Consider the following 143,700-nt stretch of genomic DNA (forward strand, 5'->3'; position numbering starts at 1 on the left):
CACCCTGACCCCTCCCAGAGTGTGTTGACCAGAACTTGCCTCAGTGAAGAATTTTGACTTGCTTAACAATCCAACCACACAGTCTGGTAAAGTCCTTGTGGAGAGCCAGTGATTAGCTTGACAAAGTTCAAGGCAGAACAAAGGCGGTCTGTTTTGAAGAGTGGTTTGTTTCAATCTCAGGATTAAATCTCAGAACCTCTGTTTTTGGTTCATGTGCTAGACATGTACTAAATGGATATTCAGCATAGCAACCCACCTACTCCCTTTTGCAGTTTAGAAGTGGGGCTCTACTTTGCTTTTTAGTTTTGCTTCAAAAGGGCCTTTTTATTTTATTTTATTTTATTTTAATCCCATTTATATCCCGCCCTTCTCCGAAGACTCAGGGTGGCTTACAATTTAAGCACAAACCAATGTGCTTAGCAATAGCCTTCATTCTATGTATATGCCTGCTTATTAGGGCTTTCGCCCCCCCCCCAAGCGGCATTATTACAAAGTCAGCTTAATTGCCCCCAACAATCTGGGTCCTCATTTTACCTACCTGAAGGCTGAGTCAACCTTGAGCCTGGTGGGATGCGAACCTGTACTAATTGCAGGCAGCTGGTGTTACTTAAGGAGGCATTAGCCCACTGCTCCACCAAGGCTCAAGCCTTACAAAAAACCAAAGCATATATTTCAAAGATCTGTACTGCCTTGCTGGACAGCACACATTTGTCCCAGGTGACTGAAAGCAGAAACAAGATTTCAAACAACAGAAGTACGCCAGCAGTAGTAACTGAATTTTGCTAAGTTTGACTGGTGAGGAAAGGATCTAAAATCTGAACCTGTAAAGCAGTGTTTTTCAAACTTGGCAGCTTTAAGGCATTTGGACTTCAACTCCACAATTCCCCAGCCAGTACACTGGCTAAGGAATTCTTTAACTCCACCCATCTGCTATGAAGCTTGTAATTGTGATCTATTAGCTCAGTCATGGCAATTGCCTACTAGGCATTCACAAAATTGATTTAATATTTTGCCTACCTGTTTGTCCACATTCCTTCCTGGCTGGTTGCCTGTTTTTGAACTCAAAGATCTGTTGTTGCCTTAGTTATCCAGTCTTGACACTGTGAGTGGAGAAAGTCTCATTTGGAGAGAGGAAAAACGATCTTTTTGAAGTATTTAATAGACTACTGTGGAATGCAAAGAAATGGATCGACTTTTTCGTCGATCTGTCCCAAATTTTTCCCATTGACTTCTATATCCATTGAACTCAGAACTCTACATACATTGTACTCAGAAATTGTCCTCCCAGTTTGACCGATGGGTTTGTGGCCTGGGACTTTTGAAAGCTATTGTCTGCCATATCTGGAGACTATAGAATTTACCTAATGCAGCCTAAAGTGGTGCATGTCCAGTGTATCTTGAATCACACTGCAACAGGTAGCTGATATTGTCCAATCTGTACTGTTTTGTAAACATTCTTGACTTCTGCCCTCGTGAAACAGATCTGAGTACAATATTGGCACATGGTTGGTTCTAAATTAGCATAGGATTGTTTCCTTGCCAAACTATCTAAAGATTCATTATTGGTGCAGCCAGTGCTTTTTTTGTAAAAGAAAAAGATGCCGGAACTCACACATGTCATACAACCCGCCTTGCCTATCCTACAAGGTTCCATCCAAAAAAGGTGCCGGAACTCAGTTCTGAGTGTTCTATGAGAAAAAAAGCCCTGGGTGCAGCTATCATTAATTTGGTTCTAGGCTAGCAGGAGTATAGATTTTGTACCAATAGGGATACATCCCCAGTTACAGCATCAAGCTGTTTGGACATAACTCAGCAGAACAAAGAGCAACCTTTGCCAAGTGATGATTTGGAACGCAGCTTCCATGTCAGATGGTTTCCCCCACCCACTTCATCTTTCTTATTTAAATTAGTTCAGAAAGTACCTGCCAAGATTAAAGTCAGATGTATGAACAGCAAATGTCTCTCGAGCTTTGCTCAAGCTTTGCTTTAGGCCTCTCTCTTCCTCCTCTTGTTTTAAAGAATTGGTTGTCATTTCAAAGCAACACATATCAAATGGCACTTTTTTTAGAACTCTACAGGTCGGGGCAGTTTCATCCTGTTTTAAAACTTTCAGCATACAACCTTGTTTAAAAGGCAATGAGAAATTAAGAATCAGTGCCCTCATTCAATTAGTAGATCACGGGGGAATTAAAGGGAAAAAAGTTGAAATTTGATGACAACTCATCTCAAAAGCTCAGGAATTACATCAGAAGGAAATGGCATCATGAGAAAAGTGTTAATTGTGGCCTTTGGGGATCAATTTGATTATTCTGAAAGATGGACATATTGCTGCGCAGTGACAAAGATCTAGAAATCAACTTTGTCAAACTTTCAGCAGCAAAGAAAACTATTTCTAGCAGATACGATTAGGTCTAATATTTGAATCTGATATAGTTTCCTCAGTTTGGATATAAGAAATAGAACTATTGATTCATCTGTAAGCAAAACATTTAAAAATTGAATGGTTTTTATTGTCTGCAGGAAGATAGACTCAATCCACTATCAAGCATCATGCCTGATTTTCCAATCTATTTGACTCTGAAAAGTCTAATAGCAATAGTAGAAAGAAGCAGAGAGAGAAAGCAGCCTGCCTAGACAAGTACGTATCTGCAAAGTGGCTAAATCAGCCTTACTGATCATAGCAGAAATTTGCTAGATATGAAACCTAATAATTATGTTTACCGGCTCCTGCTATGCGCTGCACCACAAAACAGAAAATCATCTGCATTTATATCTTACCCCCTCCCATATGTCTATTGTTGCTGTAACCTCACAGCTGTCTTACATTACCTCCCCAGGGCTTCATTCCTATCCCCCAAATGTCACTCTTGATTGTGTATTAATTACTCATCACCCAAAGTGTGGAGGCACTGTAGTTAATACCCAGCTTGAATTTATACATTTTCCAGTTTGTCATTTAACTGCCTCTAGCAATGGCTGCCTTTATAAATGCCTCATTAAGTTTAATTTAGTCAAATGCCTTTGCCTTGTTAAAACAAAGTGGAAGAGAGTTAATAGAAAGAAGCGTACAAGTACTTCAACTGGCCAATGCCTATTTTTTATTATATCTACAAGTTGGAAGAGCATATTTTAATATTGTAAGCCGCCAAGAGTTGCCTTACAGTGAGATGGGCAGCAAACAAATTAAATAAATAAATAAAAAGTATTGAATTATATTGTTCATTGTCTACATTGTCTGGCTGAGGTGGCAGTTCATTGGCTACTATCTTGAAATGTAGAACAGTATTTTTGGAATAAAACACACTTAATGACTACAAAGTAGGACATTACAAACCCAGAGAATATATCCAACCACAGAAACATGTATTTAGCATTCATGTTTATTTTATAATGGATTTTTATGTTAGGGAAACTGATATTTCTCATGCTGCTGGGCTCTGCCTTACTGGAATAGTAGTGATTTTAACAGATTTAAAAGCAGTGATTTCACCTTTGTTCTCTTGCCTGTAATGAGAGGGAGGGGGAAGAACAAGGATGAGTTAAAGCAGTAGAGGAAGCAACTTAGTGTAAATTAATTGTGTAAGGGGGATCCTAAATGATTATTTAGATTTTCATTTTCATTTTTTCTAGATTGGGAGCCAAAAAAAAGGAATCAAGAATTAAGACAGCACCAGAAATATTTTTTAAAATATAAATTGCACGTTTCTGGGATTTTTATTTATTTTGTTCTCTGTTGAGTGGGGGAAGTCAAAAGAAGCTGGGTACAAGATACTCTAACAGAACTGGACTCTAAGTTGATGTTGAATTTAGTTACGGCAGCAAGACTTTTGATAGGTCAATATTGGAAGAAAGAGGAACTGCCGACTATACAAGAGTGGATTTTAAAGGTTTCCGACTTGGCAGAGATGGCGAAGATTTCGGCCTATTTGAAAGATTACTCGCAAGAACATTATATTATGGAATGGAGAAAATGGATTGAGTTTATCCAGAATAAGTATAGGGTCAAGAAGTTTTATCTAGCATTTGAATAAGTCTTCTTTCGTTTTCTTTTTTCTTTTTTTATTTTGTCTTCTATATATATTTAATAATGCTAAGTTTTGTTTGATCCTATATAAGTTAGAGAGTGATGGATTTTAGAATTTATAGTTGTTAGTATATGGTTGTTTATGATTGCTTTTTTATATATATATACCTTGTATTTAGCTCTGGGAAGTCCGTGGGGGAGGGGGGTTGGGGGGAGGTGGGGGGGGGGAGGGAGGGGGGGAAGGGGGGAGGTAGGGAGGGGAGGAGGGAGGGGGAAGGGGGTTTTTTAAAGGAAAACTGTATTTTTAAAACTTTTCAATAAAAAAAAAGATACTCTAACAGAACTTTCATAATAAAAGTCAGTGTACCTTGGAGGCAAGAAGATGAATTTTAATTTAATTTTGATTTTTTTAATGGAGAAGAGGAACCATCCACTTCCACTGGTACAGTTTTACTTGTTATTGTTTTGTTGTTGTTTGTTGTCTGTGTCACTCAATCCATTCTCTAGGAAATTTTAACTGACCAGAATAAAAGATTAGGACATCTGAGGGCACAACATCACTTGGCTAAATCTCTTATTAAAGACAGGCTATCCTGGATAGAGGTTTCAAATGAGATCAGCAAGGATCAAAATGCAGAGAAAAACAAAGGAGATATTAGAACCCAAAGGTAAAACTACACAAAGAAAAGCCAAAGCCAAGAAGAAAGATATTGCAGTCTGGAAGGATCTTAGCAAAGAATATTAGAGAACTGAACTGATAGACAAAGGACAATAAATAATAACAGTTTAAAAAAAGATCAAATAAAGACGAAAGGGATATATCGAAATTCTGAACGGCAGAGATGTCAACCTCCATGATACCTTAGAAAATATTTTTTACTTATAAAATCAGGGGTCTTCAAACTTGGCCCTTTTATAATGTGGACTTCAACTCCCAGAATTTCTCAGCCAGGCACGCTGGCTGAGGAATTCTGGGAGTTGAAGTCCACAAGTCATAAAAGGGCCAAGTTTGAAGACCCCTGTATAAGATGTTTCAGGACTTGGACCTGAAGTTGGATCAGCATTCCAGTCATTACCAAGTTAAAAGGCTACAGAAATTAATGGAATATCTATAGAAATATGGCAAGGAACAGAAGAAGAACCTGTAAAGGTGCTAATCGAGCTATGCCAGTAAATCTGGGGAAACAACACAATGGACAACAGACTGGAAGAAGTCAATCTACATATCAGTGTCAGAAAAGAGACTTAACAGAATGTGCAAACTTATTTTCACATGCTACCAAAATAATGTTCAGAATCATACCACACGCTTTAGGGAAAGTTGAGGAATAAGAGACATTATTGCTAATGCACACTGGATAATTGAGAAAACCAAAGAATGTCCTTAGAAGGATGGACATCCCAGAACACTTTCCAGTCCTCATGAGAAACCTATACATAAGACAGGAAACCATATTCAGACAAAACATGGCAAAACAGGTAAAGGAGTGAGACAAGGCTGTATACGCTTTCCTTATTCATTCAAACAATATGCTAAATAGTTACTGAGGGAAGTTGGATTAAAAGAAGGTGGACATGGTTTAAAATTGGAGGAATATCATTAACCTGCTGATGACATTATTCTGATAGCTGGAAATGCAAATATCCTGCCGGCTCTAGTAATGAAAGCCAGGTAATACAGTAGAAAAAAATGGATTAAAATTAAATATAAAGAAAATCAAATTAATGTCAGCAGGTACAACAGCTAGCTTTAGCGTTGACAATGATGGTTCTGAAGTGGTAGATAGCTGCTGCCTTTTAGGAACAACTATCAACATTAAAGAACCAGCAGTCAAGAAATATGCCACAGTAGCTCTTAACAGAAAAACAATGACAGCATCGGAACAGTTATTCAATTATTGTGATATATCTATATTAACAAAGATTAAAAACATTAGGCATTGGATTTCCCTTTGAAGAAGCAGAATAAGCTTGAAGAAGCAGAATAAAAAGAATATTGGCACTTTTGAACTTTGGTGTTGGAGAAGACTCCTGACAGTAAATAATAGATAATAATTTAAAACAAACTAACAAATGGATAGCAATAGCACTTAGATTTGTACAGTTTTACAGCATTCTCTGGGCGGTTTACAGAGTCAGCATATTGCCCCCAACAAACTGGGCCCTGATTTTACCAACCTCGGAAGGATGGAAGGCTGAGTCAACCTGAAGCTGGTCAGGATCGAACTCCTGGCAATTGGAAGAGTTAGCCTACAATACTGCATTCTAACTACTGTACCACCACGGATCATGCATCAATAAAATTGAAAGTTCTTATTGAAGGTCCAAATGACCAGATTTAAATTATCATATGTTGTATATATATTACACGAAGACACAGCTTTCTTGAGAAGTTTATAAAATGCTGGGAAAGATGGAAGAAAATTGAAAAGGATGACAAGCAGCAAGGTAGATGGTCTTGATTATACTGGTGATGGGTGCAAAGGGCTTGGTCGGGGACAAAAGGGCTAAAGAAGGTCCATCTATATCAAGAGATTGAGAATCAAAACACATAATCAGTCAATGAATTAGTATGTTTTCAACACTGGTGACTCTTAAAAAGTATTTCATTTAACAAACAGAGGCATAGTTTTTTTGAAAAATCTGATAGCCACTATATTATATCTCAGTTAATTAGAGAACTAACTAATCATTATGTGAACTGAATATTAAATCTGAATATTGATTTTGTCTTTGGTTTCTTTTCCCTTTTTTATTAACCGATACAAGATAATTCAATGCAACTGCAATTCTTGAGGAGAATAAATTAAATATAGCTGCAAAACGCATTTTTAAATTAAGGTTTACAACATTGATTTAAAAATTGTTGGTGGACTAGTTAACACATAGATTGAGGCCTGCCCACCCCTTTCTTTGGCTTCTATTCTTCCCATGCTTTTAGGCTAGCTATGAGCCTCCTTGTATTATAGATCTCATCAATTCTTCCCCTCTCTATAGTGAAATGTTTTGCCAAAGTGCACAGATTCCTCTACTTGATCTAACTTTTCAGGAATTATCTATATTTTGCAATTGGTCCTTCTATTTTCTTGACAAACCCAATTATGTTGGTATTTGATACACTAATTTTCGGATCCATACTTCTCACTGTATCATACATTTGTGTAAAATTAACTGCAAACCATTTAGGATTTCAGTCAGGAACATAAAATTATTTGCATACAATATAGTCCTTGACTTACAACCACAACTGAGCCCGTAATTTCTATTGCTAAGCAAGTGCAGTTTGCCCCATTTTATGACTGGTTTTGCCACAATTGTTAAGTGAATCACTTCAGTTGTTAAGTTAGTTAGTAACATGGTTGTTAAGTGAATCTGACTTCCCCATTGACTTTGCTTGTCAGAAGGTCTCTAAAAGTGATCACATGATTCCGGGACATTGCAACCATCATAAATACATGCCAATTGGCAAGCATCCGAATTTTGATCATGTGACATAGGGATGCTACAATGGTAATGCGATAAATGGTCATAAGTCACTTTTTTCAGGGCCTTGTAGCTTCAAACGGTCATTAAACATACTATATGTGTATATTTACATTCCCAACACACATACATCTGCTATCACCACACACATTTCTCATGCATTTGTCCATAAATAAATGGTACTACATCCACATAGAGAGAAGTAAGCAGTGAGGTAACACAAAGTTCCATTTTAGGCCCAGTACTCTTCAGTATCTTCATTAATGACTTGGATGAGGAAATAGAAGGAGAAGCCATCAAATTTGCAGATGACACCAAACTGGCAGGAAAGGCCAACACCCCAGAAGACAAGCTCAGGTTCCAAAAAGGGACGAGATGGCTCAGTGGGTTAGGACGCTGAGCTTGTCGATCAGAAGATTAGCAGTTTGGCGGGTTGAATCCCGAGTGCCGCGTAACAGAGTGAGCGCCTGTTACTCGTACCAGCTTCTGCCAACCTAGCAGTTCAAAAGCACGTAAAAATGCAAGTAGAAAAATAGGGACCACTACGGTGGGAAGGTAACAGTGTTCCGGGCACCTTTGGTGTCTAGTCATGCCGGCCACATGACCACGGAGATGTCCTCGGACAAGCGCTGGCTCTTCGGCTTTGAAACGGAGATGAGCACCACCCCTAGAGTTGTAAACGACTAGCACCTTTACCTTTACTACAAAAAAGATGTTGAGACCTTGGAAAAAGTTCAGAGAAGAGCAACTAAAATGATCAAAGGCCTGGAGACTAAAACATATGAAGAACGGCTTCAGGACTTGGGTTTGGCTAGTCTAAAGAAAAAAAGAAACAGGGGCAACATGATAGCAGTATTCCAGTATCTGAGGGGCTGCCACAAAGAAGAGCAACAGAGGGCAAGACAAGAAACAATGGTTGGAAACTGACCAAAGAGAGAAGCAACCTGGAATTAAGGAGAAACTTCCTAACAGTGAGGACAATTAACCAGTGGAACAGCTTGCCTTCAGGAATCATGGGCACTCCATCACTGGAGACTTTTAAGAAGAGACTAGACAGTCACTTGTCTGAAATGGTATAGTTTTCCTGCTCGAGCAGGGGGTTGGACTAGAAGACCTCCAAGGTCCCTTCCAGCTCTATTCTATTCTTACTCTATTCTTATCTTAAAAATCCAAGAGAACATCACACATCCTTGCCTCACCCCTGCCCAACGGTGAGCCATTTGCTAAATATTGCACTTTTCTCCACCGACTTGAATTCCATTATCAATTATCACTTTCAATCATCAATCTGCACATTTCATACAAATTGAAATGGAGAATGGGAATATCCAGTTTTGGAAAATCAGAGAATCTAAGTTTTAAAAAATGTAAAAACAATGTAAATAAAAAATGAGACAGATGGGAAAATATATAATAATTAAAAGTGTAAATGTGGTGTGGAATTATGCTCCTAAAAATGGTTGTTGACATTTTATTGTGAGCTTCAGCTTATCCAGTCTGGGGTTTGACAAAGAAAATAATTCTATGGAAGGAAATTTATTCTGCTATTAATGAATAGATTCAAAATACCTAGTCTTTATCAATGTTTGCAATGACTTTATGTTTTAAAGTAAGATGAAACAATTTGCTTCTACATTTAATGACAAACTTAAGGATTGAAGTAATCTTTCACTGAAATGAGTTTTTTCTCCCTAGTTTCTTTTATATTTTCCTTTATGCTGTTTACTTTAATCACTGTAATGTGTGTAGTTTTTTACTGTACAATGACTGACAAATTATTTTTTGTTATCTTATTTATTCTTCACTTATTCTTCCATAGTTTCCAAAACATTTTATAATTTCAACCTCATTCCCTTGCTATAAATCCATAAGCAGACAATGCATTTCTTTCTTGTACTCATACAGTGTTCAATTATCAGTGTTCAATAGCAAATTTCTGATCCACATATTCTGTGCTCATCATTAAGATTCACTTTCCCAGATGTTGGTTGCTGCCTCTGAGACCTTTTCGGTTAGAATTATGCCAAACACCTCCCCAGCTCCATTGTTTTGTATTTGTATTTGTATTTGTATTTATTAAATTTGTATACCGCCCTTCTCCCGAGGGACTCAGGGCGGTGAACAGGGCACATATAAATAGAGGATACAAAAATTTTAAAAAAAATTAAATAATCGCCCAGATAAAACAGTAACAATATAAAAACCCAATTAAAAACCCTAACTTCCCCCATCAGGCCAGGCCAGCTTGTTCTAATAAATGGGTCTTCAGACTGTGTCGGAAAGAGCGAAGGTCCGGTGCCGTCTGGAGCTCAACCGGCAGCTGGTTCCATAAAGCCGGAGCGCCCACAGAGAAGGCCCTCCCCCTGGGGGCCACCAGCCGACATTCTCTGACCGGGGGCACCCTGAGGAGGCCCTCTCTGTGGGAACGCACAGGGCGGAGGGAAGTTGATGCCGGCAGCAGGTGGTCCCCGAGGTACTCCGGACCCATGCCATGTAGGGACTTAAAGACCATTACCAGAACCTTTTGACCTTTCCTTTTGTATAAGGGCATTTCGCAGGCATGCACATAATTTTCACACATGTTAAAAAGTCGCATAAGAGAAACACATTCATTTATCAACTTTCTTCAGTTGATATGCCATTGTCAACATTGTCACAGAATGTACTGTACGTCTTTGTTTTTGTTGTGTAGTGGGTTCTGGAGAGCAGGAAGGACGCCAGGCCGATGAGTACAACATAACAGCTCTTTATTTGGTGGAAGTGACTGTACTCAGGAATAGGGGCTACCTGCACTCGTTATATACCTGGCCAGTACCTGGCCAGGTACACAACCAACCAATCGGATTGAACCTCTGTTTCCCACCGAAACTGCTTCCCGCCAAAACAGTTACAGTTCAACACCTCCTGGTGGTGACTTATGCAAGTGCTTTAGTTGTTCCTAAAAGACTAATACATAACAGTTTTCATCCAATTTATAATCAGTTGGATGTTCACATATATAGCTTTTGTTTCATTTTTATTTCTTCAACATACTATTTTCATTCTCCTATGTAACTTTAGTATTCTTTTGCTTCAGCTTTATCCCAAAACATTTCATTCTTAATTCCATTCACTCTGCTTTATTTATTTTTTCACGCAGTTTCAAAATATTTTATTCAATCAAATCATTTTGTATTTTGTCAGTATAGTTTATTCTGAACTACCCCTTATTCTTTTTTGACTATTGTGAGACAAGGCTACCATACCAAAGATGAAGCAGGCACATAAGCAGGATGGACAAAAGCCAGGAATCTTATCTGAATCTTATCTAGAAGATCCCTTCAGGGAGGTAATTTAAGAAAGAGCCAAGTTCTTAAGGAGATAAAATGGGGAAAAATGTTACATGAATCAGACAAAAGAAGTTGGGCCTGAGAACATGGAAGCTCTCAAAGATCCATCAAGACTTGAAAATCAACAAGGCAGTCTTGACAATCAACAAAGCAAGGACTTTTGGGAGGATAAAAGGGGTCCTGAAACCCACCCACTATAAATTGTGCTTAGATCCAGACTTGACAACTGGTGTCCCTCTGGCTAGTGTTTGCCAGCCTAGTTGAGAAAAACGTGGTCTGTGTGTATGGGGTTTTGTGTGTGTGTGTGTGTGTGTGTGTGTGTGTGTGTGTGTGTGCATGTATCTTGTAACAAGTAAACTTTTGCTATTACTTTAGATTCACTGGGTCTCCTTGTACTCCAAAGAACCAGGTGTGCCTCCATGTTCAGTTGAAAATGATTTGAGTGTGGCTGTTGACCAGGGTTATGAGTGTGGGAGTGAGTGATCATAAGCTGAACTTGGGAGCAGGTGTAACGCTAAATGCTTTGCAACTATTTTTTCCTTTTTCCTTTGTATGCACATTACACAGTAGCTTTTTCTCATCCTGATTTTATAGCTGTTATTGTCTTGCCTGCATAGTTTCTTACCTGCTCCTTCCTTTACTACATCATTCCACAAAGCATTCCCCATCATGTTTCCCATTAACATTAAGTTCACATCCTTCCATTACATTTTGCAACATAATTATTTCCACCGTGTTCTAAGCAGCTTTTTCATCTTTTTCTCATATATTCACTTTCCATTCATTCAGCTGGGAAATTACTCTATTGCATAATACATTTACAGGACTCACACTGTTTTTTTCTTAACATTGTTCTACTTTTCTTTTTTTTCTTTTCTTCTTACAATTATTTGTATTCTTAAATTCCTATTTACATCTCTACGAGATGTAGCTTAAACTGTATATTTGAAACAGAAAGGAACTTTCTAGGCAAATATTCACTAGTCACTATTTTTATATATTCTTGGTCTCTGAATGGTTGAGTCACTTTTTCTATACTTTCTCATCTTATTTCTATCCATCCATGTCACCAAATGAATAACTTTCCCCTCCAAGTCACATTCAAGCGGAGTATTTGTTTTTTCCCCCAAAAATTCACTAGAGCATAATATGTAATCAACATCCTATCTCTAAATTTTTATTTTTCATATGCATCCATCCACAGCAATATAGATGATATCAGTTTATACTTACTGACACAGATTTTAGTCCTTTCGCTTATAATTACATTTTCACTTTCACTCTCCTATATGCATTCATCAACTTAATTTTATGTGATATGATCACTTTTATTGAGATCTATTGTATATTTCCCCTTTCTTTTAGCTTTACTGACACACGCTTTTTTCTATTGTTTCATTGGTTATTTCATGCTGTTTGTCATTATTTTTCTTATGTTTCAAGTTCAAGACCATGAACTCAGAGATAGTGAGCTCCAATATGGCTTTGAGTCCTTCACATAATGCTTTTTTACTAAAGCAGAAAATATGTGGACTATCTTATTAACTTTGGTCATACCTATTCTACATGCAGCATTCTTACTTAACATTACCATGGCAGTTCTGGCCAATATTTGAAAGTATAATACAAGTGTAACCAAAGACTAGTTTTACCCCAACTACGTTCATCCTGTTTCATGCCCTATGACTAGCATCTAAAGCCAGCCTAATTTAGAGACTGCCATAAGAAAACTATGCATATTATAGCAACTAGAAGATCCAGTAAGTGTACTGACACATTCAGGACACAGGTAAAATACTGTATATATTCCTCTTTTTATTATGTTTTAACACTGTCAAAATAGCATTTAGATCCTATGAATATAAGGAGACAGATTTTTTTCCTCCTGTGCCTTTAATGGTTGCATGATCAGTAGAAACTTTATGACTTTATACATATCGCTAGACTCAGGGCTTTTTTTCTCATAGAACACTTAGAACGGAGTTCCGACACCTTTTTTGGATGGAACCTTGTAGGGTAGGCAAGGTGGCTTGTATGGCATGTGTGAGTTCCGGCACCTTTTTCTTTTACAAAAAAAGCACTGTCGCTAGTGCAAATTCAACTTGAGGAAAGCTATTCCTGATAATTTCTTTTTCCAATCATCCTAGTACTGTAACTACACTCCCAAATTTTATTGGTGGTCTGAATCCTACCATATTCATTCAGTTATGACATTCCCATCTGCTTTTTTAACTTTCCAGTTTCCCATCCAAGTATGAATCCAATCTAATTCTGCTTAGTTTTCAAAATAAGCTCCAGTTAGCTAAGTATTGCTACCTCTACAGATAAGACACCTACTAAAGCTGCAGAAACACCTATTAAAGTTTCAAGAGCTCTATTTAGTCTTCAGTCTTCCCTGTATAAAAGGGACATAATGGCAATTCCCTCGAATGCAGTCATCATCCTTTTCCCTCCCTCACCAATGGATTCTTTGGTAGACAGGCTAAGCAGGAGCAGCTAGATACTTTTTGTACAAGCATCTGACCCAGAACCCTTTTATGCTGATTTATTGGGCTACTATTCCCACAATCCCCAGCCAGCATTGATATGTTAGCTAGAAATGGTGGCAATTCTGATCTACCATATGGAGAGTCTACCATTTGAAAGAAGGCCAAAGGACAGTCATCTATAAGGTTGAAGAGTGAAAGGGTCGTTTTGATATGGAGCAAGTTATATCTGAAGAGAATAACATGTCCAGACAATTGAAACAGCAAGCAAAGGCTCTTAATTGACATAGGGGGAATTGCTCTGTTTTGTGCATTTCCAATTGTCTGAACACATTATCCACTTTACCTTTTAAAAATGTCCCCTTACTTTCTGGTGCTGTCTTCCATTTCCAACAGGAAATTATACGTAAAGACATACAACACCTTTAGTGTTTACTCCATGTCTCTTAATCAGCTATTTAAAATGGGTAGGTGTTTTGTCCATAAATCGTTTTATGAGTTGGTGTTCCAAGCATGCATTTCATGGCAGATTTGCCCCACAGCTTCCCACAGGAAATCTATCAATCTACCATTTAATTCTTAGAAGTTACGGGTTACCTTATGAAAGTTTCCAGATCTGCTTTTCTTAATGCTTTATTTATTTATAACAAAATTCCTATCCGTCCATACTCTGAACAACTCAATGAGGCTTACACACACAAAAAAACCCCCACCATCCAAAAACAGAAATATAGTACGGTAACAACCGAGTATGGAATTTTTTATTTTGAATGGAGATAGGTCCTACATTTTACAGGAGAACAACAAGCTCAAATAAAAGAAAAATAACCACAACAGCAAAAAGTGATCCATTTTCAAACAGCAAGCTGGAACTGAGCAATGGTTAGCAAAAACAGACTTCTGAGAGTTCTCAATCCCATTAAAAATGGCTACTAAGAACAGTTTCTTCAGACACTGAAAAGGACAGGAAAGGAATGACAGAAGAACTCAGAAAAGAGAGTGAAGCTGAACTTGAGTTGTTAAATTTTCCTGCAATGGGAGTTTCCCATGTATTTTACCAGGAAACATAGATAGGGCAGGCTAGAAAAGTAAGTGCCCTCCTAACCATACCCAAGCACTCTGAGTTTGTTGGCGAAGTCCATTTTGCTGTATGTCATGGTGACCTAACCCTAACCCTAAGTTGAATTTTCCCCCAATGGGATTTTCCCATGCATTTTACTAGGAAACATAGATAGGGCCGCGTAGAAAAGTCAGTGCCTTCCTAACCATACCCAAGCACTGCGAATTTGTTGGCAATGTCCATTTTGCTCTATGAGTTCATGGTGACCTAACTCTAACCCTAAGTGGAATTTTCCCCCAATAGGATTTTCTCATGTATTTTACCACAAAAGATACATAGGGCAGGCTAGAAAAGTCAGTGCCTTTCTATCCATACCCAAGCAATCTGAATTTGTTGGCAATGTCCATTTTGCTGTCCAAGTTCATGGTGACGTAACCCTAACCTTAAGTCCATGGTGGCGAACCTATGGGACATGTACCACAGGTGGCATGCAGAGCCCTCTCTGTGAGCATGTGCCCTGTCGCCCCAGTCTTAGGTGTTCAGCTGGCTTTTAATAAACCTTTTTGGTTTAGGCCTCTGCCTCCATGTGCAAAAAAAAAGGTTCAATCAATGAATCAATGTCAACTTCTTGTGGGAATTTTTTTTTTTGCAAAGTTGGAATTAATTGAACTTTTTTCTGCGACCCAGTTTGCTGTTACCACCGCAGCCACACCCACCCAATGGGCCATGCTCACCTAATTGGCCACACCCAGCCAATGGGCCACACCCACCTGGCACCTAATGATACATAAGTGGGTTTTGGGTCGTAGTTTCGGCACTCGGTCTCTAAAAGGTTCGCCATCATTGGTCTATGACAATTTACTACAGCCAATTTGCGAGGGTCAACTCACTACAGCCAACTCACCACAGCTGACTTTCCACGGCCAACTCACTGCAGGACAAGAGTTACACCAATATCAAAGAAATTGTGGGAAAGAATAATTAAAGAAAGGATGCAAAAGGAGAGGGAGAATGAAATGTGAATGACAAAAGTTAAAATATTTTTTTATTTATTTTAAATGATTAAACTGAATTATTAAATTGTTCCAAGGCAAGTTGTCTCGTGGCGAGTTGGCTGCGGTGAGTTGGCCCTGGCTATTTGGACATGGCAAGTTCGCCACAGCTACTTGGCTGCTCCTTTTTTTGGTATTGGAATGTAGATTGACCTCCTCCAATTGGCTCTCCACTGTATCATTCTCTAAATTTCATTTAGATTTTTGACTTGATAATGACTGAAGTGCTGATCTAATTTCATTTTCTAATACTAGAAGTGTTTGTAGATAAGGAATATCTTCTAAGGCAGGGGTCCCCAACCTTCAGGTCACAGCCTACTACTTGGCCTGTTCAGAACTGAGCTGTGGAAGCAGCAGGCGAGCATGTGGATGCACACAGCTCCACTTGTGTGCACAGTGGGCAAGTGAGTACATGCACGCAGCTCCATTTTTGCTCACCCACCACTCGTGCAAAACAATTCCCTCTTTTCCCCCCAGCCAATCTACAAGGCCAGAAAGGTTGAAGACCGCCATTCTAAGGTATCTTAGATATTGACATCTGTACTATACAGTATTTCAGTCTATGCTTTCCATTTTCCTTTGATCTCATTTGAATCAGTTACCATTTAGTATTCCAATTTGAGGTTGAAACCTTCTTCTGAGTTCAGAGTTCTTTTCAAAGACTTCCCTCATTTTTCCATGTTTGTTTCATCTTTTTTTAATCTTTATAGATGTTGTAATACTGTTCCTTGTCTCTTCTAATAGCACACTGAACCAGTTTATTAAGTTCCTTCCTTTATGTCTTTCTTGGCTTCCACGAGTTTGTTCTAACATCAAGTTTGCTTTATTCTCTTTTTTCAGTTTTGGCAGGGTTTCCCCCCCCCCCACATTCATCCTTAACAACTTTAAGTTCATTCCATGATTCCTCTGGTTCTCTATCAATGAAGTTAAGAACTTGTTGATATTCTTCTTGAAAATGGTGAGTATACATTTAAGATCATATTATGGGAACTCACTGGCTTTCTTGGAGTCACGTTGGTGTGGAATGGTGAACTGATGTTCTGCAAACCACAGGAGACATTATGATTGAAAGGCAGCTGGGTTATTTATTTATTTATATTTATATTCCACATTTATTATTTTTATAAATAACCAAAAGCAGTGAAACCACACAATATTCCTTCCTCTTCCATTTTCCCAACCACAAACATGTGAGTTGAGTTGGACTGACTGGCCCAAAGTCACCAAGCTGGCTTTCATGCCTAAGGTGGGAGTAGAACTCACAGTCTCTTGGTTTCTGTTCAGATGAAGGAGAGATCTTGAGATCACCCATATAAACTCTGGATCGCTGTTTTTGGTGAGCAAGCAGCAGAAATTTATATTTTTGTGGTTGCTTGCAATCAGATGTGAGTTACAGGATTACATCATGCTATGAGCCATTTGACCAATCTTATCTATTTAATCACTTTGGAATTTACATTTTTTTCCTTACTGTTTGTAAAACATTGCAAAATATTCAGAATTGCAAGTTTGGCACTTGCTGGATGAGTTTTTGTTCAATCCATCCATACACACACACACACACACACACACACACACACACACACAGAGTGCATACAGTTTTAAGACATTTTTTTGTACAATATAGAGTGAAAGGATGATACAGTGTAGATTTTAGAAAGTTTTTTCAATAGATTAAGGGTTAAGATTAATGTGAATTAAAAAAATACTATGAAATTAATTAAAAGGATCCTTCCTTATGAGAAAAATTTCTTGACTTGCATTACAAACTGATAACAAAACTTTGAACTTTGGAGATTAAAGGGTACCAAATGTCTATTGTAAGGGAAAAATTTGATGCTTGCATACAAGAGGTTCTCGAAGTAACTCTATAATGCAGGCATGTCAAACTCGCAACATCACGTGACGTCGTGTGACGTATCGCAACTTTTCCCCCATTGCCGACAATGGGGAGGGCACGGTTTTGTCCTGATGCATCCGTCTCGCGGGCTGGCAGTTTGACATGCCTGCTATAATGGAATCAAAAGCTCTTATTGCAGAGGAACAAGCCCCATTGAATAAAGAAAATTGATTTTACGGTAGATCTAAAACTTAGAATTTACAAGAAAGAGGGAAATACTGGATTTAGAACTAGAATTGGATCATGACTCCAAAATAATAATAAAAAGGTATACAAATAATAAACCAAATGAGTAATATGGAGATGATAGATAGATAGATAGATAGATAGATAGATAGATAGATAGATAGATAGATAGATAGATATTGGATGATAAGGAATTTACTGGAGCTACTTCACTGGAACTACAAAAAGGATATTGATAAAGATGACAATAATTTTGAGAGACTATGAGAAAGCAGATGTTAGAACTCTGTGGGAATTAAAGATTGGTTTATTTGATTATGATTAAAACAATAGTTTGCTAACTCTGGTGAAGTCTACAGTTAGTCCTTGATTTATAGCCAAAGTTACAATGTCTTGGAAGGGATGTTTTACGGTCCATAAAGCATTTTCAGCCATCATAGCAGGTCATTCTGCCCCCTCCTGCAGTCACATGATTCCATTCCAGCAACCGGCTTGCATTTATAAATAGTTGGAGCACACATATTTGCCATATTTCCAGCAAAAAAGAGAGAGAATGTATTGGCCTAATGACTGTGTGATTTTCTTAATGAAGAATGGATTTCCTTAATGACCATCTGATTTGTTTAAGGAACTCTGTAAAATGGTAAAAAGAATCACGTTCAGTCACTTGGTTATCTCAACTCAAAATTCTGATTCCAACTGTGGTTGAAGTTGAGGACTACTTCGAATGTTTTTTAAAAAAATTGGAATTGGATGATGACAGCTATTTGTGGTAATGTTTAATTAGGTTGTTGAAGGAAAAATCTTCACCAGGTTCCAGTCCAAGCCAGGAATAAATAAAATGTAGACTGCTTTAGAAAGAAGGTTGCAGTTTACTGAGGAGAGCCAGACAGAAAAATGGCTCTGGGAAAACTGACCACATGTAGCTGGGAGTGGTGGGTACCTTCTTGAGCTTTTGTTTGGAGTTCTTCTTGTGTGAGGCTTTTTATTTCCTGTGTCATGTACTTTAATTTAATTTTAATTTAATTTAATAACATTTATATACCGCCCTTCTCCCTGAGGACTCAGGGCGGTTCACAGGGCAGAATAAAATAACCAATACAAACATTAAAAACAGATTAAACAATTGCCCTAGTTAAAAACAATATAATACAACGCTAAAAACCCCCAGAACAATTAAAAAACAAAAAATAAAACAACCCCAACACTCCCCCTCAGGCTAGGCCGGCTTGTACAAACAAAAATGTCTTGAGATCGCGGCGAAAGGAGCGAAGATCGGGCGCCATCCGGAGCTCTACCGGTAGCTGATTCCACAGCTCCGGAGCGCCCACAGAGAAGGATCTCCCCCTGGGGGCCACCAATCGACACTCTCTGATCGGTGGCACCCTGAGGAGGCCCTCTCTGTGGGAACGCACAGGGCGCAGGGAGCTTGATGCCGGCAGCAGATGTTCCCTAAGGTACTCCGGCCCCATGCCATGGAGTGCTTTGAATACCGTTACCAGTACCTTGAATCTCACCCGGAAGACAACTGGCAACCAATGCAGCTCACGGAGCAGAGGTGTAACGTGGGAGTATCGGGAGACTCCCAACACCACTCTCGCGGCTGCATTCTGTACCAGTTGGAGCTTCCGAGTGGTCCTCAAGGGCAGCCCCATGTAGAGAGCGTTGCAGTAGTCCAGACGAGAGGACACGAGCGCATGAGTGACCGTGCACAGATCATCCCGGCTAAGATAGGGCCGCAACTGACGCACCAGGCGAACCTGTGCAAAGGCCCCCCTAGTCACGGCTCCTATATGATCTTCCAAGGTGAGCCGTGAATCTAGGAGGACCCCCAAGTTGCGAGCCCTATCTACGGGGGGTAATAATTCACCCCCCATAGTTAGAGATGGAATATCCGAATAAACCCGGGATGAAGATATGCAAAGCCACTCAGTCTTGTCGGGGTTGAGCTGGAGTCTGTTCCTCCCCATCCAGACCCGAACCGCCTCCAGGCAACGGGACATCACGTCGAGGGCATCACTGGGGTGGTTTGGGGTCGAAAAGAAAAGTTGGGTATCATCAGCGTACTGATGATACCCAACTCCAAAGCCACGAATGATCTCACCCAGCGGCTTCATATAGATGTTGAACAGGAGAGGCGAGAGGACCGACCCCTGAGGAACTCCACAAATGAGAGACCTCGCGGTCGACCTCTGTCCCCCTGCCAACACCGACTGCGAACGTCCCAAGAGATAGGAGGAGAACCACCGTAAAACCGTGCCTCCCACTCCCAATCCCCTGAGACGCCGCAGCAAGATACCATGGTCGATGGTATCGAAAGCCGCCGAGAGGTCTAATAGGACTAGGACAGAGGAATGCCCCCTGTCCCGAGCCCTCCAGAGATCATTCACCAGCGCGACCAATGCCGTCTCCGTGCTGTGCCCGGGCCTGAAACCCGATTGGTACGGGTCTAGATAATCCGCTTCATCCAGGACCAGAGGGAGCTGATGCGCCACCACACTCTCAACAACCTTCGCAAGAAAGCGAAGGTTGGAGACAGGACGAAAGTTATTCAATACAGCAGGGTCCAGGGCAGGCTTCTTGAGGAGAGGCCTCACCACCGCCTCCTTCAAGACGGCGGGGAAGATACCCTCACTCAAAGAAGCCGATATAACTGCCTGGAACCAGCTGCGTGTCCTCTCCCGGGCTGCATAAACCAGCCAGGAAGGGCACGGGTCCAATAAACATGTGGTGGTGCTCAGCCTCCCCATGATCCTGTCCACTTCCTCCGGAGTCACAGAATCAAACTCCTCCCAGATGATATCGACAAGACCACCCGTGTCCTGATCGTCAGACTCTGCCCAGTCAGAGTCCAAACCGGTCCGAATCCGAGCGATTTTGTCCGACAGATGTTGGTTAAACTCCTCGGCACGGCCCTGCAAGGGATCCTCCCTCACCTCCTGATTTAGGAGGGAGCGAGTCACCCTAAACAGGGCGGCCGGGCGATTATCTGCGGACGCGATAAGGGTGGCGAAGTGGTTAGACCTCGCCTCCCTTATCGCAGCGAGATAAGACCTAATGTAGGCTCTTAGTCGCAATCGGTCGGATTCGGATCGGCTGGACCTCCAACCGCTCTCTAGGCCCCGTCTCCGACGCTTCATCTCCCGAAGCTCCGCAGAGAACCATGGAGCTCGACGGGATCTGCACCGGGTCAGGGGCCGCAGGGGTACAACTCGATCAAGAGCCTCAGTGGCCGTCCTTTCCCAGGCTTCCACTAAGGCATCTGCCGAGCTGTGAGCAAGGGAGGCAGGTGGGGACCCCAGAGCTGTCTGGAACCTCTGGGGATCCATTAAGCGTCTGGGGCGGTACCATTTAATTGGTTCCAAACACCCACGGCGGGGGGTGGCAAAACGGAAGACCAGCCGCAGGAGATGATGATCGGTCCATGACAGGGGCATAATAATTGGAGAGCCCCCACCAAGATCATCTAACCACTGTCCAGATAAAAAAACTAGGTCAAGGGTGTGGCCTCCCTCATGAGTCGGTCCCGAAATTACCTGCGTCAGGTCCATGGCCGTCATGGAAGCCATGAACTCCCGGGCCAACTCAGATGATCCTCCCAGCGATGGTAGGTTGAAATCCCCCAAAACTATAAGTTTCGGGAACTCAACCACCAGCGCAGAGAGGACATCGAGCAGCTCAGGCAGGGCTGCTGCTGCATGACTAGGCGAAAGGTACACCAGCAGCAAGCCCAACTGCGCACCAGGGCCGCATCTCAAAAAGAGAGACTCACACCCGACTATCTGAGGAACAGTGGCCTCCCGCGGACACAAGGTCTCCCTCATAACAACAGCCACACCCCCACCCCTACCCTGAGCCCGAGGCCGGTGCAGCACCCGGAAACCTGGTGGGCAAAGATCAACCAGAGGAATCCCGCCCTCTGGGCCCAACCAGGTCTCCGTGATGCAAGCCAGGTCCGCCTGCTCACCCTCGACCAGATCACGAACGAGAGGAGCCTTATTAGCGACGGACCTGGCGTTCAAATACACCAGCCGGAGCTCAGGGGGCTGCACACCCTCACTCCCGGGACCTTGGGGTAGAGCCAGAGGGTCGGAGTGCCTCACCGCTTGTAAGTAGCGGAGAGGCCTTCCCTGAAATCGATACGGCCCTCTGCTCCTCCATCTGCTGCCATTCCCTGATGTCGTGGGAATAGGTAGCCCCACGACCAGCCCTGGAGCCCCGGAGGTGACCGACCCCCGCTCCTCCCCCCAGCGATCTCCATCGGCCCTAGCCAAAACAGCGGTAGTTGGATAGCCCCCCTTATCCAAACAACCAAAAGAACCCTCCCGCTTCCCTAACCCCCTAAAAAATTTTGAAAGAAAAATGATCAGGGGCCTCTTATTAGGTCTACGACGAAGGCCCCTACCCGTGCCCAGCCAACTCTCAGGGTCCCAATAAATGGGCCCTTCCTCGAGGTTATAATCGGCTGGCAAGGCGGGTCGCACCCAGGAGGGGGGAGCACCCCTGAGGGCGCATAAGTCCGTGGACGAATATTTAAAGGAAGGCATAAATAGCAGTCCGAATCGTAGGCAGTCCATAGATGATAGTCCATGAGGAGGATCTATTCGGAGAGGGAGTCCCAGGCCTCCGTCCAGCCGCTGCCACTCAGCTGGATAAGCCCCCCGGGCAGGCCCACCACCGTCCTCTCACTACGGTTACAGAGCCAATTCTCGGGGGGGGGGATGGAAGTCTGGAGCAACCCCACTGGGCATGGCCTGCCCCATAGAGCTCTCACCTCTAGGGGCAGGAGATGTAAATTCGGCCATCCTCTCACAATGGCTAATACCCAGAGTTCTCTATCCTTTGGGGTATAAAGGGCAGTACGCAGTCGATTGTAAGAGCAGAAGTAACAAGCCATCATAGTCAATTCTGCTAACGGCCAAGTCCCCCATTGTCCCGTTATTTCCAGAGGTTGTAACTGACCACCACTCCATGGGCCCTCAGTTCCATAATTATTAGGGCCTTCCAGGCTGTGGTCAACAAAGATTGACTCCCCCAGGTCCATTAAATTCCCCGGAGCCCCCTCAAAATCCCGAGACACCAGCCAGATCACAACAAGTGTGTTGGGGGGCGCCGGTCTTCCAGAGTCCTTCGAAATGACCCAGGTCCACAAGGCTTCACTGGGCTCCACCGGGATCCACCAGCTAGCCCAGGAACCTTCAGGGCTATCAGGAACAATGGGGGTGCCAACCCATCTGGAACATGCAGAACCAACCGGGGGACCGGCGAACCGGCCATAACGCCATCGCTGAGTCCTCGAAACCGCTGCCGCTGGGCCGCTGTGGACACCGCCACCGCCACCGCCATCACCGTAGCCACCGGAACGCCACCAAAGCCGCAGACAATCCGGGGAGAGCCACCGCCACCGCCGATGAAAAACGGGCCAAAAAGGCCCAGGCCCAGGCGGCAGCAGGACAAACGGTCCGATAGAAGCAGGCCAGACCACAACAATCGATGTTAAAGTAGCCCGAAAACAACAAAAGTTGTTGAAAGCTTTTAATCTTCAAAAGTGAGATAAACTAGTGTGGATATCAAAGTTTTGGTCTCTTATAAGAAAAGAAGTGAATAGGGCAGTAACTAAGTAACTAATTCATTGAATTATCATCCTGACTCATTTATAGGATTTTATAAAAGTTCAAAAGTTGTGGGAATCTTTTCTCTGTTTTGATCTTTTGTCCGTACATGCAAAATTCTTTGCAGAAGAAGATGTGGAATAACTGTATAGGTTTTTCGATTGATTGCATTCACTTGGGGCCGATCCTACCTAAAACTATGTGGTCATGTGGTTCTGCCTTGATAGACATACAGGAAAATGGCAGTTTGGCTCTGTGTGTGTGGGTGTGTGTACAGCAGATGCAAAATGAGTGGTGCTGCAAAAGGGGCAGGAGAAAATAAAGGCTCCCATGAAAAGGAACCCATCTAGGCCAGCATAATAAGAATGTTTCCTTTCAGGGAAATGAGCGCTCATGTGATGCTTGTCTTAGAGGGGAGAAAAGAGGAAGTGAATGCAGCACTGAAAGCCTTCGGAGAAGAGAGGAGATCAGGAAATAAAAGCCAACCTAGAAAGATTCAGAGAGAGATGGCAAAGAAGTAAGATCCGTACAGAAGCAGAAACAAGGATTCTGAGATCGGGCCTCCACCATGGCCTCACGGCGACCTGAAGGGGAGACCAATCCCCTGTTGGAGCAGAAAGAAGCCCAGCTCAGTGGGCAAGGCCCATCTCCCTTTGAGGGCAGAAAGGCTGCCTGCCTGACTGTGCTGCTGGTGGAGATCCTGGAGCGCGCCGCTTTCTTTGGTATCGTCTCCAACCTGGTCTTGTATCTCAACAGCAGCACCTTTAATTGGGGTGGCTCCCAGGCGTCTCAGGCAGTTTTGATCTTCATAGGTGCCTCCTACCTGCTCTCGCCCATCGGGGGCTGGCTCGCCGATGCTTACCTAGGCTGCTACTGGACTATTGTCTTCAGCTTCCTGCTCTACCTTGTCTCAGCATGCCTGTTGCCCACCGTGGCCTCACAGGAGGGGCGCCTCTGGTTGTGTGGAGAGATGCCATCCTACCCAATACAGCCTTCGTGCCAAGGTGACACCTCAGAGTGTAAACAAGAGCTGCCAAATCCATATTGTGCCCCTGTCCTGTACACTGGTCTACTGATCCTGGCCCTTGGCATCAGCTCCGTCAGGGCCAATCTCATTCCATTTGGTGCTGATCAGGTAAGAGATCATCTTTTGGATCTATCCTTTCTTTATTTCAAGGCAAGCAATTTGGAATTATTACTAAATTTTTCATTGGGTTGCTGGGATGGTTCTGCCCCAATAAGTCTCAGGGTTTTTGCCTTAAAAACATATTTTGATGTAATGTAATGTCTTTTATTGTTTCGTGTTTACTGATTTCAGATAGTTCTACCGTTTTTTTTGATACACATTTTCTAAATTACTGCCAAGTTCATCAGTTCAAAGCAGTAAGACTATAGCAAGACACACTAGTATTTTGATTTAATTAGACAAAGATAAAAAAAGGCCTCTGAAAATGAAAGGAAATTTAGCCAAGGCTGAAAAGGCAAGCTTTGATGTCTGGCAAAATTCTGGAGATGGGGGGGCGGGGGGGGGGGAAAGTACCAGAACTCAAGAACATTAGCAATCATGATGTCACGATAGTCTCCTTCCCATCAAAATGATCTTTAGGCTAGGTAACCAAAGTAGCAGCACCCTTAATGCAAAAGTGAGAGTGATTAACAGCCTTGGAGGAATCCTGGGAATCATATAACAATTAAAAAAAAGTATTTAGAGGGGGGGGGAAGAAGAGCACACAGTAAACCTCCCTTAAAACAATGGGGAAACAATGGACATAATCAGTGGTTAATCTACTGTGTGGAAGCAGTGACAGCAGTTAAACAGGATGATAGGTTTTGGGGTTTTTTTTTAAATCAGGAGAAGTCCTGTAGCACTTCTGTAATTTTTTGCATGGTTCAAAAATCCTGAAGTTATCCATTTATCTCTCTTTTTCAAATCATCAGGGTCTTTCCCCACTAGTTAATTAAATTGGTGGACTTACTGTATGTTGTCAGGCAATTTACTGTCCCTTGTGTCAATATCCTGCCTCTGAGTCACATCCAAATGTTGATTTCCCAATTGACCCAAACCAATATTACACCAAAATGACAATACATGTATAACATCGTGAAATGATCTCCATAGTTGCATTCTGAGGTCTGATGGAAGTATATAGGCCATAGGATTTGTGTCAGGACACACATTTTGTTACTTGTCCCTCTTGCCATTTCTATGTGCCTGTTGGGTCAATCATTGTTGACAATCATGCTTTGTTCCTGTTCCTTTCAGATCTGGGTAAAATATTCATTGATCAGAATACAGCAGCAGGAACAGGGGAGACCTGGGGTGGCTAAGCAGACTAGAACAAATATACTTCCTTTTATCTAAATAAAATGAAGGTGGTCTGCTCTTTTGTCTGGTGTCAAATCAGAATGGAAGATGGGGAGATAACTGCTGTAAAGGGAACTCAGGAAACAAAGTGTTAACGGAGAGGACTAACTCTGGGAGAGGAAGTTGCCCATTAGCCACAGACGGTGTCCCTTTGCTTCTTAGCATGCCTCCAATAAGTTCCACAACAGCTGACTGTGCCTCCAAGCTAAGGCTGGCAAGGCATGCAAGTTTTTACACCCCTTGGGATAATGTTGGGAGGGGAGAATACTGAGGCCAGTATATCTAATAAAGATTTAAAGTTGTTTCATTTCACAACCTGTAGACAATATGAAGGCAATATATGGAACGGCTGCTGGAATTGGGTATGTCTAGTTTAATGAAGAGAAGGACAGGGGGGACATGATAGCAGTGTTCCAATATCTCTTGCCACAAAGAAGAGGGAGTCAAGCTATTCTCCAAAGCGCCTGAAGGCAGGACAAGAAGCAACGGATGGAAACTAACCAAGGAGAGAAGCAACCTAGAACTAAGGAGAAACTTCCTGACAGTTAGAACAATTGACCAGTGGAACAACCTGTTTCCAGAAGCTGTGAATGCTCCAACACCGGAAGTTTTTAAGAAGAGACTGGACAGCCATTTGTCTGAAATGGTATAGGGTTTCCTGCCTGAACAGGGGGTTGGACTAGATGACCTCCAAAGTCCCTTCCAACTTTACTATTATGATTATGATTATCATGCAAACAAACTTGTGACTCTATTATGTAATGTACAAGCAAGGTTAAGGGCCTATTTTCAGTGGCATTTATATCCTCCCCAGCTGTAAGGGCAGTGCCACTTGCAAAAAGGTTTTAATATCCTCCCACCATTCCTTCTCTTGCTCACCAGTCAACAACTATCTTTTCCTTTATCAAACTTGGGCCTCCATACTTTCCCCTATGCAAGGAACTGCTGCTTTTTGTGCAGTGTAATAGAGACTCATCTCCTTTCCCAGGGGATAAAACATGACAGAGGTTTACTCCTATTCTCATTTTTTTAGCAGTGACACTCTTTATATCCATTCTGCACTTGCCAATAATTTGACAAAAATTGCTAAATTATATAACTGTTTACTAGTCTGGGCCCGCTTTATATCTGGATGTAGGAAGGGAAGGGAAGGGAGAGGAGAGGAGAGGAGAGGAGAGGAGAGATACAGAGAAAAACAACTAACTGAACAATTCTTGCAGGGCTCAGCATATTAAGGACTAATTCAGAAGAATCCAGCCTCATTCTGTTCTCTCTCTCTCTCTCTCTCTCTCTCTCTCTCTCTCTCTCTCTCTCTCTCTCTCTCTCTCTCTCTCTCTCTCTCTCTCTCTCTCTCTCACACACACACACACACACACACACACACACACACACTTTTTTTCCCTTTTCATTGCAGGTGACAGACCGTGGCCAGGAAGCTACCCGACGTTTCTTCAACTGGTTCTACTGGAGCATTAACATTGGGGCTGTGCTTTCGCTGCTGGTGATTGCCTTCATCCAACAGAATGTGGACTTCCTGATTGGCTATGCCATTCCTGCTGTCTGCCTGGCCCTGGCCCTTGTAATCTTCCTTCTGGCTACCCCCATCTTTGTCACAAAGCCAGCTGCTGGCAGTCAAGTTCTCACCATGTTGCATTTGGCTCTCCAGAACAGCTGTTGTGGCAAAGCATTGCAGAAAGTGACCGTAAAAACCAGGTAAGGCAGACAGAGCCTCTTTGCACAAGGTGGTTTTATGGCTGCCATATATTTTTGGTGGCCTGTGCAGGATTAGTATCTTCATGCATTGGAACTGAATGAAACTCAGCAGTGCATTTCCATCCTCTTGGACAAGGCCTTTGAAGTAAACATGGCTTTGTTGAACTTAGGGACTGAGCCATAACACCTCTTTAAACCTGTGAATCTCCCTGAAAGGGGTCAACAGGCAAATAATTGCAATATGGTCGGTGCATGTTCAGGAGAAAGAAATTGTAAAACTCCTGAGTAAGTACAGACTTTATTATTTTTATGGTGCAGAAGGAATATCCAAGGAACTCCTTGTGGATTGTCACCCAAAAACGACAGGATATAATCTAGTCTAAATAGTAATGAACTTTGCTTTCTGCTTGCAAAGCATTTTTTAAAAAAACAAAAAACCAAACATACATGAGGAAGCATTATAAAATGGCAACCCCTAACTGCAGCTTGAAAAGATGTAGCCCATTTTACCAGCTTAAGGTATATCTCACCTCATCCTGCAGTTGGGCCATAATGTCCTAACTCTTAATTTCTCTCATCTTCCAATTTGCTTATATGGATGATTGAACCTCCACGGTTAAACCATGGGCTGAGAGAGAGATCTGTTCTACTATTATTAGGATTTTATTATTGGAAATGGTATAAGAAGAGGGATCAAACAAGGGGGAGGAAATCTGCAGATTACATTAGGACAGTGTTTCCTAATCTTGACAACTTTAAAAAACGTGGAATTCTGGGAGTTGAAGTCCACATATTTGGAGGTTGCTAAGGTCGGGAAAACATTGCATTAGGAGAAGTAGTGCAGACTCCTCTCTCGCCAGACACATAAGAAGCTGCATTCCATTGTTAGGCCTTGTATACTGCCAAAGGCAATAAAATGTTGGGGCGAGGCAGTCAGAGTTGTTTTGGCAGGTCACAATGGGTAAATTCAGACAATGCATTTACGGATTAACATTCTGTGCGATCCAGATAAATTGTGTTTTATTCAATGAACTGGTTAAACATATTTAATTTTAATTTAATTTTTAATTTTAATTCCATTTATATCCCGCCCTTCTCTGAAGACTCAGGGCGGCTTACAAGCTTAGCAGTAGCCTTCATTCTATGTATATGCCTGCTTATTAGGGCTTTCACACACACACCCCAAGCAGCATTATTACAAAGTCAGCTTAATTGCCCCCAACAATCTGGGTCCTCATTTTACCTACCTCGGAAGGATGGAAGGCTGAGTCAGCCTTGAGCCTGGTGGGATGCGAACCTGCACTAATTGCAGGCAGCTGGTGTTACTTAAGGAGGCATTAGCCCATTGCTCCACCAAGGCTCCACCAAGGAGTAAACATATACCATAACTCAATGTTTGAGGGCTGAGTCAGAGCAGTGGCCCATCCAGCTCAGGAAAAACATTATCTATTATAACTGGTGGCTCCTTTCTAGAATTTTAGATTTTCCCAGCAGTGACCAGAATTGCTAGATGAAACTTTTGCATTCAAATAATGAACCAAATTACTGAGCAATGTCCCTCCCTCATGAGGTTTCTCTGACAGCATGACCAGTGGGAAGAGAATTGCTCACTTCACTAACAAGGTTTAAGCACTTATTTATAAGATGTAATTGCCTTTCCTTTTGGAGTCCCTAGCCGTATACCAAGTTCTTCCTTCTCCCATTTCCCCCCAAAATAGTGACCCTTTGGGGTAGATTGGACTAAGGAAAAGTGACTGACCCAAAGTCACTCAGTGTACTTCCATGACTAGGAATTGAATCAGGGTCTCCCCAGTGCCAGTTCAATTCATTATCACTGTGTTGGCCCCACTAGGTAAATCAGACAGGAAATCATCTCCACACGCAGGCTGATTGCAATGTTTCTTGTCTTCCTCCTTTTTATAATTCATTGAACTAGGGAGGTGTCTGCCTGAGCCACTTCTCAATATTTTCCTATTATTCAGGATGAAATGAGATTTCAGTCCCCTTTGCCTAGGGGCAATCATTTCTACTGGTAATCCTCAATTTATGATATAATAGAGCCCACAATTTTCGTTGTAAGTCATGATGGTCATAAAGTGGGCACTGTATGATCAGACCTGATGTTACAAACTTTTTTGTAGGGGTCATTAAGCAAATACGGCAAACGTGAAACAAACTCATTGTTCGTTTGGAATGGTTTTGGCCAAAAATTGGAAATGCATGCTGGTTTCTGGCCAAAATGTTGTAAATTGCAGTCACTTGTCTGCAGGGTGCTGCAAACAGCTATAAAAGCATGACCAGGTGGTGGCCCCGGACATTGGAACTTCAAATCTGGGTTGTAAGTAGGGGAATTTGAGTGTGTGTGTTTGTGTGTGTGTGTGTGTGTGCCCATTACAACTTGAAATAATTCCCAGTCTGGTGCCCTCTGGTGGTTGGACAATAGCTTCCAGCTGGCTGTGGATTATGTTCTAGTATCTAATCCATCTAGTGGCTGGCTCTCCATTTGGGGGAAAGCTGTTTTAGACCCAACATTTTTCTTCTTTTTTTTTCTTTACAGGGCAAGGAATCCCCTGCTTGAAGCAGAAAGACCCAATCTCCTTTCAGGGGAAAGGAACCAGCCTATGGGGTCATCCTGTGAACATGCCTCTAACCTCCAAGTGGTGGCAAAGATCCTGCCAGTTCTGCTGACTCTCGTCCCATATTGGATGGTTTATTTCCAGGTAGCGTCCCTTGCAAGGCACTCCTTCTTTCATATGGGAAGATGCCCTGAGAGGTGGGCAATAATACCAGCAGCAGAGGAAAGCGTGGGGGCTTGTTGTGTGCTGGGATGGAGCATTTAGCTGGGACCTGAAGAGGATGCCAGTTTTAATTTGCATTTTAATAGTAAGCACTTGCTCTGTATTTATTTAGGGATTTATATTCCATCTTTCCCCACTATGTGTCTACACGCAATTGTACAATAAGATTAAACAGTAATACCATAAAAATGAACTTATTAAAACTGAAGACGTGCAACGATGGCAGCAAAAATCCAGCTGAAATCAGATGAAGCCTTTTATTATAATGGGTTAAGGGAGTTGCCTAGCAACAAAATTACCCCAAAATGGCCAACAAGCAGCTTCTTTGGGCAAGCCTTCCCTGATTGCAGGGCCATTTAGAAATGTTCTCTCCTCACCATTTGCAAGTTTCACCCTGGGGGAGCGCCAGAGAAGGCTCTTGATGTTGATTTCAGTGAAAAGGGGAATTCAAACAGATGCATTTTTCTACTTTGCAGTTTAATATAATTACGGCAGAAGGTTCTGTGTCTCACAGGTGCCTCAGAAAAGATGTAGCACCTTCAGAAATGTTCAAATCATTTTTTAGGGGGGGCAGTTTAGATACATTTCTCTCTCTACCAAAAAGTCCTTTTAACATTACAGATGTGTCCCTAAAAATACCGATTAGCTGGGTCATAACTATGGGACACTTCACATCTGCTGCAACCGGTTAGTGGGGCAACCTGCCAGCTGGCTACAATTATTCTTCCAAGGAAATTTTATACTAAACGTAATTTTCTCCTGGCTCAAGAACTGATGGATATTGTTTCAGCATGTGTGTATGGCTGTGCCCAAAGTAAACAAGGAGTAAACAAGGAGTAAACAAGGAGTAAACATGGAGTAAACAAGGCTCTGTCTGAGGGCTGAAATTGGTTTGCCCTTATTAAGTGTGGAATTTTGTGCAGGCTGGTTGTGCCCATTCCTACACTCACTGAGTTAGAGCCTCAAAGGCAGCTTCAGGAATAGTTTTGAGGGTGTGGGAAAGGATAATGCTAGGTGCTGTCCAATGGTTCAGAAAACCTGTTTTCATATTTCCAGGAGATGCCAAAGACTGAACCCAGCATCTATTATATGAGAAAGGTGTGCTTCATCACCAGACTACAGTCCTCCTTTCCCCTTTTTCCATGTATTTCTCTGTGCTGTCCATTTCAGTTGTGCTCTGGTGAAGGACAATTAACACTGCAAAACACATCATAATTTTGGGATGTCACTGTCACATATAAAATGTGCATCCTGGTGTGGTTGCTGCTTTCTGTAGATTCCACATTTGTGGCAATTCAAGTGTGATCTTTGAAATGTTGGAGAGAGAGAGAGAGAGAGAGAGAGAGAGAGAGAGAGAGAGAGAGAGAGAGAGAGAGAGAGAGAGAGAGAGAGAGAGAGAGAGAGAGAGAGAGAGAGAGAGAGAGAGAGGAGACAATATTTTAGACATGCAGAAAAAGGATTTCAGCTCATGGCAGGAAAAGAAATTCCTCTTTGTGTTTTTCCCCTCCTATCATTATTCATTCAATTTCACAAAAGAACATTCCCTTTAGAAATTCTTTCAAAGAAATAAAAAGCATGCCATGCTTCTATTCTGTTGCCAGTAAGATGATTCCCATACTAAGAAGTAAAAACACATTTTTTTTATTCTTAAAGAAAAAATGGACAAATCATCCGCCTAATATTTGTGGCCTTAAATTGGATGGAGAATCCTGAAAGGCTAATTTGGGGTAGATTTTTTTTTTCTGTGTAGAAAAACAACCTTCATATCCACAAGTTTATTTATTTATTTGATATAGCCATCATTTTACTTAATCTTTAGAGAGAATCCCCCAGACTATCTAGCCTGATCATGCAGAACATGAAAAATAGCTTGGTCTTCTCCCCCCAGATAAATTCAGCCCAGTTGTTAACAGGAAGGCAGATTCCATTAGGCTTCAGTTCATGCGCAATTCAAATTAAACCCACTGAATAAATAGTCCACAGATTCACCTCAAAACTATCAACCTGCCAGGTTTTAGGCATTCTAAATTGTTGTAAAAGATTGGCTAGAGAAAAAGAGAAGCCTGCCACTTTCATTTCTCCCCTGATGCCTCTTTGCTATTATAGCACAGCAATAAAATTGATAAATGATTGTAATAAACTGAATGAAATGTGCACTTCAAAAAAACCAAAAACGTCTGTATTTTTCTATAGTTTTTTTAAAAAAAGAATTGTAAATCCTTGTTATGCAATGAATTTCATTTGCAAAGAAAATTTAGAAGCAATTATTCTAAAGAGATACATGAATGAGGAAAAGAAGAAGACAGCAAAACCACCTTGGATTATCCTTAAGCACTTTCTCCCCATATTTGACGACAGGGTTTGTCAGAAAGGGGAAAAGGAGAGCTGTATGTTTTGAGGGACGGTGTGCTCAGCCATGTGGGTTGAAAAATTCACCTCTTGAGTAGTTGTTGATTGCAAATGATGTGTCCTGAAAAATTGTTAGCTGCTCATTGTGAACAACTGAATGCTTCCTGCTGAATAAGCAGAGACTGCTGGAGAAACTGTAGAGCAGACATGTCAAACACAAGGCCCGGTGGCCGGATCTGGCCCGCGAAGTGGTTTCATGTGGCCCGCGAAGCCATCTTGGAAACAGTGAGGGAATGGCCCCCACTGCCTTGGCCCTGGCCCAGAGACCCTCCTTCTGCCAGAGACCCTCAGATCTGTCCCACTCCTGCCCAGGCCCCCATAGGCACCCTTGATGCAAACGATGTAGAGCTGGCCACGCCCACCCAGCAGGCCATACGCACTCTAGCCACACCCACCCAATAGGCCACGCCCACCGAGGCCATACCCACCCGGCCCCTAGAGGGCAACCGCAATGCTGATGCAGCCCTCAGTGAAATTGAGTTTGACACCCCTGCTGTAGAGAGAATATAAGGTGGCTGGAATAGAAGGAATGAACAGAACTAAAAAAGAATTTTCAATTTCAATCAGAATAGAGCTGGAAGGGACCTTGGAAGTCTTCTAGTCCAACCCTCTGCTCAAGCAGGAGACCATATACCATTTCAGATAGGTGGCTGTCCAGTCTTTTCTTAAAAATCTCCAGTGATGAAGCCCCTACAACTTCTGAAGGCAAGCTGGTCCACCGGCTAATTGTCCTCACTGTTAGGAAGTTTGTTGAAATGCAACTCTGCATAAGAAAAGGATCAGAAAAAGAAGAAACCTAAGGAAAGAGTGATAAACCCAAATAAGAAATGACTGCATACTTTAGAGTTCAACAGATTTTAGTAAACATAAGTATGTTTCCTTGGTAGAAGAAATTCATCAGAAGAAACAACTAGGATGAATAAGAGTTGCTAGAAATAGAAATACTAAAAGTATAATCACAACAATTCCAAAAGGAAGAAAAGGGGGGGGGAGAGTGCCAGCAGAACAACCAACACGATTGTACAAAACACTTAGTGAAAATCAAACAGAATATGTAGTAATGTGGATAAGATATATATGTAATTTAATTTCTGGTTTGTCTTGTAAAACATCAATTAGACAGCGGATGATATAGGGAGTAGATGGGATGACTGATATTCTAAAAGACAAAATTCAAATTTTCTTGATATATTAGAAAAATGGGCCAATAGCCATTCGGGTCTCGTGGTTAAGGTGTTGACCTACAAACTGGGAGAACTGTAGGATCTACTCCTATCTTCAGCATAAAATACTGGTTGGGTGACTTTGGGTCAATCACTCACTCTCAACTCGCAGTGTTGTTGTTGTGGGGAAAATAGGAAGAGGCAGGAGTATTAGATATGTTTGCCACCTTGAGTTATTTATAAATTATAAAGTTGGGATGAAAAATAAATACAAAATTCTTCATTTAGGAAAACAAATTAAACAGGCATGCATAGGAACAGAGGCAACCTGTGTGTCAATAATATATATGTAATCATAACATTCATATCTATGAATGTTGGGAAAAGTTGCTTAAATGAAACAGCAATTCAACAATGAACTAAATATCAAGACAAGAGAGTTCACTTTCACTAGATGTGTACATGCAGAAAATTATTTATTTATTTATTTATTTATTTATTTGTTTTTATAGACCGCCCTTCTCCCGAGAGACTCGGGGCGGTGTACAGAGGAAGGAAGGTATACAGATTGAACAATAAAAAACAATAAAAACAATAGTAAAAACAAACTGGGACCCCAATTAAAGCTATCATGCCAGGCCGGACTGCTGGAACAGGAAGGTTTTTAGGTCGCGTCGGAAGGTACGGAGGTCGGGGGCCATCCGGATTTCGGTTGGTAAGCTGTTCCAGAGGGCTGGCGCACCCACTGAGAATGCCCTCCCCCTGGGGGCCACCAGCCGACATTCCTTGAGCGGTGGCACCCTGAGGAGGCCCTCTCTGTGGGAGCGCACAGGACGGTGGGGTGCTGACATTGGCAGAAGGTGCTCCCGTAGGTAGTCCGGACCCATGCCATGTAGGGCTTTGTATGTCATTGTTAGCACCTTGAACTTCACACGGAAGGCAACCGGAAGCCAGTGCAGCGCACGGAGGAGAGGTGTGATATGGGAGTATCGGGAGGCTCCCAAGAGTGTCCGTGCCGCTGCACTTTGCACCAGTTGAAGCTTCTGAGTGGATCTCAAGGGCAGCCCCATGTAGAGAGCGTTACAATAGTCTAGGCGAGAGGTCACAAGGGCATGGGTGACTGTACGTAAGGAATCCAGGTCCAGATAAGGCCGTAGTTGGCGAACTAGTCGAACCCGGGAGAAGGCCCCCTTGGTCACAGCTCCTATGTGGTCTTCCAGGGAGAGCTGCGAGTCTAGGAGGACACCCAGGTTGCGGGCCCTATCAACAGGGGGTAGTAACTTGTCCCCGATGTTAAGCAATGGGACGTTCTGAATATCCTGGCTTGCCGGTACGTACAGCCATTCAGTCTTGTCCGGGTTCAGTTGAAGCCTGTTCCTCCCCATCCATTCCCGGACCGCTTTCAGGCAGCGGGACATCACGTCTAGGGCATCACTGATATTGTTTGGAGTTGAGATAAAAAGCTGGGTGTCATCAGCATACTGATGGTACCCTACTCCAAAACTGCGAATGATCTCACCCAGCGGTTTCATGTAGATGTTGAACAGGAGAGGCGAGAGGACCGACCCCTGAGGGACTCCGCAACCGAGAGGCCTCGGGGTCGACCTCTGTCCCCCTGTCAGCACCGACTGCGAGCGACCCTGGAGAAAGGAGGAGAACCAACGCAGAACCGTGCCTCCCACTCCCAGTCCCCTGAGGCGTCGCAGCAAGATACCATGGTCGATGGTATCGAAAGCCGCCGAGAGGTCTAATAAGACTAGGACAGAGGAATGGCCCCTGTCCCGGGCTCTCCAGAGATCATTCATCAGAGCGACCAATGCCGTCTCCGTGCTGTAGCCCGGCCTGAAACCCGATTGGTACGGGTCTAGATAAACCGCTTCATCCAGGATCTGAGGAAGTTGGTGCGCCACCACGCTCTCAACAACCTTCGCAAGGAAGCGAAGATTGGAGACAGGACGAAAGTTATTCAAAGAGGATGGGTCCAAGGTGGGCTTCTTGAGGAGAGGTCTCACCACCGCCTCCTTCAAGGCGGTGGGGAAGTGACCCTCACTCAGAGAAGCAGAGATGACCGCTAGGAACCAGCCTCGTGTCCCCTCTCGAGCTGCATAGGCCAGCCAGGAAGGGCACGGGTCCAGTAAGCATGTGGAGGAGCTCAACCTTCTCATAATCCTGTCCACTTCCTTAGGAGTTACAGGATCAAATTCTTCCCAGATGACGTCGACAAGACTGTCCATGTCTTGTTCTTCCATCTCAGCCCAGTTGGAGTCCAGGCCAGTTCGAATCCGAGCAATTTTATCCAGCAGATATTGACCGAATTCCTCGGCTCGACCCTGCAAGGGTTCCTCCCTCACCTCTTGGTTTAATAGGGAGCGACTCACCCTGAACAAGGCAGCCGGGCGATTATCTGCGGACGCGATGAGGGTGGAAAAGTAGTTGGATTTTGCCACCCTTATCGCAGCGAGATAAGACCTGGTGAGGATTCTTAGTCGCAATCGGTCGGATTCGGATCGACTGGATCTCCAACGGCTCTCTAGGCCCCGTCTCCGACGCTTCATCTCCCGGAGCCCCTCGGTGAACAACCATTAACAACCATTTTTCAGGGATATTTTCATACGTTTCCTATACTGACTCGGGGGGGGGGGGAAGGAGTTGATAGTCTAAACTGTACTTTCCAGCTCATCCTATATAATAATTGCCATATCTAATTACCCATATTATGCTATTACTAAGACTCTGTGACAGGACACTTTTGTCTGGCATTACCATGTGAAGAATAAGTCTTGAAGATGGATAGAGTCCTATGTTAAAGATACAGGATAAGAACGTTAATTTTCCCCAAATGATTCAGGATAAGAACATTAATTTTCCCCAAATAGGTGCCTTTCTAATGCTTTAAGCTTCAGTTCCAATCATCTCCAGCCACCATAACCAATGGACACATTAGCTGAGAGAATATGGGAACTGATCCAACATGCCTCAGGGTTGCCAGGTTTAGTCTACATTTTTTTACCACAGTATAGGGAAGCTCCTATAGGTTTTTTGTTTATTTGTTTAATAATACCACCTTCTATTTTATTTTAGATGCAGTCAACCTACTACTTGCAGGGTCTCCATCTCTCCATTCCCAACTTCTTTCAGAACAGTCATATGAATAACAGTGCATTCTCAGCAACCATAGATACTGTCTATACGGTAAGCCATGGGGCAGGTGAGCCAGTCGGTTTGGGTTGTTATGTTCTAAGAAGTTTGGCTTTCGTTCGGTCATTCAGAAGTATGTTGCCCCTCTCAAATCATAATAAAGCTCCTTCTGATGGAGAAGCTCTAAGTGTCCAACAGCTCACGTAAAGGGCCACCGCCAAATGTAGATGTGCTAATAAATAAATAATGCTGTTGAGTATATGGAAAGTGATTGTTTGTGGAATGAAGCTTTGTGAAACAGATACCGTACTTTCAATTGCCCTGGTCTCCAAGAAACCACGTTCAATCCCTAGTTTTATAAGCAGGAAACCTCCTGACCAACTGCATATGTCAGGGGTAGGCAACCTTGGCTCTTTTATGATTTGTGGACTTCAACTCCCAGAATTCCTGAGGCAGCATAGCTGGCTCAGGAATTCTGGGAGTTGAAGTCCACGAGTCATAAAAGAGCCAAGGTTGCCTACCCCTATGTCATAGTTAAGATCATAGGCCTTGCTTACCACAGATGGAAGAGAAACTGTTCTATTTTCTTTCAAACCACAAACTGTGTTGTGGTAGAGGAATTGCCGAAATAGGAGAAGAGAGAATATATAAGTAGGAGACCAAGAATTCTAGAAAACTAGATGATTTCAACTTTTTCCCACAGAGTTCTGTTATTTTAGGATGAGAATAAATTGGTTCTTTTAATTTTTATTCCCAACTCACAATGCATTTAGATCTAGCTGGTAAATATATTTGTTTGTGGTTAAGAGGCTTCTACTGCAATTTAACTGAACGCTGAGGCAATGGTTGCTTGTTATTGCCAGGAATCTGGCAATCTTGTTATTGCCAGGAATCTGGCGTGTCCTCTTAAACCATGACCACAACTGAAATCATACTACCACCATCCCTCTAAAAACTAAAGGGAGAGAGGGAAGAGTTCCACGTGTACATCATGCAGCATTGCTAATTTGAATCATTGGATTATTCACATTTCTTTCCCTGCCCTAGCTAACAGATGTGACTGCCCTGGTTTACAGAATGGTTTTGTGGAAACTTGATTCACATGACTGAGAAATAGGATGTTCTTCTGAAATCTGTTGGAAATGTCTAGATGAAAGTCCAAGAGTAATCAAGATAAGCATTTTGCTTATCACTTTCAGTGGGAACTGTGTGCTGAAAGCTTCTTGCCTGTACAGAACATAATCAATCCAGGATAGTTAGGAGTAGAATATGATTTCAGGCGTTCTCAATTTGCCTTGAGAAGGAGAAACAATTCACAAGCCTGGACAAGAACACTGAGAATGTATGCTAGTGGATCTGTGCAGATATTGACATTAAAAGAATCAGCATTATGGCACATCAGTGGATATTCAATTTACAGCTCCATCTGGATCTCCTAGCACTTTTGTGTCATTCTAGGAGCCATTCCTGATGCTGTGAATAGAAGGGGACTTTCACAGTATAAGCAGTTGCACAAGTATTGGAAGCTGCATGATCTATAAATATTACAATTTAGTTTTGTTCATTGATTCTTTAGAGATCCAAAAAATTAACACAAATAGGAATTGTGGTTAAGTTGCTGAGCTAGGAGCAGGGAGACCCAGATTCTAGTCCATAGAAACTCCTTGACTTTCATTCATTACCAAACCTTTATAAGAGTTTGGGAGATGCAGAATAATATTTACATTCTTTCTCTCTCTCTCTCTTCAGTTTCCAGATGCCTGGCTCCTTCTAGCCAATGTAATGGTTCTGTTGATCCTCATTCCACTGAAGGACCGGGTGATAGACCCATTCCTAGCAAAGAAGAAGCTGTTGCCATCAGCACTGAGGAGAATGGCCCTAGGCATGATCTTTGGCCTTGGCTCAGTCCTATTAGCAGGTAAGCACTTCGTTCATAAGCTTGTACTAACCCCACATTCCATACCCCTAAAGCAGGGGAGGCTAAAATATTCAAACAAGAAACACCAGCCATGATTTAGTCGTGACCTGGTTTGCCTGGCCTGAGGAACCGTAATAATCATATTGGCCTTTGTCATTTATTTATTTATTTATTTAGTTACATTTATATACCGCCCTTTCCCTGAGGACTCAGGGCGGTTTAGAGGGAATTAAAAAATCCACCATACAAAAGTTAAAAAAACAAATTAAAAAATATTAAATTGACCCTGTATACTTAAAACCCCAATTAAAAATTTCTCCTCAGCCTGGGCCCGAGAGCTCAAAGAGCCAGGTCTTCAGGCCCCGGCGGAATGATCGGAGGTCGGGGGCAGTTCTCAGCTCCACCGGCAGCTGGTTCCAGAGGGCAGGCGCTCCCACCGAGAAGGCCCTATCCCTGGGTGTCACCCGCCGGCAATCTCTCACCGGCGGCACCCTGAGCAGACCCTCCCTGTGGGAGCGCACTGGGCGAAGGGCGTTTGATGCCGGCAGCATCAATGAATGGGCCTCTCAGGAAAACTTAGCAAATCCTGCTTAGAATGAATGGTCTAAACCAAAAGTGATTCATATACCATAATAATTTAGTAAATTATGAAGTTATTCAATTAATTGGAACAGCTATTATGTATTTCTGATAGACTTTAATCTCTCTATGGATATTTGTAAAAATCAGTTTATTATTTGTTGTCTGAAAGTTTGCAACAATTTGCAATGTCTAAAGCTGCAGAATGACTGTTCATTCAATTAAATCTTCTAATTGTATAATTTGATCCAACTCCAATAGCTGCATACAGTATATAAAACCTGAGTGACTGTTAGTACTAAAATTGTTTTGAATGATTTTGAATGTACAGTATGTACAGTATATAAAATGCATAATATTTAAAAGGTTTGCTAAGATGAGTATTGATTATTTGTGAGAAGTTTGGAATAAAATTAAATAAACAGTGTTGTTTCCTATAATTGTAAGATAAGTTTAGTTAAACAAAACATTTTTTTTCATATTTATTGCACCCATCAGAAAATATTTTTTTTAAAAAAACAGTCGGCCAACTTCATGATTCTCCAAATATAAAATTATGGAGGAGATACTTAGATATATGGTATGGGTTTGTCCCATGATTGTCTAATTTTAGTTGATATACATATATTTGTTAATAATCATGCATTTGTTAATATGTTTTTGGGAAGATGAATAAAGTTTAAATCTGCTAATATAATGTTGAATTATGCACTAAAAATGTGAAAAGCACTATGGAAGGTAGGATTTCAATCAGTAGTAAATGTATGAAGAACTGAATTTATCAGGTATAAGATGCTGTTAAGAAATTATGTTATGATGAAAGAGCACCAGCAAGAGGTGTCCACAGGATCAATTTTTTTTCCTCCAAAATGAACTATAAAAAGAGTTTCCAGAGAAAAAAAATAGCAGATTGAAGATGGCTCCACAAAAACCTGGGCTGATGGCTGCAGCAAACAACAAAGAGTCAGTGAGGAGACCAGCTCTTCAGAACCTCCCTGGAGAAGGGGAGGGTGGAATATCATCCACAACTCTGAATAGTCGCTCCGCACAAGACCGCAAGAAGCAGTCCCCAATAGATTTTGAAAACTGGAAGACAACAAGAACAGCCATCTTGCTCGCAAATTTGATATTTGCCCTTTAAAAGGATACTAGGTTCATGGATTTTCTTTTCTAATCACTTTTTAAAATTAATTTAATTGTAATTGTAAGGGGTCCTTCCCAAAGGAAATAGATGTGTTTGGACTTTTAGCAAGACATAACAAAGATAAGCAATTTTAAACATTAGACACTAGAGGGAACTAAAGATGTTTATTAAAGAAGAAAAATGCATGAGCCAGCTAATTAACTGGGGCTTATAAAATGATGCAAAACGTTACAACGTTGAAAATACTGAAGGACACTTTTGAAAAATGGAATCAGAAGTTAGTGCCAACAATGTCAATAGGAATGTTTGCTTCTGTGGATAGACTGTGCCCAAAAGATGTTATGGAGGTAATGGCAGATATGGAACAAGTTGTATTTTAAAGGCAGAGATGGCATCAAAAGTGGGTCTACCAATGGCAGGGTATGAGACTGATCTGGAAAACAATGCCTCACTGGACATACAAAAGAAACCAGTTAATGATACATATTCATCTATTTTTGAATTAGCTCTCTATTGATAGAAAGGAGAGATGGGCTAATATTATTCTATGTGGTCAAAGTTTAATGCAATGCTAAAAACAACAACTCAAATTTCCTCTTGTTTCTTCCTTTCCGTGTGTGTGTGTGCACGTGCGTGCATGCATGTGCGCATTTTTATTTCCATCTTCTTGCTTTTTCCTTTGTATATTAGAGCAAGCAAGCTTTAAAATGGAATGTTGGCCACCTTCACTTCTGCACCTTAAAAGAAGGCAATGCAAACCATTTCTGTATTGTGTGAAAATGCTACTTGTGTAGTTGTTCACACTATTGCCCCAGTTTGGTTTACTGTAATCAGCTCTATACCTCTTTGAAAAATACAGCAGCAAATCAAAATTATTGTAATCAGCTAACATCTGTTTTATGGTTACTGCACTAGTTTCCAGTAACTTTCCTGGTGCAATTCAAAGTGCTATTTTTGACCTATAAAGCCTTGTAAAGCTTGGCACCAAAGTACCTACAGTATTCCTTTTCTCTATAGAAGTGGCCAGCTCACCCAGCACTACCAACATCTTTTAATGCATCCAAAGTGCACGAATTGAAGGCTCATGGATAGTTGCAACTCCCATATTATGGAATAATCTTCCTCTGAAAATTGTTAGTCTTCCAGAACAAAGTAGTCCTAAAAGGATTTGTGCAGGGAATAGTCATCATAATGGACTTACATTGTTGTAGATCTTGTTTTATCTTGATTTTTAACCTTTTTTTTTTGAGGTTTGTATGCTTATACAAGGAGTTATTTTTTAAGTCTGGCAGTATAAAAATGTAGCCAATAAATCAACTAGTTAATAGGCACCTGACTCAAGGGAAACAATGCCTTTATTCTGTACAGTACTGTCTGTATCGCAGTAATTAAGAATCTTGATAATTAACATTTAAGCCAACATACTTATATACTCTCAAGAGACTAAAAGTGCCTGGCATGCCAACCTGTTCCTGATGAAAGCCCAGACCTGTTCTGAGGAAGTTCCAGTGATCTCTTATCAAATCTACATTCCCTCATCCTTGCCAAGCATACTCTTTTCTTCTAGTTCTTCATGTGTTTCAAGTGGGGGATGTGAGTAAAGCAGTATCCTGGTTTCCAGTTAAAATTTTGAATGGTCTGTCTGTGTTCTGAAATTTGGACACTTGAGAAAGTAAAAGGAAATGGATACTTTCAAATTGTAGCTATGGAGATGGTTATTAATTGTACCATAGATTGAAACAAGAACAAATTCTGGACCAAATTAAAGCTGTGCACTTGAGGTGATGATCAGGCCGTAGAATATCCTGAAGTGTGAAGTGCTTCATCTGGTTCCTTTTTGAACAGGATATACTACTGTTGGTTAGAGATACTAAAACTCTTGTTATGACTTTTAACTGTGAGAATCATAGGGCAATAATTTTTGAACCAAGGTACCTCAAATGGGCTAATGTACAGAATCTAAATCCAGGGCTCATGATTCCAGAGGGAATGAAATTTGGGGAGGTTGTGGCTACCTCAGTGCTACTGGCTGCTGCTGCATTGCTAGGCTATACTACTGCGGTCATATGATTTTCATTTTCAAAGTTCCATAACAGTTTCCCAGCCAGTCTCACAATCCCTTCCTCCCTCTCCCATCCACCAGCAGTCATTTACCTGCCTGCTGGGAAGGAAAGGGAAAGGAAGGGAAGGGAGATTTCCAATGCTTCCTGCCAGATTCCCACATGGAAATTCAAAGGGGAAGTTGACAGGATGTCACAATATGCTCCTGCTTCCACTGCTTTTTTACCACCTTTGTTCATTGTGTTTCTGATTAGGGTAAGGAAATATCTCTGAAACAATAACCCTATTGGACATGGGTATCTAGTAAGTATTTTATACCTATAGTAAATACTTTATACCTAATATAACAAAGAAATGACCACTTATTTTCTAATTTTTAAAAATCTGCCCCAACTATGAGTATATTCTTCACAATCTTATTCTGGATCCAAATGCTCTTCTCCTATTTAGGTTTCCTGGAGACTAAGCGGCTGCAATATGTGAAGAACAACCACACAATCTCACAACAAATTGGGAAAGATAAATACTTTGCAGCCCCACTCTCCATCTTCTGGCAAATCCCTCAATATTTACTCATTGGAATCAGTGAAATCTTTGCCAGCATTTCGGGTAAGCAAGGGAACAAGGCTTTATTCCATGCTGTTCCTATATTGGCATTAAGCCAGAATTTCCTGGTTTGAATGTAGTGCAGCTAGTTGCACCAAAAGATGAAAAAGCACAGTTTTCTCATCATGACTTCTGAAGCCTTGAACTATCCTTCAGACCTACTTTAAATGTGCTCCACTAGCTTGCTAATCCTTCAAATTCTTTCTACTTTTCCAGGGCTGGAGTTTGCCTACTCTGAAGCTCCCAGATCCATGCAAGGAGCAATTATGGGTTTTTTCTTCTTCATTTCTGGAGTTGGATCTCTTTTAGGATCTGGTCTCCTGAGTTTGCTCTCCCTGCCAACCAATGGTTGGATGCACTGCCCAGAAGATTTTGGTGAGCATCTGCCTTATTCTTTAGCCCCAGGGAACTTCCTCCACTAAGGAGAATGGAGAAGCCATTCAAAGAGTTTTCACTGTTCTCCAGCGATATTGAACATCTTTTGGTAATGGCATGTAGACTGGAGAAGACCTACAGCAAATTATTTAAAAATGTGTTGTACACCAAGGATTCATGGACCTGTGAAGGCTGCAGAATGCAAGAAGACATCTTTCTGCTGCTGTATACTAAAGGCTCTTTTGCTCTCTCTTTCTTCCCTAGGAAACATCAACAAATGTCAGATGGATTATTATTTCTTCCTCCTAGGTGGGATTCAGGCGGTAACATGCATCCTCTTTATGTTCATATCCGTCCGCTATGAGCGTCAACAGCGACCCACCAGCTGAGAGAATAACTGATAGCATTTTTCAGGGCTGCAAGAAGACACCCATGCTCTCCACCTCTCATCAGAGTGTTCAGTGCTATGGCTGTTGCAGAAAGTTAACTGATTCAAAGGTTATGACAGCTATATTAATGAAAATTTGAGAAAGCAATCCAGAAGACTAGCAACAATGGCAGATAATCAGGGTACTAAAAACTACAGTTTCTTATTCAAAGTGTTAAGAAGAAACTGAATATGAACGGTGGAGTTATGGGGAGCTTGAAGCTAGGCTGTAGTTAAATAGATCATTTCTTAATCCATCAAAATGGTTTTTGCCCCTCTTAGTACTTACAATCTCCTTTGAGCTGAACCATTTTTGGGGGAGGCAAAATCAAATCCTTAAAAAAAGGAGAATGTCATACATGTTGTGTATACTTGTACATAGAAATTCACGTAATCTGGAGCTTCTGATACTTTACAGCCAAATATCAAGTGTTGCAAATGGAGATTTCATGGGGATCACAATTATGGAATAAAACCTTGTATTTATAGCTAACTTTTGTTAATGTAATAGGAATGTCCTGGAAGTTCCTTTTTCAGCAACCTACCCCAGTCTTAAAGATGCATATTACCAGTAGCAGCATTTATTTCTTTAAATAAATAATGCATCGTCCTTCATCTGTGGATATGGAAATCTTTGCTTCAAAGTATTGTTGGATGTGAGATCTGAATAATGCAGAAATATCATATTATGCATATGGACATGTATAACAGGAGCTACAGTTATGTGACTGAATGGCACATAGTGACTAGTTAAAACATCCAGAGCTTTAATTTTGGACAAATGCATTTTTGCATTCATGTATAAAATCTGCCAACCTAGCAGTTCGAAAGCACATAAAAATGCAAGTAGAAAAATAGGGACCACTACGGTGGGAAGGTAACAGCGTTCTGTGCGCCTTTGGCGTCTAGTGAGCCGGCCACATGACCACGGAGACATCCTCGGACAAGCACTGGCTCTTTGGCTTTGAAACGGAGATGAGCACCGGCCCCTAGAGTTGGAAATGACTAGCATGCATGTGCGGGGGAAACTTTACCTTTTATAAAACCTTAAAAACTTCAAAAAGCCCCTTTTAGGAAATTGTTTGAAATTGATATGAAATCCATTATTCCTTTCAGGATGGCAAGAATGGAAATTACAAGTATTGTTGCAAAATTTCAGAGACAAAATTGAACAAGAGATTTGACCCAAGTAATTGGTATGAAAAACGTCCACCAAGGAGATGCAGTAGTTAAAATCAATATAAAAGTAAGGGAGATGGACGGTTTAAAAATGTGAAAAATGAATTTATTTATTTATTTATTTTAATTCCATTTATATCCCGCCCTTCTCCGAAGACTCAGGGCGGATTACAAGCTTAGCAGTAGCCTTCATTCTATGTATATGCCTGCTTATTAGGGCTTTCACACGCCCCCCAAGCGGCATTATGACAAAGTCAGCTTATTGCCCCCAACAATCTGGGTCCTCATTTTACCTACCTCGGAAGGATGGAAGGCTGAGTCAACCTTGAGCCTGGTGGGACTCGAACCTGCACTAATTGCAGGCAGCTGGTGTTACTAATGTGCTTTTACTAATGTGCTTTTAAGGATTTTGATCTGGAGTGGAACATTAAATTTACTGTATTGGGGTTGCTTATTTCCGATCCGGCTTTCCAATCATTCAATTTGCTCTTGAATTTTTAAAACTCAAATGTTAACTCTATAAAATTTCATGCTTCACAGTTCACCAGTTGTTAGCCCAATAAAGTAGACCAGATTAAAAACAGATACCAAATGATACTAACCCTAAATCTACTTTTATTAGAATAGCTACAGTAACAGAATCTTGTGCCTCCCTTCCTTCCTCTTCTATCTTTATGTGAACAGAGAGGGAGAATTGTCTGAAGTGCTTTTGTAAATCCCCTTTTTGGCCTGGATTCAAGCCACACTTGTCTGATTGTTGCCTTGGTAACAGATCTTCCTTCTGTCTTTCAAGACCATCCTGTACACTCTTTACACTTGTATAATACTAGACATAACCAGGAATATAGGACTGATGAGAAATAAAGCTATTTTAGCAGTGACATGAAAATTAATCTGAAAAAAATTGCAATTGACGATCTGTAGTTTACTACTTTATTTGAGGAGACCTAGAAAGGAGAAAGTTGGTTAAGACAGCTGGGGGAAGCTCTGCACAGAGCTGACAATTTTTAGGATGCGGGATGTCTAGAAATTGCTGCATAGAAGACAAACATTTTAGCAGATAGGGCATGGGGGGATGTGAAGAGCAACATTTCCAAAAGCTCTCTTGCTGATACACACTGGAAAAGTACAAGGACCGAATAGTGAAACTGGAAGTTGTCACCGCAGCAGGAGGAGAAGTGAACCTGGTGCAACTGCTAGTAAGCTTAGGAAAGCAGCAACAGTCATGCAATTTAAACACCAGCTATATCACCCAATATGTTATTGCCCTCAATTTTATTGAGCACTATTGTTAAGTTAGATGCTACACCCTGCATGAAGTTGATTTAGCAGTTCTCATTCCTCACCACCTAGCAGGGCCTGTTAGTACATGTCATAAATCCATCTCTGTGTTTTCCTTTTCTACAAGCTGCCTCCTAGTTGCAAGGTTTGGTAAATAACTAATAGATACAGCAGTGTTTCTCAACCTCCACCATTTTAAGATGCATGGACTTCAATTTCCAGAATTCCATGGCCATCACTGCCTTGGGATGCATCTTAAAATAGATGAAGTTGAGAAACACTGATATAGAGAGTTCTTTGCTAGGAACTAATTTTATACTACAGATCGTCCTCAAATTTGTACCAGAATTTCTCTTTGCTAAGCAAAGTGGTTGTTCAATGTGTCACACTCAATTAGCAAATCTGGCTTTCTCCATTGGCTTTGCTTGTGGGAAGCTGGCTGGGAAATTCGCAAGTGATCACATGACCTCAGCCGTAGTGCAACCATCATAGGAACATGCCGGTTGCCAAGTGCTCAGATTTTGATCAAGTGAGCCTGGGGATGCTACAAGAGTTGCAAATGTGTGAGAACCAGTCATAAATCACTTTTTTCAATGCTATTGTAAGTTGAAGAGTAGCTAAAAGAATGGTTGTAAGTTAAGAATTACCTGTATTTATAGTTTCAAATAGCTTCTTGTAAAGAAAGTTTAAGTGAAGTCAAGCTATTCAGAAGATCTCCTGAATTGCAACAGGGATGACACACAGGCCCTAGGCTAGGATCAAGTCCGCAAACATTCAAAATTAAAGGAATTGTCAGGTGTTTGGACTTAATCTCTACAGCAGAGACAACTACTTCTCTATTACCAAGGAAACACAAATAAATCAGACTGCACAAAAATGACACACATTTCATTTTTAGTTATTATTTATTTTACTTTTTTTTAACAATGTAAGAATTAAAAATCTTCCATAAATAAAGGACTTGCCTGGCAGCCTCCCAATAGTACGGTATAAAATATGAGCAATTGTACAAAAACTCTTAAGGACATCAGGCACACAACCAGGGTGGAAAAGGTCCAGCCAGTGCTCCCTGGAGCTCTGTCCTTGCCCAACTTTGGGGGGGGGTGTCAGGGGATTGGGGGTAAGGGGTAGGGGCAGAGCCCCAGGCTCAGACCACAGGAAGGACAGAAAGACACTCGTTGTTCATATCATAACAATGGACACACACTGGCAATGAAGGTCAACGTAATATGTGAGGTCTTAGATCAGCCCCCTAGATCACCTCCACAGTACATTGCAGCCAGCCTACCTCTCAGCTACTTTCCAGTCTGCAAACTCCTCATCCACACCAAAAGTTTTTTTAGGGGGTAGAGGGAGAAGCAATGAGCACACATGGGCTCTCTTCCCAGGAGGAATGTGCTAGTTCTGCTGAGAGAATAATAGGTGGAGAGAATGCCTCCAACCAGAATGAAAAGGAAGTGGGACTCTAACACAGAGAGCAGCAGAAATATCTCTGGCTCATTTTCTCCTCACAAACTAGTCCAAGGGTGGTGTACTACTGCGGAGAGCCCTTATTTAAAAAGAAGCAGGTAGAGAGTTCAGCTGACTGATCCTAGGAGAGCACCTAAGGGGGTGACCATCTTATTGGTTTGCCCACATGAATGGGCTAGGGCAGATCAGGAGCTACCTCGAATCCTTTCCATGTAGCTGCGCAGCTCATCTGGATCATGCAGCCCCATGTCCTCACAGACCCAACGAATGTCGTCTTCACTGGCTACCAGGATGGACTGAACTACTGGTCCAGAAGCAGGGGGGCTTGGAGCGGAGTTGGACGGTGAAGCAAAGGTCACAAATTCTACACGCTTCCGCCGACCACCCACATCCCTGCCCTCTTTCTTCCTGGACAAGGTGCTGGTCAGTGCTGGGTTCCCTGGTGCAGTCAGGCCCAAATTATTAGCAGAGACCCCTGTTTCTGGCTCTGGTAATGGAGCTGGGGCCTCTGGGGCCAAAGCTTCCAAAGTTCCTTCTGGCCTTGCACAGCAAGAATACCCCTCGTTGGTACTAGAAGGGCCCCGAGGCTGGTCTTTGCAGTGTTGCTTGCACAGATCCAGCTGCCGACTAAGATCCTCCTGATCAGTGCCTAGCCAGACCCAATTGTGAGGCTGCTGGGCAGAAGAGGCTGGACCTGATCCAGCATCAGGAGGTTCCTTGCGCTGATAACGAAGGACAAAGACCACACAGTTGACAAGGAAGATAAAGATGGCCAAACAGAAAACTCCCAGGAGGACATACATTCCAATCTCTAGATCTGTCACCCTTGCAGGTGCCTTCACCATCTCATCTTCCTCCACTTCTTCCACTTGTTCAATATCCTCATAGGAGCTAACACCAGCTCCCTCAAATTTGGTCATCGGCGGCCCTCGTGCTACTGGGCCACGCCTTCTTGAACCTCTGCCATTTTCTGTGATAGCTGCAACGGTCACTGCTTCACCTGACATGGCACCTTCTGCTTGCCGAAAGGGGGCCTTACCATGTAGATGGAGATCTTCTTGCTGTGGGCTCTTAGTGGTCAGGAGATGCCAGCCAAAGTTCACTTCCAGCCATGCTGTCCCCTGAGAAAGGGGAGCCTTATGTTTCCCCTTGCGGCAAGAGTCTGGGGAATGTAGGCTGAGCTGTAGGAGGGACCCCCGGCCTGGGCCTTCAGCAATGATCACTGGGTAAGCATGTTCCTCTTCCAGCCGCACTGATACTACATCAGGATTCAAGGAAGAAAGCAAGAGAGATGCATCCCGTCGGCCATAAAGCTCTCCTGGAGCCAAGGTGTGATCACTGAATACCAACCAGATGCTCAGAACTGCTTCCTGCAGAAAAAAAGAAAAAAAAACTGAAATCTCAATTTGCCTTAAAATAGTAATGGTGGGTTGGGCAAGTTGACCAACAGAGGCATCATTATCCATATTGGTAGCAGATGTAAATCATGCCACCCAACTCGATGAAGCACCTTCCCTTTTACCAAATTTCTATCCCTCTTCTTTGACTACTACACATCATGGCAAGAAAACTCACCATAGAGTGATCCCCTGTCATGCCACCGAAATAAAACAGATTTTGCAAATCTTGGAGAGGACAAGACACACAGATTCTATATTTGAGGATAATTATAACATGACATTTCTATCAAGTCTAACTTTAGCTTAAGCGAGCCATGGAAGGGCAGGTATGAACCCTCAAAATGCAATTTAGTGCTTCTGTAACACATAAGGATGGGAAATTAAATTCATAGTGTTATGAAGGGGTAGAAAAATTCATCACCTGTTTCAGGGAATTCAGAGCAGAAAGTCCCTGGCACATTGCAGTGAAAACATTTGGATGTCCTAGTTCTGCAAACACTGTCAATGATAGACCTGATACCAGATGGGCCTGCAGCTCTGAAACTGAGACTTTCTCTTCTGACACCACCAGAGTCTGTTCCCCCAGGATTGAATCGGAAACAGGAGAACGCACCTGAAGAAAAATAGAGAATATATTGTTATTTCATAAGAAGCTGTATTCTTTGTGATGTCTCTTCTCATCCATCTCAACATCAAGTCATGGTTAACTGAATGGTTAATTTGCCAGCCAAGTGACCAAATAGGGAGAGTGTGTTCCCCTCAGTGACTGACAGATAGATGACAGATGATGGATAGATAATAGATAGATGATAGATAGATAGATAGATAGATAGATAGATAGATAGATAGATAGATAGATAGATAGATGACAGATAGATGATAGATCCAGTAGGCAGGCAGGCAGGCAGGCAGGCAGGCAGGCAGGCAGGCAGGCAGGCAGGCAGGCAGATAGATAACAAATAAAGGCAATAGAGATGCTTACAATGTACAGTATCTTTCATAGATTGCTTGTAAAGCTGTCACATCCCTCTTTCTTCATAACCACACCCACCATATCCCACCATTTCCCCAAACTGGAGACAAAAGCAACATCCATCAGCCTGTGCACAGCACCTGGTTCATCCCTTTGAACAACTATCATCATGCTCCAAGCAAGCTTCTCATCTCATTCCATCCCATCTCATCAAGGAACCACTCAGCCCCCATTTTTTCTCACATGCTCCTTACCTCCACAGAGGTCATTCCTATTTCACGGCCAACCACCACTTTCCCACCTTCCAGTGTTGCTATTCGAGGGTCTTGGATTCTAGCATGCTTCTGCACCAGATGCGAAACATCCAGCAGCCAATCAGAGCTTGGCATATAGGTCAGGTGACGTCCACCCTCTAGAGGGTGAGCCACAAAATGGGTGAGGAAACGGACCCCTGCACGCTGGTATTGGAGCCGACAGCCACGTGCTTTCCTCTCAGCTTCTTCCCCACCCTCTTCTGGTTCTGCTGGACTGTTCAGAGAAGAAATGCAAGGACTTAGCCCATTTACAAAGTGTAAGGCAGTTTTCCCCAATTTAACATCCTCTGGATGAGTTGGAGGTCACAGCTCCCAGTATTCTGTATCAGCATTGGCCTTGATGGTAGGGAATCTAGAAACTGTATTCTGAAAACATCTACAGAGAGCTAAGTTGAGGAAGGATGCCACTCCTTCAACTCATTGTTAGTGACTCTCCTGGAATCATAACACTTACCTCTCAGACACTGGGCCAGATACCCTCCAGCCTCGTATTTGCTCCAAAGAGGTATCGGTTAGTTCAATACGCAAAGGCAGAAGTGGAGCCCAGACAGTAAAGAGTAATGATGCATGCAGACGACGGTGCCAGAAATCCACTCGTACACCCCGTGCCCCTCGGCTCTCTTTTCCTCCTACATAAACAGCATCACATACATCTGATACCTACAGGTGAATTAGAAAACACACTCAGGTCCATAGATGTACATGCAAAGGCCTAAGGAAGTGTTAGAAGAAAGCAAAAATGCCCATACTGATTCCTTAACCCAGTATGGATTTCTCTGGTTTTTTTTCCTCTAGAACAATTCAAGATGGAACCATAATTGGAAATTGCTGTGAGTTCTTATAATCTATCAGTGGGAGATTGAGTCCTTTTGGGTGATATAGAGAAATAAGTTGCAAACTCCACAGAAAATGAGGGAAGTCGCCCATTACCATTGGATATACAGGTATAATTATTTTTCATGAGCTTCAACATTGCTCTGCTTCATTCTATATTTCTCATAGAAATGGTACATGCATGAAAACATGGAGGAAGAACATTTGATGTGGACAAAGATGAAGCTGTGGCCACTGATGTAGACCACTAGAAGGGAGCAGTCTAAAAATATAGCATGAGTTTGCTAGATCAGTGGAATGCCAAGTCTTAAAATGTATGAATAGAAAGGGTAAAATTAAGGTGAGGTGTCATCAAGAAGAACCTACATGGATTAGGAACCAAGATTTCAAAGCATTCCAGGTAATAATGTAGGGTCTGTTTTTCCCACAAATACAGTGGAAATATAAAGTAACACAAACAGGTTATCTGATTTAGAATGGGAACTCTGGCTAAGATTGTACTTGATTACTAATCTCTTCTCTCTGTTTGCACAACAAACTTAAGTCATAAACTAACTGAATCGGCTGGATTTGCTAACATCCTAAATTACAAATGTTAACTATGATTAAAACTAAGTCTGCCTTGTTGTGAGAATGCAACCCCTAAACATTTAACTGAAGTGATTAAGCATGGTTTATAACCCTGAATCTGACTCTCATTTGAGAAATAATTTGGCAATCAGAGGAGAAGAGTGCAGTCTTAATAAGCGTTGCTGATTTTGATTCAGAAGCACATCCTTTATGACAGTATTTGTTTCTCACCTGTAGGACCTGCTTATTAGAGGATTCACACCCCATCTGCTGTGTTACTTCCGATACAGCTCCTCCTGTTTCAACCACAACCAGCCTCACAGGCACAGACTGGGGGATTCCTGTGAGGAGTGCAGTGTTCACAATTTCCTGCTCCTGGAGAGAGTCAAGGGAATTGTGTAAGGCTCCAGTGCTACAAGTTATCCATGAGAAGAAAAACACCAATTTTCAGGCCTTACCTTTACTAATGGAACCAAGGCCCGCACATCTCTCTCTGATACTTGGATCTCCCACACCATCTTGTCCTTCTCAGCCTCAGGATCCTGGCCAGGGTACTCCACTTGCCAAGTAACAGGGCGTGTAGCAGCCAGAGCACCTGTACCATTCTCCACAAGAAAATCCAAATATAGGAACTCTGGAGAATCTGCTGCCCTAAATGGAGAGGTTAGAAGTCAACACTCAAGAGATCAGAGAACCCAGGGAATACTGAGGAGACGACAGAACATCTGCAACAATAACATGTCCACCTCACTTATCTTGATTATCATGGAGCTGAAAGAACTGCATAGCATTCTCTGGTTCAAAAAACAGAACCATTCAGACTTTCTCATATTGCTGACTAGAAAAAAATTGAAAATTTTATGGCAGCTGAACACCTGCAGCTACATAATGGGCACAATATTCAGTTTAAAGGCACAAAAGTACTAGCAATCTTGTCAAATCATCAAGCATGACTACTTAGAAAAGCTATTGAAATGTATAAACTTCCCAATAACTTGAACAAGAAGGTTAACAAACCCTGGTTTCCAGCTTTACATCATACCAAAATAAAACTTTCCTTAATTAACCAACACCATATAAACTTTACAGCAGTCTCATCTGGAATATAATAAACAGCAGCATGTTTCAAAGACCAATGAAAAAATGAGTTCCTCTGAAACTTCCTCAAATCAGACATTTTCATCTGGATAAAAACCCAATCAGAAACTGGCTTTCCAGAATACCAATGACATAGTCCAGTTAGAAATTAGTTCTAGTGTAAACACAAGAGCTCAGTTAGATTAAGTTACCAACAAATCTGGTGGTATAAAAGATCACTTTCACCTCTGAAGATGCCAGCCATAGCTGCTGGTGAAACATCAGAATAATTAGCCCCTAGCCTATTACGACAATGACAATAAAGGTTATCTATCTATTAACCCAGAAACTCAGCACTATTAAATCAATTTCTGATACCTGGAGCAAGATCGATGCAAAGAAATACACAGTAGATGCTGTTTGAAATGCTTCCAAGATCTATGCCCAACCAACCATTCTTGTCCTATTTTTCCATAGTAGGATTCAAGGATGGTGCCAGAATCACACAAATGCCTCTAACAAGCATTTGAGAAATAGATATTTCCTTCCAGGTTTTTCCTATTTCCTGCCTCAGGGATGAGCAATCTGTGGCCTATGGATTGCGTGATCCTCTCTCCACTTTATGACTCTGAGAGTACTCTGAGACTGCAGGACTAAAATTTGATGGCAAAGCCACAATTTTCAACAGAACATCTGCCTGGCTGAGGAATTCTGGGAGTTGAAGTCCACAAGTCATAAAAGGGCCAAGTTTGAAGACCCCTGATCTACGTAGAAAAAGGGAAGAACTTTGAGGCTATCCACCTGGAATCAATACTGTAGGGGAGAAGAACATGAGTGGCTTCTTTGGCTTCTTTGGTTGAGATCCAAGGAAGGAAAAACTAAAATTAATATATTGAGGCAGTTACAGAACTATGCAAACAATCTGAATAGCTCATATAACTGAGTACTGGTTGCACAGCTTTATTTCTAGGGCATTAAAGCTTCTGTGAACAACTTCTGCTCAACAAGATTTTAGTCCTAGTGATGGTGAAGAAGGAAACAGAAGACTAACATCTGTTGGAAAGAGAACTTGTTCCTTCTATCACTAACATAGAATTATGCAAATTAGAACAGTTGTAGGATTATGCAAATTAAGGAGCAATTAACTTTCTCAAACTGTATAGTTGATAAGGGATCCAGTATTCAGCTTCCCTTCAAGCAAAAAGTGAATTGTCCTTTTACAAGGAATGGGAGAGACAGAGTAGATGGAGTCCTAGTTCAGTGCTTTCTTCATAGGTATATGCAGATAAGGGCAAGTTTTCCTTTCAAAAGAAAAACACCTAATGCATTACAGTACAATCTGTTCAGAGGGGCTGCCTGATGCCTCATCCCAAGGTGAACTAAGCAGTTCTGTAGAACAATTATGAGCCTCAAAGGCTACCTACTTCCAGTCCAACCCACTGCCAGAAGATAGACGACAAGTGATCAAAGCGGTGTGGTGTTTGGCACTCTTGAACTTGTCCAGCTTTGCCGTCCAAGCCTCTGGTCTGGTGGGGCGAGCAGCCAGAACCTGTAACCCTTTCTTTACCTTGATTCTGAAAGGAATGACAAGTAAAAAATAAGATGTACAGACGGAGAAGCAAAGACCATCTAGAGTAGACAGCCTCATTGTTAAAGTTAGGATGAGCAAAGAGAAGTCTTCAAAGGATGAGCAGCTTTGGAAGAGATGAAAACTTGCTGCAGAGAACTCATAGAGTAAATGGGCATCAAGAAATCCATAGGCTGCTGTAAATCTCAGCTCTGCCATGAACAAACCAGGCAACCCACTCTCTCACATCTTCAATCTCACCTACAGGAGTTGGCTAAATAATATAGGAGCCCAGAGTCATTGTATATTTCACAATTAAAAAATGTGTGCAATGAACTTGAAACAGTTGAAAACAATATGGTACTTAATTGTTCACAATTATGATTATTTTTCAAGATTGAGTTCACTGTGACTGAAATGACTTTTAAATTCAAAATCCTTTGCCATTCGAATAAGTGGATGGCAACTGTCACTCACCGGAGAGTCAGCAGATCAGCTGTGAAGTTCTGTTGCAGAATGAGAGTGGCAGTGAAAAGCTGTCCTGGGCGCAGGGCTGTGTCTGGTACGCGGACCATCACATTGTCATCCAACCGCACTTCCTGCCGCCGTGGAGGGCTCATCACTCTGATATCCACAGGGCCCACATAGTGCAGCTGCTCCTTGGAGCTTTCTGTACCTGGATGCGGCCTCTGCTGGGCTCGCACATGGGGACACTCTCTGTGTACCTTCCCGGGTAGAGTGGACTCCAGCCTATAGTACAACTCTGCTCTTAGAGTTGGGGTGACTGAATCCTCTGATCTGCGATGAAGAGTGCCAAGTGGAGGAGAGAACCAGTGAGGGGGAAGTTCTAGTTCCACCACACACATGCCCAGGGGAGCCTAGATAGGAAAAAAGAGAAACTCACATGCTATGGACTCATTGTAAAGCTCACCCTCAAGCTATGCAAAGTTTATACAGTGTAATGGCCTGGTCTATCTTGCCTAATTCAACCTACTCTAATAGGCAACAGGTCCCTGAGGAACTGAGACCAATGTCTCTCTCTCTCACACACACACACCTTTCTCATATTTACACTAATGGCTATAATAGCTGGATCATACCTGAAACCTTGTACAGTTGGTACCTTGGTACTCAACTCCTTTGAAACTCATCAGGTTTGGTGCTCAACATGTTTTGTTGCAAAAATTTTGTCCCAGTACTCATCCATTGTTTGGTACTCAACGCACAAGCTAGAACTTGTCAGTCAGGCTGTCTTGTGACTCACTACATTATTTCTTATAGAAAAAATTTGTTTGGTACTCATTGCTTGTTTGGTACTCATCATGCCTCCCAGAGTCAATTAACAATGAGTAAATACATGACATATGTGCTTTACCGCTTAGTTATGGTCTCTGCCCCAATTATCTGCTGCTTTTAGATAGTTTTCTGAAAGCACTCGTCTTACCACTTTAGTGACAATTCTCTTCCTCTCCTCTCCTCTTCCATATTTTGGAGTACAAGCAGTTCTCAACTTACAACCACAACTCAGACCAGAACTTCTATCATTAAGCAATACAGTTGTTAAATAAGTTGTGTCTCATTTTATGACCTTTTTTGCTGCAGTGAAATGATTTCAGCATCTCCCACTGACTTGTTTGTTGGAAGCTCCCTGGGAAGGTGGCAAATGGTGATCATATGACCTCAGGATGCTGCAACAGTTGTAAATATATGCCAGTTGCCAAAAGCCCAAATTTTCATGACATGACCATCAGGGATGTTGCAAACTCTGCAAGCACAAAGACTGGTCGATGTCACTTTTTTCAATGTTGTTATAATGGTTGCTAAATGAATGGTCAGAAATCAAGGACCAGCTGTAGTGCTGCTCAGGACAATGGGATCAGCACATAACAAACAGTAAACATTCCACATGAAAAATTGACACTTGTTATTATACACACCTAGCATAAATATCCTGGCACTAAGCTTGGAATCAATTTTCTTGCACAAAGAAAGGCATTTTATGCAAGATGAAAAAAGAAGGAATTACTCCATGCCTTCTCCTTTGTGGGTGAGGGGTGGGAGGATTTAGACGGACAAATACATTTGAGAAAAGAAAGGTATGCTGCAGACCAGTCAGATGCTTTGAATGATACAGTACTTCTGTTTTAAGTGAGGTTTACAAGAAGAATGCTATTATTTAATATTTAACTATGTTAATATTTAATGCTTAAATATCAACCTTTTCTGCTCTAGAATCATGGATCCTGTGATTAACTGCAGGGCTCTTTACCATGAAGATCATATCAGAGGCTTGTAAAATTAATATAGACATTTGTCCACAATCTCTTAGAACCTCCAAGCAACTTGCACCTCATAATTTCTACTTACTTCCGCATATTTACCTCCATTGTCTTCAACAGAATGCAGCCAAACAGCCATAGCAGAGCTTTATTTTCCATGGCATCCGAGAGCCATGTACTTAGTTCCTCCACAATTTGTGAGAGTATAAACATATGTACTGTACCTACCTGAAGGTGACAGGCCCGATGCACAGCCTGGGCCTGATGGAAGACATGCAGGCTGACGCAAGGCAGGGGCTGTCGTTTTGACATCCAATCCTGCCCTTGGAGGTGAAAAAGAACACGAGCGTATGGCTCATGAGGAGATACTGTGCCTTCAATGGATACAGCACGGATGTCCCAGGTAGTAGAGACATCTGTGAACTGGGAATTATCTGTTGGAAATTCCTGGAGAGAAAAGGAAATCTGAATTCAGAGTAGAATCTCATTGAATAAATTCAGGGAAGAATGGAACTCAGCACCATTCCATTTCTTACACAGGGAATCCTCAGTGTGGTGCCCTTGGGTAGCTCACTTGGTAACTATCAGGTTTCCTGCCCCATTTTTTAAAAAAACAAACAAACAACACCATATAAATAGTAAGCTAGTCAGTTACAAAGGCAAGTGGCAGCCTCTAGCATCATTCTATTTCACAAGCATGAGACTGGATCCGATGTGGATGCTATAAGCATTTTTAGAAAAGAAATACAATTGGTAGCTGCAATTTTTTATGTTGTTAAAAGCAACATTCATTTTTAAAAAAGATAAAACTAAGCAGAAGAAATTAGCAACAGCAATAGCACTTAGACATGTACCACCCTATAGTCCTTTACAGCCCTCTCTGAGCGCTTTACAATGTCAGCATATTGCCACCAACAATCTGGCTCCTCATTTTTATTGACTTTGGAAGGATGGAAGGCTGAGTCCACCTTGAGCCCTGTCTGGATCAAACTCCAGATTGTGGGTAGAGTTAGCCTGCAATACTGCATTCTAACCACTGTGCTACGATTGTGACATCAATGGTGTCCATTCCTGACCACAGGGACATCAGAATGTCAAAATATTACATTGTAACATCACATAAGTCCCACCAAATTTATGTTTTTGTTGTAAATCATGTTTTGACATTTTCCCCCTTGCCTCCCCTCCCCCCTCCTGTTGGGGGAATCCTGAAAAAGGATGTAACAAAACACAAAGTCACCCATTTGGGCCACATGGTGGATATTTTATGTGAGTTCCCATGGTACGTTTCTAAAGTTCTAAATATGACTCAAGGGTTGTGGTTTCTGTTTTACATTAAAGCATCTCTCTAAACAATTATAAGGCTAATTTACCTGCTGGGCAGTGAAAGGAAGGTAGGTAGCCTGGATACTGGGTTTTCCTGCAAGTCGACGATGAAGGAAGAGGAACGTCTCTGAGTGAGAGCTGAAGGAAGCATTTCCTGGTGAGTAACGGTCAGTACGCTGAAGACGGAAATACTCTGAGCCATTGAGTACTTTTAATTCAGCTGGCAAATACACCGAGTCAGGAGGATCAGATTCACAATCCACTGCAAACAGGAGAACTATGCCCATCAACATCAGATATGTAACTCCCTCACTCCATAGACATTTACGTTTGTGACCCCATTCCCACTCCCAATCCTGGAGGGAAAGGCTAAGCTCATTTTGACAAAACTAAGAACTCAGACTTGGATCAGAGATAATCAACTAGTCCCCAAAGGAACTATCTCCGGCTCCAATTACTCTAACGTGCTAAAAAAGAAACAATAATTCATCTGTACAAGTTTGTATCAGCGTTGTTCAGTGCACTCTCAAACAACAAAGTATGGCTTCAAGAATAGCCAGTATCTTGGCTGCAGTTATCTGACAAAGAGATATGGACCACTCTGTTTGTTGTAGTTTAATTAGAGGCTGAATTTTTGCAGCCCAAATACTATACCTTTCTGCAAACAACCAACCATCTAAGGGTGTGGATTGATCCCTCATCATGAAAGTCTATCTGTATAGTTGTTAAGATTCAACACTGACTTAGTATAATACTCAGTACGCTGAAGATGGAAATTCTCTGAGCCATTGAGTACTTTTAATTTAGTTGGTGAATCTGACAAATGACTGATGGCTTCTCCTATTGGTCTAATTCAGTACCATGGAGAGCACCATGTTGTAACTGTACTGTGTTGTCATCATCCTCGTTGTCGTCATCATCATCATGTTTTGCTATTGATGATCTTTATATTAGAATGTCCATAATATGTTATGGGTTTTAATAGCTTTAGGATTTTAAAAAACTAGATAATATTTCATTATATTTAAATAGCAATAGCACTTAGACTTATATACCACTTCATAGTGCTTTACAACACTCTCAAAACAGTTTAGAGTCCTCATGTTGCCCCACCAACAATCTGGGTCCTCATTTTACCAACCTCAGAAGGCTGGAAGGCTGAGTCAACCTTGATCTGGTCAGGATCGAACTCCTGGCAGTGGAATGCAGAGCTAGCCTGCAATACTGCATTCTAACCACTGTGCCACCACAGGTCAAAGTTTATTCATGCTTTGGATTCTGCTATCAATGAAAAATAGGTTACAAATTTTGTGAATAAACATATACTTAAATGAATAAGAAAAAATAAGAATGAATGAAATTATTGTTATTACTATTGAGATTTCATATATTTTAAGATATTCACAAATTTACTTTATTCATTTCCTACATATTATTTCAAGCTTTCAAAGAAGTATATTGAGAGTGATCTAATGTTTACTTTTTAGTGAGTTTTCTTGCTCCTTTTTACATAGCTCTGTAGTTCTGCAAATGTTTTTTAATAAGTATTTTATTAAGTTTTTATAGTTACAAATCTTTAGTGCTTAATAAACAAAGTGTTGTCTGGGTTCACATATTTAACATTAATAGTAATACAACTTCCATTTCTACTCTCTACTCCATTTTTCCAGCCATTTGTAGAAATTATCTCATGTTTGGAAATATTCTGGAACTTCTTTCCCTTTCATTTTCAATGTAAGTCTATCCATTTCTGCACAATCCAAAATTTTCTTAATTATGCCTTCTTCTGATGGTGTTTCTTCATTTTTCCAATATTGTGCAAATGCAATTCTCGCTGCTGTTAATGCATGTAATATTAAATACCGTATATACCTTTTTTGTCATAGTTCTCTGTAATTATACCTAGAAGAAATAATTCTGGCTTAAAATCTACATGTTTTCTTAATATTTTCTGTAACCACATGTGTATTTTTGACCAAACATTTTTTTGCTTTAGGGCATGTCCACCAAACGTGATAGTACGTGCCTGGCTTTTGTCTACATTTCCAACAATTACTAGACATGTTCTTAAACATTTTTGCTAATCTTGCAGGTGGTAGATACCTTCTATAAAACATTTTATATTGATTTTCTTTATAATTAGCTGCCCTTGTTATTTTATACTTTCTTTCCCACAAGTTTTGCCATTTTTCTAATTCTACATTGTGTCCAAAATTTTTTGCCCAAGTTATCATTGTTTCTTTAACTTGTTCATCTTCCATCTTCAGGTTTAACCCAAAATTTATAGTTTCTTAATGAGTTTTTCATCTGATGACAATAGTATCTGGTCAAACACTGTTTGATCTTTATAAAACCATATGTTTTAACATCTTTTTCGTATCTCATTTGCATTTGCAAGTGTGGCCATCATGATAGCTGAATACCCTGTTCTTCCAGTTCTTGTTTAGTTTGTAATTTCCCATTAGTATTCAAAATGTCTTTGTATGTCACAAAGTTTCTCATAGTTGATTAAATTTGGGTGCACAAAGACTTCCATTGTCGAGATCCATCCTGGTATTTTAATATAAATTTTCATTTTTATCTTTTCCCATGTCAAACGCAAGGCATTTCTTATATAATGATATTGAAAGTATTTATGGATTTTATTCTTCCCATACCATAGAAAGGCATGCCATCCAAGCTGTAGGTCATGTCCTTCTAGGTATAGTAGTCTTTTGTATCTAAGGGTTATCCACTCTTTTAGTCATGTTAATGCCGCTGCTTGATAGTATTATAGAACCCAGTCTGGTAGCCCATATCCTCTGTTTTCTTTTGCTTCTTGTAGCAATTTCAGTCTTATGCTGGCTTTTTCCCCTTGCCAGATTAATTTCAAAATCAATGAATTTAACTCATTAAAAAAATCTCTAATGTTATAGGTATTGTTTGGAATAGGAAAAGTAGTTTTGGTAAAATATTCATTTTCACTGTCGCTATTCTTCCCAAGATTGATAATTGTAAATTTTTCCATCTTTCCAAATCTGATTTTGTTTTAATAGTTTAGGATAATTATCTTCTTTTAATGTCACACACCTTGCTGTTAAGTATATCCCCGGGTATTTAACTTTCTTAACTTTCTCCGGAGATCTGTTTTTTCTGACAATTGATTTTTTTTGTCTATCTGAAAGATTTTTAACTATCACTTTAGTCTTATCTCTATTTATTTTCAATCCTGCTACTTCTCTAAATTCTTCAATCTTTGCCAATAATTTAGGGGTTGTCTACAAGGTATCTTCTAAACAAATGCCAAATTGTCCACAAATGCTTGTAATTTATATTTTTCATCTTTTATCTCCATACCTTTAATTTCTGGGTCCTGTCTAACATTTCTATTCATCACTTCCAGAGTTAAAATAAATAATAATGCAGATAATGGACACCCTTGTCTTGTGCCTTTCTTAATGTTAAAATTCTCTGTAAAATCTCCATTTACAATTAATTACTTTGGCTATTTGTCTATAATAAATTGTTTTAATTATATTTATAGTTTTCTCCAAAGTTCATATAGCTTAATTTTTGTACCATAAATTGCTAAATTGACATTATCAAAAGCTTTCTGTGCATCTAAAAAAAATAATGCCAAAATGGATGCATTTTGTAATATTCCAAAGTATCTAAGATCATTCTTAGATTGTTCTTTGTCTTGTTGGTAAAAATCCATTTTGATCTGGATGTATAAATTCACTAAAAAATCTCTTTAGTCTTTCTGCTTGTAGTTCTGCAAATCTTGAAGTTCCCTCAAATCTGTCATTAACTCTTAGGAATTGCATTATTTTGATTGACTAAACAAAGGGACTTACCTTCTGAATATTGAAATTGGTAAGCAATGACTATTAAATTTTATATAAACAAGTGTCTTGAATTTAATTGGTCTTTTCTCAATTATGTGTGCATTATTCAGGGAGTAAATCCTAATGAAGAAGCTTAACCTTCTTCAGAGAAAGTATCCGTAGGATTGTATTATAAAGTGAATTACTGTTGTATTCTACAGTGCAGCCTAATTGTAACTGCACTAGTAAAAGAATCTGTAGCGCAATTTTACAATGGACTTCTTTGGAAAATGGCTTGCAGATTACTGTGATCAGTTACCGGAGGCACACTGAATGTACAAAATGATAGCATTACACATGCAGGTTTTTTAAACAAAAAATATTCAGTTACAACAATCAGGAAATCAAGGTAGCTGACATGGAGACTTCCCTTCATTTTATTTCAAAAATGACAATCCTGCAAGATATTCTATGTGGAGAGAGGATGACTGGCTCAAAGTCACCCAGTAACTTTACATGGCTAAGATTAGAATGCAACCTGGGTCTTAACAATACTAGCTCTTAGATCTTTGGTGTCCCATACATGTTCCACTTATAAGTGAAAATAGGCTATAAAGCATCCTTCCTATCCTCTTGTATCATTCTGATTGAATTGAGGCCAGATTAAGTCACACTTAAATCAGGCCTACTGAACTAAATGAAATTTAGGTCAATGGGCTAATTTAAGGTCAGCTGATTTCAATGAATTCCATCTAAGCATGGCCAAGGGACTGCTCTTGAATTGTGCTACTAGCTATTTTAAATCCTTAGCTCTTTTATAATGCTATGCTATTTTGTCAAAAGTTGCCTATGGGGAAGTTGAAATGTTTTCAGGATGAAGGATTTTAAAAGATTAAGCAACCCAATAGTACAAGAAAAATCAAATCCTGCTGTAAGATACAGTTATTTGCACTACCTAAGGCCAACAAATCTGCCTTTATGATTCACAGAAAGGCACAGTATAAACATCACGTTTCTATTTCAGGTGTTTGCATTTTGCTTTTCCCACTTCCTATTAGAAATTCAATTCTCATCCTGCTCAGAATTCTCTGGACACCCACAGCTTGATAAAAAGTAAATGCAGGCAACATCTGATGAGGGAAGGGGATGAAAGCTGAATAAATGAATAACATCAAGGCTGTGTATTTCCAAACTATCCTTTCCAGTTCCCTGATTTTAGAAGCTGTTTTGTAAGAAACAGATGTGAACCTGTTGGGAGGTAAGAAAGAAACCTTTGAAACAGCCAGGACTCAAACATACCCAGTAGCCCACAGCTGGACTACAGCCAACTAAAGCTGTAGTACAAGAGGCTGGGAAAACATAGATGAAGAATAACTGCACCTTTGGCGTCTAGTCATGCCGGCCACATGACCACGGAGACGTCCTCAGACAAGCGCTGGCTCTTTGGCTTTGAAAAGGAGATGAACACCGGCCCCTAGAGTCAGAAATGACTAGCACGCATGTGCGGGGGAACCTTTACCTTTACTAACATTATTTTTGGTAATTATGGAACCCAGTATACTTTTAAGGGGAAGTGGGAATGTCTGAAGAGTATGGTAAGGAGAGAGGCTCTCTTATAGAAATTTATTTCATTTCTTGAATAATAAAAACTATTATGACAATTTACTCTTTGAAAGGGCAAGTGATTTTGACCTCCATAATTGATTTAATCTTCTAGTTCATCCCCCATACAGGATAACTGAAGAGGTCTGTCTACAATCCCTTCAAGTCTTAAAGTGTGGTTGACAAGTGCTTATAAACAGACATCTGGTTAGGAAAGATTATAAACTTCTCACATGGGTCTTCCAGAATATGGGCAGAGTGAGGGGGAGGACAATTGTGTCAATATGGCAGGGGACCAGGCAGTTCTGTCCCTCTTCATATGTGTGTAATGCATAAGATAAAAAGGATGTTAAAAAGGAATGAGACTTCAGTTATCTGATCACACCTGCCATTTTAACTGTCCTTTAGACAACCCTGGATACAGCAACAATTATACTTTGAGATTTAGAGATAGGGGTACCTGTTTTCCATGAAAATTCCATATGGCATGAGAACAGACTAACAGAATAACAAAGTTGAAAGGGACTAATCCAATCATCTGCTCAAGCAAAATTCCCTGTACCATTTCAGACAACTGGCTGTCCAATCTCTTCTTAAAAATCTCCAGTGATGGAGCACCCACAACTTCTGAAGGCAAGCTGTTCCACTGGTTAATTGTCCTCACTGTCAGGAAATTTCTCCTTAGGTTGCTTCTCTCTTTGATAAGTTTCCATCCATTGCTTCTTATCCTGCCTTCAGGTGCTTTGGAGAATAGGTTGACTCCCTCTACTTTGTGACCATCCCTTAGATATTGAAAGACTGGTGTCATGTCATTCCTAGTCTTTCTCTCTATTAGACTAGACATGTCCAGTTCCTGCAACCGTTCTCCATTATCTTTTAGCCTCCAATCCCTTAATCATTTTTGCTGCTCTTCTCCACACTCTTTCTATTCCAAGTGTGGTCTTACCAAGGTATAATTAAGTAATACTTATACTTCATGTGATCTAAATTCTGTTCCTCTGTTAATACAGCCCAGGACTGCATTGGCTTTTTTGTGGTACATTGCTGGCTCATATTTAAATGGACATTCACTAAGACTCCTAGATTCCTCTCAGAGCAGACCACTCTGGCATAACAACTGGTTTACAGATGTGAAAGACCAATTTCAATGATTCCCTTCACAGCTTCACACCTCTCTCCATCGCTAGTGATTTCCTGATGTCTTGAGATAGTTTTCCATAGAAATGATAGCATCTGTCACCCCTTATTTTGTAATCTACAGAATTCCCCAAAATTGTCATGTTGAATTTTGATAGCAAGTGGAGGTATAATCTCACATTGTTCCAAACAAAATGACTATAAATAAAGGTTTAAGCTTACGTTTAGGTTTAATGCAGCAAGAATAGCTTAAATCCAAAGCTTAACTTCTAAAAAAAGACATTCCCAAATAAATGTTGTTATACCCACTTTGGTGATGGCCTTATGCTGTTATTCTGACAACCTCAAAAGACTACCAATCAAGATTATCTTTGGCTCATCAATAAGTGCTGTTAGACTGATGGATATGGGGAAAGGTCTCCTAAATATCCTTTCTAAAAACAAAACAAGGCAAAATTCTGAAGACACAATTATTCCTGTTTAGTTTTTTAAATGTTGATATATTTTTGTTTTTTCATTTTTAAAATTGGAACTCTTAACTATTAATTTCAATTATTCATCCACATTCTCTGCCCTCAATAGATGCTTTGTAGTCATCTAAATTGCTTTGAGAAGACAAGGTATCCAGAAAGATGGGTTAAAATATTTTATACAAATAGTAAATTGACCTTGGCCCATCACTAAATAATTGATGGTAAAGAGAGTTTGTGTGATCTTGAACAATGTTTTTACTTTGTAGGCTGAATAATCAAAATCAAATGAGTAAAAAAAAATTAAGTTCCAGTCAAAATATGGTTGATCAGGTTAAATTTCGCAGAGCAAATTTGTAATTTATTCAACAGTCACTTAGCTATTTCTACTTAAAACTCCCAGATCTCAGCAGACAAACCTGTTTCACAATTCACTTGATGCTTACAATGAATTTACCAAATGGTCCTTCCAATGTTTGTAGTTCAAAATTGCTAGTCCTGGCTTTCTTATCTGCTTGGTAATGTACTTTATCCAGTTTTCCTCATTTTCTGATCAACACCTCGGTTTCACTTGGGTTTTCTGTTCCAAGCAGCCATTTTATTTTTTCTGGATGCGCAATGGAGTAATAGGGAGTTTCTTGGAGGGTCTCTACTCCCCCTCCCCCAATCATTTGAAACAGTAATATTCAACTAGACTTGAGTTTTGAGTGTTGGGATGTTCCCAAATTCCAACAATGTTGAAACTGATAAGGATGTTGTTTTAATTAACTGAAATCTAATGAAGTGCTCTATGAATTACGTGTCTGGCAAAAGGTAGCATTTTCCTAGCAGTGAAGCAGCCATATGTGGAGAATATGTATATATGAGGTAGATGTTCTAATAGAAAAACATTGGCATAATGTGAAGTACATATTTTACACTGGTGATTTAGAATCTTTCCACTGTTGATTTCCTGCATTTTTCTTCTTTTTCAGATATAATAACATATCCAGCTTTAATAGTTGAAACAAAAACTAGGCATACCATATCTAAGATTGAAACATCCTAAAGGACACCTAGATGGCATGAAAGATTTACAGAAAATTCTTGAGGTCTCTTACCATCTAGTGCAGTGTTTCCTAAACTGTGAGATGAATCTCCCCTAGGGAGATGCAGACAAAGTCCAGAAAAGGTATGAAGAACCTTTTAGTTTATTACAATAAATCCACTATTTTCAAAGTTTCATTGTATTGACTTCTTGTCCATTTTATTCTGGTGTCTGGATTTTTAAGGGAGTGTCATGGCAAAAAGTTTAGGAATCCCTGATCTAGTGTATCTGGAATTTTGAAGCTCAGATATCATAACCAAATAAAATCTTCTGGATCCTATGAACAGAATGGAATAGGAATAGGAATAGGAATAGAATTAGAAATAAATAGAAATAGAAATAGAAATAGAAATAGAATAGGAATAGAATAGGAATAGAATTAGAATTATCATATTAAATCTGCTATCTTTTTAGTGCCACTTCTTGGATTAAAGTATCAAACAATGCATAACCATTACAGTTGTGTCCATGGACATGAACAATTAAAAGGAGTTTCTATATAATCAGGAAAAACCCATCCTTATTATTAAGAATCAGGCAAGTTATAATATGTGAAAGACATACGGTATGCTAAACTTCAGGTGTGGTACATGTCCATGTGCAAAGTTGTAATCCATAAATGGGTTATGCTCATGCCCATTACACCACATCACCTCCATGCTCAAATATTTTATGCCTACTTATCCACTGCAGCTAACATCCCTTGAAATGGAAAGGTACAGAGCAATGCAATGTAGACTTACATTTATTTACAACTACCTTCCCAACCACTAAATTAATGCTTTTCTATGTTTGTCCAGTTTAGGAGTAGAATAATAGAATCATACTGCTGGAATGAAACCTGGGACTTATTTATTCCTACCCATTGCTTGACACAGCAAGATATACCATAACTGCACCATCCATGATGCTTGGTCATTTAGCCATTTTTAAAATGCCTTCCACAGAAGTGATCTTGCCATCTCCTCAAGCAGTTTGTTCTATTGTTGAACAATTTATATTTTCAGAAAGGCTTTCCTGACAGTTAGTCAAAGACTACCTCCCTGCAATTTCCAGCTATTAGGTTACCTTCTGCTCTCAGGAGAAATAAGATGGTCATTGACATATTCAGAAACTCAGATAAAGCAGGTGTGCATGCATTTAGCATCCCCTCAGGTGGAAACCAGTGTTAAAAAGCAGTTGAAAAGCCAACTTGAGAATAATAGGCGTCTTTCAAGGAACTGAATATTAGCCTGATTAAAAAGTCATTAAGGCAGAGATTATCATTGGTGACTACTGTAGTCTTGCTATCTATGCATTAGCTTTGGAACCGATACTGTATATGTCTTAATACCAGAGACTGGGCAACAAGAGAAGTTGATGCCTGTGGGAATCCCAAGACATTTGGCTAATCCATGATAGAGACAAAGTGCCAGACTAGCAAATTCTAGCTCATCTGAGGGTTTTCTGTTCCTGAATGAAAGCTGAAAATCCCTGTCCTCTAGCATCCAGCACTACTATAAATGTGACATCTTAGCTCAAAAAATAAGAATCCCCCCATTTTGAAAGACAAGACACATCCAAATATATTTATGTGGGGGGTTTCCCCCCTGAAAACTAAAAACAGTAGACTAACTCCTAAACAGCCTTTTCAGCTTTCCAAACTGTTGCAGGAGATGTATTCACTAAAATTGTGTGGCTATTAATATAAATTACATCACTACATTTTTGACCATAGAAAACCATGAGTTAAACTGGCTGTCTATATGATCCTATCCTCAATTTATGCCAGTTGAGCAAGGATAAGAAAGGATCCACATTTCACTTATTATATTGAGGTTAGTGGCCAGAGGCACAGTGGGAAAGTGCTCGGTCTAACAATGAATTTCTCTCACACATGCACACACACAAATCTGTATCAATGGTTATAATGCAACCTCCATAAAACATCTTTTGCTATCTCCACCTGCTCCTCTGTCTGACGTGAGGGCAGAACAGCAAACAAATACCTCCCCCTCTGATCTAGAGAACAATCAGTCCATTAAAAGATGCTGAACCCCATGGGCGCCCTTTATCAAAGCTACCCCAGGTTGTGTGTTACAGGATTTCCTTCTGAAGAAGCAGCAGATGGTTGAGAGATACCATGACATCACCCCCTGCCCTGTTAGGTTCCAGAAAGGGGAATGACAGGGAAGGACCAAGGGACTCTTTACCAGTCTGGTTTCCTCCTCCCCTGGGCTGTGACCTCTGACACCTTTCCTCCCTTTCTATGCAAATTACTGTTTCTTCATCTATTTTCCCCTCATCAGCTTGACACGGTGATCCAGCCACAGGCTTCCACTTCATGTTAAGAATGAAGTATCTCCTTTGCAACAGATTTTAGGTCCATCTCTCACAGAATGCCTGCTTTCTCTCCTCCCCCTCTGTTGGCCATAAGAAAAACCTTTCATATGCCATCTTGCACAACACAATTTCCTTTGGCGAAATGGCTCTCCATTTCACAATCACAGCAAAATCAGGTACGACTGGCAAATATATCCCTCTCTCCCCAATTGAATACACCCTCTTCGAGGTTTCAGGCAATAATAAACTTTCCTGCTTACCTTATAAGCTTGCTTTTAAGAAGAGAACCAGGAGGATTGATTCAGTACTATAAAATGGACCCAATAGCTTTTAGCCCCAAAATGTCTTTCATTCAAACCAACATAGGGTATAATCTGTGGTTTGGAACAAGGATCTCACATAGGCCACCTTTGTGCAAAATAATGCTGAAAATATTATTGGGAAGTATTTCCATATATTTAATTCTTCAGTATTGTGGAGGCAACTATATTTGGATGTAATCCTGATCATTGGTATTGGGATGCAGGTTGGCTATATACCTTTTGTTTATATGACTTCAGAGAGGGCTCAGAAATCAATTAAGACTGTAGTGAGAACCCAGGAATGTAGCTTGTTGTCTCTAGGCTCTTATAACAATTTATACTAAAAGAGAAACAAATAAAGGGTAGCAAATATATAAGCTTTTCTGAGCCTCTTTATCGCCCCCATGTGTGAACTTCAGTGCTGAATGGTCATTCTAGCCCGGGAAGATTAATATTGTAGTCCAGCACCTCTGGAGGGCATCTGGAAGGGAAGGGTGCTCTACTACCCAAATCCAGGGTCTTGTCTTAATTCTTAAAACACTCCTGAGCACAGTTGCCTGAGAAATTGCTTAAACTGCTGTTGGTAACTACACGAGCGCTTATCCTCACTAGAAGAGCTGTAAATATAAATAAGGAGGGTTTGAATTATTTTTTTCTGGATTGCTTTGAAAGAGAAGAATGCATGGAGTGAAGTCAGAGAGCAGCAAATAGGTCAACGATAATCATGTTTGAAGAGCTTTTCAAACCATCTTTCATGAGCTTTTCAGCCAGCTGGAGAGCCAGACGGAGTATTTTCGGGGCGCAGAAAGGCACAGCTGTATTTGCTTTTCTGGCGAATTTTATTTCCCGAGGGAAGCAGCGTCCCTTTCCCTTCTCCGAGACTGGGAGGAGGGGAGGAGAGACTCTCTCCACGGGGACTGACCCTGCCCTGCTGAAAGGGGGGTGGGGGGGGGAGGCGTGGACTACGGAAGCTAATTGAATCATAGAGATCCCAAACGTCTCCTTTGCCTTTCAAGGTAAATTTAACCCCCGTCTTGCAGCTGGGGGAATTGCATCTCCAAGATCTCAGCAGCTCTCTCAGGAAAAACCCGCGACTGCAGGTAAAGAAGGTGGCGGGAACTTGCGTGGGGAAAAGAATTAAAAATCCCGCAGCATCGGGGGATGCACCGGTTGCGGGGAGGGGGGAGGTCCAACCTGGAAAAAAAACCCGCGGGGAAACCTCTGGGCTTTGGCAAACCGCCGGAGGGCCCCTTCTTTACGATCCGTGCCCAGGAGTCCGAGAGGGGGAGCCCACGGCGAAGAGCCCCAGCTGCTCAGTCTACGTTCTCTCTCTCTCTCTCTCTCTCTCTCTCTCACACACACACACACACAAAGCCGCCGCCGCGCAGACGGGTTCAGTGTTTCCATGGTGATCACCCGGGAGCGCGGGATAGTTTTCGGGAGCCGAAGCCAAAGGGATTCCCTTACCCAACAAGTCTCAGAGGTGGCCGAGATCGGAAGAGCCGAATTGGCCGATTCCCGTCAAAACGAGAGACTCCCCCCTTTACGCACGCAAACGAACACTTCTCCCCTGCCGGAACCCGAAGTCCGAAACCTTCCCGAGGAAGGATCGGCCCCTTTAAGCTTAGGAGGACAGAGCCCGGGGGAAGTTTCCCACCGCCGCCAGCCAGACGAACCACCGGGACTCACCTCTGGGAGGGCGCAAGAAAAGAATCGCCAAGACCAGCCAGAGCCCGGGGGCGGCGCGGCTGGAGCCCATTCTGCCGGACCCGACCCGCCTCTCTCCCTCCGCTCAGATGCCCACTCGCGCTGCTGCCGGACGCAGGTCCATCCCCACCGGACCCGGCTGCCCGGCGCGGTTGCAGAACTCGGCTTCGGGCAAGCGCCCGTCCGTGCGCGTCCTCTCCCCTCGCTGCTCCAATCGCACCACGCAGCCCGTCCCGATAGTTGCTGAAGCGGTGAGGTGTCGTTGCTGTTGCTGCCGCCGCCGCCAGGCTATTCAGACAATAGAGATAGGCGAGCGGAGGAGGGGAGCGGAGCACATGGGCTCCGCTCCTGCCCGGATGCCTGCTGGGTCCTAGAAGGCCTCTGTCGACAGCCGAGGAGACTCAGCCGTCCCGTTTGCCGCGCCTCCCCGGGACCAGGCCAGCGGCTTGGGCAGAAATGGATGGAGATCGGAGCCAGGCGGGGTCGCGGCGACGGTGGCAGAAAAGGAGAGAGAGAAAGTAAAGAGAAGAGCCGCGTCTAATGAAAAAAAAAATCACTTGTGATAACAAAAGAAAAAAAAAGAAAAAAGACCAACAGATGTCTGGATACTCACTCTCATGTCCTAAGCAGGAGCTTGCAAGAACTGAAAGAGGACTTTACTGACAGACAGCTCTAACGAAAATGATGCCCGTCTGTCACAAAGAATCAGAAGCCAATGACTGAAGAACAATATTTATTTATTTATTTTAATTCCATTTATATCCCCCCCCTTCTCCGAAGACTCAGGGCGGCTTACAAGCTTAGCAGTAGCCTTCATTCTATGTATATGCCTGCTTATTAGGGCTTTTTCACACACACACCAAGCGGCATTATTACAAAGTCAGCTTAATTGCCCCCAACAATCTGGGTCCTCATTTTACCTACCTCGGAAGGATGGAAGGCTGAGTCAACCTTGAGCCTGGTGGGATGCGAACCTGCACTGATTGCAGGCAGCTGGTGTTACTTAAGGAGGCATCAGCCCACTGCTCCACCAAGGGGCCCCAAGCTCTCCTTTGCAAAGCCGCTCTTTTCCTAAATCAAGAAAGATCACCAGCAACTGGGATTGCAGTAAAATTTGGAAATTCCTCCGGCCTTTGTCAAGTTGAAGAAGTCCTTTAGATGTGTTGAGACTGCTGCTCCTGTAATTCTTACTAATATGGATTATGTATCATGAACCTCACTACATCTGGAGGGCATTAAGTTGGATAAGACTGGTCTTTAGCGTTCTAGCAATACATAATAATAATAATTCACTGGTTTGGCACAAGACACTACATAATAATGTATGTTAATCTGGTTTTGACATAGCTTGTAGGAATTTTCCCTCCTATGATTTCCTTCCTTGAATGCACTTTGCATTTATATTGCTGGGTGGTTGTTTTTACAAAATAGTCATTAAAAGAAATTGCATATTTAACATAGTGGCAATGTTTCAAGTATAGTCCTAAATTATGGTTTGTTACACCAAAGACAATAGACTGGCTTCATGATAAACTGTTATGTAAGTCAAAGTAGATCTGGGGGGATTAAAATGGCCCACTAAAACATAATACCATGAAACTCAGGAAATTCTTCAATTCAATAACCTGAGTGTTTCAACTCACTCTTTAATTCTAGGAGTTGGCAAATGGGGGAAAGCTGCTCATTCACTTCACTTAACAATAGATGGGATCCGTTTCAGTTGGTTCAACTGAGAGTTGATACAATTAAGGTGAGTTGGGAAGTCCCTTGTTCAGCATTACCTCAATCATAAACTCTCATTGTCTGCTGACAATAAGGATGAACTAACTTCAGCACTTGAATGAAAGACCACTAGGAAATATCACCACTCGGACTCAGAAATCAGTAAAACATCTAGGGGGGGAGGGGAATCAGTTCTTGGATGAATGAAATCAATTAAATCAAGTTGATATATACAGATATAAGGCCACAGCCTCATTAGAACAATCCCATAGATTTCCATTGAGAACTTTTTTATTTATGTCTGGAATCCCCAAACTGCCCTGTGTTCTTGATTTATGGAGATGTTTTCCTCCCTGTTTTAAATGTTTTACTGCTTTATTTCTCCCTTTTGGTTTCTGAAGGGAAATGGGCACAGGAAGTGACCAACAGTAACTTGATACCCTCTACCTACAAACATGCATGCTTATATCATCTATTGCTTAAGCATTAGTCTCTCTTGCCTTTCTGAAATGTACAAATAGGTGTGCATCCTTTGTTCAATATTCTTCAAAGAGAGTTCCACCAGCATGTACTGTTTAATAAATACTGCAGTAAGCCTTGATTATTGGCTTTAGGTCCTACGTTTGATTCCACACATCCCAGAAAAACACAGTGGCAAATACTGTAACTTCTATATTCTTATCAAGAAAAATCCAAAATTTCCCTAATATGAGAGTGTAGAGAGATTTTAAAAGGAAGTGTACCTGCATAGTTTCTATAAGATTCCTCCCCTCAAGCTATTGACAGCCAGGCCAAAAGCTGTCTCTAAAGCTAAATATATTATAAAGTCACCAAGTGCAAAATCTACATGTCCAAATCCTTGTTAAAGAGTTGAATGTAGAACATCTAGTATGGAGGATGTCTGTGTCTGAAAAGTCCCAATAAGGACTAAACTGATTGTAGGCCGTGCTCAATGTAACATTGTTTACCAAGGAAACTGGACATATTTATGAAGCTACTAGAAATCCAGCTTGACTCAAAGGAGATGCCATCTAATTGCAATGTTATGCATTATAACCTGGTTTATAAATAAACCAGACAAAAAACACTTCTTCCTAACCACAGTGGCTGGGTCCACAAAACTAGTTTCAGCCACAGAGTATGCTTGTGTGTATGTGCATGCCTGTACATTTGGCATAATGGATGAACCTAGCCATTGATACTATCTGACTTGTTTTTTAATCTGTGTTAATATTAGTTTTGAATGTATGATTTCTAACTAGGCTTCTGTCCAAAATCCTGAGTTGTCAACCACATTGAAATATCAAGTGAAGAAATTTAGAATGTTTTCTGTTTTGTAAAATGTTGTAAAATATTTTCTGGTTTGCTTATCAAATGGTCCAGAATGACAGTTGTGACAGCAGCAACCTTGACTGTGATTGTTGCTTGCTACAACTTCCTTGCTGACTCCCAGGCTCCTAGATATGCACTATTTACTCACTTAATGAATACAGTTGCTGTATCAGGGATTCACACATCCAGGCAGCTTTGTTTACCTAGGCTGGGATTTATTTCTGAATACTTACATTAAGGAAGTGCCCAGCACACAAGCCAAATTAGCATACCTCATTTCTGCTGCTCCTAGCAGATGCTTTTTCCCTGAACCAGCTGCAAAGAAAGCAGAGCGATAGTAGTGGAAAGACTTATCTGCATATTTTTCAACCCAAGGGCCATTCAGATCTCATATTCACCCTCTCTTATAGCGTAGCATTTATTAAATTTTGACTGACAACTTTAATCCTACTGTCTCGGATACAATAAAAACATAAAGGCTATAGGGCTAGCCATGAGAAGTTCTGCTACCTCCTTTCTTGTTTAGAAAGACCAGCCAGAGGGCAACTGAGTAACCTGGAGGGGAGGGACTGAATAGGCCCTCTGCCCCACATCCATTCTTGAAGCTTTCAGTGCTCTCTTCCTAGTTCATCTACCCTTCTCCACCTAAGATATCTATCCCACTCCGCCAATTGGAGGAGAACTGTGGGATGTTAGCCTTTCATACTACTACTTGAAGCTTGCCAAAGTCCATTGATCTCAAATAGCTTATGTCTTCTGAATTATGATTGGAACATATAGTGCAAGCCATATCGTTAACATCTTTTTAGTGGAAGAGAGAGGAGGAGGGAGAATTGGAGAAAACCAGAAAGCAGTACTGTTCAATAATAACAACAACAACAACAACAACAACAACAATAATAATAATAATAATAATAATAATAATAATAATAATAATAATAATAATAATAATACAAATCCATAGATGAGCCAAAATTTCTTAGGTCCAACCAAAATGAAAGCTACTGGGTCTGGGTTGCAAAAATCTGGAGAACCACTAGGAGGTGCCATAGAGCCTTCTCCATCTCTTTGTTGCCACCTGGTGATTCTAACTAAAAGTATACAAAATAGTATGCAAACTGTTAAGATCTTCTGAATGCTTCATCAGGCCAAGTAGTTCAGTATGATGGAGTGTTCGGCTAAGGTCAAATCATTTGCACACAGTTTTGGAGATGAAGTCTCCCTCAGACTGAACTTTGCTTTGTGGAGACACCTTTGCAGGTTCTAGAACAAATTCTACAAAACGAACCTCCACACACACACTTTGATCTTTCTTATTTTGTTAGGCAATTCCAACCCATCTGGAATTAGCAAAATGGAGCTGGAGTTCAGAAATTGGCATCATTGACAATGGAACAAGAGCAGGCTTTTTCAATTCTTAGACTAAGGGAGCCTAGATGCAGAATTGCAAACAGAAACATTAAATTGGTTCAGTTTTATAACCAGCTTACAGTTAGGCTATAGTAAGGCTTTTATTCTTTTTTATATCTATCCTCAGCTATCCTGGATAGATATTCCCCCTGTCAGTCTGGGAATATCAAATCATTGTGTTACTGTACTCTGTTGTATCTTCTATAGAGAGATGGGTAGCAAGCTCTTAACATCCTTCATTAAGCTATTCCCCAATGACTGGATTAATTTCATGTAAATCTCCTTCTTGCAAACAAAGGCACGAAGATAACACAAGCCAGTTGCTAAGTTTGTCTTTGCAGCCAACAGAATTCATGCTTTACTAATTGCAAATTAATTTTGGATTGATGTAGAGCAGAGCATTTATTGTATCATATCAAATTGCTTTTAACAGAATATCCTTGGTGAGTCTGACCCACAGTAAAATGGTCAATTGTCAGAACAACCTCAAACCTAGATTCTTGAAGGAGAATTGAAAAAGCAAAGAAACGTTGCTCTAGAAGAAAGAGGAAGGGGGGAAAAAGAAATGAGAGGTTATAAAAACAATAAAAAAGTCTGCATCTACAAAACATAAGAAATCATTAACAAAGATAAATAATTAGAAGTCAGAACAAGAGGAGTGAAGTGAATAATTGAATGCTGGGGAAGATAAAATGTCTGTTAAATGCAGAAAAATTTCAAGGTTAAAAGCTAAAAGCTGACTGAAAGGAATGAAATTCAAAAATGGTAGAAAAGAACAAATGTTGACACAAATACAAAATTGCAGCATTTATCAAATGAACATCCTGACTATTTTGTATATGTATATATTATACAACAAAGACTTGTTGTAGCCAAAGTTTGCCCCTTAAAAGAATAGAACGTATGACAGAGCTCATTTATATATTTGGCATGTTATTGTTGCCGGGTTTCTTTTGCCTAATTGCATCTGTAATCCATTTAGAAATAGAACGCCTAATTATGACATTTCACATTCTAATCAAATAATAGTTTCAAATGACCAAATTGCCTGGATTTTATCACTGACAGAGAATGTTATTCAATAAAAAAACAAATGTGGAGTTGTTAGTGTCTAATGAGAGGAGCTTAAATACTGTATCTGACTAATAAAGAGTTGAGCTTGATTTAGCATTTCAGCCAGCATGCTGGCTAGGAACTTTGAGAGCTGTAGTCCCAACCCAACATTAGGAAAATCCTTGGTTTTTTTTAAAAAAAATATTTATTTATTTTTAAAAACCAAGTAGTTGTCCTGATAAAAATGGAAGAACACGAATCCAACAATATATATTGTATATCTACCTCAGGATTGAACTCTAGAGTTCTTGGTCCTCTCCGAGTTTGGTTGTTTGCTTGCAGATATTTCATTGTCGCCAAGCAGAATAAACTCGACTTCCATGTGGTGACTTCCACCCACTCACAACTCCATTTTTAAAGAGAAACATAGAATTTTCATAAGATTGGGGCTACAGTTAAATATTATTAAGTTAGCCAAGCTGTTGCCTTCTTTGAGTCCAATTCTACTCCATGCTTATAATAATATAAGCCAAACTTTTTTTCATTGCCCAGATTATTGTTATTTAAAGTGGCCAATATGATATAGAATTAGTGAAATTACACAATCATTTAGGTACTATAAATATCACTTCTCTTATGTCTCTATTTATTAGATACAGTGGTATCTAATAAATAGGCAGATCATAACATTTCTTGCTGATTATGAAATTTAATTTATGGACCGCATGAACCTGAGCCTCTATACTTAGAAAATGGAGATAAATATCCTATGTTTCTGATCATGTTCTTGGTAGAATTGATGTGTGAAGGTTTAGTAATCTAGAGCAGAGGTCCCCAACATTGTGTGCACCAGGTAACGATTCTTTGGAGAGAGGTTTTTCTGTGGACCTGAGAGGGCGTGGTTTTGTGTGCTGCCACCATCCTGTGGATGGGGCTTTCCTTGTTTGTGCGGCCTGATTCCTGGCACGCTGTGGCCCAGTACTAGTCCACAGACCGGGGATTGGGGACCCCTGGTCTAAGGCTGAGGTACAAATCTGGAAGTCCCCAGTTAATAATTCATATCTCCACTAAATGGCATCCAGACTCTCATTTTCATTTTCAACTTATCTTCCCCTGAAATATAGAAGGCATTGTTCCCAATTTATTTTATTTACAGGGTTTTTGTAAAGACTATGAGAAATTATAGATGTGGTGTATTGGGAAGGGCTACAACAGTGCTAGATGCCATTTTTTAAAAGCACTGCTATTTTGTTTGTTGGTTCCAAGCTTGAAGACCTTCTGGAATTTTTCTCTAACCTCTAGTTAATTAATTCTGAAATCGTTCCTTCAGCAATTGGTGATTACTTGACTACATAGATCTGGCCCCATTAGAGTCAGGAGAATAATGAGATACAGAGATTGAATTTAGTTTATTGCTAAAGAGAGAGGTCTGCTCCTGCACAGCAAAACCTGAGCTGCCTGGCCCGGGGCTACCAGCTCTGATACAGGCAGGGAGAAGCCATCTATGCTTCTTGAAAGCATTTCTGTTGGAGCTTGTATGACAAATTAGGCTTTCAGGGCTCAGAGGTATTAGCTGGTGCAGCTATATAAGCAGGTTACAGTATATTTTCTAATATGAATTGCAGAAAAAAATTATTGCTTTATTGTAACAAGCTTAAGAATGTGGTCTGATCACTGCTATGACCTATTTGCATTGGCACGACTAGCAACAGACTTTTTAAAGTAGCCTGTAAATAAAATTTATATTAATAAAATAACAACCATGACAAAGAAGCTGTTACTTAAAAATGAATGAGGCTGGCTTGAGAAATGAACAATAGAGCAATTAGTGTCTTCAGTTTGCCAAGGCAAAATTATGAATGGCTAGAGAGAATCATACATTAGCTTACTGGAATAAAGTACCATCAAGATAAATGAGCTCTGCTTATGGGCCGGCAGTTTTTAACCATTTGAAGTTTTCATCAAACCAACTGCTCCATTTTTGGATGTGAAATCAGTACCCACTAGAGGTTGTCTCCTCTTGCTCATCAAAGAACGGCAGAGCTACTAGTTATATTTCTTGCCACAAAACACATTTTCTTTCACGCAGACAAAGAATAAAAACACTCAAGAGTCTTCCCTACTGCTGAGTAGAAGGGCTTTCCATTTAGCCTTGAACTGGTAGAAAATGATACCAGCTTGAAATTTGCTGTGGCCATTTCCTTCTCTTTTATCCTGTCTCTCTGAGTCTGTTTACTATCACTTTGGCCCTTCTGACTCAGATAAGGAAATCTATGAGCTCTTGCTGTGTCCCAAGGCCCCATGATCACCTTTTGCAACCTTCTAACAAGCAAAGTCAATGGGGAGACCAGATGCCCCTAATTACAGGGTAATAACTTACCAACTGCAGTGATTCACTTAACAACTGTGGCAAGTAAGGTCGTAAAATGAGGCAAAACTCACTTTGAAAAACTGTCTCACTTAACAACAGAAATTTTGGTCTCAATTGAGGTTGTAAGTCAAGGACTACCTGTACAGACAGCCCATAACCTTTAGCCTGCATTCCACAATGGTACAGGCTTAGTGAAAAGTTACACACTAGTACAGAAAGTCTTTCAAGAGCTTCTTAAAAATAAACTTCCTTGAATATGTCATAGAATGAGCCTGCATAAAATGAGCATACCTGACTCTGTAAACCTTAGAGAGGCCTGTAAAGCACTGTATATAAGTCTGAGTGCTGTTGCTATTACTGTTTGGTGTTGTATTGTGATTGCATGCTTATACCCTCACCTCATATGTGAGACATTTACCCTCTACATCAGACATGTCAAACACAAGGCCCGGGGGACGGATCCGGCCTGCAAAGTGGTTTCATGCGGCCCGCAAAGCCATCCTGGAAACAGTGAGGGAACGGCCCCCACTGCCTTGGCCCTGGCCCAGAGACCCTCCTTCTGCCAGAGACCCTCAGATCTGTGCCCCCATAGGCACCCTTGATGCGAACGTTGTAGAGCTGGCCATGCCCACCCAGTAGGCCATACGCACTCTAGCCACGCCCACCCAGTAGGCCACGCCCACCCAGGCCATACCCACCCAGCCCCCTGAGGGCAACCGCAATGCTGATGCGGCCCTCAATGAAATTGAGTTTGACACCCCTGCTCTACATGGAACAGATTTACCCTGAAAGGTGATCCCCACCCCATTCCAATTCCATCTAATCTCAAGGTGTGCAAAATGTATGTATGGCTGTAGCATAATGGTTGAAAAAAACGTTGCTTTGTCCAGTCAAACTAGAAGTCACTGTCTTCCCCCACCGTCATAAGTTCACTCTACAAGATTCTGCACTGAGGAAAAAGATACCAATATAAGCCTGTATATCCACAATCCTTTTTGCATCCAGCTTACATACCTGTGTATTTCCTGCCTTTAGGACCTGAAAAAGCAGCCAAGGACAATGGGATGTGATTAGATAGCCTTTATTTGGAAAACAGTAGCAAACTATTCAAATTATCTAAAGTATATTTATTTATATATATATGTGTATATAGGCAAACAATATGCTGCTAACAGTGTATTTTCTTATATGTATTGTAAACAACAGGTCTCCATTCTCCAATAGGCAAAGAAGTCTTAAGTCTGAATTTATGGTTTTGCTTACTTGCAATATAAATTCAGTCTGGAGAGAAGGCCTGTGTATATTCCCTTGATTGTTTGTTTATGGCTTATCTCTGTTCTGGATCAGCAGGGGAACACCACTTGTCAAAACCGTCTCACACAGAGCACTGGCATGCAAAAGAAAATTATGTAAACTTGCTTTTAAAAGGCATCTTTGGCTTGCATTAAAACAACTTCAACAGGCACAATGTTCTGATTGCTGCATGGAGCAAACACAAACAGAGTAGTCATCTTTAACTTTCCCAGAGGCACTGAGTTTTATAAATATAAGCATGATAGTGTAGAATAATCATGTCCAAGGACCGGTTGTGAACTGTGTAAATCCTCATTCTCTTATCCCCAGTCATGAAATGCTGGTGTTTTTTTTCTTTTTAAAAATAAGCATTTTTCATTACCAGGCCCATTGTCTTTAAAGACACTGCCATGAGTCAAATGAAAAACAGAGTGAGCCCGAGAAGGGAAATGAAAATAAGGAGACAAAAGTAGAGAAAAAGCTTTTCTAAATGTCACTACCAACGGAAAAGCTATAGTAGGTCAGGTGCGATCATTTTCTTAGGGAGGACTTCCATCCTCCTAAATGGTAGTAGGTGGAAAAGATACCATCCAGGAACATCGACAGACTGAAAAAGAAGCAATGTAAGGGATAGAGGAGGAGGGAAATGTAGCTGCTTCTTGGAGGAAATGCGGTCAGCCCCCTGCCTGAAATTTATTCTTCATCCAGGTACCTGGGAGACCGTCTCTGCCGGCGTTGCAGTTCCTCCACTTGGCGCTCCAAGCTGTGCACTTTAGCCTCCAGCCTCGCACCAGAGCGATAGGATCCACTCAGCCAACCCAGCAAGACATAGAGAGTCAGCAAGGCCAACAGAAGTAAAACCTGTACTGGACGGTCAGGCACGGTAAACACAATAAATGCAAAGCAGCCTCCAAAGAGAAGAAATTTGAGGCCCCACATGATGCGGCTCAAAATAGTGAGCAACAGGCTGAACAGCAACGAGAGCACCCAATAGCTAATCAGGGCAGCCAGGCTCCAGAGCAGCAGTGCCTGAACCTGGTCAGGGCTCAGCTTCAGAAACTGTGTTAATCCATCTCCTGAAATAAAAAAAGAAGAAAATAGCAATATGTTCAGTCTAATGAAGCACTACGACAGCCTTTCCCACATGGTACCCCAGGTGAATTAAGTCAAATTTTCAGCCAGGACGGTCTACATCTACGGTAGTTTAGGAGGAAGTGTTATTGCATGCAGGAAAGAAACATGCTTACTAGCTACTTGCAAAGAACAGCTACACTCAAGTGTTAAGTATTACAGTTCAAACAAATTCCTCCTTTCTTATCTCATGGTGTAGATTAATTCCAGTATGCACAGAGCAGCAGGTGGGCATTTTATGGGCATAAATCTTTGCCTATTAAGCTTTGGGCTGCTTCTTTGACTCATTCTGAACAAGGAGGGTGGGGAATTATCCGTTTGCTCCCCTCTCAGCACTGATACAAACACTCAAGGAAATTTCAATCCATGGAATGATTAACCTCATAGCTGAACAAGTCTTAAGATTTATATGAATACATTTTTGAAATTTATAAGGATTAGGGTACTACCCCATATCTGGGTGACATACAGTAAAAAATAATCATATAATATACTTTTAAACTCTGGTAGACAAACAACCATTGAAAGGCAATCAAACACACAAGACCAACTTCTTACTCTAACCAAAAGCCCAGAAAGAGAGACATGTTTTCAGAACTCTTTGGAACAAAGGCAGGGTGGGAGCCAGATAACTCTGGGGTGGGTGGGGGGAACAGTGTAGCAACAGACAATGCACACTTCCTAAGGTCTTATCAGATGAACCTGTTTTGTGGATGGGATCTTCAGCATGGCAATTCTGTCCAATCATAGAGGCTGGGCAGAGGTCACCAAAGACAGATGGTCTTTAGATAACAAGACCCTATGCCATGGAGGGCCTTATAGCACCTTGAATTGTATCCTGAAGTCTACTGACAATCAGTACAGTTCAAGGAGCAAAGGTACTACACAGACTTATAAGTTATGCCCATAATTGCTGTGCCAGCACATTCTGAACCAGCTGCAATTTTCAAATAATTTCTAAGAGCAGCCTCATTGCGGTAGTTCATATGTGAGGCAATCAAATTGTGAGAGACTATCTGAAAGGTCTCCTGGTCCAGGTAAGGACAAAATTGGCACACAGGATGGAATTGTTGAAAGGCCTTCTTAGCCATGGCTTCTACTTCTTCAACCCACCCAATTGAGCAGGAGCTGTGAGTCCAACAAGATTGCCAACTTGCATATCAGTCCCAAAAGAAAAAGGGTAATCTCATTTAGATTAAAGATAAAACATCCCTTGCCCTGGCGGGGTGGGTGGGTTCCAAAAGGCCACAGTAATTCAATCTTTTCCGGGTTGAGTTTAAGTCTATAGAAGCAGTATGGATTTTACAGCATATATTTGCATGGGAGATAAGATTAAGCTAGTGTTAAGATTAGAGTTCCAATCATCAAGGACCACAGTTAAAAATTAGTGGCACAGTAAGTACTACCACATCATACCAATTCATGGTTGGAATCTCCTGCATTTAGAAATCAAGACTTTCCTTGGTTTTGCTATTTCCATCTTTAATCTCTTCACAGATGTTGTTATATCTTCTTCATCTTCCCATCGTCCTGTGCGCCCCCACAGGGAGGGCCTTCTCAGGGTACCGCCGGTTAATGAATGACGGCGGGTTATTCCCAGGGGAAGGGCGTTCTCTGTGGGTGCGCCTGCCCTATGGAACCAAATACCCACGGAACTTAGGACTGCCCCTGACCTTCGCTCATTTCGCCGGGACCTGAAAACTTGGCTCTTCGATCTGGTTGGTCCAGACTGTGGGGTTGTTAATTTAACTGGGTTTTAGATTTACTCTTGGGGCTTGAATTTAATTTGTTTTATTTGTTTTTAATTTTTTGCATTCATAGTTTTAACTGCCCTATAAACCGCCCTGAGTCCTACGGGAATAGGGCGGTATACAAATCCAATAAAATAAATAAAATAAATAAATATCTTCTAACAGCTATTAAGTTTGTTCTGAGATACAGTAATGTCTTTATTGGCTTTGTTTTGTCAATTTTACTGTTTTGACACTGTTTTCCTCTGTTTTTGGTCTTTGGCAGCTTCTTTTCACATTTAGCCCTAGCAACTTGTACTTGATTTCATTCTTTAGTTCCTTATCAGCGAAGTCCAGGACATCAAAGAGATTCCTGGAATTCTTGAAAATGATGAGCTTTCAGGAACATATCATAGAAACCAGTTGGCTTTGTTCTTCCATTTTAGCTTACTTGAAATTTAAACATGAGCAGTTCAAATCTGTTTCAGTCAGTCTTTGCTATTATAACTGAACTCTTTCACCTTTTTGTCTCATAAATATAATCAATTCGATTTTTTTGTGTTGTTCCTCTTTAGCATCTTGAATGGCATCAGATCTGAGAAGCCCATCTTCCAGTGCTATATTATCAATCGCTTTATATTGTCTAGCCATGTGATTTTCTTGTTAAAAAAATACAGGAGTGATTTACTATTGCCTTCTCCTGCATACTGCAATATGAAACGACACTTTGTTATTGTCATAAAGTTCCCATTTGTCTTCATCAACATTCCTATATAGGTGGCTGCTTATTTATTTATTTATTGGCTGCCCAACTCCCACCTATAAGTTCAGGGCAATCCCTAGATAGCTCAACAGTTTTGTGAAAATACAACCTATCTAAGACCAAGGCTAATTGATCTTGTCAGGGCTGAGACTTCAGACACTCATTCAGGATTTTAATATTATCTCTTAGGCAGCTGGCATGACCACCATATCTTGGGTGACCCTCCTGGAAGAAAATATTCCTGCTACATTGTCATCTCTCCTAGAAACATCCTGCCACTCTGCCCCAAAGGGGCTACATAGCAGGACTTGCTATGACAATTACAGCTAACCATAAAAATGCTAATCCTGGCCCTTATAATAATACTGACATTACAATGTAACCTTGAACCTTAAACATCCCAAACCTTAAGTTTACCATAATTCCAGTGCAAATAAATACTGTAAACTGAGTCTCTAAAAAAATCTCAACTGTAATATAAATCTAAGGCATAAAACAGTGCTCTCAGGCATTATCCCGGCACTAATTTTAACCAAAAGCCTTAATGAACTCAAACTCTAATTTGACTAAAGTCCAATACTATAAACCTACTCCCATAACAAAATCTCAGCCATTACATAAATCTAAGGTCTGCTATTACAATAGAATAGGAAGCCAATCCTTGTTCTTAACTTCAGATTCCAGCTTGTTATGGAGGAACCAATCACAGGCCTTAATTCTGATATAATGCTGAACAAACCATGAAGATTGCTGGGTGTACTTTGTTATTTCTGAGGTGAGAAAGAGCTAAGATACATCAAATTATTAGCAATCATGCTCATTTGTAATGAACCAAAACTGACTTTTCTGAGATATACAAACATCAGCAAAGTTACCTTTAATTTCATCGATCTGGACAGGGGTATAGTATTGTTTTTGCAATAGACATGTTCATATTTAAATATATTTTTAGATACATTCATCAGTTCTGGAAAGACACAAGACTACATCCTGAGCATCCTGTATTTGGAAACTGACTCTGCTAAACCCAGTGGACCTTTCCTACTAGAAAATGCACACACACCCCAAGGACAAAGTGCATTTATGATGAAGGCAAAAAGATGCCAATGTAACATTCTCTGCCATATAACTGGTCAGCAACATATTTTCCAAAAGAAAAGCATTGAGGATGTCAGTAAGGAAGCCTATTGGGAGGGAAGAAAAAGGCTTTTCTTCCAGATTAGCAGAAAAGTATACAAAATTGGCAACCAGAGAGAGGCGTGGGATCTACCAGTGGTATGGCTAGGCCACCCCAAAAGCTCCCAAGATAGCTTAAGATTTGGGAATACTTAGTAGCAAACATAAATGGCTCAACTTGGGTTTCTCTCAAAAAACTACCCAGGATTGAACTGTTGAAGAAAGGGCTATCAGAAAGATTGAAGAGTATCTATTCGTTCACCTTGTCATCAAGAAAACAACATGGGTATCTTCTGAGTTCAATTTTACCTCTGAAAGGAATAAAATATTATTCAGAAATTTCTAATGAGTCTAAAGGACATTAGAAGAACCCACCTGAAAATCCTAAGTAATAACGGTTGTCTCTCTATCTCATCTAAAAGTTGACAAGTACAAATGTGACAAGTTGAAAACGCTAGCTAACTGAAACCGCAAGTAGTAGGAAAATAACACCTGTAAGTCTAGAGCTCATTGCATAACCACAGACAGATAAAAAGCAAGGTTCGTTCATAGAATAGCAGATGGTGATAGACAGGATGGGCACAAAGGGGGCTTCTTGAAAAATGGTAGGGTAGGGGGGCAGTGGTTTTAGGTGGACCGGAGTAGTTTTCGGATGATTGGGAAAGGGGTGTTGAGTGTGATAAGGGAGGGGGGAATATAAAAATGTGTGAAACAGCTGTTTAAGGTGTGACTGAACTCCTGTGTGTGTTTCAGTTCACCAAGCCTTTGCAAACGCTTTTTAAATAAAACTTTGTTGCTGGAATTCCAAGTGAGTTTGTTTGTTTTGGGATATTGAGCCACGTTCCAAACACCTCTTTGAAGAAACTAATAACTTTCTGAAAGAATACTGACAACAATACACATGCTACGGTACATTGTTAGCCTAAGATTACTAGAAACCAAACCAGATTGGCTTTTGCTGCAAAAAAAGCATGCTGATTCCCACTCATAGTGATTCAGTTTAGGCACACATTTAATATCACAATCCTTCCTTTGCTTAATTGGAAGACAATACCACAAAATTTGAAAGGGGGACTAAAGTAAGAATAGGACTGTGTCCCTTGATACTGTTAGATTGCAGCATGCTGAACTTCTTCTGTTAACTTGCATCTTTCCCCCCCCCCCACTATGCCAATAACCTGGTCACTTACCAGCCAATCCAAAGGATGTAAGAAACTGCCCTACAATTCGAGCCACAACAGATAAAGCTGAAGAGATTCCAGAGGAAACTATCCAAAGCAGGGCAGACGTATTCTGCAAGGAGACCAAATAAGAGAACACAGAATTCTTCTACAGCACTTATTATCAAACATTCTGAACAACTCTAAATAATACATGTCAATTTACCACAAAGGGGATCGCCTGGGCCACATAGCAAATAGTAGGCCTGCAGCTCCCTCCAGTGCTGAAATGAGTTGGGATTAAATCGAGCAGTGATAATAAGGTGCAGATTTAACAGATGACTAAAATTGTAAACCAAATGGAAAGCATCAAAGCACATGCGCTCTGAATGGCAAAAAGAGTTAGGAATCGTGCACAAAACTAAGAGCCTGCTTGGTTGATATAGTAGCAGATTTGAAGTTACCAGCCACTAAAAGTGTCAGAGCCATTGTGCAATCGAAGTAGGCTGCAATCCAATGGGAAACCTTTCCAGGATGAGACTTCTATCCTGCCCAGCATACTTTAAAAAAGTATAAATGGCTTTTACAAAGTTATTGGCTTGGCAATGCTTTCGCCACCGTTTTCATTCTCCCACCATCTTTGAAGTGAAAGTGTCTGTGAAAGACGAATGATCACAAGTACTCAAAAGGATTTTGCAGAACTGAGACCTTATTCCCACAGAACTCCATCTGCATTGGTTTCTCCCCTGGAAACTCTACTTCATTCTCAACCAAGTGGGGGTCAGAGAAGTCAGGAGGTTTTTGTGATACTATTCTAAGGCTATGGGAAAATCTTTCCATGTAATTTATACAAAATACGGTTGCCAGCTATGACATTACTTCTGAACTTCGGAGTAGCTTACACTGAATTGGGAGCATATGTTGGCATAATCAGGAGTCTGATGTTTGAAAACTTAGCAGAAAATCTGTTCTTTAAAAAAAACAGAAGTAGTGGATTTGGACTTGACGTTCAGAAAATGGTTTGTATTACAATCTGAAACTTGTGGGAATTTGCAGCTGTCATTCCTGTGAAGAAGCAAATCAATTTATATTTTCTTTCCGTCCATTGGATACTCATTATAACATATTATACTGAATAAGCTGTTTAGAATCCCTTTGAAAATAGAAGAAACCAGTTCTAAAATCTTCCCAAGAAAACTGTAGGGACTTCTGCAGGCAGTTTCCAGAGCTCAGGACTGAGTCAAAAGGGTGTATGCATGCACACCCACCCACAAGATAAAAAGGGTTTTAGGAGTAAGATGGAGAGAGAATAATTTTTCTTCCACATTTAGGGTATACTGCACTCTCAAAATATATCCTAAAGAGCTGATGAACACTTGTGGATGAAATATGAGGGAAAAGACTCAACTAAAATATTTGATGGTGGAAGAGAGGGAACTTAGAATTCATTTATAACATATTAAAATTGATTACAGTTATGTTAACTCTTTGCAAGTATATTTACTCAGTTGAATATCATTTACAAATTATTACATTGCATTACTTGGGGGGGACATCAAGAATGTTCACAGACTGCAATCAGCTAACCAAAACTGCAGTACAAGACATTCCCTAGGTCCTTTTGTGTGTTTGTGTAAAGAAAAGCTGAGCTATTTTGAGCCAAAATCCTATTTTAAAAAAAGGGATACAAATCAATCCTGAATAGTGCTCAGGAAATAATATACTGAAATATTTCCTCCTATGAAAAACTGAGAAGACTCAAAAATCAACATGAAGGATATGGACGTATTATATACTAACTATTGGTAAACAAGGTTTTTCTTTAAACAGCATGATTGAGTGTTCTATCTGAATGAATGAATGAACCTTTATTGTCAAAGTACAACCATGTATACATTGAGATTGGCTGAGCCTCCCTTCGTGCCCCCACCCCCAGCTTACAGTGACACAAACCCTCAATCTTATTACACCATGTGAGCTAATTGCACAACGCACCGGACTCGCAAGTCAATCATGCATAAAGTTTATAAAATTATTTCCTGTTCAAAAGCCTAACAGCCCATGGATAAAAGTTGTTCTTCGGCCTGTTGGTACGGCTGGCTATACTCCTATATCTCCTACCCGATGGTAGGAGAGTAAAGAGATACCGACCAGGTGTGAGTCGTCCCTGAGAATTTTCCTCACTCTTCCAAGGCAGTGAGCCCTGGCGATGTCATCCAGTGGTGTCAGGGGACAGCCCACAATTTCTTGTGCTGTGCTCACCACCCTCTGTAATGCTTTCCTATCCATGGCTGTCAGACCAGCATACCAAACCACAATACCGTACGAGAGGACGCTCTCTATAGTAGACCGGTAAAAGAGGGTCATAAGCCGTTGTTCTACCCTGCTCTTCCGCAAGACCCTGAGAAAGTGAAGTCTCTGTTGGGCCTTTCTGGCCACCTAGGTTGTATTAACTTTCCAGGTAAGGTCTTTGCAGAGGTAGAAATTATCTCTGGATAATTTCCTAGAAAACTATATAACTATATATTTTCCCAAATTGTGTCACTCATTTCATAAGTATGTGACTTATTTTCCGCAGATATATATATATATATATATATATATATATATATATATATATATATATATATATATATATATATATATACATACACACACACACACACACACACACACACACACACACACATATAGACAAGAACAGCACTTCTGTCATACCTCATTCAGCATCAGAAAGTTCTCTTTACCAATCAAATTCTCCAGTGTCTTCCTTACAGTACGAGTAACTTCAAATAAAAAGTCAGGTTCCACACGTTTCTTTTCCCAAGATGATCTTTGATGATGTTGGGCACTGGCAAAACAGGTGTTCATGAAAGACAGCAAGACAATGGTGCCCAAGAATGAGATGAGCATCATCTTGCGGTGGCAACTCCATAAATTAAGTTTTCTTCCAATCATCTTTCCAGTGTTTGTCTTCACACCCTGTCTTTCTGCAAGTATGGTTAAAAAAAACACAGATTAAGAGAAAGCATATTTCTCTCCATGTTCGTACCCAGACAGGGTTATAAGAGGAGAGGCTTTGAAAATCACGTCCTACACAGCTTGAGAATTACAAGTTAATGCCGACACCTTCAACTGGGCGCAGTAAGCAATCGGCCACTATCTGCAATCATTCAGCTTAGATGTCATAACACTAAACAGCAACCAAGCTGCAACTGTTTACACTAATTGGAACTTCCAGGTACTTTTAAACATTAGTTCCCCAGAGTGCTTGTTCAGCCAACATGGTATAACTAAGGCGTGGAAAATATAGGTTATTACTTGATGCTTAGAGAAGACAAAATTGCATAACTGGTGGTAAATGCAAATGCTGATGCTGATTGTATTGTCATTTTCTATTGCTTCACAATTATGGCATCTCCCCAGCAATACCCCCAGATTCTTATTTAAAAAATTGAAAATTCAAAGGATGTGAAATTGTTGGCATTTACAATAAAGCCTATGGCTCAGCCTGTCCTTAGAAACTCTCCACACAGTTCCCTTAATTGCTGCTTTGTTTCAAGCCTCAGTAGTCAGAATTTCCAGATTCACCCAGAAAACGAATCATATCTCCTAAGTCTGAAGTCTGCTTCGGAAAAGCTTCCAACTCTACAGAGTTTACCTACTCTAGGCAAACTACTGGGTATAGATTTTAAAAAAAACTACTCCAAATAAAGAGGCAATTACAACCAAATTAATCTTCTACACACTCTTGGTGTCCCTATCATATAGCCTGTTTCCAGAAACGTAAGAACAAATGCATAACCAATCTCAGGACCCGTTTCCACCGCCACCTTTATTTTCCAGCAAGTTGAGCAAGATCCGATTCTCTTTTTTTTAAAGTTCATTTCTTGGCTCAATCACAACCTACAGGAAAGCCACAACATTTTCCGCAACATCCTTCGTGAGCAGCGCTTCGTAAATGGTAATCTCCACTCTCTCGTCAGCTTGTCTGAAAGCGAGAAGCTGCTTCTCCCCCCGAAAACTTCAGGTGAGCTGCATTAAAGGAAGAACTCGTGCGGGAGGGAATGGCGAGGCTACCCGCACCTTGGGGACCGGACGCCGCTGCCGCCGAGGAAAGTTGGGTGGATAGTTACCTTGTCCCGAGCTTGAAGAAAAGGAGTGGAATGGCAGCTCCAGCGGTATGGACAATTTATTTTCTCTCCCTCGGGGGAAATTCAAAAAACAGCCCCGGCCTCCAAGTCCAGCTACTTTCTGGGAAATGCAGTCCAAGCAGCGTCGGAAGACGGTTTAAATCCTAGTCAGGAGCATGCTCAGAATTGTACTCCTGTAATTATTTATTTTGCAAGATATAAATATAATACCCGCAGTCTCTTTTAAGCTTACCCACGGAGTGCCTTCCCTTCAGAAATAAGAGCCGCACCTTTCTTTATGGAAAGCTTGTGAAAACTTGCCCGAAGGGCGGGTAGCGGGAAAGTGGCCGGAGATCCATAGGTTGTGATTATTGAATTTGGTATATGATAGTTCCTTTTATTATTATTTGATTGCGATGATTATAATATGTGTACTGCTTATAGTATCGGAATGACTGAAGTGGCATAAGGCATCTGTAGTAAATGAAAAAGAGCAACATAAAAATAAATTATCTGTGCATTTTTTGCGCTCGTAACACTGGCATGCTTCCAAACGTTTCTAAGGCAGCGATGAAAATTGCAAACGGTCAGCCTCCGCAATGTTGTTGTCGCCTAAATCTTCAACTATTTATGGCAATTTCTGCCTCCGAATTGGGCACGCTATCGACGTTTTTGGTCTATCGCCAACAATCAAGTTTCAAACACAGCGAAGGGCTGATTCCAGTGTTTCGAAGTCGTCTAAAGTTTATATGAAAAGTAATTTGGTTACTTTTGCTGTTACTTTTCCTGCTGGCTCGATACATTGGATAAGTACGTGGATTTTTTATTTATTTATTTTGCACTCTCCATTGTTTCCATTCTGTTACAGGAGCACGGCAACTGACGCTGAATAAATCTATTTTTCTAGCTACATATACTGTATTTCGAGACCAGCGTTATGCCGAACAAGTGCATGACGGGAATGGTAGTTTTCCCGGGTCCTCCGGATCCGGAAGTAGCTTGTTTTCGCCGGACGGTTAGGTCACGCGGCGGGGGTTGTTCCTCTAAGGGGGACGTGAGAGAGAGAGGAGAAATTCCGCTTCCGGCCTCCGCTGGAGGTTCGCGCGCTATTCGTGCCCTGCGGTGTGGTGGCGTTTAAAAAAAAAAAAGCTGAGGCGGGCTCCCGAGAGGCGAATCATCTTCCTTGGCCTCGTGGCCCCCGAAACAGCCATAAGGATTAAACCGAGGATTATAATATTTACAACGTCCGCGGGGGGATTATACTGCGCGCCATGTCTCTCATATGCTCCAGTGAGTGACCCGCTATCTCCTTGGCTCGGGTTCTTCCTTCCCGCACAGCTGCGGTCTCGCATGGAGGGGGAAGGCGAGAGAGAGAGAGAGGCAGACTCCCCTTTTAACAGCAGCAGCAACTTATAAATCTTAGGGAGTTTTTTTAAATTGGTCACAGAAACTGAGTTCGGTTATGATGAATTGTGCAAATACGTAATCCATATAGAAGTGGAAGAAGCCATTAAAGCTATCAAGGCCAACCATCTGCTCAGTGCAAAAATGTTATATTCATCACATTTTTGAACCACCGTCTCCCTCACAGAGAATGCAAATTAATCATCAATTACAAATTACAATCCAGCCCTTGCTAGTATAGATCCAGTGAAGGGGAGCCTGTACCTCTCTAAATAATTAGTTCCTGTATTCATCTGCTCAGCTAGAATCCACCTTTCTGCAATCATTATTCTTTATCTTGGAGTAATGGGCATCAATTCTTGACCTGTATTATTTAAACCACTTCAGATACTTCAAAAATGCTATCTTACTCCAATTATTTTTTCCCCTCAAAGCTAAACCTATCCAATTCCTTCAGTGTCTCATAAGCATTTCTGGCCCTCTGATTTCTTTGTTGTCCTCTTACCTGTGCCATTTACTTTGAATCTTGTTTTTGGGGTCCACAAATGGACACAATATTTTAGAGCTACCTGAATCAGAATGCAACGATCTAATTTGAAACTACCATCAAAACAGATTAAACTTACATTCAGTTTTTTGGCAACTATTGTGATTTTTCATTGCTTGTATTTAGCTTATGATTAACAGGTCTTTTTCACGAATACTGCTATCAACTTTTCATTTTCTTTTCAGTGAAGACATTCATTTGCATTTGTCACTATCACATTTTATCTCTTATTTTCCTACCAATTATATTTTCAGTTTAACTACATCTATAATAGCATAAATTACAGATTGTGTTTTGTACATGGCGTTTCCATCTTAAGACCTTAAGAATTGTCTTGCATCTGATTTGCATAAATAACATTTCCAACCGTAGGGTTTTTTAGATATTATTAAATCAATGTTTTGCTTATCTTCTTTTGGGACTTGATATCCTAACAGAATATTAATTGTTTGTAACCATCTGAAGTTCCATATATTGGGAGGTCTTACTGTTATTTCTGTATATTTTTAAATCCAAAGGCAGTTTAACTTAGTTTACAGAAGATGTTTGTTTTAATGATTTTTTCTCTACCTCCATCTTTTTTCTTGCAGTTTCTAATGAGGTACCAGAGCATCCCTGTCTGTCCCCAGTCTCAAATCATGTTTATGAGCGAAGACTGATTGAAAAGTATATTGCAGAGAATGGGACTGATCCAGTAAACAACCAGCCACTGTCTGAGGAACAGCTGCTAGATATCAAAGGTAAGGAAGATCAGGAGAATTACTTTGTTGAATGCAGACTACCTAATCTGACTGATCTCTTACAACCTTGTAGGAAAGTCTTGAAAAAATTTGTTAGTTTATTGTAAGATGTGAAATGATTCCAAAATATCAGGGCCAGGTTTAAGGAGAGGATTGTTCAACAAATCCATTTAGAACAATGCTATATGTATAGATCTCATTTATTTATTAAATTATATGCTGCCTAACTCCCTAACCAAAGCAACTCCTGACTAAAATGTATATCTGGCACTTCTCCCTAATCAGAAATACCACCTCTGTTTACATTCACATTTTCTCACTTTGTACATTGTCCATTGTTTCTATGTTGCTCTTTCCATACGATTTGCTTGAGCATCTGTCTCCAACTATAATTATATCATTGTCTGTGGTCGAATTTTTATAAAACATCTGTCCCTTCTGCAGATTTTTTCAGCTCCTTTGGTTTTAAAATAGCAAGGCATGAATATAGCAGCCTTGCTTTTCCAGTGCCATCCATAGTCTTCAATCCTACCCCCAGCTGGATCACACTGGAAGAAACCCCACAACAATAGGCAAAAAAATAATTCACTTAAAAGTTGACATAAGTGTCCTAGCCACGGTTTAAAGACTTGTGAGGGTAGATATTGGGGTTCTTTAGAATTAATGCTTGTATATATTTCTTTCACAGTTGCCCACCCAATTCGGCCTAAGCCTCCTTCTGCTACCAGTATTCCAGCTATCCTGAAGGCCCTACAAGATGAATGGGTATCTATCTATCTATCTATTCATACAGTAATCCAGAATTCATATTTTATCGTGAGCAAGAGAGTTCTGCCACTCGTGTAACATCCAGAATCAGATTTTGTGCTCACAGAACAAAGGATTAGTTAAAAAAAATCAGTTGATTTCAGATGTCATGAAAGCTATCCATTTTCACTTTGCTTTTTCTGTTCACAAGAGTGGAAAGACCAAGGCAGAAATTAATGGGCTGCATGTGCTGGCGTGCTGTGTATTCATAGTTACTAAGCCAGCATGTCCATATGTCGCCCCCTACAATATTAATGTGTGAAATTACTTCCTTCAGGATGCCGTCATGCTACACAGTTTCACTTTGCGCCAGCAGCTTCAGACTACACGCCAGGAACTTTCTCATGCACTCTACCAGCATGATGCTGCCTGCCGTGTCATTGCTCGTCTCACCAAAGAGGTGACTGCTGCAAGAGAAGGTACAGAATATTTTATTTTTTAAATGGTATCCAAGAAAATAATAATAATAAATAATAATAATAATAATAATAATAATAATAATAATAATAATAATAATTTAATTTCTATACCGCCCTTCTCCCATTATGCCAACTGTGCTAAACCTGAAAAATCATCTCTTTCTTCACAGCTTTGGCAACTCTGAAACCCCAGGCTGGCATGATTGTTCCCCAAGCTATACCCTCTTCACAACCAAATCCTATGGTACGTTCCTCGTAATTTTGTAATTCTTTTCATGCTGTGTCTTCTTTCTCTGAACTGAAATGCTTTATTTGCTCTTTTTCCAGGGTGCCGGTGAACCAATGGATCTAGGAGAGTTGGCAGGAATGACCCCAGAGATTATCCAGAAAGTAAGAAATGTTTTGGGCTCAGGACTACAAGTAAACAGTTATAATACATTGGCCTGAGCTGTTAAATACATAGAAGTGATTGTGCCATTTCTGTAGTAGGATTGTGCAAAAAGGTTTCCTTTGAATCAGTCTGAGTGTGTAACTTTGCAAAACACCTAATTTCAAGGACGAAATTGCCTGTTTCAGGATTTTACAAAACTTTGAAAATGTTTCAAGTGGTTCATTTCATTCTCAAAGGATGTTTTTATGCGTAAAACACACACTTTTTGCCTATCCTATATCACTGTGCCTTCAATTTTTTATTAAAGCTGCTATGTCTAATATTATTTTTCTCTCTTGCAGCTTCAAGACAAAGCCACAGTACTGACCACAGAGCGGAAAAAGGCAAGTGCCCCTTTTTACTAAAGCTGGCTGTGGAATTGGGTGATTCTGGGATATGCCTAGAAATTTTCTTTGCAGAAGAATTGCTAAGAGAGATCCAGTTGCTTGTCCTAGGTAGTTTGTGTTCTTGGTGGATGAGTTCTCTTTTCTTCTTTTGACAGAGAGGGAAGACTGTGCCAGAGGAGCTGGTGAAACCAGAAGAACTTAATAGATACCGGCAGGTGGCTTCACACGTGGTAAATATAGGATCGATTGAGAAGATTATCCTAAGAGTCCAGAAAATGGCTAAATTTCTTTAACACTGCTGGTGAATTTCCTCATTGGGAGCACATTTACATTAACGATAGTTCTCTACATGTTAGGTATTGTTCTGCTCTGGATTGTCTGAGAGATTATGTGCACTTGGGGCTTTCAAAAATACAGAATTTCTAGTATGCACCTAGTACCTCTGCATCCTCATTTTTGCAGTAGATTTTGGTCTTTACTACCAAAATCCAATATCTAATAGCAAACAAAAGTATGGACTAAACACACACCAACATACAAACCCCACGCACACCTTTTATAAAATCTTCCTCCTATGTTGCTTGCTTGTCAGTGAATAATATGAGAAGCCTTGGAATCCTAATTGCAATACTTTTGTGTTTTTAAACAGGGATTGCACAGTGCCAGTATCCCTGGCATCCTTGCTCTTGACCTGTGTCCTTCTGACACCAACAAGATCCTAACAGGTATGTTAAGACTTCTGCCTCCTTTTTCCCCCAGAGTGCTGTTTATTGCTCCCTGTTTATCTTTAAAAGGATAGTAGCTTATAACTCATTTTTGTGTTGCTGAAGTCTATTTCCATGAAACACTAGTAGTAATGTTACTGCAATATCACGCCAGTAATATATGTTTTAAATCAACCACTGAAGAATGCTTTCTGTTAATAGATTCTGCTGCCGAGCTGCCCTGGTTTCTTAGTTTTGTCTTGTTCGCAGGTGGTGCTGATAAGAACGTTGTTGTCTTTGACAAGAGCTCAGAACAGATCCTGGCTACCCTGAAAGGTCACACAAAGAAGGTCACCAGCGTAGTGTTCCACTCATCCCAGGTAAGAGCTCTGGATTTTCTGCAGGATTTTTCCATGAGAAAATCAGACGGATTATATTTATACAACCATAAACAAGGTTTCAAGGTTTTCTCATACATTAGTTGAAGACGTCTGGCTTGCACGTGGTCTTACAGAATTGGTATTTGAGGCGATGACGTCTCTTTGCCCTCCAGGAACTGGTGTTCTCAGCATCTCCAGATGCCTCTATCCGGATTTGGTCAGTCTCTGGCGCCTCCTGTGTGCAGGTTGTACGAGCCCATGAAAGTGCTGTCACAGGGCTGAGTCTCCATGCAACTGGCGATTATCTTCTGAGCTCTTCTGATGACCAGGTGAGTGAATTCAGAATGTCTGTTCGCCTAGATTATTTTTTTTAAAAAAAATAAGAATTCAACATAACAATAATGAAAGTCACGATCTTCTGGCGCCAACTGCTTATACACAATCTCAAATCTTTGCTTTTTATAGTATTGGGCTTTCTCTGACATCCAGACTGGCCGTGTTCTCACCAAGGTCACAGATGAAACGTCTGGCTGTGGTAAGGATTTTACACTTAGAATCTAAATTTAGCATTCTGTGAGAGCTGCTGGAGTGAGTGTAGTCTCAATGTGTTGGGCATCTGGGTAGGAATAACCTGGTTAGGAGCTCCCTCACTTACACGATGATCCACTACTCTTTTCCTGCAGCTCTCACCTGTGCTCAGTTCCACCCTGACGGGCTTATTTTTGGGACAGGAACAATGGACTCCCAGATTAAGATCTGGGACCTAAAGGTAAGAATTGGCTTGTATTATGATAAATGTTGGAAAGTTTTACTTTGCAAGACTGATTATTAAGGATTTGCTGACACTGACCATGCATATTCTAAAATATCCTTATCTTTTTAGGGCTTTGAATGACAAATGCTTTAAAGCTCTTAACTAGAGCTTGGAGATTTAGAATATCCCAGAAGTCTAGTAATACATCCTGAATAGTTTTATTTGCTGTTTATCTGCTGTATTATCTGGTGTTTTAAATTCATAAGATTATCTGCTGCTTTAAGTTCAGCATTATATTTTTTCAAGAGTACTTTATGTTTTAAAGTGTTGCAATGCATACTTTTTGGAACACATAATCTTAATGAATTGAAATATGAGCTCAGAAATATCACTACTATTTTGATTGTCGGTTAATGCTTTTGTTCATAAGTTGAAAGAATTATGTTTATGTTTTTATTGCTGGATTCAGTACAAAGATTTAAGGTAACTACATCATTGTGTAAATTGTCTTGAGAAAATCATTTGAGAGGTGACATAACAGTTTTTTAGTTATCATTACGTCACCTAAAGCGAATGGAAGCACTTTAGTGATGCACTAAAGGCTAATTTTATTTTCTTTCAAACAGTTTTTTTAATCTCTTGAAATCTGATCTATCTATCTGAACTATGTATACTCCTAGGTATTGCTGTTAATGTTACATTGAGCTCAAAACATTATACAGGAATATTATTGAAAGGCCTGATCTCAAAGGCAGGGGAGAGACATGAGTTGTATTTCTTTGGAGGGTACAACATCAGTCTAATAGCACTAATTACTTGCCTTCCTTAGGAACGGACTAATGTCGCAAACTTCCCTGGACACTCTGGTCCCATTACTAGCATTGCCTTCTCCGAGAATGGCTACTACTTGGCCACTGCTGCTGATGACTCCTCAGTCAAACTCTGGGATCTCCGCAAGCTGAAGAATTTTAAGACGCTGCAGCTGGATAATAACTTTGAGGTTTGTTTAGTTGCATTTTGTTTGTAAATTGTACATTTTTGAGCCCGCTGTATTTTAATCTCCTCTGACAGATTTCATCTGGCTACTTTTAAAGCTTTGGAATCTTCCTTGGGATGGGACAAAATCTGTTTCCTCTGTGTGAGAGCTTGGTTTATTTTGAATTGTGTGCACCCTCAAACTGCAGACTCTAAGGAGCTTACATTATAGTACAATACAAAATAATCCAAACCATAATAGTAATTCCCAAATAATTACTGGCTACATTCAGTTGTGACATAGACCACAGGTCGGCAACCTGCGGCTCCGGAACCGCATGCGGCTCTTTGAGCCGTCTCTTGCGGCTCTCAGCCGCCCGGTGCGCGCGCACCTCTTCCAACGGGCAGTGGTGCGCGCGCACCTCTCCAAATGGAGAGTGGCACCGCCCGTTTGGAGAGGTGCACGCGCACCTCCCCAAACCTTTGGAGAGGTGCGCGCGTACTTCTGCGCGAATGGGCAGCGGTGCCGCTCTTTGAGGAAGCTGCTGCGGCCCGTCTGCGAAGCTGCCGCTTTCGGCAGCTTCGCAGATGGGCCGCGGCAGCTTCCTCAAAGAGCGGCGGCCCTGCCCATTCCGAGAGGTGCGCGCGCACCTCTCCGAACGACCGGAGGTGCGCGCGTACCTCCGCGCGAATGGGCAGCGGTGCCGCTCTTTCAGGAAGCTGCCGCGGCCCGTCTGTGAACCTGCCGAAAGCGGCAGCTTAGCAGACGGGCCGCAGCAGCTTCCTCAAAGAGCGGCGCCCCTGCTCATTCCGAGAGGTGCGCGCGCACCTCTCCGAACGACCGGAGGTGCGCGCGTACCTCCGCGCGAATGGGCAGCGGTGCCGCTCTTTCAGGAAGCTGCCGCGGCCCGTCTGTGAAGCTGCCGAAAGCGGCAGCTTAGCAGACGGGCCGCGGCAGCTTCCTCAAAGAGCAGCGGCCCTGCCCATTCCGAGAGGTGCGCGCGCACCTCTCCGAACAACCGGAGGTGCGCGCGTACCTCCGCGCGAATGGGCAGCGGTGCCGCTCTTTCAGGAAGCTGCCGCGGCCCGTCTGTGAAGCTGCCGAAAGCGGCAGCTTAGCAGACGGGCCGCGGCAACTTCCTCAAAGAGCGGCGCCCCTGCCCATTCCGAGAGGTGCGCGCGCACCTCTCCGAACGACCGGAGTTGCGCGCGCACCTCCCCAAACCTTTATGGAGGTGCGCGCGTACCTCCACGCGAACGGGCAGCGGTGCCGCTCTTTGAGGAAGCTGCCGCTTTCGGCAGCTTCCTCAAAGAGCGGCGCCGCTGCCCCTTCGCACGGAGGTACGCGCGCACCTCCCCAAAGGTTTGGGGAGGTGCGCGCGCAACTCCGGTCGTTCGGAGAGGTGCGCACGCACCTCTCGGAATGGGCAGGGGCGCCGCTCTTTGAGGAAGCTGCCACGGCCCGTCTGCAAAGCTGCCGAAAGCGGCAGCTTTGCAGACGGGCCGTCGCCGTCGGGCAACCGGGAACCGGTTCCATCTCATTTTTAAAAAAATGGCAGCCGCGTGCGTCCGCGCATGCGCAAAAAACCTTTTTGCGCATGCGCGTGCATGGACACACGCACGCGGCTCCCTCTTTTTTAAATTTGTGATGGAACCGGTTCCCAGTGGCTCTTTTTCTTTTTTAGGTTGCCGACCCCTGACATAGACTAACATTTATTCCAGGAAGACTGCAGAAGAGCAGTATTTCCTGAACGTTAATAGGGAAGGCACCATGCCTGACATTGGGGAGCAAACTATTTCAGAATGTAAGATTCATAGCAGAAATGGTCATTTCAAGGATCCCACTTCCCTTAAAGTAGGGAGTTCTCCCTACTTGTTTGTATTAGCTGGTAAAGTCCTAGAGGATGTGAACATATAATGCTTTGCTTCTAGAAACCTATTTTCTGTGCCTTTCCTCTTTAGGTGAAGTCTCTCATCTTTGATCAGAGTGGTACCTATCTGGCCCTGGGTGGTACTGATGTCCAAGTGTTCATCTGTAAGCAATGGACAGAAGTTCTTCATTTCACAGGTATGAGATTGTTGGCTTTTGTATCACTGTCCAGAGATGCTATACAATACTGCCTTTTGTACTGGTGGTTAGCATCAGTGCTTCGGTTATTTCTGCTCCCTTCTGTTTCTTTGAAGAGATAATCATAGAGTGGAAAATATCTCATCTGACTGTCCTGTCTTTTTTCCACAGAGCATAGTGGGCTGACAACTGGAGTAGCCTTCGGGCACCATGCTAAGTTCCTCGCTTCCACAGGCATGGACAGAAGCCTGAAATTCTACAGCCTGTAGCTTCTGTTTCTAGGATGCAAAGCAGCTGGATCCTATTCTCTGCTGTAATAAAAAACTATGGGATACACATGGGGTGTTGGACTGATGGAACATCATGTACATTATAGCTGCTGGTGTCAGTTTTCTGTAGCATGGAAAATTGCCCAGAGTTTTAAATATATTTGTTTTCCTCTGTGTTGGTTTTTCATGTAGATCTGCAACTGTAACAATACTTGGTCAAAACCCATGCACTGCTGACTCTCTAATAGGGATAGTGGCAGAGATGAGGATGAGGAAAGGGTTGGGGAGATGTGCAGTTTTTTGTATGCTGCTCTCTAGTTTCATTAAAAAAGCACTATTCAACTGTAACAATGTGCTTTTGGGTGGTATCTTACATTTCAAACATTTGTATATTGAACTACATTTTGCCAACACACACAGGTTGGCAAATTACAAATGTTTATACATAACAGCTTTTGAATTTCTCACAGCATGAGAAGGTATCACAGTTCAGCAATTTTGATGATGAATTCCTTAAATTGGAATATTTAGTATTCAGTATCTAGGCACCTTCTGAAGGCAGAATATTCTGGTAGCCAGTCATTGAAATGGAATGTTTGAAATACAGCCTCAAAGTAGCATACATACTACTTTGAGTTATGAAATCTGGTACTTGTTTCATTACAATAGACAGTATTGTAATATGTGGACCAGGACCTGATTTGCATAAGGCACCTTTCTGTGTGGTTTTGAGCAGCTCTCTGGGCCTCTTTTTCAAAAAACCTTCATTTCCATTTCATTTCATTATTTCCTAAATATATAAATTTGTACATTTTTTTCTATATAAACATTGTTTTAAGCATCATTTGGTTATTTTGGGATAAAACAGACCACAAAGGAGTTTTATCATTTTAGGTGAATTCATCCTGTCTGGTTAGTTTATGGATCATTTTTTTAGGCCAGAAGATTGAAATAACTAAGGAAACTGGTTAAATTAATCCTGGGAAGTGTGTTATATTACCACAGCCACAGGACACTGTTTTCTTCAAAACATACTTTCAGGATTTTCCTGAGAACTTGCACACAGGAACTGTCACAGGACATTAAAACATCTAGTACATTTTAGATAGCAATATCAGAGATAGCCATGTTTGTCTATATATTTGTCATTACACTTATTCAGAAAACCTAGATAGAAAGTTTTTTACAGCTTGATTGAAAACATGGAAATGCAAGATTTTCATTTTTAATGGTATCATATTTTCAGTTCTGAACTGGAAGACAAACGTTTTTGCAACTCACAAGTTTGCTAGTGAGGTTGCTTCTTATATTCATGGAGATAAGCAGGATGAAAAGGTAAGTCATAGACCCTGAACAATAAAAAGCAATAGCTAAGATTGAACAGATCAAAACAAAAGCACACCAACTTCTCCAGAATTTTTTAAGAAGCTCAAAGTCCCATAAAAGCAGCCTAGGCTGTTTCAAAAATGCTAGATGCTTATAAAGCCATTGGAAAGGGTTATATTCTCATCACCTGCTTCTGTTGTATCTTGTGAATCAACAATTGTGATAAGGCAAGAATTAAAACAGATCAGTTAAGGCTATCTACTTCATAGATAGGGCTCGCAACTTGGGTGTCCTGGATTCACAGCTCAGTTTGGAAGACCATGTAGGAGCTGTGACCAGGGGGGCTTTTGCCCAGGTTCGCCTGGTGCGCCAGTTGCAACCCTATCTGAACCGGGATGCCCTGCGTACAGTCATGCGCTTGTGACCTCGTATAGACTACTGCAATGCTCTGTACATGGGGCTGCCCTTGAGGACCACTCGGAGGCTTCAGCTGGTGCAGAATGCGGCAGCGCGAGTTGTGATGGGGGGGGGTCTCCCGATACTCCCATGTAACACCTCCGCGAGCTGCATTGGCTTCCAGTTGCCCTCCGGGTGAGATTCAAGGTGCTGGTGATTACCTATAAAGCCCTAAATGGCATGGGTCCAGATTACTTACGGGAGCACCTGCTGCCGGCGTCATCTTCCCTTCGTCCTGTGCGCTTCCACAGAGGGCCTCCTCAGGGTGCTGTCAGTCAGAGAGTGTCAGCTTGCGGCCCCCAGGGGGAGAGCATTCTCTGTGGGCACGCCAGCCCTTTGGAATCAATTACCGGTTGAGCTCCGGATGGCTCCCAACCTTCGCTCTTTCCGCCGTGATCTGAAAACCTATTTATTTGAACAGGCCGGCCTGGTTTAAGGGTTTGGGGTATTTTTAATTATTTATTGTTAGGGCTTAATTAATTTAATTTTATTTTAACTTTTGTATGTAATGCTTTTATTGCCCTGTACACTGCCCTGAGTCCTTCGGGAGAAGGGCGGTATAGAAATTCAATAAATAAATAAATAAATAATGCAGTTATTGCTGCTTCTCTTTGGCTGGATTCCCTAAACGGAACACAGAAGCTACATGTACTTCCATGAAACTGAACTTTTGGTTTTTATGAAAGCGTGTACAAAGTGATAACTGGGTTGTTGCAGCATGGACGAGGGAAAACCACTCCACTTTGCTGCCTTAATGCAGTTTGCACAGGCAGCAAAATGAAGTTTGTCCCTGGGCTGTGTGGCATCCTCACTTGCCATTTTGGTGTACCCACAAAGGTTTGTGGGCATAGTGAAAATGACATCTGCTTCTGTCCCTGCAGTTGGTCATCAGAGTAAATGACCGTGGGGACATTGTAGCAGCCATAACTGAAATGGGTTTATAAGCAGCTTTTTTTGGGGGGGGGGTTTGTCTCTGTTGTAACTGAACAGCCATTAAGTGACCAGTCATATCTCATGGAAAACCAGTAGTGATCCAGTTTAGGCAAAGATTTAATATTGCAACCCTTCCTTTGCTTACTTGGAAGACAATCCCACAAAATTTGAAAGGGGAACTAAAGAGAATAGGACTCTGCCCCTGGATACTGTTACACTGAGATATACTTAACCTCTTTTGTTTACTTTCACCTTTCCCCCCATTCTGCTAATAACCTGGTCACTTACAATTCAAGTCACCAGAAGTAAGGCTGAAGAGATTCCAGAGGAAACTGTCCAAATCAGGGAAGACATATTCTGCAAAGACACCAAATATGAATTCTTCTATACTACTGTTGACTGTAAAACACATGGAAAGTAGAAGTAAGAATACTTTGCACACCAAACTGCAAGAAGAGTTAGGAATTATGTACTAAATTAAGAGCTTGCCCAGCTGAAATAGTAGATTTGAAGATACAGTGACTAAAAATATGAGTCATTATTTAGAGAATGAAATAGAAGTAGGCTGATTTCTGATGAAAATTTTTCCAGAATGAGGTTTCTATCCTGGGCAGCATACTTAAAAAAAGGATGAACTTTATTATTTTATTGGCATGGCAATACTTTCACCACCAGTCTCATCCTCCCACTGAGTGAAAGAAGAATGACCACAAGTTCAAACTTTTATACCGAAAGGATCCTGCAGAATTGGTTTCTGGCCAAGTGGAGGCAGAGAAACCAAGAGGCTTTTGTGATAACTATTCTGTTATGGGAAAACCTTTTCATGTAATTTACACGAAATACCACTCACACTGAATTGGGAACATATGTTGGCATAATCAGGAGTCTGATGTTTAGCTGAGAATCTGTTCTTTAAAAAACAGAAGCAGAAAATTTGGACTTGACATTTGGAAAATGATTTATATTGCAATTTGAAAATGGTTTATATTACAATTTGAAATTCGTAGGAATTTGTAACTGTCATTCATACAAGGAAACAAATCAATTTATACTTTCTTTCCATCGATTAGATACTAATTATAATACATTACACTGAATAAGCTGTTTAGAATACCTTTCAATATAGATGAAATTTCCCCAAGAAAACTGCAGGAACTTCTCCAGGCAGTTTCCAGGAGTCAGGTCATCTAAATTTCATACGAAAAAGAAATTTGGCTACTGCTGTTTTCCAAGTCTCACTAGATATATGATATAGGTACTTTTTTGTTTTTTGTTTTGTTTTGCTTTTTGCATTGTTTCCAGCTTGGCAACTGGCGCTGAATAAATCTATTTTTCCAGCTACATATACTGTATAGTGCATGACGGGAATGGTAGTTTTTCCCGGATCCTCCGGATCCGGAAGTAGCTTCTTTTCGCCGGACGGTTAGGTCACGCGGCGGGGGTTGTTCCTCTAACGGGGCGTGAGAGAGAGAGAGAGAGAGAGGGAGAAGAAATTCCGCTTCCGGCCTCCGCTGGAGGTTCGCGCGCTATTCGTGGCCTGTGGCGTGGTGGCGTTTTAAAAAAAAGCTGAGGCGGACTCCCGAAAGGCGAATTTTCCTCCTTGGCCTCGTGGCCCCCGAAGCAGCCAGAAGAGTTAAACCGAAAATTATAATCTTAACAGCGTCCACGGGGGATTATACTGCGCGCCATGTCTCTCATATGCTCCAGTGAGTGACCCGCTTTCTCCGGGGGGGGTGGGGAAGGTGCGCGCGCGCGCGAGAGAGAGAGGCTCCCCTTTTAACGGCGGCAGCAGCATTAGCAGCAACGACTTTGGTGGTTAACTATGACAGTTTCCGAGTATTGCTCTGCCTGAGGGCTTGTAATGTTCACAGTCAGTGAGATCGTAGCATGGTCACTGTTGTAAACTGCAGGTAGACCTAGGTATGAGCTGAGAGGTTGTCGCAGGACAGGAAAAGAAAGCCAAGACTTTTTTTCTTTCTCCCCCTCTCCAGAAGGCAGGACACCAAAGAATGGATTCAGTATTCCGTTTCAGTGTTAGGAGGGGAAAATCCCTTTTTTCACAGTTTGGTACATCTTAGGGAGCTTTTTTTTAAAATTGATCACATTTTTTTATAAATAATGGGGTCTGCTTGGAAGCAGTAATTTTTCGGAAATGCTGCTATCAACTACTGTTAGACATCCCACATCGCTAGCCTTTCATTTTGTTTTTCTTCAGTGAAGAAATGCGTATTTCTCTCTGCCTATCTTATCTCTTTTATTTCCCCCCCTTTAACTTGTTAAAGGGAAAGTTTGTATATTTTTCTTCCAATCATATTTTCGTTTGTGTGATTACGTTTTAATTATATAAATTACAGATTCAGTGATGTGGGCATACATTGCATTTGCACCTTAAGGCTTTAAGGAATGTCTGTGAGTCTGATTTGCATAGATAACACATATTTTTAATAGTAGATTTTCACAAGATCTTACTGAACCAACTTTTTACTTATCTTCATTTGGGATTTGATATTTAACTGAATCTTACCTGTTTGTAGTCATCTTGTGAAGGTAAATGTTGTGCAAGGTCCTGTTATTTCTATACATCTTTATATCCAAAGACAATTTTAGCATGGTTTACAGAAGATACTTGTTTTATTCCCAATCACTTATTTTAAAGCTTCATATCTTTCATTTAATCTGTGCTTTCCACAAAGGGAGAAATACCTACCTAACTTTCTTAGGATTTCTGCAATATATCAATTATCCAGCTCCATTTTGGGCCTAATTAAATGACTTGATTTTAGTTACCTTCATTCTGTATGTTGAAAACCAGGATGGGGGGAATGGACTCATACATCTGTTTTCTTGATGACTTTCAGTATTAGTATACATCAGAAGAAATGGATGGAAGTTGGTCAATTTTTCATGATGTGTCTGCATTGTGTCTGTTTGGTACCTTTAGCATGGCTTTATGGCTTTCTTCAGTATCCCGTCTTGCCCTTCATGCTATTTAACATATGTATAAAACTACTGACATCTGGAATTGGGGAACCAGTATTAACAATAATTGGTGATACCAAATCCTGTCTCTTCTTTCCAATGAAATTCAAAGAATCATGCTATTCATTGAGCTTAATCAACACAAAACAAAGATACTGTATTCCCGATCACTCAAAGTAGACTGAGCATTAGATATTTAATCTATGTTATATAGGATTATGCTGCTCTTGAAAATTCGGGTCTGCACTTTCCATGTAATCCCAGATTCAGACTTGAATGTAGATGTCTACACTTTAGTGGTATCCAGAAATTCATTTGCACAACTAAAGTTAATACACAAACTGCTATTTTTCAGGGTATCCTTTTTGATAATAGTAACATATATTTTAATTATATCCCCCTGTTAATATAATGTGCTCAACATAGGAATGCTTTGAACAATGCTTGATAATTTCAGCTATGCTGAAATATTACATTGCGATGGATTTCTAAACATCTGATTCCCTTATTCCAGCAATTTTACTGCTCAAGATTCCCATCACTCAAAAGTTGTCCCTGTCAATATACTGACCCTGAAACAGTGGATCATATTTTACTGCATTGTGATTTTTGCAGGAATTTTTGGCAGGATATAAATGCACATATTTTAAAATTTAGACCAGAGAGATATATTTTTGAATATGTTAAAATTTTGCTCTCAGAGGAAATTTCTAAAATTGCAGTGGCAAAGGCAAATTTTTAACTGTGACGAGAAAAACAAGTATCAAATTCATAAAATTAAGTTTTAAAATATTTTATGACCTAACTGTTATGACTTAACTGTTAAAACTGTGTTATCTTATGTCAAATTTTTAAACTACAGTATACCTGTATTTGCTACTTATGTGTTATGGCCACAGTAAACATTATTTACTGGTAGCATACTGGTGTATACAATTTTTAATGGGTTTAAAAGTTTTAAGCATAACTTTTTATAAGTATTTTAATCTGTCTTAATGCAGTGATAATGAACCTTTTGGGCTTGGTGTGTCAAAAATTTGGAAAATGCCTAACTTGACTCTGCTATGTGTCCCATCCCCAATGAACAAAAGACAAATCTGTATCTCCAGCCCCTTATCTAGGCCTCCTCAACAGTGGTACTTGGCAGCAGTGCTGAGGCTCAGCTTGAAGCACCAAGTATCCCATAGCATAGTTTGTTACATTGTATTAATATTTTCAAAATCAAAGGAAAGATACATATTAATATTGTTGATAGAAGACAAGCCTGTCAAAAATTGATCCTGTTGTTTATAAATGACTAAATCCAACATTTTTCTTCTACCTCCACCTTTTTTCTTGCAGTTTCTAATGAGGTACCAGAGCATCCCTGTCTGTCCCCAGTCTCAAATCATGTTTATGAGCGAAGACTGATTGAAAAGTATATTGCAGAGAATGGGACTGATCCAGTAAACAACCAGCCACTGTCTGAGGAACAGCTGCTAGATATCAAAGGTAAGGAAGATCAGGAGAATTACTTTGTTGAATGCAGACTACCTAATCTGACTGATCTCTTACAACCTTGTAGGAAAGTCTTGAAAATATTTGTTAGTTTATTGTAAGATGTGAAATGATTCCAAAATATCAGGGCCAGGTTTAAGGAGAGGATTGTTCAACAGATCCATTTAGAACAATGCTATATGTGTAAATCTCATTTAATTATTAAATTATATGCTGCCCATCTCCCTAACCAAAGCAACTCTTGACTAAAATGTATATCTGGCACTTCTCCCTAATCAGAAATACCACCTCTGTTTACATTCACATTTTCTCACTTTGTACATTGTCCATTGTTTCTATGTTGCTCTTTCCATCCGATTTGCTTGAACATCTGTCTCCAACTATAATTATACCAATGTCTGTGGTCGAATTTTTATAAAACGTGTCCCTTCTGCAGATTTTTTTCAGCTCCTTTGGTTTTAAAATTGCAAGGCATGAATATAGCAGCCTTGCTTTTCCAGTGCCATCCATAGTCTTCAATCCTACCCCCAGCTGGATCACACTGGAAGAAACCCCACAACAATAGGCAGAAAAATAATTCACTAAAAAGTTGACATAAGTGTCCTAGCCACGGTTTAAAGACTTGTGAGGGTAGATATTGGGGTTCTTTAGAATTAATGCTTGTATATATTTCTTTCACAGTTGCCCACCCAATTCGGCCTAAGCCTCCTTCTGCTACCAGTATTCCAGCTATCCTGAAGGCCCTACAAGATGAATGGGTATCTATCTATCTATCTATTCATACAGTAATCCAGAATTCATATTTTATTGTGAGCAAGAGAGTTCTGCCACTCGTGTAACATCCAGAATCAGATTTTGTGCTCATAGAACAAAGGATTAGTAAAAAAAAAATCGATAGGTTGATTTCAGATGTCATGAAAGCTATCCATTTTCACTTTGCTTTTTCTGTTCACAAGAGTGGAAAGACCAAGGCAGAAATTAATGGGCTGCATGTGCTGGCGTGCTGTGTATTCATAGTTATTAAGCCAGCATGTCCAGATATCGCCCCCTACAATATTAATGTGTGAAATTACCTCCTTCAGGATGCCGTCATGCTACACAGTTTCACTTTGCGCCAGCAGCTTCAGACTACACGCCAGGAACTTTCTCATGCACTCTACCAGCATGATGCTGCCTGCCGTGTCATTGCTCGTCTCACCAAAGAGGTGACTGCTGCAAGAGAAGGTACAGAATATTTTATTTTTTAAATGGTATCCAAGAAAAAATAATAATAATAATAATTTAATTTCTATACCGCCCTTCTCCCATTATGCCAACTGTGCTAAACCTGAAAAATCATCTCTTTCTTCACAGCTTTGGCAACTCTGAAACCCCAGGCTGGCATGATTGTTCCCCAAGCTATACCCTCTTCACAACCAAATCCTATGGTACGTTCCTTGTAATTTTGTAATTCTTTTCATGCTGTGTCTTCTTTCTCTGAACTGAAATGCTTTATTTGCTCTTTTTCCAGGGTGCCGGTGAACCAATGGATCTAGGAGAGTTGGCAGGAATGACCCCAGAGATTATCCAGAAAGTAAGAAATGTTTTGGGCTCAGGACTACAAATAAACAGTTATAATACATTGGCCTGAGCTGTTAAATACATAGAAGTGATTGTGCCATTTCTGTAGTAGGATTGTGCAAAAAGGTTTCCTTTGAATCAGTCTGAGTGTGTAACTTTGCAAAACACCTAATTTCAAGGACGAAATTGCCTGTTTCAGGATTTTACAAAACTTTGAAAATGTTTCAAGTGGTTCATTTCATTCTCAAAGGATGTTTTTATGTGTAAAACACACGCTTTTTGCCTATCCTATATCACTGTGCCTTCAATTTTATATTAAAGCTGCTATGTCTAATATTATTTTTCTCTCTTGCAGCTTCAAGACAAAGCCACAGTACTGACCACAGAGCGGAAAAAGGCAAGTGCCCCTTTTTACTAAAGCTGGCTGTGGAATCGGGTGATTCTGGGATATGCCTAGAAATTTTCTTTGCAGAAGAATTGCTAAGAGAGATCCAGTTGCTTGTCCTAGGTAGTTTGTGTTCTTGGTGGATGAGTTCTCTTTTCTTCTTTTGACAGAGAGGGAAGACTGTGCCAGAGGAGCTGGTGAAACCAGAAGAACTTAATAGATACCGGCAGGTGGCTTCACACGTGGTAAATATAGGATCGATTGAGAAGATTATCCTAAGAGTCCCAAAAATGGCTAAATTTCTTTAATACTGCTGGTGAATTTCCTCATTGGGAGCACATTTACATTAACGATAGTTCTCTACATTTTAGATATTGTTGTGCTCTGGATTGAGAGATTATGTGCACTTGGGGCTTTCAAAAGTACAGAATTTCTAGTATGCACCTAGTACCTCTGCATCCTCATTTTTGCAGTAGATTTTGGTCTTTACTACCAAAATCCAATATCTAATAGCAAACAAAAGTATGGACTACACACACACCAACATACAAACCCCACGCACACCTTTTATAAAAGCTTCCTCCTATGTTGCTTGCTTGTCAGTGAATAATATGAGAAGCCTTGGAATCCTAATTGCAATACTTTTGTGTTTTTAAACAGGGATTGCACAGTGCCAGTATCCCTGGCATCCTTGCTCTTGACCTGTGTCCTTCTGACACCAACAAGATCCTAACAGGTATGTTAAGACTTCTGCCTCCTTTTTCCCCCAGAGTGCTGTTTATTGCTCCCTGTTTATCTTTAAAAGGATAGTAGCTTATAACTCATTTTTGTGTTGCTGAAGTCTATTTCCATGAAATACTAGTAGTAATGTTACTGCAATATCACGCCAGTAATATGTGTTTTAAATCAACCACTGAAGAATGCTTTCTGTTAATAGATTCTGCTGCCGAGCTGCCCTGGTTTCTTAGTTTTGTCTTGTTCGCAGGTGGTGCTGATAAGAACGTTGTTGTCTTTGACAAGAGCTCAGAACAGATCCTGGCCACCCTGAAAGGTCACACAAAGAAGGTCACCAGCGTAGTGTTCCACCCATCCCAGGTAAGAGCTCTGGATTTTCTGCAGGATTTTTCCATGAGAAAATCAGACGGATTATATTTATACAACCATAAACAAGGTTTCACGGTTTTCTCATACATTAGTTGAAGAAGTCGGGTTTGCACGTGGTCTTACAGAATTGGTATTTGAGGCGATGACGTCTCTTTGCCCTCCAGGAACTGGTGTTCTCAGCATCTCCAGATGCCTCTATCCGGATTTGGTCAGTCTCTGGCGCCTCCTGTGTGCAGGTTGTCCGAGCCCATGAAAGTGCTGTCACAGGGCTGAGTCTCCATGCAACTGGCGATTATCTTCTGAGCTCTTCTGATGACCAGGTGAGAGTGAATTCAGAATATCTGTTCGCCTAGATTATTTTTTTTAAAAAAAAATAAGAATTCAACATAACAATAATGAAAGTCACGATCTTCTGGCGCCAACTGCTTATACACAATCTCAAACCTTTGCTTTTTATAGTATTGGGCTTTCTCTGACATCCAGACTGGCCGTGTTCTCACCAAGGTCACAGATGAAACGTCTGGCTGTGGTAAGGATTTTACACTTAGAATCTAAATTTAGCATTCTGTGAGAGCTGCTGGAGTGAGTGTAGTCTCAATGCGTTGGGCATCTGGGTAGGAATAACCTGGTTAGGAGCTCCCTCACTTACACGATGATCCACTACTCTTTTCCTGCAGCTCTCACCTGTGCTCAGTTCCACCCTGACGGGCTTATTTTTGGGACAGGAACAATGGACTCCCAGATTAAGATCTGGGACCTAAAGGTAAGAATTGGCTTGTATTATGATAAATGTTGAAAAGTTTTACTTTGCAAGACTGATTATTAAGGATGTTCTGTTCCAGCCTAAGACCGGCCCTGTTTGAATGTCAGGGACAACCCCTTTTTTCTTCTTATAGTCAACAGGCTGGAAAAACCCCACCAAATTTATTTACAAAGAAATCAAAAATTCAAACAAGAGTTAAACAGGAATAACAGACCAGGACTCTAGCAGAAGATCTTCAAACGGTTGCCTTCAGCAACTAGCACCTCCTACACCTTCCCCTTTTATCAGCGTGGCTTTTCATTGCCTTCTCCTCTCACCAAGTTGCCTCATTGCCTTTCTCTGTTCCGCTCTGCTGGATTGCCTCCTGCTCCTAGCGTCCCTGAATAAATCCAGCTGTGAATCATCTATGTCCAATACCTTGTGCTCACATGGCTGAGTCTGATGAGGAACATGACGGGAGGGGCCAGGCTGAGAGTCCTGCAGTGCATCAGAGCCTCCCTCTGACACCAAAGGCTCTCCAAACCCCACAGGCTGACGCTGACTCACAACAAAGGATTTGCTGACACTGACCATGCATATTCTAAAGTATTCTTATCCTTTAGGTGTTTTGAATGAGAAACGGAATATTTAATACATCAGTATCTTAACTAGAGCTAGATCATTACTGATTTATATAGTTGGTAATGCTTTTGTGAATAAATACAAATGGTTGGTATATACCATTATTTAGAAAGTTCTTATCCTAATGTTAATGAGCATGGAACTCTCCTTGGCTTCTTTGTTGGGGGAAAAGACAGGAGGGCCATGTCAAAAGTTCCTCCTCCTCAAAAGATGTAGATATAGATGGGGAACATTTTGGATACCTCCTAACTTCATGAAGTATAATCATTCTTCTGAACTGAAAGATATTAGCAACAGTTATGTTTATATTGGTTTTTTAAGGCAGGGTGTTTCAACTCATGATATGCATACCAATGGTGGTAGTTTGGCACCTGGCAGGTGGTACGCGATCTAGACAAGTGTAGCTGGGGGGATGAGGTGAAGGAGCAGCAGAGCTGATGAGTTGAAGCAGTGGCAGCACCACACAGACTTGGGGGGGAGAGTTAGCTGGAGCTGCAGTGTTTCCAGGGCTCTGCTGAGAGCCCAATATCGGCGTACATGGCTTCAGCTGATTAGCACTTCCGGCAGCCTCTGTTGTCACCGAGAGCAGCAGACAAGCCTTGGGGTGAGAGAGGCAGCTGGAGCAACTGGGGTGAGGCAGAGGCCCCAGGATTGGCGCGCGTGGCTACACGCTGATTGGTGCTTTCAGCGCACCTGGAAGAGAGAAGGAGGATGAGGGGGGAGAGAGGAGAGGATATAAAAGGAGGAGGTTTTGACAGGAGAGGGAGAGGGAAGAACAGACCATGGGGAAAGAGAAGGAGACGGAAAAAGAGAGGGAGAAGAGGCTTTTGTGAGAGAAGCAGTGAGGAGGAAGAGAGAGGGAGAAGAGGCTGTGGAAAGAGCCTAGCAGACAGTGAGGAGAAAGAGAGGAGAGGGTCAGAGGAAGAAGGGCCGGCCAGCCAGCTGACCACTAAGGTCAGCATATTAATAAATATGAATACATTTGTCATAGCTTCGTCAGTGCAAAGGAACAGCCACTGAAGAAATTAAAACATACTTTTTTTCCTTTTTTTAATGGTTGGTAACATTTTATTAGATTATAGAATAAAATACAAAAGCAAAGAGTAGGACACAGTTGGGAGAAAAAGGGGAAAGTAAAATAAGGGAGAGAAGGGAGAAAGAAAAGGCTTTGACTTCCGACTTCCTCTGTTGCAGTAGAATGAAGCATTAACATCGAACGTCAACTTTTTACTTTTCCATAATAGTATAAACTAGCCATTTGTATAAAAACAAATCAATCTAATCAGTAAAACCCAGAATCCTTTTTTTTTTGTCATCAAGCTTTTGACACCTTGCTAAGCACTGGTGGTCCTCGAATACTGTCATGTCCTAAACGTGGTACAATCTATGAAAAGGTTGAAAACCCCCATTTTAAAATATCTAAATGGTTATGTAAAGTGTTCTGGGAAAACATTTCTTTTGAAAGGTGACATATCTTTTTTTAAAGTAAAAAAAATTTTTTAGTTGTTATTATGATGTACTAAAGGCTCATTTTTTTCTTTCAGTTTTTTAATCTTGAAATCTGGTCTATCTGAAATATCTGATCTAGGTATTGCTGTTAATGTTACGTTGAGCTCAAAACATTATACAGGAATATTATTGAAAGGACAATGATCTCTGTTCATGGTGAAGGCAGGGGAGAGACATGAGTTGTATTTCTTTGGAGGGTACAACATCAGTCTAATAGTACTAATTACTTGCCTTCCTTAGGAACGGACTAATGTCGCAAACTTCCCTGGACACTCTGGTCCCATTACTAGCATTGCCTTCTCCGAAAATGGCTACTACTTGGCCACTGCTGCTGATGACTCCTCAGTCAAACTCTGGGATCTCCGCAAGCTGAAGAATTTCAAGACGCTGCAGCTGGATAATAACTTTGAGGTTTGTCTAGTTGCATTTTGTTTGTCAGTTGTACATTTTGAGCCCTCTGTATTTTAATATAGCCACTGAAATCTCTGACAGATTTCATCTAGCTGCTTTTAAAGATTCTAGGTGGCTTACGTTATAGTACAATACAAAACAATCCAAACCATAACAGATAGTCAGTAGTTCCCAAATAGTCACTGGCTACGTTCAGTTGTGACATAGACTAACATTTATTCCAGGAAGACTACAGAAGAGCAGTATTAAGGATCCCATTTCCCTTAAAGTGGGGATTTATGGCATGTTTGTATTGGCTGGGTAGATTTAGTCAAAGTAGATGATAACAGAGATGTCCTAGAGCAGAGGCCCCCCAACCTTTTGGGCACCAGGGACCGGTTCTGTGGAGAATAATTTTTCCGTAGACCAGAGGGGGCGTGGTTTTGTCTGCTGCCTGCCTCCCATGGATGGGTCTTCGTTCATTTGCACAGCCCAGTTGCTGGCATGCTGTGGCCCTGTGCTAGTCCATGGACCAGGGGTTGGAGACCACTGTCCTAGAGCATGTGAACATATAATGCTTTGCTTCTAGAAACCTATTTTCTGTGCCTTTCCTCTTTAGGTGAAGTCTCTCATCTTTGATCAGAGTGGTACCTATCTGGCCCTGGGTGGTACTGATGTCCAAGTGTTCATCTGTAAACAATGGACAGAAGTTCTTCATTTCACAGGTATGAGATTGTTGGCTTTTGTATCACTGTCCAGAGATGCTATACAATACTGCCTTTTGTACTGGTGGTTAGCATCAGTGCTTCGGTTATTTCTGCTCCCTTCTGTTTCTTTGAAGAGATAATCATAGAGTGGAAAATATCTCATCTGACTGTCCTGTCTTTTTTCCACAGAGCATAGTGGGCTGACAACCGGAGTAGCCTTCGGGCACCATGCTAAGTTCCTCGCTTCCACAGGCATGGACAGAAGCCTGAAATTCTACAGCCTGTAGCTTCTGTTTCTAGGATGCAAAGCAGCTGGATCCTATTCTCTGCTGTAATAAAAAACTATGGGATACACATGGGGTGTTGGACTGATGGAACATCATGTACATTATAGCTGCTGGTGTCAGTTTTCTGTAGCATGGAAAATTGCCCAGAGTTTTAAATATATTTGTTTTCCTCTGTGTTGGTTTTTCATGTAGATCTGCAACTGTAACAATACTTGGTCAAAACCCATGCACTGCTGACTCTCTAATAGGGATAGTGGCAGAGATGAGGATGAGGAAAGGGTTGGGGAGATGTGCAGTTTTTTGTATGCTGCTCTCTAGTTTCATTAAAAAAAACAATATTCAACTGTAACAATGTGCTTTTGGGTGGTATCTTACATTTCAAACATTTGCATATTGAACTACATTTTGCCAACACACACAGGTTGGCAAATTACAAATGTTTATGCATAACAGCTTTTGAATTTCTCACAGCATGAGAAGGTATCACAGTTCAGCAATTTTGATGATGAATTCCTTAAATTTGAATATTTAGTGTTCAGTATCTAGGCACCTTCTGAAGGCAGAATATTCTGGTAGCCAGTCATTGAAATGGAATGTTTGAAATACAGCCTCAAATAGGGAGCATACATACTACTTTGAGATATGAAATCTGGTACTTGTTTCTTTACAATAGACAGTATTGTAATATGTGGACCAGGACCTGATTTGCATAAGGCACCTTTCTGTGTCTTGATATCAGTGTGGTTTTGAGCAGTTCTTTTCTCTGGGCCTCTTATTTCCAAATACCTTCATTTCCATTTCATTTCATTATTTCCTAAATATATAAATTTGTACATTTTTTTCTATATAAACATTGTTTTAAGCATCATTTGATTATATTGGGATAAAACAGACAACAAAGAATTTTTATCATTTTAGGTGAATTCATCTTGTCCGGTTAGTTTATGGATCATTGTGTTAGAAGCTTGAAATTACTGAACAAACTGGTTAAATTAATCCTGGTAAGTGTGTTATATATAGCATATAGCAAGTAAAACATATTTTCACAATTTTTCTGGGGACTTAAAGTGTCACAGGATATTAAAACACCTAGTCCTAGTGCATTTTAGATACCAATACCAGTGACAGCCATATTTTGTCTATAAGCTTGTCATCATATTTATTCAGAAAAATTAGAAAAATAATACATTTAAACAATGAACTTCATTGAGCTACAAAGGCTTCACTTGTATTGCCTTGCACACACTGAACAGCGACTGCAAGGCAATAGCTAAGATTGGACAGCCTAGCAAAAGTACATCAACTTCTACAGAATTTTTTTTAAGAAGCTTGGTTATTTAGGTCCCAGGCTGTTTCAAAAATGCTATGTGCTTATAAGTACATTGGAGGATGCTACATTTTCATCACCTGCCTATTTATGGTACTGTATTGTAAATCTTTCAACAATTGTGATAAGGGAAAGATTAAAACATACCATTTAAGTCTATCTGCTTCATAATGCCGTTACTGCTGCTTTTGTTAGACTCCCTAAACAAAAACTAACATACACTTCCATGAAATTGAACTTTCATCTTTTGCCAAGGATCAGCCAGTGGAATCACTTTAATTCATTCTGGGTAAAGACCTCAATAAATTAAGATAATGACAATTAGAGCATTCCTAATCTTCCTAGGAGCAGAAAAGTTTATTGCTAGGTTGATGTATGGTTGTGAGCCTTACCAATTGGAATCTGATAGAATTAATTCTCTGGAAAAATAGAATGAACCAACAAAAGCAATGCTAAAAAGTTTGCCATATATCTGGATGATAGCACAAATAGTGCACATTTTGTAAGACTGATTGGTTGCTTCTTGACTCAATTTTCATTGATAAATGCTACTGGACATTGACAAGGAACTGAGGGCCATTCTTAACAGCTCTTCAAAATGTGGTTTTTGTTTTAAATTAGAAAAAAAGCTATCTATAGCCTTTTCTCATTAGAAAGATAAAAATAGCCTTGACCATTTTGACAACATCTTGTACATCAGAAAGTTCATTCTCATGCCTCTATAGAATAAAACCCTTTTTATAGTCAAGCATGGAGTATGCAAGATTCATTTGTGGGCCTCTTCTGCATAGACATGAATCCTAAATCAGTCTCAAGAGAGTGCTTTCATAACCAATATGGTCATACCATTCAGCAAGCATTTTGGTGTGCATGGGACATCCTAGGTTTCATTCAGGTGTTGTGTCCTCCACTTTGCTGTACAGCATTAAAATGAAATTCCATTTCTATTGTTTTGTATTTTTACCATCAGGTTTTTGTTTTTTGACTGCAGCCAGCCCACCTACATACCTGCCTTTGGAAATTGAGAAAATTACGCCCCTCGAACAGGTCAAACAATTAGCCCTGCAATACAGAATCTTTGGAGTGGGATTGTGAATATACCAAATGTGAAACTGACATCCAAGTTTAGTATATGTTATTAAGTATTGTTTATTGGTAATATATCCTACTGATACACACTTTAACTCATTCAGCACAAGAGGTTTTATCTTAGGCCATGATGGATTGCTTATAGTCTTATTTTGCATAATAGCAGGATCGGTCCTGAAAGAAAAGACTTTTCATACAGAAATAATATGTTCAGCTTATGAAATAACAAAATTTGAGAGGGGTAGACAAAAGGAGTAAATAGACCTTTACCCACATCTTGGTATTAGGCAGAATAACAGAATTACAGAGTTGGAAGGGACCTTGGAGGTCTTCTAGTCCAACCTCCTGCTCAGGCAGGAAACCCTATACCATTTCAGACAAATGGCTGTCCAGTCTCTTCTTAAAAACTTCCAGTGTTGGAGCATTCACAGCTTCTGGAGGCAGGTTGTTCCACTGGTTAATTGTTCTAACTGCCAGGAAATTTCTCCTTAGTTCTGAGGCAACAGATCTTGCTGAGAAAACAGCTGTTAGGACTTGCTGTGCTACCTAGCAAAACTTTAGAATTTTCACAATGATCATACTGTCCAAGGGGCACAGGAAACAATGTGCATGTGTACAACATCTATGAGACTTGCCTCATGGCTATCTACGTAATTTTCCTTTATTTAATTTTTTTACAGTACAGTAAACCAAACTCAGGATAGTTATTCCAAAAAGCAAGAGGCACTCTGGAGATCTATATGCAAGTTAGGCAAACTGCTGAGCAATTTTGCTCTTCAAGAAGATACTAAGAATAGCTGAGGGGTCATGCTGAAAGTGCAAGATTCAGACTGAAAAAGACCAAAGTTCTAGACCCTTCCAACCATTAACTGTCGTAGTGCTTCTTTTCTTTTTTGCTGTTAGAAAGGCACAGAACTGAAATCTGTTCAGTTTTTACATACATTTGATACCTTGCACAATTAAAATGAAACTCATCACAGTAGTCCAAGTCTATGCCCCAACCACCAGTGCTGAAGAGGATGAAATTGACCGGTTCTATGAAGCCCTACAGCACCTTATAGAACTAACATCAAAAAATGATGTCCTTATCATCATGGGGGATTGGAATGCTAAAGTAGGAAGCCAAAAGATAACCAGAATAACAGGCAAGTTTGGCCTTGGAGTACAAAATGAAGCAGGGCACAGGCTGATAGAATTTTGTCAAGAAAATACGATGGTCATAGCAAACACTCTTCCAACAACCCAAGAGACAGCTCTACACATGGACATCACCAGACAGCCAACACAGAAATCAGATTAACTATATGCTCTGCAGCCAACATGGAGAAGCTCTATACAGTCAGTAAAAACATGACCAGGAGCTGACTGGCTCAGACCATGAGCTTCTCATTGCAAAGTTTAGGCTTAAACTGAAGAAAGTAGGCCCGTCAGGTATGAATTAAATCATATCCGTGTTGAATATACAGTAGAGGTGACAAATAGATTTAAAGAATTAGATCTGATAGAGTGCCTGAAGAACTATGGACAGAGGTTTGCAACATTGTACAAGAGGTAGCAACCAAAACCATCCCAAAGAAAAAGAAATGTAAGAAAGCAAAATGGTTGTCTGAGGAAGCTTTGAAAATAGCTGAGGAAAGGAGGGAAGTGAAAGGCAAGGGAGAAAAAGAAAGATACGCCCAATTGAATGCAGAATTCCAGAGAATAACTAGAAGAGATAAGAATGCCTTCTTAAATGAACAGTGCAAAGAAATAGAAGAAAACAATAGAATAGGGAGGACCACAGATCTTTTCAAGAAAATTGGAGAGATGAAGGGAACGTTTAATTGCAAAAATGGGCATGATAAAGGACCAAAATGGCAGGGACCTAACAGAGGCAGAAGAGATTAAGAAGAGGTGGCAAAATTACACAGAAGAACTATACAAGAATGAGCTTAATGTCCCTGATAATCACAATGAGGTGGTCACTGACCTCGAGCCAGACATCCTAGAATGTGAAGTGAAGTGGGCCTTAGAAAAGCTGAGCAACAACAAAGCTAGTGGAGGTGACAGTATTCCAGCTGAGCTATTCAAAATCTTAAAAGACAATGCAGTAAAAGTGCTGCACTCAATTTGCCAGCAAATTTGGAAAACTCAATAGTGGCCACAGGATTGGAAAAGATCAGTTTACATTCCAATTCCAAAGAAAGGCAGTGCCAAAGAATGTTCAAACTATTGCACCATTGCACTCATTTCTCATACTAGTAAAGTTATGCTTAAAATCCTACAAGCTAGATTCCAGCAGTATGTGGATCGAGAACTACCAGCAGGATTTCGAAGAGGCAGAGGAACTAGAGATCAAATTGCCAACATGGATCATGGAGAAAGCTAGAGAGTTCCAGAAAAACATCTACTTCTGCTTCATTGACTATGCTAAAGCCTTTGATTGTATGGATCATAACAAACTGTGGCAAGTTCTTAAAGAGATGGGAGTACCAGACCATCTTATTTGTCTCTTGAGAAACCTATATGTGGGCCAAGAAGCAACAGTTAGAACTGGACACGGAACCACTGATTGGTTCAAAATTGGGAAAGGTTTCCGGCAAGGCTGTATACTGTTGCCCTGCCTATTTAACTTATATGCAGAGCACGTCATGAGAAAGGCAGGGCTAGATGAATCAAAAGTTGGAATTAAGATTGCCGGAAGAAATATCAACAACCTAAGATATGCAGATGATACCACTCTAATGGTAGAAAGTGAAGAGGAAGTAAAGAGCCTCTTGTTGCGGGTGAAGAAGGAGAGTGCAAAACTTGGGTTGAAACTTAACATTAAAAAAACCAAGATCATGGCATCTGGCCCTCTCAATTCCTGGCAAATAAATGGGGAAGAAATGGAGGTAGTGACAGATTTTATTTTCCTGGGCTCCAAGATCACTGCAGATGGGGACTGTAGCCAAGAAATTAAAAGATGCTTGCTCCTGGGGAGGAAAGCCATGGCAAATCTAGACAGCACACTAAAAAGCAGAGACATCACTCTGTCAACAAAAGTGCGTATAGTCAAGGCTATGGTCTTCCCAGTTGCAATGTATGGCAGTGAAAGTTGGACCATAAAAAAGTCGTGAGTGCCAAAGAATTGAAGCCTTTGAACTGTGGTGCTGGAGAAGACTCCTGCGAGTCCCTTGGTCTGCAAGGCGATCAAACTGGTCGGTCCTAGAGGAGATCAACCCTGACTGCTCTTTAGAAGGCCAGATCCTGAAGCTAAAACTCAAATACTTTGGCCACCTAATGAGAAGGAAAGACTCACTGGAGAAGAGCCTAATGCTGGGAAAGATTAAGGGCAAAAGAAGAAGGGGACGACAGAGAATGAGGTGGCTGGATGGAGTCACTGAAGCAGTAGACATGAGCTTAAATGGACTCCAGAAGATGGTAGAGGACAGGAAGGCCTGGAGGAACATTGTTCATAGGGTCGCGATGGGTCGGACACGACTTTGCAACTAACAACAAGACCACAAAAGCAACTGTTATTGTGGCTTTGTGATCTGCAAACATTTCCCCTCACTTCTGCCTTTTAGACAACCAGTTTCACTCAGACCAGAAGCATAAATATGGACTTTGCTTACATGGGTATCTACAAAGTGTGGCCAGAAAATTCAAGGTTGCAGTGACAACAGGGTGATTGAAGTTCCACCCTTTTTTCTGTGGTTTTTCATTGGGAGACGCCCACAGTGCAACGTAAGATAAGCAGATATCTAAATGTTTTAAATAATTGTGTGACATCATCAGCATCTTGATATACAGGATCACAGCCTTTTTGGCAATTAATGCACTTATTAATTGCCAGATTGCACAGGGCCCGGGGGGGGGGGAGGTTAAATTATGGATTTTTAAACTGGATTTTAAGTGCTGTACATTGCCCAGAGTCGCTGTGAGACAGGTGGGTATATAAATTTGTTTAATAAATAAATAAATATACTTTGCCTGTGGGAGAGTGGGGCCAAAATAAAACTCTTTGCTCTCAGCCGAACAGAAAGAAAGCCATGCTCTTCAAATGTCATCAAGAAACATGGGCCAGAAGAAAAGCAGCCCCACCAATTTGTGGTGGTGAAGAGTGAAGCCTGTCAACCCCCTCACATTTGCTAAGGTAGCAGAGACAGTTGTTCTGCCAGCATTGCACTGCCAGAAAAACTAGCTCCTTTATGAGGCCAGGCGAGACCCCCACCTCAAGAAGTCCCCTCACAACCAGGCAGGGCTGAGATTGGGGGGTGGGGAATTGTCAACATCAGAAATCTCTCTTGGTTGACTGGCTGCTCCATCAGGGGAAGCTAACACAGGGAGGGGCAAGGTCTCATTTGAGGGAAAGAGTGAAGTTTCATTAAATCCTGCAGTTACTGTTACTGCTTTAGCAGAGGCATTAAAATGCTGCCTTGGTTCACCGAAGCAACCTCGGGCCTGTCTGAGCCATGAAGCCTTTTCCAGGACAACCATTCCAGTAAATCCTGCCAAACGCTTTCGTGCTGAGGCAGGGAGCCTTCACTACTCCCTTCAGGAAGGTAGACAAGCTGTGTTGGGTTTTTTTTTTCCTTTTTCCTAACTTTGGTTAGGGTGGGTGTCTTTAAAGCAAACCCAGATTTCAGCAACTAGGCAACAATTCAGTGAGGTCATCCTTCCCATTAAAATAGGAGAAAGAAGTTGGATTTGGCCTTGGTCATATTCAAAAGACTGTGGAGGGGATGATGCAGTCTCAATTTTGTTAGATTTTTTTTCCCATTACAATTCCCCTCCCTTTCACTGCTTATTCGGTACAAAGCCAGCCCAGTTCCTCTCTTTCTCTCAACCCTAGGAAGTAGACAAAGGCAAACCAGTGTTGAAAGACCTTGCCAAGAAAATGGTCGGGCATCCACACAAATTCATTCTCTAGATCAAAACCTTGCCTGAAAGTTTTTGTCATTTTAAAAAACAATATTAGACTAGCTCATATCTTTGCAATGATATATATTTTTTTTGCTTCTGTACAGAAAACAAAAATGTAATGGTGTAGACCAGGGGTCGGCAACCTCGGCTCTTTTATGACTCGTGGACTTCAACTCCCAGAATTCCTGAGCCAGCATAGCTGGCTCAGGAATTCTGGGAGTTGAAGTCCACGAGTCATAAAAGAGCCGAGGTTGCCTACCCCTGGTGTAGACAAAGGGGGTTTCCAGGAATAAAGGCCCCCCTCTGCTGTAAGTTATGAATTGGAGCTGAAGCAAGTTCCAAAGATATGTAAGCATCCCCATGCAACACCAATGGCAGCACAGATACGACAAATTGTGGTTTGCCACCCGCTTCGGGTGGTGCAATTCAGCAGCTGTTTTGAAAGACAAAAAATGGGTGAGCTGGAAAATATGGGAAAGCAAGAGTTGCTTTACTACTGGACATTCCCCCCCCCCCAATAGATGCTGCTCTCCTCTTCCCATTGTTGCATTTGTACGGATGATCCCGGGGCTCATTTAGAAATCTGCAACTCATATAGCTCAGATGAGTTATAACCAGCAATAACCCATTATGTTTTTATTTCTCAGAAACCAATTAATAACTCCCAGAAAAGTTCTCTAGACTCTATCTTGTATGCTTCCTTTAATATAGCCAGTGCTTTTAGTTTCATCCCTCCTCTTGAAGTAATATTGAGGCATTGGCAATAAGCTTAGAGGACAGGAATCTATTTAAAATAAGAGATTGTCTCTTTGCACATGCAGTATTAGTGTAAGGGCATAGTTTTTAAAACAGGATCCATACAATAAGAGAGGAAACAAAGCATGGATATCCAAGATGGGTTTCTTGCATTCATAATTGTAGCGAGGTAAAGATATCTAACATCTATATAAAAATGGAATTACTGGACGTAATCACTGAATGGCAGCTTTTCTGTCTAGTCAGTGAAGAACTGAATATCAAGAGACTCCTTATAAGCTACTGGGTATAGCTTTATTTATATATTTTCTGTACAACAAATTTAGAGCTTTGTCATCCTGCTTCTTTTCTTCCAGAGCACTAGCACAGCAATAAATAGGATAATCCCAATGATAGGTAGTACCACCAAAAGCACCAGAGTCAGGTCTTCACTGGAGATCACATCTGTGGATAAGAGAAAACAGTTTGTAATTCGCTCATTGTCATTTCACAAAGCAGTTGCCACTTGACCAAACTATTGAAAAAACATTTTTCTAGCTATATTATGATTATTCTGTAGGGGCCACAGAAATAGCACTGCATAAAATATAATGATGTCCAAATAGACAGTGGTTTGAGATCCAAATTATTAGCAAATTCTATCAGCATTACCCAACTTGGGGTAAAAAGAATGAGGGAAAGGGGATGCTTACAGCTTGGATTTTTCTGTAATAATAATAATATAAAAGCTTCAGGACTATTGCCACATTCTGGAATACTAAGAGCAATAATTGTTAGCTGGTGCCCATTTACCAATATCCACTTATGAATATCCCTATTTAAGTGGCTATGCATATCAAGCATTCACTTTATAAAGGAATGCAGTAACCTGAGGTTAGCATTTTAAGGAAAATATAGAGTATGTTAAATATATTATTTTAATTCCTGGCTCTTCATTATTGCAGTTACTTACCACTCTCCCACCTGACTTGTTTCTCATGAATACTCTCTTGAAAAATCACAGCTCCATAAGTGCTTACTAAGTCCAAGGATTCTGTCTCATTCTCCTCCTTCAAAAATCGACGGCCTCCTAAGAGATAGAGGACAAGATCTCCAGTAAGATACATAGAAAAGATAAATTCCCAGCAGGTTGCAGTATATTTCCATTTAATTACAAAAGGGGAAAGTTCTTTAAAAATAAGGGATTGTTGAAGAAAAAAAATTGGAAGAATTCAAAAGACATTCCTCAGCTCAATCCACCTCACAGAGTTGTTGGGGGGGGAGAGGAGGTAGAGGCATTAGGTATGTTTGCTGCCTTGAGTTACTTATAAAGAAAAATAAAGGTGGGATGTAAATAATTTTTTTAAAGAAATATTATCAATTAAACATACAAATGATACTTTTTTGAAAATGAATCCATGGGAGAATCAGGAAATTATAAAATAGTAAGCTTAATATCAGGCAAAGTGGTGAAAACACTATTCAATGTTTTGAATAGCTTTGGCAAAACTGGTTATGAAAATACAATTTAGTGGCAACGAGATCAAGGGCTTTGTTCTTTTACATATTGCCAACAGGCAAAACAAAAAAACTAATTAGTAATGTGCTGAATGGAGACAAACAAGTAGAATTCCTCAGTAATTTGTTTCAGAACCAGTGCTTTTTTTAAACTTAAAATGCACCTAAACAACGTTAAAATTTTAGCTTGTCCAACTCCTCCTTCAAAGGAGGAACTACTAAACATTTTGGACCTGTGGCTATGTATCTTCCATTTGAAAACCTCCAGTAATGAGCAATATGTCACATCATGTGGAAACATTCCACTGGTTTGGAATCATGATCACCATCATGAAATTCCTCTTAATATTTAACTACCTGTATCTATGTCCTTCTGATTCTTGCACTGCCCTCTGCCTCCGGGATGAAAGAGAACAAGCCTATTTCCTCCACTAGAGGACTAACTTTGATATATCTGAAAACTGCTACCATGTCTCCTCTCAGTCTTCTCTTCTATAGGCAAAAGATACTACCTCTTTAATCATTACTCACGAGGCTGTTTTTGTCAATCCCCTTACCATCTGAACTTGTTCCAATGTATCAGTGTCTTACACAGAGGTGCAGACAGTATTCCAAGTGGGGTTTGATCAAGTCAGAATAGAATGGGACAACTGCTTCTTATGGTCTTCCTTGCTCATACAAAATTTTGACTTTATGGGTAAGCAGTGAGCTAGTCAGGCCTATGAGTAATACTAAACTATTGAAAATGATTTTGAAAATCTTTCCGTAAACTAGATCATGTTCCATTTCTTCATGCATTCAAGATATGTTTATGTTAGCTATTTTATATGTTAGGTGCCTCATGAACCAACTAAGCAGAGGGAGAAAAGTCCTTTAAAACTGTGGCAGTGAAGCATTCTAACTTACTTGAAGCCACTGGCATTTGACACGCAACCCTGCAGGAATCATGATCAGAGGGATGGCAAACAGACACGCTGCAGAAAAGGAACACCTAGAAAAGGTATAGCATGAGTCTGTTAACAGAGTAGACCAGCCTCAATCTTGCCGGATCTCATTTTAACTCCTATTAAGATATATCTCCAAAATATGTACTCATTAATGCCTTGCTAAAAAAAACACATCTTCAGCATCCTTTATTTACCCAAATAAGCAAGCAATAGGCAGTGCCCTAACAGTTAAGGTATTGTATATTTGGTGCATCTCTCTTTAGGTATAAGATGCACAGCTTCCACGAGCTGTTTATTAGATACAAGTATCCAGGAAACAAGATTTCTTAAACGGATATGTAATAAAAGATGACCACAACTAAATATATTTGTCTCACCCCAAAATTCCCATTAAATAATCAGGTTAATACCCTCCAGAGATTTGTTTCAGACCTGCTCCTTAGCAACATGTGTGATCTGTACTAGTATTAAAAACCCGACCACAACATTTTCTTAGTATATTTTCCCCCTTTACATTTGGTAGCATACTGTGGCACATTGTCCCGTACTCCCTTAAAAAGGTAATTTCATTGGAAAAACTGAATACAATAAGCAATTATTTTGCTTATCTTCTTACCGAGCCATCTAGCACCATTTGAGGGGCAGAATCCACAAATGTGAATGTGTAAATGATGAAACGCTGGTAATGGTTAGGAAAGGGAAGCTCTGACGTAGCAGGTCCCACGGGTACTAGCTGGGTTCTGTAATTGTCTCCTTCGAACGGGCACCTGGGAAGCAGATGCGTTAGAAAAGCTGTCAAGACATGGCTCTTTCTCCAAGCCGTGGGATTGCGATGTGTTGAAGGCCCAATTGCACGATAGTTTCATTTCTATTTGGATCTACAGTTTTATTATGTCATTATTATGAGTTAGTTCATGTATTATGGTCTTTTAATCAGATTTGCTGAATTTTCTTGTAAGCCACCCAGAGTCACATTGGTTAAATTAGGTATAAACTTGTTTTAAATAAGATAAGTAAAACATTAAATAAGGTAAGTAAAACACCACCGATGCTATGAGAATTAACATTTTTTTTCTTTTTTATTGACTTACCCATCCACTAGCACTGGCCACTGTAATTGCTCAAGGGGATTTGAACTTGGAGTAGCCCAGCACTCATGGAGAACCAGAACTAGGGATGGGTCCAGTCTCTGTAGGATGCGTATCTCCACGTGCACAGGCTCTCTCAGGATCTTCACAATAGGATACTGTAAATCTGAGTAGTATGAGGTATAGCTCGAATCTGGGGACAAGAGGCAAAATGTGGCTGTGTGGTTTTTCAGAGAGAGGAGATGCCTTGCGGACTTGATATCAGACATTAAGGCAGATATACCTGTGGCAATGCGCAGCTCAAGCCGGAGGGGGCCTACTTGGAAAATTGGAGCTGGGCTGGGAGGTGAAAACACTTCAACCTGAAGTGGCAGGAAATCAGTAGCATTGTAGATACAACGAGCATGAAGCCTAAATGTACAAGATACAAGAGATTATCCGGCTAAATCATTTCCTTTGACTAGAATGTTCAAAATCAATCTTAGTTTTGGTAGATAGCTATCCTTCCTAAGGCTTTGCATTAACAAACCTCTGTTATAACCTGATTATTTATTGCAGTCTAAACAGTGAATCAAGCTGCACTTAAACGGTTAGATTCTTTGAAAAGAAGAGCTATGGAAGATTAACCTTAGTTTGCAAACTATGCACTTTAAAGGCAGTCCACAACCAATCTATGCCAAAAGTGGGGAACCTTCTATAATTGGACTTCGATTCCTGTTCCGATCCGCTAACGTGGCTAATAGTCTGAAAAAATAGCTATATAAATCAGAAGCTAAAAAACCAAGGCCTGATATGTAAAACTTAATTTAGAAGACTAAAAATATCCATATCTTAAAACTAAAGGGAGAATATCTCATCGGTACATGGCAAACTCAACATACATGAAGGTACTATCTCGTGTAATAGAACCATCTGGCCCTCTTAGGATGTCAAGGCCAGACACGAGCTGGTTTTCGTATATCAGTTTGCCACCAGTCACCTAGAAGGACAACAAACACAGTCATTTTTATGTAGTCTAGCAAATAAGTCAAAGATCCTTCAAGAGCCAGATAAATGAGCACTTGCCTGGACTGCATCCTCACCTGAACTGTTGTGCCACACTGTGTGAGAGAAAAGCGGAAGACAAGGAAAGATTCTGTTTTCCTGACTGGACTGCAACCTGCTTGGGCATAGGAGAGCTTGACACTCTCCAGGATGATTGGATAATCCAACATATCCCTGGAGATTACCAAGATGAAGTAGCCATCTCGAAGGCACTGAACAGTGACTGCAACACACAAAGTGCAGAGGTTACAAGCGGAACAGATCAAGAACTCTCTCGGGGTGTGTGTTTATTTTCGGGAAAAGGCAGAAGTGATAATTCTCTCACCCAGTCTCATCATACTATTGCACATAAATCCTCTTTTTAGGAAAATGACATTTTACTTTCAAAGCACAGTAATGGCTGGATCCCAGGCTCAGCATTAACTATTTTTACTTTTTACCTGTGTTGCCATAGTAGCATGGAGTCACCTGATCCATAGCATCATAACAACATCCAGTCTGATGACAAGCTGTTGGTCCTTGTACATCTGCACAGGGTATTCTCCCAGAAGAAACCTGGCATTGTTGCTGAGTTAGAGGGCGACCTGGAAGTAAGAGAAATTGCATTGTTTGGAAAATTAGTCCTTAATGACTAGAAGGATGAAAATAAACCATAATGTTTTAGTCTTAATGTAAGGTCATAATGTATGAGCTTAGCATCACAAAATTTTGTGATTCAAGTAACAAAGAGAAGGTCTTTATGCCTAAAGATAAAGACAACTAGACTTGTCCTGTGACTTGTTAGATTGTTTTAGAGATATTTCCTTGTTAGATTCCTCAATACCTTAAAAAAATAGCAGAGCTTCCAATGGACATCAAGAGTTCTTAATGTATCTCCCTTGAAAGTAGCCCATACTTTGAACTGTATAGCAATCAAACATCAGGAGCTGATGTATGCAATGTTTCATGGTGTATATGTATTGTATGTATTATGTCATAAAATACTTCGATAATTTTCATGTCATAAAATGTTTTATACAACTTGCCAAATTTCAATTTCACAGGAGAAATGGGTCCCAGATTTTGGATGCATTCTGTAAGTTAGCCTATTCAAGGTTATTTGGTTGAAAATATTTTGCCCTATGAGGCCGTTTCACCCAGTTAAAGGTTATAGACACACAGGATTTAGTAGTATATAAATAATGAAAATAAGAACTAGAAAAGCAATATAGAGCAATAATACACAAGCACACATGCACACACCCACACATGTATGTATGCATGTATGTATGTATGCATGCATGCATACACTTGTTCTGTTCCAGCCTACGACCAGCCCTGTCACAACAACACTTTCTCACCATATGATAAGACATGCACATTCTTAAATTAAAAATATAAAGCCGAAAACCAAAGTTACTTTGGTTATGAAGTGATAGTATAAGCTTTATATTGCACATGTATGATACTGGCAATAATAAACATTTTAAGTAAAAAATAAAATTCACTTACCTACACTAGACTGGATGACCATTGGATGCACATGCCCAGGAAAGGACTCCCCTGGATGAACATGGCCTGGCTGAAGTGGATGAACAAGGTGAGGCTGGCGTGGAAAAAGCTGGACAGGTTGTGACACACCTGGATGCGCTACACCAGGCAGAAGTGGGCGCACCTGTCCTGGCTGGGTGGGACGCACAAGGCCAGGCTGGGACTCTCCTGGACGCACCTGTCCTGGCCGGATTGGAGGCACGAAGCCAGGCTGGGACTCTCCTGGGCGCACCTGTCCTGGGTGGATGGGACGCCCCAAGCCAGGCTGGGACTCTCCTGGGCGCACCTGTCCTGGCCGGATTGGAGGCACAAGGCCAGGCTGGGACTCTCCTGGACGCACCTGTCCTGGCCGGATTGGAGGCACGAAGCCAGGCTGGGACTCTCCTGGGTGCACCTGTCCTGGGTGGATGGGACGCCCCAAGCCAGGCTGGGACTCTCCTGGGCGCACCTGTCCTGGCCGGATTGGAGGCACAAGGCCAGGCTGGGACTCTCCTGGACGCACCTGTCCTGGCCGGATTGGAGGCACAAAGCCAGGCTGGGACTCTCCTGGGTGCACCTGTCCTGGGTGGATGGGACGCCCCAAGCCAGGCTGGGACTCTCCTGGGCGCACCTGTCCTGGCCGGATTGGAGGCACAAGGCCAGGCTGGGACTCTCCTGGGTGCACCTGTCCTGGCCGGATTGGAGGCACAAGGCCAGGCTGGGACTCTCCTGGGCGCAACTGTACTGTGGGGATGGGACGCATGAGGCCGGGCTGGGACTCTCCTGGACGCACCTGTCCTGGCCGGATTGGAGGCACGAGGCCAGGCTGGGACTCTCCTGGGCGCACCTGTCCTGGGTGGATGGGACGCCCCAAGCCAGGCTGGGACTCTCCTGGGCGCACCTGTCCTGTCCGGATTGGAGGCACAAGGCCAGGCTGGGACTCTCCTGGGCGCACCTGTCCTGGCCAGATTGGAGGCAAGAGACCAGGCTGGGACTCTCCTGGGCGCACCTGTCCTGGCCGGATTGGAGGCACAAGGCCATGCTGGGACTCTCCTGGGCGCACCTGTCCTGGCCAGATTGGAGGCAAGAGACCAGGCTGGGACTCTCCTGGGCGCACCTGTCCTGGCTGAATTGGAGGCATGAGGCCAGGCTCGGATTCTCCTGGGCGCACCTGTCCTGGCTGGATTGGAGGCACGAGGCCAGGCTGGGACTCGCCTGGGCGCACCTGACCTGGCTGAATTGGAGGCACGAGGCCAGGCTGGGACTGTCCTGGGTGGATGGGACGCCCCAGGCGGGGCTGGGACTCTCCTGGGTGCACCTGTACTGTGGGGATGGGATGCATGAGGCCGGGCTGGGACTCTCCTGGGCGCACCTGTCCTGGGCGGATGGGACGCCCCAGGCCGGGCTGGGACTCTCCTGGGCGCACCTGTCCTGGGCGGATTGGAGGCACAAGGCCAGGCTGGGACTCTCCTGGGCTCACCTGTCCTGGCCGGATTGGAGGCATGAAGGCAGGCTGGGACTCTCCTGGGCGCACCTGTCCTGGGCGGATGGGACGCCCCAGGCCGGGCTGGGACTCTCCTGGGCGCACCTGTCCTGGGCGGATTAGAGGCACAAGGCCAGGCTGGGACTCTCCTGGGCGCACCTGCCCTGGGCGGATTGGAGGCAAGAGACCCGGCTGGGACACTCCTGGGCGCACGTGTCCTGGCCAGATTGGAGGCACGAGGCCGGGGTGGGACTCTCCTGGGCGCACCTGTCCTGGCCGGATTGGAGGCACGAGGCCAGGCTGGGACTCTCCTGGGTGCACCTGTCCCAGCCGGATTGGAGGCATTAGGCCAGGTTGGGATTCTCCTGGGTGCACCTGTCCTGGCCAGATTGGAGGCACGAGGCCGGGCTGGGACTCTCCTGGGCGCACCTGTCCTGGGGGGATGGGACGCCCCAGGCCGGGCTGGGACTCTCCTGGGTGCACCTGTCCCGGCCGGATTGGAGGCACGAGGCCAGGTTGGGATTCTCCTGGGCGCACCTGTCCTGGCCGGATTGGAGGCACGAGGGCAGGCTGGGACTCTCCTGGGCGCACCTGTCCTGGGCGGATGGGACGACCCAGGCCGGGCTGGGATTCTTCTGGGCGCACCTGTCCTGGCTGAATTGGAGGCACGAGGCCAGGCTGGGACTGTCCTGGGCGGATGGGACGCCCCAGGCCAGGCTGGAATTCTTCTGGGCGCACCTGTACTGGGGGGATGGGACGCATGAGGCCGGGGTGGGACTCTCCTGGGCGCACCTGTCCTGGGCGGATGGGACGCCCCAGGCCGAGCTGGGACTCTCCTGGGTGCACCTGTCCTGGCCGGATTGGAGGCACAAGGCCAGGCTGGGACTCTCCTGGGCGCACCTGTCCTGGGCGGATGGGACGACCCAGGCCGGGCTGGGACTCTCCTGGGCGCACCTGTCCTGGCCGAATTGGAGGCACAAGGCCAGGCTGGGACTCTCCTGGACGCACCTGTCCTGGCCGGATTGGAGGCAAGAGACCAGGCTGGGACTCACCTGGGCGTACCTGTCCTGGGTGGATGGGACGACCCAGGCCGGGCTGGGATTCTTCTGGGTGCACCTGTCCTGGCTGGATTGGAGGCACGAGGCCAGGCTGGAACTGTCCTGGGCGGATGGGACGCCCCAGGCCAGGCTGGGATTCTTCTGGGCGCACCTGTACTGGGGGGATGGGACGCATGAGGCCGGGGTGGGACTCTCCTGGGCGCACCTGTCCTGGGCGGATGGGACGACCCAGGCCGGGCTGGGACTCTCCTGGGCGCACCTGTCCTGGCCGAATTGGAGGCACAAGGCCAGGCTGGGACTCTCCTGGGCGCACCTGTCCTGGCCGGATTGGAGGCACAAGGCCAGGCTGGGACTCTCCTGGGCGCACCTGTCCTGGCCGGATTGGAGGCAAGAGACCAGGCTGGGACTCACCTGGGCGTACCTGTCCTGGGTGGATGGGATGACCCAGGCCGGGCTGGGATTCTTCTGGGTGCACCTGTCCTGGCTGGATTGGAGGCACGAGGCCAGGCTGGAACTCGCCTGGGCGCACCTGACCTGGCTGAATTGGAGGCACGAGGCCAGGCTGGGACTGTCCTGGGTGGATGGGATGCCCCAGGCCGGGCTGGGACTCTCCTGGGCGCACCTGTCCTGGTTGGATTGGAGGCACAAGGCCGGGCTGGGACTCTCCTGGGCGCACCTGTCCTGGCCAGATTGGAGGCACGAGGCCGGGCTGGGATTCACCTGGGCGCACCTGTACTGTGGGGATGGGATGCATGAGGCCGGGCTGGGACTCTCCTGGGCGCACCTGTCCTGGCCGGATTGGAGGCACGAGGGCAGGCTGGGACTCTCCTGGGCGCACCTGTCCCGGCTGGATGGGATGCATGAGGCCGGGCTGGGACTCTCCTTGGCGCACCTGTCCTGGCCGGATTGGAGGTACGAGGCCGGGCTGGGACTCTCCTGAGTGCACTGGTACTGGGGGGATGGGACGCACAGGCGTGGGCTGGGATTCTCCTGTGCGCACTTTTACTGGTGGGGTGGGACACATGAGCCGAGGCTGGGACTCTCCTGGGTGCACCTGTCCTGGCCGGATTGGAGGCATGAGGCCAGGTTGGGACTCTCCTGGGCACACCTGTCCTGGGGGGATGGGATGCACGAGGCTGGGCTGGGACTCTCCTGGGCGCCCCTGTCCAGGTTGGATGGGACGCACAAGGACGGTCTGGGATGCACCTGGTTGCAATAATCCAGGTTGGAGTGGGCGTACCTGGCCAGGCAGAAGTGGGAGAAGTTGACCGGTCTGGGATTGCCCTGAATGCACTAGGCCAGGCTGGGACTCCCCCAGATGCACTTGACTAGGCTGTAGTGGGAGAAGACCACTAGGCCGGGACTGCCCATGGTGCACCTGGCCTAGATGGGACCCTCCTATGTGCACTACAGCAGGTTGAGGCTGTTTCACATGGTGCCTGTTGTTTTCTGGGGTTGTGACATGCTCCTGGGGCTTGGAGCAGATGATGTTGATGTCATGAGCAGCAAAGACTCTCCGGTTCCTTGTTAGTTCTTCTAAACGGACCTTCAAATGATATATGCCATCCTAGAAAAATGTTAATTTCAAAATGTTACAATATAAGCCAGTTGTAGTATATTATACTAACTAATGACTGGTCCTCAAAGTTGTGGCTGCCGCAGAACCCCATGGTCATGCAACTGCAAGTCAGGTGCACAACAGCTGGCTTGCATCTATGACAGTTGCAACATCCTACAGTCATGTGATCACAACTTGCCACCTTCACAGCAGCTTTTGACAAGCAAAATCAATAGGGAAGCTGGCAGGAAGTGACAAGTTCCAGTCAGATGACATCACATCATGCTAAATGGCCCATAAAGATTTGCTAACAGCTGCATCCGGAAGTGCTGTCGCAAGTCAGCATGGTCACGTGACATTTCACGTTACAAGTGTGTCACTTAGCCACCCATTAGGGTTATTAACCAAGGACTACTTGTCATTTATCTTTGAAGAATAAAGGGGTAAAGAGCATTGAATAATTTGGTGGATTAAGCTGTCTTTATCAATATTAGCTGAGAAGACTTTACAGAATCAGATGCTTTTCAGAGGCACTATATCAACTCCTAACTCCTGTAGCCAGCAGGGTGTTGTCAGAGTATTGTTAAAGTAGAACCAATGCACAAGTCCCATATTCAAAAGTTCCTTAAGATAGTTGGCAAGCTAATCTTAGAAATAATGGGCGTTATTACATCAATTTCTCTGCTTCAGCCAGTTATTCTCTTATTCAGAAAATGTTTTTAACAGTAAAATTGGCAGGGACCTCTCCCATCTTTTAGCTTGCAAGTATGGAATTTCTCTTCCGTTGATTTAACACAACTTGTTCCACTTTATAATATGTGAATAAAGGGAGCCCAAAGGTGACCTGTAGGTCCTATAATGTAGGCCAGACTAAAAAACGAATTCTGTATGTGTCTGAAACATAATTCTATAGTAACAGAATCCCCCTCCTTCACTTTACCTTGATACTAATTAGGGAGGAGGTGGTTTGATGTGTTTTCCCCAATTAGTTTCTTAAAATGGACTCAAGCCCTGCTTGTCTGGTTTGGTAGCAACGCTAACTTCTGTGCTTCAGAAATCATTCCCCATGTTTTTTACATTGCTCTTGAATTTGCTGAAACAAAATGCAGACCCAAATGACTACATAAATTATATTTCTGCCTTTCCCAGCCTGGGACCTTGCAGAAGTTTGGGAAGGCAGTTCTCCTAATTTCCAGCCAATATTGTTTTTTTGTTGGTGCAAATTTAAGCCAAAAACATCTGATGAAGAAAGATTCAGAACAACTTTTCTAAGTAGAAATTCAGAAATAGAATATATGTCTACAGCTTCCTCCTCCCCCCAGCATTTTCCAGCAAAGTCCCACCTTCTTTATTACATGGCAGCCACCATAGCCAACAGAGAAGGCAACAGTCCCATTGTGGGACATGATCCAGTGATCACAGCTAGAACAGTTGGAAACTTCAAAGATTTTCCCAGATTCATCTGTTGACAAAGATTAATGTGTTAACTATCAAAGGCTATTTATCCAAAAAGATTCCAAAGGTAGTAGAGTTAATAGGCTCTGCAAATAGGGCTTCTTTGGATTACTTACGAGGTCTTCATAACCACACCCCACCATTACTGAAGAGATATAAAGGCTAGAAGCAGATTAAAGAATTCAATTTCTGAAATTTGTATTTGTTATAAATTCCATGAATTCTTTGAGTTTCCTCTACAGTAGAGTTAGACAAAAACAAACTTTGGATTACAATTTACAGAATTCTCCCCAATAGCCATACCAGCGGGAGAATTCTGGGAGGCTAAAGTAATCATAGTTTAGTTCGTTTGTTCCTATGGCTAATCCCAGCCATGGGGATTTGTAAAGTCATAGTTCATTGTATGAACCAACCAATATAGTTTATTTGATAAACCTCATTTTAGGTAACCCAAGCTTACAATATGTGAATCAAGACATAGACTCTAAGCTGACATTCTTATAGGAGGCATTCATCTCAAAGCAAATTCTGCAAGAATTAGATGCTAGATGAAATTATATCAAGAAAGGAACTACAGAAATCTTAGCAAGTCATAGCAATAAGCTTCATTTAAAAAGCCAAGTTTTGTCAATAGCTTTCCTGGTTTTACTTTTCTAAACCTCCAATTTCACTCCTCAAGGATTGCAGACTTCTTTCACACTCATACAAGTTGCTAATCCTTCCTAGTGCTCTAATTGCCTTGTTTGTAAGATTTCCTGCTCCTATTAAATATTTCACACCAGATTATCTAGCCAAAATTATATAAGAAAGCTGCTTGTGAACCATGGATTGCCAATAGCTTGTTTCCCCCCTGCTCTCTTTACTATAATTGTTTCTGAAAATCAGTAGGCAATTAGTATGTTGTATTAAGACCCAGGGAAATCTGGGTTTATATCCCTCTAACCACAATACTCTGGGTGACCCTGACCAATAAACAACTGAGAATAACATATGAGAGGTGAAAAAGGCTTAAGGTTATGCCTTTTAATAAAGTTTGTTAGTTAGAAAGTGTTGCCAGGCTCCTTCAGATTGTTGGCTTCTTTAAACCAACATGGCTCTCCCTCCTAGAATATCAACAGAAGTTGTTAGGAAAACCTACATCTATTCTTAAGCTGTAGAAATGACAACTAGGTATTCTGAGTCAACTTTATATCAACTTTTCACTCACAGGTAGAAAATTGACCAGCTTCCTTTTGCTTGGTAGTACAGAATATACAGGAGTAGCCACCACACCCACCCTAAAATGAGTTACTATGTGTTGCAAGGATAAAGCCCCCTACAGCCCCAAGCGTCCTCTTGTTACAAGAGATGTTACGACTCCAATTTAGTATTTTACAGGAAAACAGAGTATTGTCCTCACCCAAAACTTTAAGTTGGACCTCTTGGCCATGACTGGGGAACACAAGCAATTGCAAACCATGGTCTCCACAGTTATAGCGATACTGGATGGCTTCAGTGCCAGCTTTCCAAAGGTCTGCTTGCCCGTGGCATAACTCCAGAATCACCAGGATTACTAAACCTAGAGAGCCACTACAACCCCACCCCATGGTTGTAGCGGCCAAAAAACAAATGCTGCACCAGCAAGCTGCTACTGCTGGTAAAAACAGGAAGGAAGGAGAACTGGAGCTATAAAAGAGCAAGGGGGGAGATGGATTGGCTGAAAGGAAAATTCAGCCAGCAGTGTCTGCACCTGGGGATCTGCAGAGGCCAAATGAGGGACAGGGTCAAAAGTACAAAACTCAACCAAAAAAGAAACATACAGAATATTCATCCAATAAGCACTTCACTGCCAGTTTTTTCTCCCATCCATTCTTGGGCTGGGCTGGTAAAAACAATTCATGTTTGAAATTATTGCTGATTAGAGAACGAAGCAATCCCACACATATACTAACTTGGAAGCCCGTTCCACTAAATTAAGTAAAGCTATCTAAACTAAGTTTTGCATAGACTTTAGAAGCAGGTGTTCGGTCTTAGTCAGTTCTTTACATTTCTTTTTTCTTATTCTGCCCCCTTTACCGAGACTGCATGGTTTCGTTTTCTTTGAAGTTCTTAGGGCAAATAGAAATTTAGCAAGATAAGATAGGAATAGCTTCTTCAGTTGAATTTCATCCTATTGCACACCACAGTTTTTTTTTTAAGAAAAAATACACTCTGGAGGCAAACCAGAGATTTGTTACGAACGGTGCAAGTTTAATTATTTTTATGGTGTATACAGGATTTTTTTTCAAAAAAAGAAATTAAACAGCAGCCTGCAATGTTATAATGTACAGTTATCCTGTTCAAAGTACTCCACACCATGCTTCTTGCCACCCATAGCTTTCCATATTTCTCCCTCTTGAGCACTTATGCCTGGGATAATCTGGGATTAGGCAGTTTTAGGTTTCACCCCCAAGTTTCTCTTTTTCCTTGAATCTTTTTTTTGTCTTTTTGCAAACTTTCAAAGTTTGCAATCTGCTCATTCCTCCTTTTTGTGATACACGGAGCCCAAGGATTGGAAGAAGAAAATATTTTTAGCTCTGAACTGAAATAAGCGTTTCAGCCTCTTTTATTTTTGATTGGTAGGATGTTGTTTACTCTATTCCTTCCAGTACAGGGTAGGGTAGTGTCTAGGATAGTGTGAAATACTGTCAATGTCTAAAAATAACTGAGTTTTGTCCAGGTAAGTTCTTCTGAACCAGGTAATGTACTGTTACTTGTAATCAAATAGTAAAAGAGCAATTTGAAGTGCTTGTATTGTCAATTTTATTTCATAGCAAAACTACAAGAGTGATCCAATAAAATATATTTTCATGTGAGTGACAATAACTGGAGACCCTCTGGGAATATTTTATAATCTGTACCATTTGGGGATATGGTCACATAACTTACTTTCTAATTTATCTTGCTTTTCTCTGCCTTATTATAAAACTTCAGTGTTAAAGCTAATTCCACCCTGACCCTAAACATGTCTATACCAATAAAACATCACTGAGGTAAATGATTGCAATATTTCCATTTAATATGTTTGGTATATTTGTTCCAGTCATGAGTTGGGTTGCAGACATGCAGGTGACCACTAGATGGTGCAAAGATATGTGGCTAAAAGCCTAAATGCTATTAAACATAGTTGTAATTACCATCAGAGTTTGTAAAGTTCTTAAAGAAAAGAGGATTCAAACTGTGGAAAAGATGGGCAAAAAATTAATGCTGAAAAAAGGAAAAATGATCACCTTCTCTGGAGAAGATTTTCAGATGTGAGAGAAAAGGCAGATGGACAGCATGAGAGAGTTATACATATTTCCCATGATCCCTGCATTTATTATTCACAATATTCTCGTTTCACTGCATGTCCACTCATACATAGTTGGATTGTTAGGTTGTTTTTTCTGCAATGTGAAGTCACAAGGGGTGAAACATTCTTTCATTTTAAATATTGCTACTAGGAACTTCCATCCATCACTGGCTATAGTTCTGCTTCTTCTCAAATAATGTGGGGCTACAATCTGGTGAACTTTTACATGTCTGTTAGTTATATCAGACTTCTACTCTCCAATGCTTTTCCTGGGAAGTGAGTCTGTTACACCAGTGTGGAAATGGATCTTGCTGAAAGTTTTGGGAAGCAGGGACCATCGATCCAGTTATGCTGTACTGTACTAAAGATGCCCTTCTTTGGAGTATTGGTAATTCTTCCAGAACTTCCACAGACTCAGCAGAATTTCCAGTGTTGCTTTCAAGAGTCTGTGGCTTCATAAATCAATGTTTGCAGAGTGAAATAATCATATTCTACCTCTTGAGACAAGCTAACACTTACAGAGGAATTTAACTTCTCTAAGTGCCAAATTTGATTTGAATGAAGACATATCTTTGCTTTAAGAAGTTTCCACTAAGAAATTAATCAGATTATTGCTGGCCTTCCTTGTGGATTCATGGAAACTGCTTGCTAATTTTTTTCCCCCAGAAAAGAAACCATTCTTAATTTCATAATACGCTTGTACTTTCAATCAAAGCATGTTTCTGTTTAGTTTTCTTGAACTGCTTTTCTACTAATAAAACAGATTTGTTTACCTCTGGATTTTACAAAACAAAAAAAAATGTGAGAGTTGCTACAAGCAGGCTGAGATCAGATTGTGTTTCTTTCCAGTGAAAAAAATTATCACTGTTCCAGGATACTCTCTCTTGTGGTTGAAGATGGAGGTACCGGTAATAAAGTTGTAACGTCGAGTACAAAAATGTTTGCTAGTCAGCAAAGCAGAGGTATATTTTATATTGTATTTATCCTCTCCCATTCCCCCAGCTCCACCATTCAAGGTAAACTAACAGTTTATTTTTCTTCAGTATCTTGACATGCACGTGGTTGCAAAATATTTGACAAAGAATTCCATGATATCTTGGATAGCAAACAAGCTTACTACAGGTTAAGTGGATTCCTGTCAGGTTGGAAAACATGCTGAAAGAGTAAAGAAATATTCTCTTCTATTAGTAAAATTACTAATGAAAGAGAATATTTGTAGCTCAGGGTCGAAATGTGGGTGATTGCTGCTCTCTGAGTTTGGTGGTTTTCTTGCAGATGTTTCATTACTCAGCTAGGGAACATCATCAGTGCTAGTAGAAAGCAGGTGTGCAAGAAAATCATCAAGCTCAGAGAGCACCAAAGACCAGTGGTGGGATTCAAATACGTGAACAACTGGTTCTCTCTGTGGATGCTGCTTCCGGAAGTCCATTCTGGGCCTGGGCAACAAAAAATTAGCTACCGGTTCTGCCGAAGTGGTGTGAACTGGCTGAATCTCACCACTGCCAACAACCCCACAGAGTAAAGTTAGCCATGGTTCTTCAACAGACTGGAAAGAGGAAACTTGAGTGGCATTGCTGCAAGACTCCATCCTAAGTTTTACATTAGACAGTGTTTGTTATGCAATTGATGGTAATAATTTCTACATTCTTTAATGGAATGGAAAATTAACCAGAATCAACCAGCCCATTATGTATCGGTATAAAAGGTATCTCAATATAAGACTACAGCAGCATGTTGTTTAGTTAGCAATTTGGCAAGCAAAGCAAAAGAAAATTATTCCACATGGGTAATCGTGGAGCTGCTTAGGGGAAAAAAGGAATATAAAGTTCTCCTTTAAACATATGAAATAATTCTTTAGCACTCTCTCCTGACTGTCATAGATTTAAAAACACAGCTTTAATCTGGAAAGGGGGACATGGCAATTTGGATCAAGGTAAGAACTTCTTAGAAACTAGAGAATCCAAAAAAGAATGGGAGAATCATTACAATAGATTGTTTGTTTCCTATCCCACCCAGGGCACTTTTCTAATTAATCTAAATCTTATTCTCTAGTCCCTGTCTCTCTAAAAGAAATTGAACCTCTGATTCTGACTTTGTCTCAGGAGAAGATTATATCCATGGAGATTCATTAAAAGTAATACTGTTTGGTGGAAGCCTATTTTGGTTAAACTTTTTAATAACATTAACTTCTCATGCCAACTCCCCCAAGAGGAGTTGCAGTGCAAGCCTTGTGATCCCAACCTGGAAAAAAGATGATCCTCCAGGGAATTATAGACCAATTAGGCTGATTGACAACATGGCCAGATGTATGCAAAACATCTAGCTAACAAATTAGAGGACTGGCTCATTGAAACAATTTATTTGCAGAGTAACAGGCAAGGTTTAGAGTAGGATACTCAAACATTTTGTACTGCATGAATTGATAACTAAGTATGTAAAATGTTCCTTCAGGATTCTGTTTCCTTTGTGGATTTCTGTGAAGCTTTTGATTCTATCAATAAAAACAGGCTATGGGTTAAGCTCGATAGGTTATTGATTTTAATCATGGTTGTGTTTAATACACAAGGACTCCAGTTCGGATTAGGGTCATCCCAGGAGGATATCTGACCACCCCAACAACATAAAAATTTCTAAAGCATGTGAGCTTGCCCTGCTCCTATTTCATCTACATCAGGGGTCTTCAAACATGGCCCTTTTATGACTTGTGGACTTCAACTCCCAGAATTCCTCAGCCAGCATCCCCAGGAAATGTGGGAAACAGGATCTTGTCCCTATTTTAATCTTATGCAGATGACTTATTGCTTACATCTTACTCTCAGAAAAGCTGGCTTGTTATGGCTCCTCAAAATACAGTATTGAATCCTGAAAAAGCAAAATTGGTGGAAACGGTGTGGGGAGCTGTGTGTAAATGGATGTGTGGAGCAATTGATGTGAAGGAATGTGCAGAGGGGGAGACTTTTGGCAACCCAGATATTTCCCTGAAAGAAGCTTGGATTAAGACAGTGCGCGGTCCTAAGATGGAGGGGGAGAAGAGGTTTAGGGTAGCCTCTCCCTAGGACACAGGTAGGCAACTTTGGCTCTTTTATGACTTGTGGACTTCAACACCCAGAATTCCTGAGTCAGCATGGCTGGTTCAGGAATTCTGGGTATTGAAGTCCACAAGTCATAAAAGAGCCAAGGTTGCCTACCCCTGCTAGGATCTTTCAGGATATATCTAGTTAAGTTAGAAGTAGTTTGGGAAGCTTCTGCCCATTAAGTGCAACCAAATAAAGAACTGAACTCATTTGGACCTTGCTGTCTTGACTCTGGGTTTGGGCCTGATAATTTGTATACACAAATAGAGGTATTTCTGATATATGTGGAAAGTGAAAAGGGATCCACACCACTAACTGTTCACTAATCTTCCACAGTACCAATACCCAGAACATGTACTGCTCATTAAAAAAAATTGAAAGTCAAACTATTTCAGCAAATTGGATCAGGCCGAGTGGGACCTGACATGCTCATGCTGCCTCAGATCCTGGCCCCAGGCTTGCTTTCTCCAGCCCCTGCTGCTCTGAGAGCCGTGAGCAAAGATCTTCGGGCCCGGTGTTCAGCCCTGGGTGCATTAGAGGTACTCCAACAAAATTTCTGTTGCTAAACAAGATAGTAGTTAAGTGAGTTTTGACCCATTTTATGACCTTCCTCGCCACTGTTGTTAGGTAAATCATTGCAGTAGCATGGTTGTTAAGGGAAACTGGCTTCCCCATTTACTTTGCTTATCAGAAGGTGATCACATCACCCCAGGACACTGCAACCACCATAAATACATGCCAGTAGCCAAGTGTCTGAATTTTGATCACGTGACTATGGAGATGCTACAATGTTCGTAAGTCTGAAAAACTGTCGTAAGACACTTTTTCCATTGCTGTTTTAACTAAATGAATGGTTGTAAGTTGAGGACTACCTATACTACTTAGCCCTCTGCTTTCAGCCATGAGCAAGTGGCGGAGCAGCTGGAGATGGCAATGCTGAAGGCAGATGCAGTGGTGCTGATGGTCTTACACAATATGGATCAAAGACAGGTCTCCTCTAAAAACTGCCGGTATGTGGGCATCGTTGTTAAAATAATTGAACTGATGGTCACTTGTGGCTTTTCTGGGTTATTTGCATTTATCTGTCGTTTTTATGCTGTCTTTAGATTCTGGGGTGAAATTGAGTTTTTTCCTTGCCTCTAACTGACCACACTTTGGATATATTAGTCATCACATTAGCATAAGAGGTATGTCTCTTCTGAGGCATATACAGTATATATAAATATATATATAGCTTTTTTTCTAAAAAGAAAGCTGCCAAAACTCTCGGTGGGCTCAGGAGGCGGGGGAGTGGGGGGTGGCACTGCTGCAGTCACGGTTGTGAGGAATGTTGGCGGCGGGCTGCCCCCCCGGGGCTGGAGCAGGTGGGGCTGGTGCTGTGGGAGCAGCAGGGCCCGCTCTATATGGCAGGGCTGCGCAGGGCAGGCAGTGCCAGGCGATGCAGGGTGGCCACTTAGGCGTACAGGGCGAGGCAACGGTGGCACAGGTCCAGCACCAGGTAGGCCACCAGCCTGGCTAACACGGGTGAGCACAAGGAAGGAGTGCACATGGACTGCACAGAACCCACCTCCCACTCCTTGTCCTCTCTTACTTACCTAGTTGAGATAGTGTAGTTGGGCAGCAGGGAGGGATGCAAAGTTCCCGCCTACTCACCTTCGCTGCAGACAACTTGCCAGTGCAACGTTTGCCAGCCAGGTCTTTTGGCATGCTCAGCAGCAATTCCTATTGGCTTTCGAAAGCCAATAGGCTTTTGAAAGCCAGTAGAGGGAGTAGCATAGCTTGTGCAAAAGCTTTTTTTTGTGTGTGCAAAAAAAGGTGCCGGAATGCCATTCTGAGCGTTCTTTGAGAAAAAAAGCCCTGCTTTTATGTTTTAATTTTATGATTTTAAAAATATTTTTTTCTATTGTAAGTTGCCCCAAACCTCACCATGTGGATTGCATACAAATATTATATAATCAGTAAATAAAGGTAGAACATATGTTAAATATACATCAAATGATAATATGCTTCCCTACAAAGTCAATTCTTGCTCAATGACAGACCAAGGAGTTAACTCGGAAAGGCAAGAGGAAAATTTAGAAGAGATCTGTGCAGCTTGTAGAAAGCAAAGGCCCACACTGATAAATTAAAAATCTTTGTGGTCTGCAAAGGAATGCTGGTGGGCTAGTCAATGATTTGGTGACTAGAGGAACATCTACAGTGTTGGAGCTCGTGGTCATGGTAAGCCATGGAGGCACTAGGCAACATGACTTTCAGGGCAGTGGTGGTGGTTTTATTACTTTAAAAAAAAGTCTGTGCTCTGTCCAAGGGTGCTTGGTAGGCTGCATGTACAGGCCTGGTCTAGATTTATTTTGGAGCATTCTAGAGCAGGCATGTCAAACTCATTTTTTTTGAGGCAGCTTCTTATAAAAGAATTGCCATTAATTTGTTTTAATAAAATAATTTAAATCAATTTTTCACTTGATTTCAAATTAAATGAATTATATTGGTTGACAATGAGATATTTTTTTAGTACAATTGCCAAATGCAATAAACTGGTTTTAGGTTATATGTTACTGGAAGGAAAAAGCAATCCCTGTTGCGTTACTGATCCCAGAGAAGCGTTTGCATGTATACAGGTATCCTTAGGGTGCCATATTTATGGATAAGAAATTTTGGTTGCAAAGTTGGCACCAAGAGCCTTGGTGGAGCAGTGGGCTAATGCCTCCTTAAGTAACACCAGCTGCCTGCAATTAGTGCAGGTTCGCATCCCACCAGGCTCAAGGTTGACTCAGCCTTCCATCCTTCCGAGGTAGGTAAAATGAGGACCCAGATTGTTGGGGGCAATTAAGCTGACTTTGTAATAATGCCGCTTGGGGGTGTGTGTGAAAGCCCTAATAAGCAGGCATATACAAAGAATGAAGGCTACTGCTAAGTTTGTAAGCCGCTCTGAGTCTTTGGAGAAGGGCGGGATATAAATGGAATTAAAAGAAAAAATTTTTTGGATGTAATACAGATATTTTGGACTTATTTTTGTTTCTTTGCATATTTGATATTTTAAAAAAGGCATATGCTACTGACTACGCTTATGCACATATGTAACATCTTTTGCTAAGATACATGACCACTGCTTGTCCAAAATTTTAATGTACAGATAATACGAGCAGAAATTATTTCAGCTTTTAAAATAAATGTTGTTATTGATGTTAAGCTCACCATAGAAAATATCATATATTGTTATGTATGTTGTTATTAGTTGCGAAGTCGTGTCCGACCCATTGCGACCCTATGGACAATGTTCCTCCAGGCCTTCCTGTCCTCTACCATCTTCTGGAGTCCATCTAGGCTCACGCCTACTGTTTCAGTGACTCCATCCAGCCACCTCATTCTCTGTCGTCCCCTTCTTCTCTTGCTCTCAACCTTTCCCAGCATTAGGCTCTTCTCCAGTGAGTCCTTCCTTCTCATTAGGTGGC

General features: G+C 41.5%; 6 protein-coding genes and 1 long non-coding RNA gene across 10 annotated transcripts; 4 read left to right on the forward strand and 3 right to left on the reverse strand.

Moving 5' to 3' along the window:
• Positions 1 to 23,661: 23,661 nt before the first annotated feature.
• Positions 23,662 to 44,443, forward strand: SLC15A3 (solute carrier family 15 member 3). The gene is made up of 8 exons (XM_083358871.1): positions 23,662 to 24,267; positions 26,912 to 27,210; positions 29,768 to 29,930; positions 36,662 to 36,772; positions 38,468 to 38,636; positions 42,871 to 43,029; positions 43,243 to 43,401; positions 43,666 to 44,443. Exons 1-8 carry the CDS (start codon positions 23,701 to 23,703, stop codon positions 43,788 to 43,790), a joined length of 1,752 nt encoding a protein of 583 aa, XP_083214997.1. The 5' UTR covers positions 23,662 to 23,700; the 3' UTR covers positions 43,791 to 44,443.
• A 2,835-nt stretch (positions 44,444 to 47,278) lies between these two features.
• TMEM132A (transmembrane protein 132A) lies at positions 47,279 to 70,764 on the reverse strand. The gene is made up of 11 exons (XM_083356201.1): positions 70,514 to 70,764; positions 58,146 to 58,360; positions 57,001 to 57,219; positions 54,971 to 55,371; positions 54,351 to 54,500; positions 52,308 to 52,500; positions 52,081 to 52,224; positions 50,900 to 51,105; positions 50,386 to 50,659; positions 49,580 to 49,771; positions 47,279 to 49,128 (listed from the first exon to the last, which is right to left on the reverse strand). Exons 1-11 carry the CDS (start codon positions 70,581 to 70,583, stop codon positions 47,944 to 47,946), a joined length of 3,249 nt encoding a protein of 1,082 aa, XP_083212327.1. The 5' UTR covers positions 70,584 to 70,764; the 3' UTR covers positions 47,279 to 47,943.
• Positions 70,765 to 79,491: 8,727 nt separating this feature from the next.
• Positions 79,492 to 90,590, reverse strand: TMEM109 (transmembrane protein 109). The gene is made up of 4 exons (XM_083356288.1): positions 89,809 to 90,590; positions 88,391 to 88,662; positions 85,703 to 85,805; positions 79,492 to 80,788 (listed from the first exon to the last, which is right to left on the reverse strand). The coding sequence occupies exons 2-4, from the start codon at positions 88,628 to 88,630 to the stop codon at positions 80,406 to 80,408; spliced, it is 726 nt and encodes a 241-aa protein (XP_083212414.1). The 5' UTR covers positions 88,631 to 88,662; positions 89,809 to 90,590; the 3' UTR covers positions 79,492 to 80,405.
• Positions 89,706 to 99,823, forward strand: LOC310636412 (pre-mRNA-processing factor 19-like). 2 transcript variants are annotated; one of them, XM_083356214.1, is made up of 16 exons: positions 89,706 to 89,853; positions 92,347 to 92,496; positions 93,185 to 93,261; positions 93,581 to 93,722; positions 93,893 to 93,966; positions 94,050 to 94,112; positions 94,455 to 94,500; positions 94,659 to 94,729; positions 95,149 to 95,224; positions 95,474 to 95,583; positions 95,757 to 95,912; positions 96,049 to 96,118; positions 96,267 to 96,352; positions 97,167 to 97,337; positions 99,275 to 99,380; positions 99,552 to 99,823. In XM_083356214.1, the coding sequence occupies exons 4-16, from the start codon at positions 93,590 to 93,592 to the stop codon at positions 99,647 to 99,649; spliced, it is 1,260 nt and encodes a 419-aa protein (XP_083212340.1). In that variant the 5' UTR covers positions 89,706 to 89,853; positions 92,347 to 92,496; positions 93,185 to 93,261; positions 93,581 to 93,589; the 3' UTR covers positions 99,650 to 99,823. The 2 variants fall into 2 exon arrangements, with proteins under 2 accessions (XP_083212340.1, XP_083212339.1); XM_083356213.1 differs by lacking the exon at positions 89,706 to 89,853 and adding an exon at positions 90,866 to 91,095.
• Positions 99,824 to 103,838: 4,015 nt separating this feature from the next.
• On the forward strand, positions 103,839 to 116,527 carry PRPF19 (pre-mRNA processing factor 19). Of its 2 annotated transcripts, XR_014490735.1 has the most exons (18): positions 103,839 to 104,070; positions 106,685 to 106,834; positions 107,522 to 107,598; positions 107,923 to 108,064; positions 108,194 to 108,267; positions 108,351 to 108,413; positions 108,756 to 108,801; positions 108,960 to 109,030; positions 109,446 to 109,521; positions 109,771 to 109,880; positions 110,054 to 110,209; positions 110,349 to 110,418; positions 110,567 to 110,652; positions 113,023 to 113,193; positions 113,792 to 113,897; positions 114,069 to 114,210; positions 115,085 to 115,167; positions 116,464 to 116,527. XR_014490735.1 is itself a non-coding variant. In XM_083348632.1 (16 exons), the coding sequence occupies exons 1-16, from the start codon at positions 104,052 to 104,054 to the stop codon at positions 114,164 to 114,166; spliced, it is 1,515 nt and encodes a 504-aa protein (XP_083204758.1). In that variant the 5' UTR covers positions 103,839 to 104,051; the 3' UTR covers positions 114,167 to 114,340. The 2 variants fall into 2 exon arrangements, 1 of the variants encoding a protein (XP_083204758.1); XM_083348632.1 differs by lacking the exons at positions 115,085 to 115,167; positions 116,464 to 116,527 and having other exon boundaries at positions 114,069 to 114,340.
• Positions 116,528 to 119,935: 3,408 nt separating this feature from the next.
• LOC310631872 lies at positions 119,936 to 127,389 on the forward strand. Of its 2 annotated transcripts, XR_014490737.1 has the most exons (5): positions 119,936 to 120,290; positions 120,578 to 120,699; positions 123,170 to 123,320; positions 125,772 to 125,937; positions 127,256 to 127,389. It is a non-coding gene; the product is annotated as an uncharacterized lncRNA (long non-coding RNA). The 2 variants fall into 2 exon arrangements; XR_014490736.1 differs by having other exon boundaries at positions 119,936 to 120,699.
• ZP1 (zona pellucida glycoprotein 1) lies at positions 124,563 to 127,813 on the reverse strand. Its single transcript, XM_083348633.1, has 6 exons — positions 127,242 to 127,813; positions 126,840 to 127,024; positions 126,639 to 126,736; positions 126,041 to 126,168; positions 125,761 to 125,950; positions 124,563 to 125,436 (listed from the first exon to the last, which is right to left on the reverse strand). The coding sequence occupies exons 1-6, from the start codon at positions 127,405 to 127,407 to the stop codon at positions 125,274 to 125,276; spliced, it is 930 nt and encodes a 309-aa protein (XP_083204759.1). The 5' UTR covers positions 127,408 to 127,813; the 3' UTR covers positions 124,563 to 125,273.
• Between the last annotated feature and the right edge of the window lie 15,887 nt (positions 127,814 to 143,700).

Source organism: Vipera ursinii (genome assembly GCF_947247035.1).
Source record: "Vipera ursinii genome assembly, chromosome: 1".
Classification (NCBI taxonomy): Eukaryota; Metazoa; Chordata; class Lepidosauria; order Squamata; family Viperidae; genus Vipera; species Vipera ursinii.

Bases quoted from the DNA above. Each gene is read 5' to 3' on its own strand.
- SLC15A3 (XM_083358871.1), top strand. From the start codon at position 23,701: ATGGCCTCACGGCGACCTGAAGGGGAGACCAATCCCCTGTTGGAGCAG. The intron at 24,268-26,911 runs GTAAGAGATCAT...TTTTCATTGCAG, and splicing joins TTCCATTTGGTGCTGATCAG to GTGACAGACCGTGGCCAGGA. The intron at 27,211-29,767 runs GTAAGGCAGACA...TTTTCTTTACAG, and splicing joins AAAGTGACCGTAAAAACCAG to GGCAAGGAATCCCCTGCTTG.
- TMEM132A (XM_083356201.1), bottom strand. From the start codon at position 70,583: ATGGGCTCCAGCCGCGCCGCCCCCGGGCTCTGGCTGGTCTTGGCGATT. The intron at 50,660-50,899 runs GTAAGTGTTATG...TTCTCTGAACAG, and splicing joins TCTGGCCCAGTGTCTGAGAG to TCCAGCAGAACCAGAAGAGG. The intron at 49,129-49,579 runs GTGATGAATTTT...TTTTTTCTGCAG, and splicing joins CTCTGAATTCCCTGAAACAG to GAAGCAGTTCTGAGCATCTG.
- TMEM109 (XM_083356288.1), bottom strand. From the start codon at position 88,630: ATGATTGGAAGAAAACTTAATTTATGGAGTTGCCACCGCAAGATGATG. The intron at 85,806-88,390 runs GTATGACAGAAG...GTCTCCTTGCAG, and splicing joins ACTTTCTGATGCTGAATGAG to AATACGTCTGCCCTGCTTTG. The intron at 80,789-85,702 runs GTAAGTGACCAG...TTTTTATTTCAG, and splicing joins TACATCCTTTGGATTGGCTG to GAGATGGATTAACACAGTTT.
- LOC310636412 (XM_083356213.1), top strand. The intron at 93,967-94,049 runs GTACGTTCCTCG...CTCTTTTTCCAG, and splicing joins CTTCACAACCAAATCCTATG to GGTGCCGGTGAACCAATGGA. The intron at 95,225-95,473 runs GTATGTTAAGAC...TCTTGTTCGCAG, and splicing joins CACCAACAAGATCCTAACAG to GTGGTGCTGATAAGAACGTT.
- PRPF19 (XM_083348632.1), top strand. The intron at 109,031-109,445 runs GTAAATATAGGA...GTTTTTAAACAG, and splicing joins GGCAGGTGGCTTCACACGTG to GGATTGCACAGTGCCAGTAT. The intron at 109,522-109,770 runs GTATGTTAAGAC...TCTTGTTCGCAG, and splicing joins CACCAACAAGATCCTAACAG to GTGGTGCTGATAAGAACGTT.
- ZP1 (XM_083348633.1), bottom strand. From the start codon at position 127,407: ATGCAATTTCTCTTACTTCCAGGTCGCCCTCTAACTCAGCAACAATGC. The intron at 126,737-126,839 runs GTGAGGATGCAG...TTGTCCTTCTAG, and splicing joins AGTGTGGCACAACAGTTCAG to GTGACTGGTGGCAAACTGAT. The intron at 126,169-126,638 runs GTATGTTGAGTT...TTGTACATTTAG, and splicing joins ACACGAGATAGTACCTTCAT to GCTTCATGCTCGTTGTATCT.